The sequence below is a fragment of the Pinus tabuliformis genome, chromosome 1_2, assembly GCF_031772625.1.
Source record: "Pinus tabuliformis cultivar Carrire ecotype Pingquan chromosome 1_2, CPIR1, whole genome shotgun sequence".
NCBI classification, from domain to species: domain Eukaryota; kingdom Viridiplantae; phylum Streptophyta; class Pinopsida; order Pinales; family Pinaceae; genus Pinus; species Pinus tabuliformis.
Genome location: NC_142298.1, coordinates 540680137 through 540810404, shown reverse-complemented (window position 1 = coordinate 540810404; position 130268 = coordinate 540680137). Strand labels below are relative to the sequence as shown.

The 130268-nt window shown below is 41.9% G+C and overlaps 1 protein-coding gene across 1 annotated transcript; it reads left to right on the top strand.

The window, feature by feature from the left end:
- The first annotated feature begins 15481 nt into the window (after positions 1-15481).
- Positions 15482-129181, top strand: LOC149206730 (protein IN CHLOROPLAST ATPASE BIOGENESIS, chloroplastic-like). The gene is made up of 9 exons (XM_089393787.1): positions 15482-15581; positions 15694-15736; positions 16075-16132; positions 16296-16463; positions 127930-127992; positions 128084-128178; positions 128393-128474; positions 128562-128672; positions 128763-129181. Exons 1-9 carry the CDS (start codon positions 15485-15487, stop codon positions 128901-128903), a joined length of 858 nt encoding a protein of 285 aa, XP_089249913.1. The 5' UTR covers positions 15482-15484; the 3' UTR covers positions 128904-129181.
- The last annotated feature ends 1087 nt before the right edge of the window (positions 129182-130268 follow it).

Genomic DNA, 130268 nt, shown 5'->3' with positions numbered 1-130268 from the left:
GAGATTACTCGCCCGTACGATAGGGTAGTCGGGTTGTACGGCTAAGGGTACGGTCGATCCTCTTAGTTAGAGCCCTGAAACATTGGGCCGAGTACTACTGTCAGACCCTTATGTATATTGCGATCTGTAGCACTTGACATCCTCAAGACCATAGTTCCCTTTCTATCGGGGGATCACACATCATCTATTCCAGATCAGCAAGTGTAGCAGCAGCAGACATCAGTCCCGCAGCGCTCCATGATCACATCAGCAGCAGCAGTTGTTCCACCATTCAGATCTCTCAGATCCACCAGATCAGAGTAGTTGTGAAGGGTTCCTGTACCTGGATATAATTTTCGCAGGACTTTTGGCGGCATTGACATTTTGAGGATTTGGCGACTGCAGTATTGATCAGGAAGGAGTAAAACTCCGTTAGGAGTTTTCGATCTTCCGGGGCGCTTATTGGTGACCTAGCCCATCAGAATCAGGACGACGAGCTGAGCAAGGTGGTACCATTCAATTTCTTAGTAAAAATTTTTTGGCGGTCCCAATTTTTCATCAGGTTGGTGTATGGTAGAAACTCGCGCTCAAGCAATGGCCAATGAAAGGATGGACAAAATTGAAGACCAGGTGAACTCCATCCAATTTTCGGTGAACGAAATACAACATGAGATTAAAGGAATAAGTATCCAGATACAGAACGCACTGAAGGGCAAGGAGCCAGCCCACGAGGAGGCGAATAATGGTCATGAATACCATGAGGGTGAGTCTAGCCACTCTCCCCACGTCTGGCACACCCACCCACCACCCAGTCAGCGACCTCCCAAGTTGGATATGCATAAATTTGACGGTTCTCACACGTCCGCATGGCTAGCACAAATGGAGCAGTATTTCCAATTGAATCATATCATAGATGAGGGGACTAAGCTTATGGTGGGCACCATGTACTTGGACAATGACGATGGCATGGAAGGAATGGCATCAGCGTTGCAATGGACATTTTCAGAATTGGGCCAATTTGCCAAAGCTCTTCGAAATCGCTTTGAACAGGAAGACTCTTTTTTGGGGCGTCTCACTAAGATCTGACAGACGGGTACAGTGGAGGAATATATTACTGCTTTTGAAGCCTTAGCCTTCCGCACTCAGGGTCTCACAGATGAGTTCTACATGGAATGCTTTATCAGCGGTCTTAAAGAAGCCATCAAAGCTCAGGTTCTACTCCACCACCTCCCACATGGATAGAGGCTTGCCAGGTAGCTCGTAAGGTGGAACGTGCATTGACAGCCCAATCCAGCCGCCCCAACTTCCCCGCTAAAGGTCGTCCCTCACAGGCTCCCAACACGACTCAGAGACTTAAGATTCAAAAGGTGTCACCTACGGAAATGGCCGAAAGAAGGAAGCAAGGACTATGTTACTACTGTGATGAAATATATTCCCCGGGTCATAAATGCAAAGAGCCCAAGTTTTTTCAAATAGATGCCACTGACTACAGCTCCACCGAGGAGATCCACCACTTGAGGAACGGAGGCGATCGAAGAAGATAACCAAAAGGAGATTGTATCTGATGAACCAATTATTTTGCTAAATGCATTGGCAGGAATTTCTTCCCCTCAAACTCTCAAAATCAGGGGTTTTCTTAAACATCGCCCAGTAGTAGTCTTGATTGATAGTGGAAGTACCCATAATTTCATCCATCAAAAGATCGCTGAAGCAGCACATTGTTTTGTCCGGGCAGTTTCTAACTTCCAAGTCCAGATTGCAGATGGGGGCACAATGAAATGTGAAGGTCGCTGTGAAAATGTCAAACTTCAAATGGGGGATTATCAATTGAAAACCCACATGTTTGCAATACACATGGGGGGTTGCGACATTGTCCTAGGCGCGGATGGCTCCGCACTCTTGGGCCAATCACAATGGATTTCCAGGAGTTATATATGAGTTTTAAGCAGAACAACTCCACACATACCCTCCGTGGACTACAGGCGGGAGCCCCCTCTATCATCAGCTCGCATAGGATGGAAAAATTGTTAAAAAAGGGCCATCATGGAGTGGTAGCTCAATTTAATGCCATCCAGGTAGTCGACACCATGTCTCTACCAATTCATCCTGAGATGCAACAGATTTTAAATAAACATCGGACGGTCTTTGACAAGCCTCATGACCTTCCACCCTCGCGAGGGGAACATGATCATAGCATCACATTGGTTCCAGGGGCCCAACCCCCAAATGTGCGGCCATACAGATATCCGTTCACCCAAAAGAATGAAATAGAAAAATCATCAAGGAATTGTTGGAAGCAGGTGTCATTCGTCCCAACATTAGTCCTTATTCATCCCAGTGGTCATGGTCCTCAAGAAAGATGGGGAGTGGCGGATGTGTCCCGACTTCAGGGCCCTCAATAAGTTGACAGTCAAAGATAAATTTCCCATCCCGGTGGTTGACGATTTGCTGGACGAACTCAATGGGGCTCAATTCTTCACTAAGTTGGATCTTCGCTTAGGTTACCACCAAATTCGCATGAAGGAAGTCGACATTCCCAAGACGGCTTTCAGAACTCATGAAGGCCATTATGAGTCCTGGTCATGCCATTTGGTCTCTGTAATGCCCCCTCTACTTTTCAGAGCCTTATGAATCACCTCCTCAAACCATATCTCAGAAAATTTGTCCTTGTCTTCTTCGATGACATCCTCATCTATAGTGGCACTTGGGCGGACATCTTCAGCATGTAGATCTACTCTTGCAACTGCTCCGCACGCATAAATTATTTGTCAAGATGTCTAAGTGTTCGTTTGGCATGGAAGAAGTTGAGTATTTGGGCCACATTGTGGGGCGTGAAGGTGTCAAGGTGGACCCCAAAAAGATCCAGGCAATGCAAGAATGGCCTCAACCTAAGACCTTGAAAAGCTTGAGAGGATTTTTGGGTCTCACAGGCTATTATCGTAAATTTGTCCGCAACTATGGCCGCATAGCGAAGCCCCTAACTCAACTCCTAAAGAAAAATTCCTTCTTCTGGAACGAGGAAGCACAACAGGCATTTACCGCTCTCAAAACCGCCATGTGTTCCACTCCCGTCTTAGCACTACCTGACTTCACCAAATCCTTTGTCATTGAATGTGATGCTTCGGGTACAGGTATTGGAGCGGTCTTAATGCAGGAAGGGCGACCATTGGCCTTACCAGCCAACAACTAAGTGGGAGGAATCTGGGCCAATCTACCTACAAGAAGGAAATGATGGCCATCTTACATGCAGTCGAGACCTGGCGACCTTACTTGTTGGGGCGACGTTTCCAAATCCGCACAGATCATCATAGTCTTAAATATTTTTTGGAGCAACGCCTATCTTCCCCACAACAAAATAAATGGTTAGCCAAAATGCTGGGATATGATTATGAGATCATTTACAAGAAAGGGAAAGACAACAGTGTAGCAGATGCATTGTCGCGCCAATTTGAGGAGGAAAGTACTCTGCTCGCAATTTCCCTCCCCATTCCAGACTGGATTGAAGAGGCTTGCAGGGAATGGTTTTCACATCCCGGGCTCTCCCAACTCATTTCTCAATTGCAGGTAGATCCTAATTCCAGCAAGGGCTACTCGTGGCAGAATGATATTCTTCGCTACAAGGACAGAGTCGTAATATCACCAACATCCACCCTCAAAAGTCGCATTTTGGCAGAATTGCACTCATCTCCCATTGCAGGACATTCGGGCTTTCAGAAGACGTATGCTCGCACCAGAAGATCATTTTTTTGGACCGGCATGAAACAAGACATCCTTACTTTCGTAGCAGAATGTGACGTCTGTCAACGCCACAAAGGGGAAACCGTCAACACACCAGGCACATTACAACCATTGCCCATTCCGGCGTCAATTTGGACGGAGGTCTCCATGGATTTCATTACAGGTCTTCCAAAGTCTGGGAACAAGTTAGTCATCATGGTGGTTGTGGACCGACTGTCGAAGTATGCTCATTTCTGCGCCCTACCCCAACCGTTTACACCAACTTTGGTTGCTCAAACTTTCATGGATCAGATCTTCAAATTGCATGGCATGCCCACTTCTATTGTGTCCGACCGCGACCCGATCTTCACCAGTAATTTTTGGCAGGAACTCTTCAGAATACAAGGCACTCAACTCAAACTCAGTACTTCATATCATCCGCAAACAGATGGTCAAACCGAAGCCGTCAACAAATGTCTAGAAACCTACCTTAGGTGTTTCACTTCAGAAAAGCAACACCTTTGGGTACAGTGGTTACCTCTGGCTGAATGGTGGTATAACACCAACTATCATGCCACCACCAAAATGACTCCTATGAAGCAGTCTATGGTCAACTTCCGCCTTCCCCTACTTCTTATCTCACGGGGTGCTCCAAAGTACAAGCCGTGGATCAACTCCTACAACACCGCGCAACCATGCTCGCCCATCTGCGCGAGAATCTTCATCAAGCTCAGAACCGTATGAAGCAACAGGCCGACCAACATCGCTCAGAGCGCCAATTTCAAGAAGGGGATCAGGTCTTTTTGAGGCTGCAACCATATAAGCAAACATCACTCAAAGACAAGGGTTGTCAAAAGCTCTCTCCAAAATTCTACGGACCATACCAAGTACTTCAGCGCATTGGAGAAGTGGTTACAAGTTGGCTTTGCCACCTACAACAAAAAATCCACCCAATTTTCCATGTATCGTGCCTCAAGAAAGTGATTGGGAACAATTGCCGAGTTCAAACCAGTCTACCTGAATTGGACGAAGAAGGGTCAATCTGGCTTCAACTTGAACAGGTTCTAGACACACGAGACAAGCACCTACGCGACCGCATGATTAAGGAGGTCCTCGTCAAATGGAAAGACACCTCTCCGGAAGATGCAACTTGGGAACCAGCCACTATTCTTCAGCAGTTTCCGCAGCTTCAGCCTTGAGGACAAGGCTAGTCTTAAGGGGAGGGCATGTTAGGGTCCCACCCTAACCCCCTTATTTATGTCATGGGATCACGTCATAGTCAAGAGTCAATAAAGCCCATATTAATATTTGTAAGTGGTTAACCCTCAATTAATGACGGGACCACAGTTAGTTGCAAATGGGCGGTAGTATTAGATAGATGGTAAATGGGCGGTAGTAGTAGATAGATGGTATTAATAAAACCCACGGTATTGGCCCGTGGTATTGCATGTATGAGTCATATATAAAGGATAGAGACTCCCTGCGAGGAGTATCGTGTCTTGTTTTTGTAATCGAGCTCTGCTCTATTGGAGGTTGCCCCTCGAAGAGGCCTGTGAACATTTCTCTCTGAATAATAAAATCATTGCTATTCTGTGTTCTGGGTATCTTTTCTCCGCATATTCTGTGTTCTGGGTATCTTTTCTTTGCATATTCTGTGTTTGGGTATTACTTTGCAGGTTAAGAGCATAACAGTATAAGAGGAGGCTTGAGGGTCAGTTGGAGAACACACCAAGAGAGATCAAGAATTCGATTTTTGGGGCTGGGTTTGCTGAGGAAATTGAGTGAGTGATTTGAGTTGCAGTTGAGGGGCAGTGAATACATAGGAGAGAGGCAGAGTTAGTACTAGGAGGATCATCGCAGAGCCATGAGAGGTTGACGCAGAGCCAAGTAGAGGCTACGCAGAGCCAGCCAGTGGCTACGCAAAGGCAGCCAGGAGTTGTGCAGAGCCATAGAGGGCTAGCGTGTGAGACGCAGATGGTCTAGGGGCTGATGTAGAGGCTCCAGAAGCTGACGTAGAGCCTAGAGAGGCTGACGCAGGGCCAAAGAGGCTGATGCAGGGCCTAGAGGTAGCGCTGGGAGAAATTCATGGGACAGACTGAGAGCTGGAGAGTTGGATAGGGTGACGCAGTCCCTATCAGAGTGATGCAGAGCAACAGAAGCTGCATTGTTGCTGTGGGATCATTCATCCGGTGATTTAGCTGGAATATCTGTCTCCAGTTGAGAGGTACTATTGCCGAGGGCATTCTCTGTTGGGTGGGCCATTTCTGGCACCCAAGTTGTATTTTGAAACTGCATAATAATAAAACCCTCTGAATAGCTGCAACGGTTTTCCTGCATTGGGTTTTTCCAGGGACATTAGTCCAAAAACAACTGTGTCACTTGTGTGCTTGTTTACTTTCAGTTGATGGTCTGTATGTGTTGATACTGTACTTGTATTTATTTTCAGTATTTACATGGTAAAAAACTTGTTAAGTAATTGAGAAAGTAGGAAGAAATAAATCAGATATTACAGGAAGAATTTCTAAACGGTTAAACTTAGAAATTCCAACACCAAGGACCCTATTAGGTGATTTCAGCCTTTAAAGGAGGGTGACATGTCCATGGTACATCCATCAATTGGTAGGTGGCATGTAATATAATGATGGGACAGAGTGGGGATCGGGGTAAGGCTCCAAGCCACATGTCATGGTACAAGGGTAACTATGATGAGGAAAGCCCACACTTGGGTATATGAGTGTAGGAGGGAGAAAATCGTGGCACATGAGTTACCATGGCATTTATTTTTCCACCCTTCTTCATATGCCTTTTGCCTTTGATTGATTTTTCTTCATAATTGCTCGGGGCTCTAGGGGATGAGAGCATGATGTGTAGAATATAGCAGTAGATACCCCCTTTTAAGGTGGGGCAGTTCATTGCCCACCAGGGTTTGGGACAATCATGGGTTCCTTAATGTGAAGGGGGCTCATCTAGGGCCCATAGGAACTAGGGTGATGGCCATGAATGAGGGGTAGAGCTCATGTTTGGCTTTTGCCCACGTGCTAAATTTGTATGTCTCAACCATCTTTTGCATTTTGTGGTACATTTCCTGTTGTAAGTGGCCAAATTATGCTTTTTCCTTTCTTTTTAGTTGCATCAACCTCTGGGCATCGTTCCAGGTCCAAGCAAAGTGTGGACAAGGGGAGGGGGAGGCTAACCCTATGTGGACCCGAAGGGGAAAAGTGATGAATGGGGTTAAAATGAGTGGAGGGAAGTGATGTATATGGTGTCGGGAAGCTGGACAACACAACCAAAATCAAGATTTCCCATGTAGTTCCAATCCTAAAGCTAATGGCTAGTAAAGGCAATCCCATGGGACTAGGATACAGGGCTAACTACCAAATCGGGTAGAGGAGACAAGAATACAAACCTATCCCACTTTTTCTGCTGAATCCCCTCACAAATCCATGCCCAAAAGTGTCCATGATAAGTAAACAAAATTACTCAACTAAACCAATGAAAAGTCATACCTTTGGGGTCGGGAGGCCCACCTTCAAACATACGATCATAATAGATGGGTGAGGGACCACAAGGCTGGCTCGGGTGGCAGAGAAAATGTCACATCGAACTATTTGGTGGCTGCAAGGAGCTGTTGTCTGCCGATTGAGGGCCGTCTTGGAAAAATTTCTCCTAGGGATATCACCCACAAAGTGATGGGTAACAAGTACCATCACAATGCTGAATACATAACGACTGGACATCCTGCTAAGCTCCAGGGGCATAAACCAATAACTATGCACAATACACTCTCAAGACTAATAACCTAATCATTGAAGCACTTAGTCAGTGCAAGCCATAAGGGCAATGTTGGGAGAAGTGCGTGTCCATAAAATACCACTAGATCCAATCAATCATATGTCAATATCATTTGCTATGTGTGATAGAATGTGCTCAATCATGCACATGCATCATCATAGGTAACAGGATCAAATCTTGTTGGGAGAAAACTCTCATCTGACTAAGATCCAACAAGCCTCTAAAACATCAAATGAAGATTATTCATGTAGAAGCACACTCTATATGAAACGATAACCAACAACCATGAAAATACTGCATCATGTGATTGAGCCACTTGACCATGAGTATTGCATATAAACTCATAAGACAAGTAGGAACTATACCATACTCCAACATAGGATGCCATCTGTAATATCCCTTATTAGGAATATACCCCAAACACAAGCAAACTCCAACCAGAGATGGACTGGGAGGGCATTTACCAGATATGTCGCCTCTAAAAAGAGGACGAGATCCGGAGGCTACCTGGCCCTTTCCAGACTCTGTCTAAGAGTATAATAAAAACACACAAGTGGTATAATAGCCGAGAATGCTCAAAGAGATACAAATAACAGTGATACGATTTATATATCAAATAAACCATAAGCAGATACACAAGAAATGCAGAGAGAATGCTAAGCCATTTTATTATGCTGTGCTGTTGCTGCTGTTAGAAATCAAACGAGGACTTGGGGCTGCTCCCTTCAAAAAAAGCTGAAACTCTGGAATCGGACTCTACTCGAGAAACCCAGAAAAACCCAGAAAGCTCTCGTGGAATGGCCGACCTCCGAAAATGACCCCCTTGGGGTTCTGCGCAGTTCCTCACTGCTCCGCGCTGCCACTGAATGAGATACTCCAGAAACCTGCCTAAAACCCCTGCCAAAACTCCTCAATATGCAAGGGCTGATCCCCTGCTCTACCTCTCAGCACAAAACCTCCTGCAAATCCTCAACCCAGACTCCTGCCAGAAAGAACTGCGTCCTCCTCTCAGTGCTGCGCAGTCCTCCAAAACGCTGCCACTACTGCTGCAAAAAGGCTGATGAAACTACTGCTGAAATGCCAATGGAAATACCTTGCCCAAGCAGGCACTCGAAGTCCCCAGGGCTAAGGGTGAGATCTCCGAACGGAGACACTCAATGCACTAAACAGTGCTGCAGACTAGCTAAACAGCCAGCGTGCTCTAAGTCAAAATGACTATCACAAATGCTCATAACCAAATGATCAAAATGAGGGGGCTCCTCTCTCATTTATAGCCTTTGCCTCTCTCAATCCCAAGGCTCACCTCCTCCTGCGTGATTCCCCTCTTGCCACGTGTGTCTTCCCTCTTGCGCAGTCCCTCCATGTGTCTGCGTGGGCTCCATTTCTGCGTCCCCTTTGCCCCCCTTGGCTCCCCTTTAAGTCACAACGTTGTGCTACTAGGAAGTGACTTTTTATTCTAAAAGTGAGTTATGTCCCCCTTTCTCACTTTTTTATTTACAAATAACTATAGAAGGCAAAATTTGGACAAAATTGAATATTCCAATTAACCATGGCTAATTAGGAATATTACAGTCTCCCCCGGCAAAATGTTGCTTGTCCCCAAGCAACTGAAGTGATGGATATTATAAGATCTTCTCACTCTCCCAAGTGGCATCCTCATCCGACAAATTCTTCCATCTCACCAAGAATTCTCGGACCGTCCGGCTCTGCAGCTGCCTCTCCTTGGTATCAATGATAGCCTCCGGCTGCAATACCAAATGCCCTTCATCATCCATGGGTGGTAGCTCATCTGTCACCGTCACCTACTACCCCAATGCCTTTTTCAGCCACGATACATGAAAAATGTTATGAATCTTGCTGCCTTGGGGCAACTCCAACTCATATGCAACCTGTCCAATGCTGTGTATCACCCTGTATGGCCCATAAAAGCAGGGCTTGAGCTTCTCAACCCCCTTCTGCTTAAGTGACGACTGTGGGTATGGCTGTAATTGCAGGTAGACCATGTCCCCTACCTCGAACTATCTCTCCACCCGACCCCTGTCAGCATACAACTTCTGTTGATTCTGCGCTGTAGCCATGTTATCCTTGAGAGCTTAGAGGATATCCTGACTCTCTTGGATCCAAATCTTGGCTCTAGGAGCCTTGCTATCACCAAACATCACATCAACAAAAGATAAAGGATGATACCCATACAAGGCATAGAATGGTGACATACCAATGGACATGTGATGTGAAGTATTGTAGCAGTACTCCCCTAGATGCAGCCACTTCAGCCATGCTCGTTGCTACCCGTTGACATAGTTACGCAAGTAGCCCTCCAACCACTTGTTAACTATCTCTGTCTGCCCATCCGTCTGTGGGTGATAACTGGTACTCGGTGTCAACTCTGTCCCCACCAATCGGAAAAGCTCCTGCCAAAACCCGCCCATAAAACGGTTGTCCCTATCACTGACGATGGTCTTAGGAAGACCATGTAGCCTGAAGATCTCCCTGAAGAACAACTCGGCCACCTGTGCTGCTGTATAATGTGCGGATATGGCAAAGAAATGTGCATACTTCGTCAGCCGATCAACGACGACAAAGATACAATCCTTGCCCTGTACCATGGGCAACCCTGTGATGAAGTCCATCGAAATACTCTCCCATTTCCCCTCCGGAATGGGAAGAGGCTGCAATAATCCCGCGGGATGGCTCATCTCCCCCTTGTTCCTCTGGCAAACATCGCACTCCCTGATATGCTGGAGTACGTCCTCCTTGAGGCCCTTCCATGAGAACCTCTCTCTAATGGCCCTGTAGGTTTTGGTAAACCCCTGATGGCCTGCCAATGGTGAGTCATGTGATGCCTGGAGTATCTTCTTCTTGAGCTGAGACCCCTCAGTCAAGAAGATCCGATCCCTATAATAGATGATCTCATCGATCACCCTGTACCTGCCATCTGTCACCTGCCCGTACAAAATCTCACATGCAAACCTGTCCTTGGAGTACTCTACTAAGAGTCGAGCCCTCCAGTCTGTATCCAAGCTCATAAGAGACAATGTGGCTGGTCTACGTGAAAGGGCATCTGCTACCACGTTGTTCTTACCCTTGACATACTCAATGTCAAAGTCATATGCTTGGATCTTATTGATCCACTTCTGCTGCCTCTCCTGTAACTACTTCTGCTCCAAAAAGAACTTGAGGCTGTTGTGATCAGTCCTCACCCTGAACCTGTTGCCCACCAAATACTGTCGGTACTTAGCCAATGCATGCATGATGGCCAGCATCTCCTTGTCGTATATAGAATACAACCTCTCGTGTGGAAGGAGCTTCCGGCTCTCAAAGGCTATAGGGTGACCTCCCTGCATCAACACTGCGCCGATCCCCTCTCCCGATGCATCACACTCCAAAACAAATGGCTGCGTAAAATCTGGCAATGCAAGCACTGGGCAGCTGCTCATAACCTCCTTGAGCCTATCAAAGGCTCGCTGCGCTGTATCCGACCAACTGAATGCCCCCTTCCTTGTCAAGTCTGTTAGGGGTGCAGCAAGTTGTGAGAAACCTTTGACGAACTTCCAGTAGTACGTACAAATGCCAATGAATCCTCGAAGTTCCGTCACGTTTCTCGGCTCCGGCCATTCTCTGATGGCCCTGATCTTCTCCTTGTGGACTCTCACTCCGTCCACCCCTATGATGTGTCCCAGATATAACATCTCTGTCAACCCAAACTCACACTTGGAGAGTTTGGCATAGAACTGCTGCTCCTATAAGATACGCAATACTGTCTCAATGTGCTGGAGATGCTCCTCCCAAGTCCTGCTGTAAATGAGAATATCATCGAAGAATACCAACACAAACTTCCTCAAGTGACTACGGAAGATGTGATTCATGCAGGACTGAAATGTAGCTGGGGCATTGGTTAGCCCAAAAGGCATCACCAAGAACTCAAAGTGCCCATAGTGACACCTGAAGGCGGTCTTGGGAATGTCCTGCTCCCTCACGCGAATCTGATGGTACCCCGATCTCAAATCAATCTTTGAGAAGAAACGTGCCCCTCTCAACTCGTCCATCAACTCATCGATCCTGGGTATGGGGTACCTGTTCTTCAGGGTCTTCTTGTTCAGGGCCTTGTAGTCAATGCACATCCTCAGCGTACCGTCCTTCTTCTTCACCAACACCACAGAAGAAGCAAAAGGACTCGTGCTCGGTTGAATGTGCCCAAGAGCTAGCAACTCCTGGATAGCCCTCTCAATCTCATCCCGATAGGCCTTGGGGTGCCTATAGGGGGTGGTGATCACTGCCTGTATGCCCTGCTCTAGCTCGATGGTGTGCTCAAACCCCCGATCCAGTGGCTGTCCTGGTGGAATCTCCCCAAACACTATGGCATACCGATCAAGGATGGACTGTATCTCTGGATGTACCGACTGCCCTGTAGTCCCTGCCTCTGATGCACGCAGCTCCACTGCCCACTCTATGTCTCCCTTTTGGAAGACTGCCTCCATCCAATGAGTCGAAACAGTCTGAGGCGGATATGTGTGCTGTCCCTGTATCTTCTCATGCCTCCCTGTCTTCTCATCATCCCACTCCATCTCTAGGGTCTTCCAATCCATCGTGACCTTCCCTAGAGTGATAAGCCATTGAACACCCAATATCATGTTGGTGTCCGGAATATCGACCACGAAAAAGTGGTCAGTCAATGTGTAGGTGCCCATCGTCACTGAAAGCTCTGGAACATAACGAGCACACGTCATGGTCTGATCTCCTGGGACCAAGACTGAAAACCCATCGAAGCTCTCTGTCTGTATACCTCTCCGCTCAACCATCTATGCATCGATGAAGTTGTGGGTTGCCCCACTGTCAACCAAAACTGATACTCGTTGGCCACGTACTGTCCCTCGTACACGTAGCGTCAGATACTTGGGAACTCCTCGCAATGCTGCAAGGGCCCCTCCGGTGGGTGCAAATGATGCACCTCCTGCTGCTGGTGGTGGAGGTGGTAAAGGTCCCTGTACGGCATGGCTATCTCCGGCCTCCCCATCATCCTCGTCATCCTCTTCTCCACTGCTCTCAAAGAAGACCTCAATAAAATGTGCTTTGCCAGCAGCACATCTATGTCCCGGTGCCCACGACTCCTGACATGTGAAGCACAACCGCTTCTTCTTCAGCTCCCTCCTGGCATCATCATCAAGCTGTACTCGTCCTGGATTCCCCTTTGGAGGTGGAATCCTCACGTCCTTCCCCTTAGACTGGAAAGTCTGTCTCTGGGGTAAGGTGTCCGGGTCCTAGGTAAGACATCCTGTAAGTCCTGGGTCCTGCTAATAGCATCCTAGAGTGTGGCTGGTCTAGTGGATCGGACTAGACCCCAAAGTGGCTCTGCTAACCCCTCAACATACATATAGACCCTCCGCGCCGTGGATAGGTCTGGCACCATCACGAAGACCCTCAAGAAATCTGCAATGTAGGTCTCTGGGCTCCCTGTCTGTTTGAGCCTCGTCAGCTCAACAAAATGCTGCTCTGGATCCCTCCGGTCAAATCGCTCCATCAATCTCCTGGTAAACTCAACATATGTTGTCACTGTAGAATGCCCGAGTGTAACCATCCCATGAAACCACCAATCCTGGGCCTCACCATCCAAATGCAATGTTGCCACCTTGATGGCCTCTGTCTCCGACATCTGGTTAAGCTGGAAATAAATGTCCAGCTTCTCCACCCAAGACTTTGCTGAACTGTTTGATGAACCATCAAACGTAGGCAAGTGGAATCTACTCGCTGCATGGTGGGTGTCACCATCATGGTAATGCCGGTACCCTCTGTGATAGTCGCGGGGTCGCTATCCCACTGGAGCTGAACAAAATCTCTGAATGAGAGGGCGTCCCTGAGCTCCTGCCCATAGGCCTGGTACTCTGCAAAATAATCGCCCATGTGTTCGGGCTGTGCCTCCTGCTGGGCTATGGCCCCCGTGTCTGCTCCTAAGAAAGTGGGCATGGTAGAGCGTGTAGGGGCATGTGAGGCCACCTGTTGCACAATATCACACTGTTCTGGCAAATGGTGGGATGCGCCCGATCCCTCACCAACCTGGAAAACCCGTGGGCTCTCACACTGTCTGGCCTCTACTGCCGTGAATCTCTGCCCCATCACCTCAATCTGCCTCGACAGATCCTGCACTGATTTGAGGATCATATCTGAAAATCTCTTCCCATCATCATCTACCATCGGAGCCTCTTGTTCTGCGTCCACCACAGGCTCCCTTTGCTCTGCGTCCACTACAGGCTCTTGTTCTGCGTCTACTACCGGAACACAGTCTCCCTCTCTGTAAGTGTTCTCCAACCTACGCCCAGAGTCTCTATATCTCCGACCTCTGTAACAGATATAGGGTTTTTCCCCCGGTGTCATAGATTGCTAGCTCCACAGGCTGAGCCAGATCTATGCTTTGATACCACTGTAATATCCCTTATCAGGAATATACCCCAAACACAAGCAAACTCCAACCAGAGATGCACTGGGACGGCATTTACCAGATATGTTGCCTCTAAAAAGAGGACGAGATTCGGAGGCTACCTGGCCCTTTCCAGACTCTGCCTAAGAGTATAATAAAAACACACAAGTGGTATAATAGCCAAGAATGCTCAAAGAGATACAAATAACAGTGATACGATATTATATATCAAATAAACCATACGCAGATACACAAGAAATGCAGAGAGAATGCGAAGCCATTTTATTATACTGAGTAATAAAATGAGTACAGGAGGTGATTAGGAAGACGGCACCTCTACTTGCACAAGGAAAGTGAAGAAATACACTCAGAATAGCAAAGGAATTGCCCTTCTCTGATCTGCGTCCATGCTGCTGGGAAATTACTGTGCTGTTGCTGCTGCTAGAAATCAAACGAGGATTTGGGGCTGCTCCCCTCAGAAAAAGCTGAAACTCTGGAATTGGACTCTACTCGAGAAACCCAGAAAAACCCAGAAAGCTCTTGTGGAATGGCCGACCCCCGAAAATGACCCCCTTGGGGTTCTGCGCAGTTCCTCATTGCTCTATGCTGCCACTGAATGAGATACTCCAGAAACCTGCTTGAAACCCCTACAAAACTCCTCAATATGCAAGGGCTGATCCCTTGCTCTACCTCAGCACAAAACCTCCTGCAAATCCTCAGCCCAGACTCCTGCTAGAAAGAACTGCGTCCTCCTCTCAGTGCTGCGCAGTCCTCCAAAATGCTGCCACTACTGCTGCAAAAAGGCTGATGAAACTACTGCTGAAATGCCAATGGGAATACCTTGCCCGAGCAGGCACTTGAAGTCCCCCGGGGCTAAGGGTGAGATCTCCGAACGAAGACACTCAATGCACTAAACAGTGCTGTAGACTAGCTAAACAGCTAGCGTGCTCTAAGTCGAAATGACTATCACAAATGCTCATAACCGAATGATCAAAATGAGGGGGCTCCTCTCTCATTTATAGCCTTTGCCTCTCTCAATCCCAAGGCTCACCTCCTCCTGCGTGATTCCCCTCTTGCCACGTGTGTCTTCCCTCCTGCGCAGTCCCTCCATGTGTCTACGTGGGCTCCATTTCTGCGTCCCCCTTTGGCCCCCTTGGCTCCCCTTTAAGTCACAACGTTGTGCTACTAGGAAGTGACTTTTTATTCTAAAAGTGAGTTATGTCCCCCTTCCTCACTTTTTTATTTACAAATAACTATAGAAGGCAAAATTTGGACAAAATCGAATATTCCAATTAGCCATGGCTAATTAGGAATATTACACCATCCCAGAATTGATCTCCGCTTCCACCAAAAAATAAAAAGAAAAAAAATCCTTAAACAAACAAAAATGTTTGAGGTCATTCTTCCCTATAACAGAGAGCAGCAAAGATGTTTTAATTTACAAATTCAGGAGTCAGAATGAAATGATATTCCTTCTATTTGGTAACATTTTACTTCATGGCTTGAGAGCCACTCAGTTTCTTGCTATTTACAGTTGTATAGAGATGGTTTTTATTCGCAGAGTTGTCTTTCAAACTGTTTTTAATGCCCTTATTCCATTTTACAGGTGAAAAACTTGTCCCTCCTTATGCTAGACGGGGTATAATTCCTCTTGCAATACCACTGTCAGAAGACCAATCAGGTTTTCATGAGCAAGTTCGTTCTCTTTTATTTTTAAAATGCAGTACTTATTTCTTGGTTTGTTTTTGTTTGTCTCATTTTTCTTCATTTCGTTCTTACACTGGTTTCATCAGGTGCTTTCACAGCTCTTCTAAGATGGCCAACCAGTCCAGAAGGGTACAATATATAAATTTACAGTGTCATCTTTTATTTTTCTCTGCATCATCTTATCAACACTGAAAATCAGTTGTTAGAGATATTTCATTATGTTCACACTGACATAGGTGAACAATATACCATCATGACTCATTATGTTTTTACCTTAGGTTTATTTTCGATATTATTCTGTTGTATGTCCATCTGAGTTTAGTAATTTACCATTTATTTTAATTGAACATGAAATTTAATTAAATCAAGTATTACCTATCCCATTTTGCATAGAATCTTCATAAGTTTTATGATGTATTGTCACTTTATTGTGTATTAATGAAGACAAGGCTTGGTCCCATTTGCAGCATGGAGATGCCCGTTGTACGAGTTCAGAAGTATGGTGTGTCACTTTTAGCTAAGACTGTAAGCTACTGATTCCAAATTGAAAATGAAGCTCTTGAAGTCTTGCATGTGAGTTGATACATTGTGATTTGATTTTGCCCTAAGCACAAGGCCCTTGTGGACAGTCCAGTAATATTATTTGAGGCTGCTTTAAGGATTGATCATGGTGATGGATAATTTGCAGGTGGATCAATATATTCATAGGATTCTGGTAGAAGAAGATTGCAATGGCTATGAGGACGCAGCAAATAGCCTCTATGCTGCTTCAGGAGATGCTGGCAAGAAATTGTATAAACAAGGGGATGTAGCTGAATCTAAAATTGAAAATCTTGATGTTTATTTGACAAAGAAGGTTTGCACCATTTCCTTTTGAATGCTTTGGTGATTATAATTGACATGATTTTTTAATTCAATCACCTGGTTCACTCATGCTGATGACAGTAACAGGATAACAAAGGATATCCTTTTCCTGATTTTTAATGACAATAAGACACTGTTAGGTCTTAGAAACTGCTTATCCCTGCTCGACACGTTTGACACTGATGTCATAAAATTAATGAGAATATCCAGGCTGAAGTGTTTTAAATGAGATATTAACTATATGCAAAAATGTAGAATTCTTCACTGTCTTTGCCATGCACCGTTTGCTTGTTCCAGCTCCTTCACTGTCCTTAGTTGGGTCACATCTACAACATTCTATCCTTATAGATTTTTTGTTGGGATGGCTTAAATCCAGATTTTATCTGTTTTAGAAAAAAAAGGTATGTCCCTCAATTAATATATCTTTAATTGGTTGTAATCACTACTCTGTTTTACAGACAATTACGAAGGTTCTCATACTTTCCAAGTCAGCCTGATTGACATACAAGTCTCACGAGTCATATGACTAGCTGAGTTTGGTGCCAAGTAGGCTAACCTGCCAGATTTGAACATGACTCAGTTATCGAGTCTGGTGTTGAGTTATTTGTTGAATCATTCCGAGTTATTGGCTGAGTTATTACCAATTCCGGTGCCCAGTTTTCATAGCTGCTGAGTCAGTCAGTTCCCATCCAAGTTTGACAAGCTTGAAGGGTAAACCTCCATTCATAACTAATCAAACCACTTACCCTTAAAAAACTCGGGTAACATCATTCTAGTGGATGGACTTTAAAAAGATGTGAGTTTTTGGTGAAATGGTTTTTCTTTTCTTTTTCTCATTTATTCTTCTAATGATCTATTAACTATAAAATAATTACAACAAATTGCAAACAGATGGGTGCCAGGTGGGTCACCACCATAATGTCACAATAGAGGTAGTACATGCAAGCTAACTGTGTATATCTAGTTGATGTCATATCAAAATTGGCATTTGTACCACAAAACGATACATCCATACAAAATCTTGAAATTTACAATTTTAAGGCCATGCAGGGTGAGCCTCATCATCATCATTAATACAAGCACTACATATTTATGAGCTTGGAGCTGCGACTGCCGCAGAAGGTGGAGTGTCATCATCATTTGGCTTTGTGGGTCACCTTGCTGAAATTTCGAAAAATTTCCTCTCAATGCAATTTCAGAAATTTCACATCAACCTTGAGATTCCCTGGAATCTGCATCTAATTTTTGTGATTCCCTGGATCTATTTTCTATGATATTTCAGCCTTAGGAATGAATTTGATATATAAATTACATCAGTATATATCTCACTTCTATCTGACCTAGTACACAAGGCAACCCAAGAAAATATACATCAAACCACTGTACTTCAAGGTAATAATTTTCCAACCCTTGGGTGAAAATCCCAACACATAACAGACCTGAAAATTACTTATTTATAACAAATTTATTACAGCCATCAATATGCCCACATAGCTTCTATATCTATTTGTAATATATATCCCAGGAAACTCCCCACATTCCAAACAGTGATCTCGAACATCAAAAATATGCAAGATGAGATGAGATCACAACAGGCCCTTCTTAAACAGGAGACATAAATCCAGCAGTGGAAACTTAATTTTTGGGTTGAAGTGGTCCAGAAAAGTGAACAGTCCTCCACTTATTGCAGTTGAAGCTGTGATGCGAGCAAAATTGAATGAGGAACGTCATTACTGATATCGGGAGCTTAACCCTAGAGTACATGGGCTCCCCCATCTAGTAATTCCTTTTGACCCCCTACAGATAGGCATTGTTACCGCTCAAACTAGCAGGGGTCCTAGGAGGGGATCCTAAAGGGACAACTACTGGGTCAAGGGCAACAATGAAGCAATAGCCCACTGTCACCTAAGCTAAAACTCCCTGCTCTTTACAGACTTTCACCATTGGGAGGAAACCCGGTATGAAAGGAATCACTAGATGAATAAGTCAATGAAGGGATAAAGAGTGATTCCTAAGGGCCTATTCACAAGAGAGATTCAATTTTGTGGTTTGCTTGCTTGAAAAGCAAGGTGTAAATCTCTCTAAGCAAGGCCAAGGAGATTTCAAGGGTTGGGGTTTACAAATAAGACTTGTAAAGAAGGGACCTAGTCCAAGAGATCCTTGTGAAAACTTGGATTCCAAGAGGTCTTTGTGAAATTATCTTCAAAAGGTTGTGGGACCACATGGGACCAAGTGTACCCAAAATTAGGTCAAGGGGGTGGGGTTGATCAATCAAGGGTATGCTTGACCTAATTGAGGGGAAGAAGGGAATCAAAGGAAGATTTTTCAACAATCTTAATACAATGATCCCAATGAGGTTACCAACCAAGGGAATTAAAGGGTAAGAAACAATCTCAGAGCTAGGGCTTGAAGTATCTCGAGATCCCACCATAAGAATGACTTCAAATTTCGAGGGCTCCTAGGAGACACAACAATGCAGTAAAGGCTAGGAGATTGAATTTTTTTGATGCATAACTTGTGCGAAATGTGATGCCCTAGGTCCCCTATGGAGGCTAGCCCTAGAAGAAAGAGGGAGAGGTGATAAAGGTTATGCTTTTGGTGATCACCTATGGAGGACCAGTTTCTAATCCTTTGGGAGAAATGGAGTCAAGATGATTCCAATGCTTGGGAGGATTTCACTTGGTCAAGTAGGTCTCTAGAACAATTTCACATGGTAATTAGGGCATGGGACAATTGCTTGAAGGTCCTTATACTTCGATATGCAATATGTGATGAATTATTGAGATAAAATTTTAACAAAATATCTCTAGGAACATTCACTTATTCAAACATTGACCATGACATGATGCCACACTATAAAAAGACAAATTTCCATCATTTCACACAAGAAAAGCAGCGAATTTCAGCCTAGTAAAGCGAAATTCCCCAGCAACATGCATGTGACAATTGAAAAAGACAAAATAGCATTAAAAGAGCACTTACATGTGAAAACAAGTATATCCAATCATCATCATATGCCAATATAGAAGCTCCAAGACAAAAATGAAGAGATCCAAACATCAAAATTCATCCATCCATCCAATTTCGTCCTCCAAAAAGAATAGCCAAATTCTCACAAGAGAGAATGATCCAATCCAAGTCATGATGATCAAATGATTCCATCACACTTCTATTTATACACTTCCTAATGAATTCAATTTAGCTAACTAGGCATAATTTAGCCCCTAAAATAAAATAATGTGCATAATAACAAAGTTTTGGTGACAAGCCCACCAAATAGCTCAATAATGTAAAGATAAACCTCTCAAGAGGGTCAAATGATCAACAAAGTGAATTCGTTGGGCCTTTGAGGAGGCCTGATGAAGTCCAATGGGTGCCATGATAAAGAAAATGACTCCAAACATAGTGGACAAGGGGGTGGCCACTTGTTATCCAATCAAGAACATGTGGTGCTCCTAAGTGGGTGTGGGGGGGTACAAAGACATCCTCATGGGTCTCCTGATGAGATAAACCATCCATCTATAGCGGGAGGAATCCTGTAACATCTGCCAAGTGTATGGTGCAACTATGTAGCCGATTGGGTATGGTGGACTAGGTGCATCATCCTCATCCAAAAGGTGGAACACGAGAAATCAATGAACATTGCTAGGGATCCATGAAGAGATATCTGCTATGGTAGAGACACGTGGATCTCAACACTCACCCTACAAGTGCCAATGTGGCCCTCTTGAGGGCTAGGATCCCGTATAGGGAGACCAAGCCCTAAATGAAGACCTACCTACAATCTTGCATAAGATCCAATGCTTCCCCTTGCCCTCCAATACAACACATCATTAGAATAATCAAGAAATAATGCTTACAAGTTATGGGATCAATGGGGCACTTCATGGTGGCATGCCCTTCCATAGTGGGCTTTGGCAAGTACAAGTGTCTCCAAGCTCAAAAGGGGGTTAATCAAAGATCCTATTAGGTGGTTTCAACCTCTAAAGGGGGTGGCATTGCCATAGAACATCCTTTAAGAGGTAGGTGGCAAATGATATAATGATGGGATGGAGTGGGGATAAGGGGAATCATCCAGACCATGTTGATTCCTGGTAGCATTGGATATGCTCTAAGTCTCAAAATTTGCAGGGAGGACACGTATTCCAGAATACCCATAAATCGTTTTGGGAAATTCCACCCGAAGACCGTTTTGTTAAAATAATAAATTATTTTTAATGGATGCCTAAGTATAAACTTAGGAAATTAAAATAATTAAACGGTATTAATAAAACTGGGTGTAAATCTTCTAGAAGAAGACAAAGATTGAGTCAATATGATTTGAGCCATTGATTAGAATTTAATTTGGGCCGTTGATTACTCAACAACAAGATTACAAGAAGGACTTCGATGGGCATTTAGAAGACACATCGAGTGAGAGATCAGAGATCAATTTTCTCAAGAGAGCAGTGTAGCAGTTGTCAGAGAGGTCATCGAGGAGATTTCTTGCAGTGAGTGGCACGGATAGTTTTCCAGTTGGAGAGATTCCTGATCCGGGGATACATTGCAGAGGAGGAAGAGAGAGATCTAGAAGAGGTAGCGCAGAGCCACGTTGGGCAGCGTAGAGCCACGTTGAGGCAGCGCAGAGCCTAAGAGGAGATTCAAAATTTGCTGGAGAGTCGAGTTTTAGATCCAGAAGCTGGGGTGTCAGACTGGAAGGGCAGAGAGTAGAAGTTTCAGAGGCAAATCGACCAACAAGAAGGGTTACGTAGAGTCTAGTAGATGTGATGCTTAACTACATAGGCTGACATAAAGGCAGTGTGGGGCTTGCCATCCAGAGCCTGGATCAATATTGAATCTCCAGTGATAATGTGAGATTTTTCTCACTAATTTCTCTGCCAATCAAATTCTCTGTATCAGATAGCCAATGAGGCATCCAAAGATTGTACTTAGAAACTACTGCATAATAATACAAACCCTCATCTGCAGCACCAGTTTTCCCGCATTGGGTTTTTCAAGGGACATTTGTCCAAAAACAACTGTCACTTGTGTGTGTGTTATTTCTTCTTGCTCAATTCTTGTTTCCGAATATAATTTAATTAGTGAAGTTTGCAGTCATATTTACTTCGATATTTACAGTGTAACACAGTAAACAACTTGCATGAATTAACAAGTAGGAGAAGTAATATCAATTTGTTGCAGTAGGGATTTGGGTCTCCAAATTTTCACAGACCATATGTCAAGGTACATTGGGTAGCTATAACAAGGGAAGCCCACAGTTGGGTATATGAGTGTAGGAGGGAGCAAATCGTGGTACATGAGTTACCCCAGCCTTTGTCTTTCCACCCTTCTTCATATGCCTTTTGCCTTTGATTGATTTTTCTTCATAATTGCTTGGGGCTCCAGGGGATGGAGAGCATTGTTGAATTTGCTAAGTCTATCCATTAGAAAATTAATCTGTATTCTGCTGGTTTATTTCTTCTACTTGTAAATTCTGAACAAGTTATTTAAAACATATAAATAACGAAATAAACACAATATAGTCTCAACATCTATAGATCATCAGCTGAAATAAAACAAACACACAAGTGACACCGTTATTTTTGGACAAATGTCCCCGGAAAAACCCAATGTGGGAAAACTGGTGTAGCTATTCTAAGGGTTTATTATTATGCAGTATTTCCTTGAGTACAACTAGGTGCCAAACTGGCTCACTCAACAGAGAAAAATAACTGGCAGTAATACCTCTCTATTCGGAAACAGGTATTCAGAAAACTTGTCCCACAAAACCCTCTCTAGCGACATTGAAGCACTGCGCTGGTCCTTCTGGCCTTTGTGTTAGACCCAAACCCCTTTGCGTCAGCCCTTTGAGGCACTGCGCAACCTTTGCGACCCTCTGTGTCACTCCAGCTGCTCTCTGCGTGGATGACGCAGTCCCTCTGGCCTCTGCGCTGTCTCTACTGGGCTCTGCGTGGCCTACTCTGGCTGTTGCTTCTCGCTCTCTGCCTCTGCGTTGGTCTCTTGGCACTGTCTCTGCCTCTTTGTCCAGTACTCACTGCCCCTCGTTGCTGATCACTGATTCGACTTTGCTTAGCAACCCCACTCTAGCAAATCGAATGACTGATCACTCTGGTGTGTTCTCCAACTGACTCTCAAGCCTCCTCTTATACTTTTCTTGTTGGTCCTTCAACGGCTGAGATTAAATCTCTAATCAACAACTAAGATTATATTTGGCTTGATCCATGACTTTTGGAACCTTCTAACCCAGTTTTATATTAATACCCATTAATATTTATTTTTCCTAAGTTTAGACTAGGGAACTCCATTAAAAATATTAATTATTTTAATATCTCCCAAACCGGGTACAATCAGTCCAAACCATTTTTGGGTCTTGGAGATCTCATGTGCTTTAGCCTCTCCACCAATTTTCATGGCTAGAGCACATCCGATGCTACCCCAAGTCAACACTCCCTCTTAGCGAGGACTGTGCTCTAGTAATACTCCTCACTGAACATCACTCTGATTATCTGGCACCAGTACTTATGTTGATGCTAGGCCTCCCCGCCTGACATCCTCTGCACTGCTGCATCTTGTACTGTTGTCCATGGTTGTGCCACTGCCACTGCTGCATCCGTACAACAACTCCCTCTGCATCCGTGCTGCTGTTAGTCCATCCTCCCAACACTGCATATGCACTGCATCTCCTCTCATCATGTTGCATTGTGCTACAGCACACTGCTACTGTGATGGAATTTCTAAGTTTAACTGTTAGAAATTCTTCCTGTACTATTTGATTTATTTCTTCCTACTTGTTCAGTGACTTAACAAGTTATTTACCACGTAAATACTGAAAATAAATACAAGTACATTATCAACACATACAGATCATGAACTGAAAGAAACAAGCACACAAGTGACACCGTTGTTTTTGGACTAATGTCCCCGAAAAAACCCAATGCAAGAACACTGGTGCAGCTATTCAGAGGGTTTTATTATTATGCAGTTTTCAGAATACAACCGGGGTGCCAGAAATGGCTCAACCAACAGAGAATGCCCTTGGCAGTAGTACCTCTTAGTCGGAGATAGATATTCCGGCTAATCACCAGATGAATGATCCCACAACAACAATGCAACTTCTGCTGCTTTTCGTCACTTTGATAGGGACTGCGTCAACCTATCTAGCTCTCCAGCTCCAATCTGTCCCATGAAAATCTCCTAGCGTTGCCTCTAGGGTCTGCGTCAGCCTCTCTGGCCCAACTTCAGCCTCTGGAGCCTCTGCGTCTTACATGCTGACCCTCTCTAGCTCTGCGCAGCTCCTGGCTGCCTCTGCGTGGCCTCTAGCTGGCTCTGTGTCAACCACTCCCGGCTTCTGCGCTGATCATCTCGATACTAACTTTGCCTCTCTGCTATGTATTCACTGCCCCTCAGGTGCAACTCAGATCACTTCACTCAATTTCCTCAGCAAACCTTGTCCCAGAAAATCGAGTTCTTGATCTCTCTCGGTGTGTTCTCCAACTGACCCTCAAGTCTCCTCTTATACTTTTCTCGTTGGTCCATCAACAACCAAGATTAAATCTCTAATCAATGGCTAAGATTAGATTTGGTTTGATCCATGACTTTTGGACCCTTCTAACCCAGTTTTATATCAATACCCGTTAATATTTTATTTTTCCTAAGTTTAGACTAAGGAACTCCATTAAAAATATTAATTACTTTAATATCTCCCAAATCGGTTAGATTCTGCTCAAACCATTTCTAGGTCTTGGAGATATCATGTGCCTTAGCCTCTCCACCAATTTTCGTGGCTAGAGCACATCCGATGCTACCCCAAATCAACACTCCCTTTTAGCGAGGATTGTGCTTTAATAATACTCCTCACTGAGTATCACCCTGATCATCCAGCATCGGTCGCTGTGCTGATGCTAGGCCTCCCCGCCCAACATCCTCTGCATAGCTGCATCTTGTACTGCTGCCCATGGCCCTGCCACTGCCATTGCTGCATCTGTACGACAAATCCCTTTGCATCCGTGCTGCTACCCATGGCCCTGCCACTGCCACTGCTGCATCTGCACTGCATCCCCTCTCACCATGCTGTCCATAGCACTGCCACTGCTAATCGCTGCACTGCAACTCAGTTACTGAGAAGTAAGTAACTGATCCTCCCAACTCTGACATCTTTGTTAGGTTAGAAACACTCCCGATGCTGAAGTTCCCTCTATTGCTAACAAGTGCTCCCTCTACTGACCTCCGCGCTGCTACAACAACTGCATGCAACTCGCACTGTTGCCTCACGTTGTCCCAGGACTCTTGCACTGTAGCACTATCTGTTGCTCCATCCGCATCCGTCTCTACCGACATCTGTGTGTCTTGTGACTCTTCTTCGGGGCTCCCGTAGCAAGGTCTAATCCAAGAGGTTGGGTACCTCGAGGATCCTGCCCCTCATCGCCTGTAGTCCGTCTGACTATAGCTCGATGTCTCAACACTTCCTCTCAAGTGGCGCATGAGAACTCATGGCATTGTCGTCATCTGTTTCCACTTCTTTCTCCGCCCTTGCTAGTGCTGCCTTGGTCTCAGGAGCCTCTCCCTTTCTCTTCTTCCTTGGACACTGGTTCGCATAGTGACCCAGTTCCCCACAGTGGAAGCATTTGACCTTGTAGAGGTCCTTCTTCTTCCGTTTCTCTTACTTTCCCGCAGATGCTAGGGCAACATCCTTCTCTTCCTCCTTGATTCAGACCCCCTTGTCGCTGCTTCCCGCCTTGGTCAGCCGTCCCATCTCTTCTTGACGAAGAGTCGCCCACAGTTCCTCCCAATCTGGAAGGCTCGACCTGCCCAGTAAACTCCGGACAAATACCTCCCAATCCTCTGAGACTGCGTTCAATGCGGTCCTCATCAACATCTCCTCATCCGACGTGGCCCCTATGGAAGTCAGCTGGTCCTGGATCTTTGTCAATCGCTTGAGGAAGATATCTATCTTCTCTCCCCTCTACATTTGGTATGACCGTAGCTGATTTTCTAGAAGCATCTTCCTCTGCACGGAAGTATGCTGATACAACTTCTTCAGGGCATCCCACATCTCATTTGCCGTGCCCTTCTTGGCAATATGTGGTACCACATGATCCTTGACCCCGTCAAGAATGATGCACTTAGCCCTGGCCATTGCCTCCTCGTACTTCTCATTTTCAGCTGGGTCAACTGGGATCGCTATCGTTTTCAAGGCGAAGTGATGCGATACCTGTCTAGAATGGAAAAGATCCTAGCCTTTCAGACCACGAAGTTCGAAGCTCTGTCCAGTCTATCTTGATCTCTTAGCCCATTCACTACCATTTCGCTGCTCCTTTTTTTACTCTTTCGAGTCTCTCTACTTCCCTCCTGGAAGTCCTCTAATTGACTCCTGCTGAGTCTCTCAACTTCCTGCCTGGAAGTTCTCGATTTGACTCCCTCTGAGCCTTGATTTCTCTTCTGGAAATCCCTCTGCCAATGTCGAGATGCCCCACTTCGATTGTTTGTGCAGCGGCACCACTGATCCAGATTTCTTGGCTAGAAATCCTCGGCAGCAACTCCCTCCTCCTTGGTCTTGCCCTGTTAGGTACTGTTCTGACCACAATACCCCACCAGCTTCGCTCCGCAACTTACCCACAGCCTCCTATGCCCCAACAATATGAAGGTTAGAGCCTCTAGGCTCTGCGCAATCTCGACACCGGCACAATCTGCACCTCTTGGCCACAACGTCAATCCTTCCTGACTGAGAAAGATGACCAGGCATTGCGTAGGTCAGTTTTTCTCCTCTCTGCCTTTGCACTGATCCTCCTCCTGGCTCGAACTGATGACGCGGTCTCTCTCTGTCACCCCTTTCTTGCTGCTTTCTGCTAGGAACAACTTTTGTCACTCGAGATAGTTGTTTCTGTAGCTGCTGCTTTGCTCATCTGATGCCTTCAGTTATCCTATGGTTTGCAACCACCCTCTGATACTATGTTGGAATTTCTAAGTTTAACCCGTTAGAAATTCTTCCTGTACTATCTGATTTATTTCTTCCTACTTGTTCAGTTACTTAACAAGTTATTTACCATGTAAATGCTGAAAATAAATACAAGTACATATCAACACATACAAATCATCAACTGAAAGAAACAAGCACACAAGTGACACTGTTGTTTTTGGACTAATGTCCCCGGAAAAACCTAATGCGGGAAAACCAGTGCAGCTATTCAGAGGGTTTTATTATTATGCAGTTTTCAGAATACAACCTGGGTGCCAGAAATGGCTCACCCAACAGAGAATGCCCTCGGCAGTAGTACCTCTTAGTCGGAGACAGATATTCTAGCTAAATCACCAGATGAACAATCCCACAGCAACAATGTAGCTTTTGCTGCTCTTCATCACTCTGATAGGGACTGCGTCACCCTATCCAGCTCTTCAGCTCCAATATGTCCCACGAAAATCTACCAACGCTGCCTCTAGGGTCCTGCGTCAGCCTCTCTAGCCCAACGTTAGCCCAGCGTCAGCCTCTGGAGCCTCTACGTCTCACACGCTGTCACTCTCTGGTTTTGCGTAGCTCCTGGCTGCCTTTGCGTGGCCTTTGGTTGCCTCTGCGTGGCCTCTTGCTGGCTCTGCGTCAACCTCTCCTAACTTCTGCGCTGATCCTCCCGGTACTAACTCTGCGTCTTTGCTATGTATTCACTGCCGCTCAGCTGCAACTCAGATCACTTCGCTCAATTTCCTCAGCAAACCCTGCCCTAGAAAATCGAATTCTTTATCTCTTTCGGTGTGTTTTCCAACTGACCTCAAGCCTCCACTTATACTTTTCTCGTTGGTCCATCAATGACCAAGATTAAATCTCTAATCACCGATTAAGATTAGATTTGGCTTGATCCATGACTTTTGGACTCTTCTAACCCAATTTTATATTAATACCCATTAATATTTTATTTTTCCTAAGTTTAGACTTAGGAACTCCATTAAAAATATTTATTATTTTAACATCTCCCAAACCGGTTAGATTCTGCCCAAACCATTTCTAGGTCTTGGAGATCTCATGTGCTTTAGCCTCTCCACCAATTTTCGTGGCTAGAGCACATTCGATGCTACCCTAAATCAACATATTGCAATGCAACTCAGTTACTGAGAAATAAGTAACTGATCCACCCAACTTCTGACATCCCTGTCAGGCTAGAAACACTCCCGATGTTGAAGCTCCCTCTGCGTTGTTGCAACAACTCCCTGCATCTCGCACCATTGCAACCCTTTGTGTGCCACCCTACACCGTTGCAACACTCTCGTGCCTCTCGCATTGTTGCAGCCTGCTAGCCTCACGCTGCCCGAGGACTCCTGCATTGTAGTACTCTCCGCTGCTTCATCTGCATTCGTTTTTATCGACATCCGCCATTCCTGCTACTCTCTCTTTGGGGCTTCCGTAGCAAGGTATAATCCAAGAGTTTGGGTACCTCAAGAGTCCTTCCCCTCATCACCTGTAGTCCTCCTGACTACAGCTCGATGTCTCCCCACCTTTTCTCTAGAGGTGCATGAGCACTCATGGCACAATCGTCATCCGTTTCCATCTCTCTACTCTTCCTTTCGACTCCTCCGAGTCTCTCTACTTCCCTCTAGAAGTTCTCTCTTCGACTCCTCTTGAGTCTCTCTACTTCCCACCTGGAAGTTCTCAGCCAGACTCCCTCTAAGTCCTGATTTCCCTTCTGGAAATCCTCCTGCCAAACGTCAAGTTGCACCTCTCTGATCTTCTGTGCACCTGCAACAGTGATCCGGATTTCTTGGGTAGAAGTCTGCCTCGGTAGCAACTCCCTCTACCCTGGTTTTGCCCTATTAGGTATTGTTCTGCTCACAGTACCCCACCAGTTCACTCTCGCAAATTGCCCACAGCTCCCTATGCCCCAGCAACTGAAGGAATGAGCCTCTAGGCTCTGCGCAATCTCGACATTGGCAAAACAACTCCCTCATCCACTGTGTCAACCCTCCTGGTCTCTGCGTGAGCCTCTTTCTTCCCTCCTCAGTCTCTGCGTTGGCCTCTCTCTGGCTCAGACTGATGATACAGTCCCTCTGCATCAACCCTTCCTCTATCGCTTCTGCAAGGATCAACTTCTGTCACTCGGGACAGCTAATTCTGCTGCAAATGCTCTGCTTAGCTGATGCCTTCAGCTCTCATGTGATCTGCAACCATGCTCCGATACCATGTTGAATTTTCTAAGTTTATCCGTTAGAAAATTAATCTGTATTCTGTTGGTTTATTTCTTCTACTTATAAATTCTGAACAAGTTATTTAATACATATAAATAACGAAATAAACACAATACAGTCTCAACATCTACAGATCATCAGCTGAAAGAAAACAAACACACAAATGACACCGTTATTTTTAGACAAATGTCCCCGGAAAAGCCTAATGCGGGAAAACCAGTGTAGTTATTTTGAGGGTTTATTATTATGCAGTATTTCCTTGAGTACAACTGGGTGCCAAAATGGCTCACCCAACAGAGAAAAATAACTGGCAACAATACCTCTCTTTTCGGAAATAGGTGTTCAGAAAACCTGTCCCACGATCCCTCTCTAGCGACTCTGAAGCACTGTGCTGGCCCTTCTAGCCTTTGCGTCAAACCTCTAAGGCACTGGGCAGCCTCTGGGACCCTCTGCATCACTCCAGTTGCTCTCTGCATGGATGATACAGTCCCTCTAGCCTCTGCGCTGTCTCTGTTGGGCTCTGCGTGGCTTGCTTTGGCTGCTGCTTCTCGCTGTCTGCCTTTTCACTGGTCTCTTGGCACTGTCTCTGCCTCTCTGTTCAGTACTCACTGCCCCTCGCTGCTGATCACTAACTCGACTTTGCTTAGCAACCTCGCTTTAGCAAATCGAATGATTGATCACTTTGGTGTGTTCTCCAACTGACCCTGAAGCCTCCTCTTATACTTTTTCTGTTGATGCTTTAATGTTGATTTGGGGTAGCATCAGATGTGCCCTAGCCACGAAATTTGGTGGAGAGGTTGGGGCACATGAGATCTCAAATACCCAGAAAGGGTTTGGGCAGATTCTAAACAAATCAGGAGATATTAAAATAATTAATATCTTTAATGGAGTCCCTAAGTCTAAACTTAGGGAAAATAAAATATTAATGTGTATTAATATGAATCTGTGTTAGAATGGCCCAAAAGACATGGATCAAGCTAGATCTAATCTTAGCCTTTGAATAGGGACTTAATCTCGGCCGTTGATATGTCAACAAGAAAAGTATAAGAGGAGTCTTGAGGGTCACTTGGAGAATACACTAGAGTGATCAGTCATTCTATTCTCTAGAGCGGGGTTTGCTAAGAGAGATAAAATCAGTGATCGGGAGAGCAGCTGAGGGGCATTAAGTACAGAGAGACAGAGAGGCAGAGATAGTGTCGGGACAGCAGCAGAGTAGCCAAAGAGAGAGACGCAGGAGCAACCAGTGCGCACGAAGGTCCACGCAAAGGCAACTAAGTTCTGCGCAGAGCACCACAGTGGCCAGCGTAGCTGATGCAGAGGCTCAGAGAGCTGACGTAGGGCCTCCTAGGGTTGACGTAGTGCTAGTGCTGGGCTAGGAGAGGCTGACACAGTCCAGATTGGGCAGACGTTGGGGTTTTTGGGACAGATTGGTGCTGAGTAGCTGCCGAAAGGATTATCTGGGGTTTCAACCAGTAGATTTGTTAAAAACAGAGAGGTATTATTGCTAAGGAAATTCTCTGTTGGGTAGGCCAGTTTCGGCACCCAAATTGTACTTTGATATTGCTTAATAAGAAAACCCTTAAATCGCTGCACTGGTTTTCCCGCATTGGGTTTTTTTGGGGACATTAGTCCAAAAATAATGGTGTCATATGGTGTGTTTGTTCTTGTTTCTTTTAGTTGCTGATCTGTAATATGTTGAGCATGCACTAGTGTTTATTTTCAATATTTACATTGTAAATAACTTGTTAAGTAAAATAGCAAGTAGGTAGGAATAAATCAGATAAAGTGCATGGAGTGTTTCTAACTCAGTAAAATTAGAAACTTCAACATGGTATCAGAGCGTGATTGCAAATCACAGGAGGACTAAAAGACATCAGCCGAGCGAAGCAATAGCAGCAGAAAACAACTATCGTGAGGTGACAGAAACTGTTTCTAGCAATGCAAAAGCCAAGGAGTGTGACACAGAGCTAGCCAGGGCCACACAGAGGAAGCGAGGAGTTGCACAAAGTCTCAGAAAGGCCAGTGTTGTTGACACAAAGAGCCAGAGGGCTGACTCAGGGCATCCCAGGGCTGACGCAGACCCATCTGGGGTGACGTAGAGCCAGCATGAGGCAGAGAGGGGCTGACGCAGTTCACAGAGAGGCAGTTGCTGGAGTCTAGAAGGCTGCAGGAATATTGCAGAGTGGAGTTGGTGGTCTACTATACGATCTGTTACATAAATGGGGTATTGTAGTCAAAATAGTACCTAAGAGAGCAGGGCCAGAGGAGTTGTTACCGAGGGTTTCTAGCTGAGGAACTCGGATCAGAAGTGTAGCTGCACAAGTCAATCAGAGTAGGGGGCATCTCAACAAGCGATAGAAGGATTTCCAGGAGAGAAATCAGGACTGAGAGGGAGTCCAGAAGAGAACTTCCAGACGGGAAGTAGAGACTCAAAGGAGTCGAATAGAGAACTTCTAGGAGGGAAGTAGAGGAGCATCATGGCACTACACGGGGTAAGAGACCAAAATAGACTGGATGGAGTATCGAACTTCGTAGTCTGGAAGGCCAAAATCTTATCAGTGCTTGACAAGAATTGTGTCAAGAACTTCTCCTTGAAGGTAATAACTATCCCAGTCGACCCCAATATAATGACAGGTACGAAGAGGTGATGGCGAGGGCCAAGTGCATTATCCTTGACAAGGTCAAAGATCATGTGGTACCACATATAGCCGAGAAGGAAAAAAGCATTTGAGATGTGGGAGGCTCTCAAGAAGCTGTACCAACGTACTTCTGTGCAGAGAAGAATGCTGCTTGAGAACCAGATGAGGTCGTATCAGATGAAGAAGGGTCAATTGATTGACACTTTCCTCGGAGGACTGAATGAGATCCGAGACCAGTTGACTGCTATAGGAGCGACACTGGATCAGGAGCTTATGGTGAGGACAACCCTGAATGCTGTCTCAGAAGATTGGGAAGTATTTGTCCAGAGTATCCTAGGCAGAGGGACTCTCCCACCTTGGGACGAGATGTGGGCAGCTCTTCGCCAGGGAGAGATTAGAAGGCAGTCAAAAACAGGTAGCAGCAGCAAAGGGACCAAGGTCAAGCAGGAGGAGGAGGATGTGACCCTAGCATTTGAAGGAAAGCAGGAAAAGTAGAAGAAGAAAGATGTCTCCAAGATCAAGTGCTTCCACTGTGGGAAGCTGGGTCATTATGCGACCTAGTGTCCAAGGAAGAAGAGTAAGGCAGAGTCTTTCGAGACTAAGCCAGCGCCAGCATGGACAGAGAAGGAAGTTTTGATAGACAATGATTGTGCCATGAGTGCACACGCACCACTTGAGCGAAAGTGGGGAGACATCAAGCTGTAGTCAGATGGACTACAGGCGATGAGGGGCAGGATCCTCGAAGTACCCAACCTCTTGGATTAGACCTTGCTACGGGAGCCCCGACGAGGAGTAGCAGGATTCGCTGGGTGGGTATAGACGGATGCGGATGGAGCGACAGAGAGAGCTACAGTACAGTAGTCCCGAGACAACGCAGAGCTAGCAGGCTGTAGCAGTGCGAGAGGCAAAGGAGTGTTGCATCAATGCAGGAAGGCACAGAGAGGTGTGCAATGGTGCGAGATGCAGGGAATTGTTGCAGCAACGCAGAGGTCAGAGAGAGGGAGCACTTGCCAATGACAGAGGGAGCTTTAACATCAGTGGGTGTTTCTAGCCCAACTGGGAGGTCAGTTGGGAGATCAGTTACTTACTTCTCAGTAACTGAGTTGCAGTGGAGTAGTGGGCAGCACGATGCAACACGATGAGAGGAGGTGCAGTGCAGATGCAGTGCTGGGAGGAAGAACCAGCAACAACACGGATGCAGAGGGAGCTGTCGTATAGATGCAGCAGAGGCAGTGGCAGAACCATGGGCCGCAGTACAAGAGGCAGCAGTGCAAAGGATGTTGGGCAGGAAGGCCTAGCATCAGCATAGGTACTGATGCCAGATGATCAGAGTAATACTTAGTGAGGAGTATTGCTAGAGCACAGTCCTTGCTAAGAGGGAGTGTTGATTTGGGATAGCATCAGATGTGCCCTAGCCACGAAATTTGGTGGAGAGGTTGGGGCACATAGATCTCCAATACCCAGAAAGGGTTTGGGTAGATTCTAAACAGATCAAGGGATATTAAAATAATTAATATTTTTAATGGAGTCCCTAAGTCTAAACTTAGGGAAAATAAAATATTAATGGGTATTAATATGAATCTGTGTTAGAGTGGTCCAAAAGACATGGATCAAGTCAGATCTAATCTTAGCCGTTGATTAGGGACTTAATCTCGACCGTTGATATGTCAACAAGAAAAGTATAAGAGGAGGCTTGAGGGTCACCTGGAGAATACACCAGAGTGATCAGTCATTCTATTCTCTAGAGCGGGGTTTGCTAAGAGAGATAGAATCAGTGATTGGGAGAGCAGCTGAGGGGCATTGAGTATAGAGAGACAGAGAGGCAGAGATAGTGCCGGAATAGCAATAGAGCAGCAAGAGAGAGAGACACAGGAGTAGCCAATGCTCACGCAGGGCCACGCAGAGGCAACTAAGTGTTGCGCAGAGCACCAGAGTGGCCAGCGTAGGTGATGCAGAGGCTTAGAGAGCTGATGCAGGCCCTCCTGGGGCTAATGCAGTCCAAGATAGGTTGACGTAGTGCCAGTGTTGGGCTAGGGGAGGCTGACGCAGTCCAGATTGGGTAGACGTTGGGGTTTCTGGGACAAATTGGTGCTGAGTAGCTGCCACAAGGATTATCCGGGGTTTCAGCCAGTAGATTTGTCAGAAACAGAGAGGTATTACTGCTAAGGAAATTCTCTATTGGGTAGGCCAGTTTCGGCACCCAAATTGTACTTTGATATTGCTTAATAAGAAAACCCTCAGATAGCTGCACCAGTTTTTCCGCATTGGGGTTTTCCGGGGACATTAGTCCAAAAATAATGGTGTCATATGGTGTGTTTGTTCTTGTTTCTTTTAGTTGCTGATTTGTAATATGTTGAGCATGCACTAGTGTTTATTTTTAGTATTTACATCGTAAATAACTTAAGTAAAATAACAAGTAGGTAGGAATAAATCAGATAAAGTGCATGGAGGGTTTTTAACTCAGTAAAACTAGAAACTTCAACATTTAATGACCGAGATTAAATCTCTATTCAACGGCTAAGATTAGATTTGGCTTGATCCATGACTTTTGGAACCTTCTAACCCAGTTTTATATTAATACCCATTAATATTTTATTTTTCCTAAGTTTAGACTTAGGAACTCCATTAAAAATATTTATTATTTTAATACCTCCCAAACCGAGTAGAATATGTCCAAACCATTTCTGGGTCATGGAGATCTCATTTGCTTTAGCCTCTCCACCAATTTTCATGGTTAGAGCACATCCGACGCTAACCCAAATCAAAACTCCCTCTTAGCGAGGACTGTGCTCTAGTAATACTCCTCACTGAGCATCACTCTGATTATCTGGGACCGGTACCTGTGCGGATGCTAGGCCTCCCTGCCCAACATCCTCTACATAGCTACATCTTGTACTGCTGCCTATGGCCCTGCCACTACCACTGCTGCATCCGTACGACAACTCCCTTTGCATCCCTGCTGTTGTTGGTCTATCCTCCCAAAACTGCATCTGCACTGCATCCCCTCTCATCATGCTGCATCGTGCTACTACATACTGCTACTGCACTGCAACTTAGTTACTGAGAAATAAGTAACTGATCCACCCAACTTCTGACATCCCTATCAGGCTAGAAACACTCTCAATGCTGAAGCTCTCTCTGCCGCTAACAAGTGCTCCCTCTACTGACCTTTGCGTTGCTACAACAACTCCCTGCATCTCGCACCATTGCAACCCTCTCTGTGCCATCCTGCACCGTTGCAACACTCCCCTGCCTCTCGCACTGTTGCAACTTGCTAGCCTCGCACTGCCTAGAGACTCCTGCATTGTTGCACTCTCCGCCACTTCATCCACATCCGTCTCTACCGACATCCGCCAGTCCTGCTACTCTCTCTTCGGGGCTCCCGTAGAAAGGTATAATCCAAGAGGTTGGGTACCTCAAGGATCCTGCCCCTCATTGCTTATAGTCCTCCCGACTACAGCTCGATGTCTCCCCACCTCTTCTCTAGAGGTACATGAGCACTCATGGCACAATTGTCATTCGTTGCCATGTCTCTGCTCTTCCTTTTGAGTCCTCTGAGTCTCTCTACTTCTGTCTGGAAGTTCTCTCTTGAAGTCCTGCTGAGTCTTTCTACTTCCCACTTGGAGATTCTCTGCTAGACTCCCTCTGAGTCCTGATTTCCCTTCTGGAAATCCTCCTGCCAAACGTCAAGTTGCACCTCTTTGATCTTCTGTGCACCTGCAACACTAATCCAGATTTCTTGGCTAGAAATCCGCCTCGGTAGCAACTCCCTCTACCTTGGTTTTGCCCTGTTAGGTACTGTTCTGCCCACAATACCCCACCAGCTTCGCTCCCCCAAACTGCCCACAACTCCCTATGCCCCAACAACTAAAGGAATGACCCTCTAGGCTTTGCTCAATCCTGACACTGGCAAAACAACTCCCTCAGCCACTGCGTCAACCCTCCTAGTCTCTGCGTGAACCTCTTTCTGCCCTCCTCAGCCTCTGCACTGGCCTCTCTCCGGCTCGAACTGATGATGCAGTCCCTCTGTGTCGACCCTTCCTCTGTCGCTTTTGCAAGGATCAACTTCTGTCACTCGAGACAACTAATTCTGCTGCAAATGCTCTGTTGAGCTGATGCCTTCAGCTCTCCTATGATCTGCAACCATGCTCCGATACCATGTTGAATTTTCTAAGTCTATCCGTTAGAAAATTAATCTGTGTTTTGTTGGTTTATTTCTTCTACTTATAATTTTTGAACAAGTTATTTAAAACATATAAATAACAAAATAAACACAATATAGTCTCAACATCTACAAATCATCAACTGAAAGAAAACAAACACACAAGTGACACCGTTATTTTTGGACAAATGTCCCTGGAAAAACCCAATGCGAGAAAACTGGTGTAGCTATTCTGAGGGTTTATTATTATGCAGTATTTCCTTGAGTACATCTGGGTGCCAAACTGGCTCACCCGACAGAGAAAAATAACTGGCAGCAATACTTCTCTATTCGGAAACAGGTATCCAGAAAACCTGTCCCACAAAATCCTCTCCAGTGACTCTGAAGCACTACGCTTGCCCTTATGGTCTCTGTGTTAGCCCCAAATCCCTCTGCGTCAGCCCTCTGAGGCACTACACAACCTCTGGGACGCTCTGCATCACTCCACCTGCTCTCTGCGTGGATGACGTAGTCCCTCTGGCATCTGTGTTGTCTCTGATGGGCTCTGCGTGGCTTACTCTGGCTACTGCTTCTCGCTCTTTGCCTCTGCGCTGGTCTCTTGGCACTGTCTCTACCTCTCTGTCCAATACTCACTGCCCCTCGCTGCTAATCACTGATTTGACTTTGCTTAGCAACCCCGCTCTAGCAAATCGAATCACTGATCACTCTGGTGTGTTCTCCAACTGACCCTCAAGCCTCCTCTTATACTTTTCCTGTTGGTTCTTCAACGACCGAGATTACATCTCTAATCAACGGCTAAGATTAGATTTGGCTTGATCCATGACTTTTGGAACCTTCTAACCCAGTTTTATATTAATACCCATTAATATTTTATTTTTGCTAAGTTTAGACTTAGGAACTCCATTAAAAATATTAATTGTTTTAATATCTCCCAAACCGGGTACAATCTGTCCAAACCATTTATGGTCTTGGACATCTCATGTGCTTTAGCCACTCCACCAATTTTCATGGTTAAAGCACATCTGATGCTACCCCAAATCAACAAGCATGATGTGTAATATGTAGCAGGGGATGGAGAGCCAAGGTGAGGGGAAAGGATCAAACAAGATTTTTCTCCCGAAGATGTCAAATTGATCCTACTAGGCTCTAGCGTTGGGAACACCTAGGAAAAACTTGATCCTAGAGCTAGGGCTTGAGGTATCTGGAGATTCCATTGTTAGAATTGCTTCAAATTTGGAGAGCAAGGGGACCCACTAGTGCAGTCGTATCTAGGAGATCAAAGTTTTCTTGTGGTCAGTTTCTCGAGAAATTGATGCCCTAGGTGACCTAATGAGACTAGACCTAGGAAAAAAGGGAAGAGGGGTAAAAAGAGGGTTAAAACGATCACCCTTTTTGAGGGACCAATGCCTAATTCACTTGGGGATATGGAGTCAAGGATAATAATGAAGAAGGATTTAGTTTCTTGTTCAAGGAGGCTCCAAAAGTCAACTTCATCCAATGTTAGAGGAAAGAGAAGAAAAGTGACTTTCAAGCATTTATACTTCATACAAATGGTGCAAGCTTATCAAGATAACATGATCTCTAGGACATTTCATTCATTTAATAATGGCCCATACAAAAAATAAATTAAATAGACACATAATTCCACATTTCGTACATGCAACAATTAGCCCTAATTATAGCGAAATTCAAATGTATGCAGCAACAAGAAAAATTGCATTAAATTTGCACTTACAATGTTAGAGAGTATATCCAACCAGCATCACATTTGCAAATAAGAAGCTCCAAGATAGAAATAGCCCAAATCCATACATCAAAATTCATCCATCATCCAAAATAATCCTCCAAGGAAAAAGTGCGAAATTCTCTAAAAATAGAGAGATCCCAAGTCAATTGATGATACAAATGAATCCAACTAACTCCTATTTATACACCAAGTAGGAGTTCGATTTAGTTAATGAGCCTACATTAGCCCCTAAAAATAAAATAATGTGCAAATGGCCTAACTTTGGTGACAAGCCCACCAAACTAGCTCACAAATGAAAAGATAAGCCTCTCAAGAGGATAAATTATACTCTATTCATGTCGTAGGACCCTCTAAGAGGCCTCATGAGGTCTATGGGTGCCACAATGAAGAATAGGAATCTCAAAAGCAATGGATAAGGGGTTGGCCCCTTATAATAACGTGTGGTGCTCCAAATGACTGTGAGGGCACACAAGTGTCCTCATGGGTCTCCAAACAAGTCAAAGATGCTTGTAAGTTGCCCTCAAGAGCTAGGATGATAATGTGGGAGATGCCACATCATTGTAGAAGTCTTGGATCATCTGCCAAGTGTGTGGTGTAGATCTGGGGCCAACTTGGCATGATGGATTAGGCGCATCCTCCTTGTCTAATAAGTGAACCACAAGCAATCTTTGAATGGCTGTGGGGATCCATGAAGTGCAATCTGCTGCTGTGGAGGCCCATGGCTCTCAACGCTCACCCTATATGTGCCGATGTAGCCTTATAGAGGATTAGAACCCCATATAGGGAGACCAAACCCCAAATGGAAACAATCTGCAATCCCGCATAAGATCCAATGCGTCCCGTAGGCTTCAAGTACAACAAGTCATTAAAGAAATCAAGTAAATGAGCTTGCCTAATCATGGACCACAAGTGGGGACTTCATAATGGCCTGCCCTTCCACAAGGGCTTTGGGTGTGCCAATGTCTCTTAAACTCCCAATGGGGTTAACCAAATACCCTATTAGGTGGTTTCTGCTTCTAAAGGGGATAATATAGTCAAGGTACATCCGTCAAAAGGTGGTGGCGTGTGGTAGATAGGTGAATGATGTAGGGAATGAAAGGGGGCAATGCTGGGTCACATGCTGGCGCATAGGGGTAGCTAATAAGAGGGAAGTCCACACTTGGGTTTATAAGGTGTAAGAGGGATCAATCATGGTACATGGGGTGCCCCGACCTTGATTTTTCCACCCTTCCTTATATGCCTTTTCCTTTTTTTTTATGATTTTCTTTGATTAATTGCTTGGGCCTCAAGGGGTTAGAGCATGATGTATAAGATATAGTAGTGAATTCCCCCCTTTAAGGTAGGGTGGTTCATCACCCTCCAGGGGTTGGGACAATCATGGGTTCCTATATGATGAGGAAGGTTCATAGAACCTTTTGGAACCAGGGTGATGGCCATGATGATGGGGTAGAGCTTCATGTAATGGTCTTTGCCCACGTGCTAAATGTTTTTGTCCCGACCATCTTTTGCATTTTGTGGTGTTTTTCTATTAAAATTGGCAACTAGGGCCAAACTCCACATGGGTCATCTGATTTATGACAATTGATATTTTTCTTGGATTCCTCTCTCCGAGGTGTAAGATTGATCTAAAGATCATTTGATTCTGACATGTACAAATGAAGTTATGAATTTATTTTGATTATGGTCAAATTGTCAAGGTCGGCCAACAAACTTATGTAAGTTCAGAAGCCCAACAGTCACGCCTATTCATCCTCAATGTTACATATAAATAGAAGGTGACTTAGCCTCATTTGGACACACTCATCTTCACACTTCTCTCTCTCTCTCTTCTCATTGATTGGGTACAGATTTTTGGGCCTCTCTCTCTCCACACATTCGAAATTTCAGGAGAGCAAAATTTCAAGAGAGCGAAATTTCAGGAGGCCGAAATTTCAGGAGACCAAATATCTAGACAGTTTGACCAAGCATTGACCAGCATGCGTTGACCTCCTTTGACTACATTTTTGTGAGGGCTATCTCTATTTGGGCAGGTCACATTTTTGGGCACAAAAATCAAGGCTAAACGTCGACTGTTGACTGCAGCTAGGGATGACCGTAGGTGGGCTGTTTAACCAAACTTTGACTGGGTTGAATTTAACTGTTTTGAGGGCTATTTTATCTTGCTGTTTGGAGGCCGAAGTTGACTAAAGTTGACCGATTTGTTGAGGGTCAAATCTGCCCTGTTGACTAGCATTGACTTTTCTGGTTAGGGCTCTTTTGCTGCTGTTATAAATTATCAGATTTGTAAATTGTACTATCTCTCTCTACTAAACTATTGAAGACTAAAAGAAGATTTGATCAAGGGTTCCCCACATTGGGGTTTGTCCTTGGCTAGTGCCACATCTTGTGTCCTCTTGTCTTGGCTTGTCTTCTACTATTTATGTTTATGTTCTATCTGCATTTTACTATCATGTTGATGTGATTGCTAATCTGAATATTGATACTGGGCTAATAAAGAAATTGAAGTAAAATTGCTCTAAAGCATAGAACATACCATTGTTGCCTAAAATTAATATTTTTCTGTTGAATGTGGCCATATATGCTTTTAACTTTCTTTTTAACTGCATCAACCTTTGGGCTTCATTCCAGGCCATGACCTAAGGTGTGGGCAAGGGGAAGGGGTGAGCTGACCTTATGTGGACTCGATGGAGGAATGTGGACCCAAGTGGGAGAAGTGATGGATGGGGTAATAATGAATGGAAACGGGGTAATATAAGTGGATAAGGGAGCGGGACCACACAACTAAAGTCGGGGTTTCCCATGAAATACCATTCCTGAAACCAGGTTGTCAGTAAAAGAGATCCCACTGGACTAGAATCCAAGGTGAAGGCCTAAAAGGGCATGAATAGTTAAAATATTTCTCTGCTTGATAATTGCTTGTGCTATACTTTTACTTCTTAGCTTATAGTCTTTTCTTCGTTATGTTATTATTGTGTTCTTTTCATCAAGACAATTACCATTATGCACAATAAAAGACAAGTGACACAGTATGTAGGCTTGTCAGCCTGGGCCAATACCTCTCACATCTTGAGAGGAAAACCCACTCAAAATTCTTCTTCTAGATCTTCAATTGATGAGTACCAAGACCATGGCAAAGGCCCTTGACTCTAGTATCCTCCCAAGAACCTTGTCACTAACCTTGATGCTCTGCCTCTTCCCTTTCTCGACTTTCTTCTTATTCTCGAATTGCTCTCCTCGGATCCTTCTAGAGAAACTCGGTCTCTATCCTTCACACTGCTTCTTCTCGAATTCCTTTAGAGAAACTCGGTCTCTAAGATCTCATTGGCTTCCTCTTAGAGAATCTCAGTCTCTAGATCCCTATCTCGGTTACTCAGAACAAGTATCCTAGAAGAAACCTTCTTCGCACTACTTCTTCACCTCTTCTTTGCACTTCTTCTTGTCAAGATGCTTGTCAAGTTTCTTGCCTTCAAGTGAGGCCGAGTGAGGTTGCTTATACACATCAACTCATGATCCCTGGGTCGACATGATGACAAGTAGTGAGGTCTGTTGACCCTGCGCCTACACCTACCTACAAGTCAGTGAGAAAAGCCTTCAACCCCACAAGGTGTGATTGGTGGCAGGGAACTCAGAGAAGGGGCTGTCACACTAATCCCAACTCTCTCCGTTTGAGCTATCTCCTAGGTTAGCTAAGGGGGGTGGTCCCTAATGAAAAGTTAAGTTAAAAAAAAAGATGTGAGTTTCTAGGAGAATTGTTAGAGTTAAATAGATTATTTATTTAAGATTTATAAGCAAACCTGATATGAGCAATAACCATAAACACATAAGATAAGCATGAAATACATAAACAACCAGTGCCTTCAAAGTATTGCTCTTTAAGAAATGAAATTGTTTTTTTTTTTGCTTAGAATGAAGTGAAATGCTTTCAAATGAAAGCCCAAATAACCTTGGACTTGGGTTTCCAAATGGAAAAGGGTTACTTAGCTTATGCTTTAGCTTTCTTCTTCAAACTTGAATTGCCTCCAAGAACACCTGTAGGAAAGCAAGCAAAAGAGTTAGCATGCAAAAGAAATAGGGCCTCAAATGCTAGATAAAACCAATATGCACACAAATGAAAGAAGAAAATATGTGATAATTTTTCAAGATAGAAAAGAAGCAAAGGGCTCAGGAAACCCCCTCTTAAATAAATCTCTTGATGTCTTATGAGATTGTTGGCTTGAACAACTTGTGGGATCTTTGATATCCTTGGAGGTGACTATTCCAACCGAAGAAGTCCTCACACTCCAATAGAGTTGGCAACCTATCCTTTGAACACAAAAATGTCTGCAAACCAATTGTTAGTGCAAAAGAGACTTGGCATATAGAGACCAAGTTGGGCTTGTCATTCAACCGAAAATGACAAGCTACAACAAGAGCACAAAATATACCAAGCCCAAAGGAGATTTGAGATAGCTGCAAATCTCTCCTCCCTAGACAATAATGCCTTCAGGCAAATGCACAAAAAAAACAACTAGATAGCAATGTAAAATCAAATGAATAATAACATCAAATGACACAGGTATACCTCATCAACCAAAGAATGCACCACAAGAGAAGCTAGTAACCCCAAAGACTTTTATTTATTTATATGAAAGATGAATACAAAATCCAACAGAGTCTCCGCAAGCCCAACAGCTCGTTCTATGATACCAAGATGAGAGCCAAAGCTCATTTAAATAGGCAAATGGGAGCCAATCCCAATGTGAGTGCAAGTGACAAGTGGAAGGGTGAAGATCCCAATGCTAGCAAGTCAAATTCCAAGTGGCTGAGTTACTGGCTGTAGGCTGCCAACGAACTGTTGTAGATTTCCATCAAAAATTTCTTTAAGCTGCCAGCGTATCCCCTTAACTGATATATGCATTACTTTGATTAGACAATTGTGAAACTTAGTGGGAGTAAGTAGGAAAAATATCCCACTCAACTAGTTGTTAACCCAAACATATGAAATGGTGATAAACACGTGTTAAATCTGGCTACCTGTAGGCTGGAGTAGACTGCTGCGTATCATCCCTTTTGGTTGGCAGTAACAAGGTCGACTTCTTATAGCATGTTCATCATCGTTTTAGGCCGACTTGAAGAGGATACGTGACAAGGTCTTGGAGGATACTTTACATAGACAAGATGGACCTTTTACAAAGTGTAACATGAATTCATTACATGATGATGACTCTATCATTTTATGACTAGATGACAAATAATTCCTAAAGACTCTTAGTGAGAGTCTTGACTCAAAAATAAAATCTCTTGCTTATGAAACCCATGAAGCAAGTAATACAATAAATTTATTTTCTTCTTTACATCTCATGACATAAAATCATAATTACATGTCATTATGAAGACCGAACCTAGTTACACTTTTCAACACTCCCTCTTAATTAGGGAGGTATTCATAATGGTACTTGGGCTTTCTCAATTTGAATAATTTCTCATAATAAGAATTCGGATTGGTAATTCATTTGTATAGCATCATATCAACCAACATTGTTACATAGCAAGGCCTTGACTAACAGTTCAATTTCTCCACAAGATTTGAGCTCAATGCCGGTGAGACCAATGATTTATAGACACTCTCATCATTGTCTCTCTCGGAAAATCCCCTACCCGGGTACTCAGGGTGTGTTCCATGAGGACTATTCTTATCTTGGACTCCCCAACCCTCAAAGAATATTGGTCCTCCACGAATACTCTCCTATTGGATGCCCTATCTCATCCTCAAAGAGTATTGGATGCCAAATGATTACCCAATCCTCCATTCTGTCTTCCCAGGTGAAGACCAGAATGACATGTCTATCTCTCCCTCTCAAATAGGGAGGACATATTCCAATAAAGGAATGTACTCATTCCTACAAAAGGAATGTACCTAAGCTCCCTCTTGGCTTAGGAATTTCCAAGTTTCTTCCAAGTAAGAAACTTCTTTTTAGGCTCCCTCTTAACTAGGGACCTACAACAACTCCTCATGTGGAGATCATGGAGAAACCAACTGCTTGAAGAGCTCCTTCCTTCGAAGTCATGAATTTATTCTTCGTCATTGAGTCTTCATATTTTGGGGACTTCTTCATAGGGCACAAACCATCCATCACTTTCATCCATGAGTTAGTCGTGTCCTCATTTCATCAGAAAGTGATCCATCAGTCATCCATTTGGCTTTGCTTCATGTCACGCTGCTTTCTTCATGCCATATTTTCCGGAAGGATCTTACATCCTTCTATATGGTTTACTTGGAAGTCATTCATAGATCTTCCCTTTCGAAGTCCTACATAAGCCCATCCAGATATTGGTTCAAAAATAAGAAATGAACACTTAAATCAAAATTACCTTTTTGATGGTCTTTCATCATGACATCTTCCTGTAGGTATCAGCATCCTGCATGCAAATTGACAAATTTCCCAAAGATATTCATTGTCAAGGGTCTCCATCTTTTTCTGACTCTTATCAGAGTCTTCATATATTTATGGGAGATATTCCAGTCAATTCTTCTTGGTCTCGGATGTTGAATGCCTTCTACCTCTGTTGCAGATTTTATGATCTCTTCCTTTCTTTTCACACACTTCATTCTCAGGAGCTTCCAATTAGAGTTCCTCAATTGTAGTTAGCTTCCTCATGATTCATATGAGAACATATTATGTTGATTTCATCTAGTGTGACTTATGCTTTTCTGCAATCTTTTAGAGGAGGAGATCCTTTCTTCTTTTGATCATGTTTCTCAAGATGGAAATAGTGATCCATATTACCTGCAACCATATCACATAGCTTTGATAATAATCTATGTAAACATACATACCTCATCTTTCCTTTCGGTCATCTAGACTTCCTATAGCAGCTTCATTTGAATGAAAGAACTTTATCCTTTAGACCTGCTTTCCTGTTAGGTCATCATGCCATAATCCCTTGAATCCCACGAGTTGGAATTCCTAATGAAACTCTTGCTTCATTTCTAGATCGGTGAATCCTTTGATAAGGATTTCATCATAGAAACTTGAGGATCTTTCATATCTTTACTCGACAGTTGTTTCCTTATTGACTATGGTATGATGATCCCAATTGATGATGACCTATACTTCTTTCTATAAGTATCATTATGAGGTTTCCAAGAGCTTTTTATTCTTTGTAAACAATAGAATTTATTCCAGACATTCTTTCTGCTTCCCATGTCATGAGCTCTTACTTCTAATGCTTCTATTAGAATGCTATTTTCTAATCTGATGCATCCTATCTTATTTACATTGCTTCCTATCTATACATTACAAGTGGAAAGTACCAACTAGTGAAGAAGATCATCTCAGTCATAGTAGAGATCTTTTGCTTCTTCCTTCTTAAGCTTTTTTGTCTCAGGTTCTTTCACTTCCTTAGTAATATGGGCTTCTTCCCTGTCCCTCTTACGTTTAGGACAATCTCTTCTATAGTGCCCAAGTTTCTGACAACCATAGCATCTTTCCTTAGCCATGTTCTTCTTTTTCTTTGGAGGACCAAGCTTTTCAAATTTCCCTTTTCTTCTTGTTACAAATTGATCCCTTTTATTGAATCTTTTACTACTTTCTTTCTTCAACTTGTCTTCTTTTGCCTTGTAGAGAGACCATAATTTGATGAATGGGATAGCTTCCTCTTCCCTAGTAGATATGAGGCTACCTTGTTCATCAGTCAATGCATTTAGAATAACGAAGATCATTTCGTTATCAGATACCATCTCTCCTAGATCCTGCAATTGACCTTTTATTTGAGATGCTTTTGAAAGGCATGATGATATCCCTTCATCCTTTGATACCTTCAATTTATATAGATCAGATCTAAGTGATATGATCTTTTCTATCGTGCTTTCAGAGAAAATTTCTACCAGTTTATCATATATTTCTTTAGATGTCTCCAGCTCGGCTACATAGGGAATGAGAGGATCTTTAATAGATTCCTTAAGAATCTTTTGAGCCTTGAGATCCCTTTCCATGTATTCAGATAATGCTTGTTCTTCGGATGGCTTGGAGACCTTTCCATGGACATGATCAATGACTTCATTTACTTCGAGGACTATGTCTATCCTTCTTTTCCATGCAAGGAAGTTTGATATCCCAACCAACTTATGGTTCTCCTTGAAACATGAAGTCATTTTTACTAGATTAGATTATAAAAAGGTACTTACTTGTGAAGATAGAATCTTCAACTTGATGACGAACTTGTTGCTTCAGATGATCCTTTTAAGGTGGTCTTACTTCGGTGAGGGAAGATTGCCTTCTTTAGGATGATCTTTTTCAAATGAGATCCTTGCTTCAATAGAGAGAAGATTGCCTTTCGATCTAACCTTCCTTAGATTTGAAGAGCTTCCACTTCTTTGGTGATGTATGAGTAATGATCTTTGAAGTGCTTCTAGGGTTTTGGTCTTTCTTCTTGCTTCCTTCTTGAAGATAATTTCAAGACTCTTGCTAGAGTATATTTCTTCGATCTAGGGTTTTGGTAGATCTTGATTTCTTGCTTGGTGTTCTTTGACTTTCTTTGATCCTTCTTTGAAGCTCGATTCTCATGTGTCTACTTGCTTTGAATGCCCCTTCTTGACTTCAACACCTAAGCTCTGATCCCATGTTGAGAAATCTAGGGCACGAATAGTTAAAAGATTTCTCTTCTTGATAATTGCTTGTGCTATACTTTTACTTCTTAGCTTATATTCTTTTATTCGCTATGTTATTATTGTGTTCTTTTCATCAAGACAATTACCAATATGCACAATAAAAGACAAGTGACATAGTATGTAGGCTTGTCAGCTAGGGCCAAAACCTCTCACCTCTTGAGAGGAAAACTCGATCAAAATTCTTCTTCTTGGTCTTCAATTGATGAGTACCAAGACCATGACAAAGATCCTTGACTCTAATATCCTCCCAAGAACCTTGTCACTAACCTTGATGCTCTGCCTCTTCCCTTTCTCGACTTTCTTCTTAATCTCGAACTGTTCTCCTCGTCTCCTTCTAAAGAAACTCAGTTTCTATCCTTCACATTGCTTCTTCTTGACTTCCTTTAGAGAAACTCAGTCTCTATGATCTCACTGGCTTCCTCTTAGAGAATCTCGGTCTCTAGAGCTCTATCTCGATTACTCAGAACAAGTATCCTAGAAGAAATCTCCTTCATTGTGTGAAAAATTGGTTATATGATTCCTACTGCAGCAAATTGATTATATTTCACCTACTTGTTAAATTAATTGAACAAGTTATTTGTAGTTTTCTATGGCAAACACTGAAATACATACACTGCAGCCTACACCAAAATAAACCGCGGAAACTAAATACAACACAGGAGAGAAATAATAAGCACACACATCTACACAGTTATTTTTGGACAAATGTCCCCGGAAAAACCCAATGCGGGAAAACATGTTAAAATTGGCAACTAGGGCCAAACTCCATTGGGTCATCTTATTTATGGCCGTTGATATTTTTCCTGGACTCCTCTCATCGAGAGGTGTAGGATTGACCTAAAGATCATCCGATTCTGATAAGTATTCATGGAGTTTTGAATTTATTTGCGTTATAAGACAATTAATCAAGGTCGGCCAGCAACCAAATAACCCCCACATGTGCTCAACGTTTTAGTATAAAAGGAGATGACTTGGGAGTCATTTCACACACACTTCACTCTTGATTTCTCTCCACTCGCTTTGGGTTTTAGTGGAAGAGAAATATCAGAGAAGTAGCCCTAAACGCAGGAGGGAAGGAGGCTGATCTACGCTGCCCTAATGGAGATCAAACCGCAGTTATGGAAGGGACCTATACGCTGACCTAAAGAAGATGTCCTTACCATTAACGTAGACATGGAAGGAGTGTTAATGCAGCTATGAAGGAGGCTAAACAAGCTGCCCTAGTCGCAGTCCTAAAAGCCTACCTAGCTGCAGTAAGGATACCTAGCCGCAGTCAAGGAAGGTTACATGATGCCCTAGCTGCAGATCCATGATTCCCTAGCCGTAGGCCACTTCAAGTGACTGAATTGATGGATGGAGGGCCAAGGTTCTAGGGCCAAGAGGGCAAGCTCCTAGGCTGAGTAAAGGAGGAACATAACACTATATGGAGAGGCCTAAACACAGGCCTAATGCTACTGTCCTAGAATACCCTAGACGTAGTCATTCACTGCCATACGCTATTCTAAATGAGGTCTGTTCATACTTGCAGGGAGGCCAAGTTTGGAAAGGAGAATTACAGATTGTTTGAGGGCAACAAAAGGTAAGGTAAGACTGTTTCAGAAGGCTGTTAGTGTGCAGCAGAGGTCTGTGGTAGGCCACAGGCCTAGACACTCCAAAACAGGCCAACGTGGAAGTGTTAGGGGCAGCCATATGCTTAGAACAACAACATGAGGAGGTAACCATCTACCTTGACTAGGCCGCAGTTCATTAAGGTGGTTCAAGGTATGTTTTGGGACATGATTGTTGGGTTGCTGTAGGTTACAATGGGACAACAACAAGCATGGTGCTGCAAACACAAATGGGACAACAAGCAATCATAGGAGCAGCAATGACATGTGGCAGCCAAAGCACATTGGGACAGCAGTAGCAATGCTAAACAGTGGGACAACAGCATGGTGCTGCAAGGGACAACAACATGGTAAGTGGTACAACAGGACATGGTGTTTGTTGGAGCTTGGTACTCGGGACAACAAGCTATGACATGACACAACAATGCTAAACAATGGGACAACAACAAATGCAATCATGGTGGAGCATGGTAGATGGGACAACAAGGACATGGTGCTTGCATGGGGTTGCAAGCAATCATGGTGCAACAGTATGATGTGTGCAGCATGGTAATGAGGTCCAGCATAGTGATGATGGGTGTAGCACGATGCAGCACAGTGAGGTGCAACATGATGACAAGGTGAAACACTATGATGGGTGATGGTGTCACCTGGGAGAATTAGCTGAAGCAATAGGTCGTCAACTAAGTCCAGCTACCTCATGTATCATCTACTTAGAGATGATCTATGCTCTTATTTAAGATAAGTCAAAGTGTTGACTTTTGTTGTAAATGTACTCTCTCTCTCTGCTGAACTATTGAAGAACATATAAGAAGAATTGATCAAGGGTTTCCCCACATTGGGGTTTGTCCCTTGCTAGCACCACATCTTGTGTCCTCTTGTCTTGGCTTGTCTTCTGCGATCTGTGTTTATGTTCTATCTGCAATTTACTTTAATGTTGATGTGATTGCTAATCTGGATAAGATATTGAGTTAACTGTAAAAATTGAAATAAATTTCTCTAAGCATAGGACATACCTAAAATTAACATGGAATCAAAGTTGAGGTGAAGACAAAGCCCAAGCAAGAGTGAAAGAGCAATCACCGAAGACAGTTGGGAAAGGAAAAAAGAATCAATGGATTCCTCATCCCTCTTCAAATTCACCAAGGGTGAAATCAAAGTAGAGAACATTATCAGAATGGCGTAGCGGAAGCTTTTGGTGGCCTGCCTAAAGATCACTTCAATGGGAAGTCCGGATCTAAGGGTGAAAGGAAAGGCAGATGCCTTGTTTGTAATAAGTTCAGCCATTATGCGAAGAAGTGTCCAAATGGTAGGGACACATCACTTGATGATGATAACAATCATTTCAGGGACATCTTCAATGATCAGAGGAATGATAGGTAATGCAGGTCATCAAGGAAACGACCGACTCTTCAAAGAAAGCAAGGAACTTTAGGTATGAAGAATCAAATGTTGTCTTTGGTAAGATAAAGTAGCATTATCTTGGCCCTCTCCTCTAGACTCTTTGGGAATCTGGCTTATTGATTGTAGTGCTTCAAGGCACTTCATCGGATAGAAGGGTGCTCTCTCTAATTTGGTAGAGACGGAAACAATCATGGGACTATACTTGGAGTCGATGCCACCTATCCTAGAAAGGGTGTAGGGAATGTTACCCCTCAATTGAATGAGGCTAACTCGATTCATTTACAAGAATCTCTTTTATGTACCTGATCGCAAGAAGAACCTGGTGTCCATTTTGACAATGGAAGTCAAAGGTTTCAGGGTGGCATTCATCGATGGAAAGGTACGTGTTTGAAAATATAATTTTCAAAGATGCTTTTACTCATGGATTCAGGGTTGGCAATTTGTATCAAGTTGCAGGATGGTCCATTGGTGGCCATGTCAGTTGACACATCTCATCTATAGCATTGGAGGTCTGCTTATTATGGGGCCCTACCTGATGTGAGTCAGATGGTGACAAGAATGCCTTAACTCAAGAAGAGCATGAAGGTACATGTCTGAGATTTACCGAAGGAAAATCTTACAAGGGGAACATTCCCCTCATGTAGTAGGTCCACAGGTTTGGAAAAACCTGAGGGGTTTGAGATTCAAGATCAGGAATCTCATGTATGCAGGTGGAAGAATGCCCTCTATGGCTTGAAGCTAACACCCCGGGCTTAATATGAGAGGATTGATAGCTGTCTGATGAAGCTGAGATTCACTAGGAGTGAAGCCGATCCAAACCATTGCTTGAAGGTTGTGGACGATAGACCTCTCATACTAGCCCCTTATGAGGACGACCTCTTTCTGACAGGTGCAGACCCTCTCATTTGCAAAAGTAAAAGGGAGTTGGATTCCGGATTTGGAATGGTGAATTCCAAGCCCGTGACTACCTCGATGGAGCTTAGCTTTCAAAAATTATGTGGCAGTGATGCCAGACTAGATTTGGGAAATGCCTCTGAGTTCCATAAACTCATTCGCATCAATGTTCTTGGTGAACTTCCGTCCAGATACATGTTTTGCAGTTAGCATGTTGGGCTCATATTTTGGTTGAGCCTCACTAGATTGGTGCCAAGAATCTTCTCAAATATCTTCGGGGCACAATCTCTCATGGATTGAGATACACTGCCGGAAATATGAAGTTGCATGATTATTCGAATGCTGACTGGGCAGGCAGTGTGGAGGATCTCAAGAGCACTTTTGAGTGCTGATTCTCTTTGGGTTCTGCTCGATATCCTGGATGAGCAGGAAGTAGAAGACAATTGCTTTGAGCACCGCTAAGACTGAATACATAGCTACGAGTATGACCTCGTGTGAAGCTGCCTGGTTGCGGAAGCTCTTCAGTGAGCTATTTGTACACATGATGGATACCACCGTGATCTTCTGTGTCAACCAGAGGGGGATTCGACTATTGAGGAATCCCGTATTCTATAATTGCTCCAGCATATAGACATCAGATACTACCTTATCTGGGATATGGTACATCGATGAGCGAGAAGGCTCCATCGCATTGACACTGATGTACAGGTCGCAAACATTCTGTCGAAGCCCCAGGGAAAGGTAAAATTTGTGACTTTCCCAGGGTCTTGCATGATGCATGCATTGAGGCTCTGGAAGCTCCGAGGGGCTTGGGGTACTTCTTGGAGCAACAAGTGACCATGGGGTGATTCACCCTCCCCTAATGATGCGTTGTGTACAGGGTGAATGGTTCAGCCTTACCTTGTGATACCCAGTGGTGACTTATGGATAGGATGAGTGGTTCCCCTGTTAAGGCATCCTACCCATGCAGTCTAGGACTCATGGGAAGTACCTCTCATCTGTCCAATGAGTAGGGAAATGGGGTTAGGGACCATAGTAGTACTATCGATGGACGCATCATTGTATCTATCGTACTCCCTATGCTAGGATGACCTCCATTGATTTGGGATCAGTATGAGTGGTTTGAGACACTCTCTTTTGATATTGATCTGGGATCAACGAAACTGACTTCAGGTCAGTAAGAGTGATATGACTCACTCTCTTGGAACAGATCTGGGATCAGTAAGAGCGGTATGACACACTTTATTCATATGGAATTGACTTCGGGTCAGTAGAGAATAGTATGAGACATTCTCGACCAATTCTTCTTCTTCATGGTTCAGCGGAGCAGAGCAGAGCAGTGCTGGGCACTAATGGCAAAGAGAGTACAGTCTAGTAGATGGATCAGCGGATGGAGTTCTCCCTAGTTGAGACTCGGGAGTGTTAAAATTGGCAACTAGGGCCAAAATCCATGTGGGTCATCTTATTTATGGCAGCTAATATTTTTCCTGGACTCCTCTCATCGAGAGGTGTAGGTTGATCTAAAGATCATCCAATTCTGATAAGTATTCATGGAGTTATGAATTTATTTGTGTTATAAGACAATTCATCGAGGTCGGCCAACAACCAAATAACCCCCACATATGCTCAACGTTTTAGTATAAAAGGAGAGGACTTGAGAGTCATTTCACACACACTTCACTCTTGATATCTCTCCACTCGCTTTGGGTTTTAGTGGAAGAGAAATCTAGGAGAAGAAGCCCTAAACGTAGGAGGGAGGAGGCTGATCTATGCTGCCCTAATGGAGATCAACCCGCAGTTATGGAAGGGACCTATACGCTGACCTAAAGAAGATGTCCTTACCATTAACGCAGTCATGGAAGGAGTGTTAACACAGCTATGAAGGAGGCTAAACAAGCTACCCTAGCCGCAGTCCTAAAAGCATACCTAGCTGCAGTCCTAAAAGGATACCTAGCCGCAGTCAAGGAGGGTTACATGATGCCCTAGCCGCAGATCCATGATGCCCTAGCCGCAGGCCACTTCAAGTGACCGAATTGATGGATGGAGGGCCAAGGTTCTAGGGCCGAGAGGGCAAGCTCCTAGGCTGAGTAAAGGAGGAACATAATGTTGTATGGAGAGGCCTAAACGCAGGCCTAATGCTGCTGTCCTAGAATACCCTAGACGCAGTCATTCACTACCATATGCTATTCTAAATGAGGTCTGTTCATACTTGCAGGGAGGTCGAGTTTGGAAAGGAGAATTATTGTTTGAGGACAACAAAAGGTAAGGTAAGACTGTTTCGGAAGGTTGTTAGTGTGCAGCAGAGGTCTGTGGTAGGCCACAGGCCTAGCCACTCCAAAATAGGCCAGCACAGAAGTGTTAGGGGCTTCCATATGCTTAGAACAACAACATGAGGAGGCAACCATCTACCTTGACTAGGCTGCAGTTCATTAAGGTGGTTCAAGGTATGTTTTGGGACATGATTGTTGGGTTGCTGTAGGTTACAATGGGACAGCAGCAAGCACGATGCTGCAAACACAAATGGGACAGCAAGCAATCATAGGAGCAACAATGACATGTGGCAGCCAAAGCACATTGGGGTAGCAGTAGCACTGCTAAACAATGGGACAACAACATGGTGCTGCAAGGGGCAACAACATGGTAAGTGGTACAACAAGACATCGTGCTTGTTGGAGCTTGGTACTTGGGACAACAAGCTATGACATGACACAACAATGCTGAATAGTGGGACAACAACAAATGCAATCATGGTGGAGCATGGTAGATGGGACAACAAGGACATGGTGCTTGCATGGGATTGCAAGCAATCATGGTGCAACAATATGATGTGTGCAACATGGTAATGGTGTCCAACATAGTGATGATGGGTGTAGCACGATGCAGCATAGTGAGGTGCAGCATGATTGTGAGGTGCAACATTATGATGGGTGATGGAGTCACCTGAGAGAATCAGTTGAAGCAGCATGTCTTCAACTGAGTTAAGCTACCTCATGTATCATCTACTTAGAGATGATCTATGCTTTTATTTAAGATAAGTCAAAGTGTTGACTTCTGCTGTAAATGTATTATCTCTCTTTCTCTCTCTCTGTTGACCTATTGAGGAACATATAAGAAGAATTGATCAAGGGTTTCCCCACATTGGGGTTTGTCCCTGGCTAGCACCACATCTTGTGTCCTCTTGTCTTGGCTTGTCTCCTGCGATCTATGTTTATGTTCTATTTGCAATTTACTTTAATGTTGATGTGATTGCTAATGTGGATAAGATATTAGGCTAATTGTGAAAATTGAAATAAATTGCTCTAAGCATAGAACATACCTAAAATTAACAAAACCGGTGCAGTAGCTCTAAGGGTTCTATTATTATGTAGTAGTAATTTTTGAATACAACCTTTGGATGCCTTTCGACAATCTAGTTACATAGAATATCACTGACAGAGAGATTTGTGAGAGTACCTCACACTATCACTGGAAGTTCTGGCTGATCCAACCCTTGAATGACTGCCCCTTGTTGTCTCTCGCTGCCTCTACGTAGTGTCTGTGTCATCCCAACATCAAACCCTCTGGTGACATCGTCACTCCTCTAGCTGTTCGATTTGCTACCTAGGAACTTCGATTTCTACCTCCTGGCCTCACACCCCGGCTCTCAACTTCTAAAATCGATTCCTTCCGCAAATTTTTGGACTTCCTCTCGGCTTTTGCGCTGCCTCTGCGTGGGCCTGCATAGCTCTATGGCAGCCCCTCTGGCTTTGTGCTGCCACTGTTGGATCTCCCTTTGCCTTCTTTGCTGAGTATTCTCTGACCGAGAAAGATTTCCCTTCGAATATATCGTTGCCCCCACTGCAAAAGCTCAGTTTGAATTTCTCATCGGTAGCTGCTCTACTTCAGAAATTCGATCTTTTGAACTCTCTCTGTGTCCTCCAAGTGCCCATCAAGCGTTCTCTTATAATCCTCTTGCTGATCAATCGACGACCTAGATTAGATTCTAATCAATGGCTAGGATCATTATGACTTGATCTACGCCTTCTTCTAGAAGTTACACCCACAGTTTTGTTGAAGAATCTAGGGCAAGTAGGATTAATGTGATTTTTCTTAGGTTGATAACTATTTGTGAGGCATTTTAATTTTCTTATTAGCACAATCTTCTCTTTGACATTATTAGAGTGTGTGTTTCTTATTTCATCAAATAGCTACCAAAACAACGAGATAAGAACACAAGATGTTGGCATTCTGCCAAGGCCAAAACCTCTCCCTCATGGAGAGGAAAACCTGCACATAATTCTTATTATAGAGATTCCAATTGACGAACACCAAGACCATGACCCTTGACATGCTATGCCACTCCAAGACCAAGACACCAATCCTCTTCTTTGTCACTGCTGAGATCATCATCATGGTTGCTCCTTCACTAAGATCACGACTGCATCATGACTACTCCTTCATTGAAATCACTATTAAACTGAGGTCTTCATTATAATCTTTCATGACTATGATGATACCTGTATGTTGAGATCCTTTCTCTACGTTGAGACTGTGATCATCTTTGTTACCGAGACTACATTGAGAACTTCAGCAAGTCTATGACTGTGTTCTTTTCATTGAGATCATCCTTGTCATTGTCATGCTGTGCATACATCACTGTAATACTTATGCCGAGAGTGTACTCCTATATCATTCATCCTAGAACCATAGATCCTTCCTCCAACCGAGATACTGTCATAATGTCTCCATTCGAGATTCCTGTAACACTTGACTTAATCGAGATTTCAGAGAGGAATGCAAGATCTTAACACTGTGATTACTCAATGTAATCACCATGGAAACTTTAGAGACATCCGAGATTCTATTTGCCTGCACCCATCCGAGATTTCAGAGATTTGTCAGAGATTCTATACCCTGTACTCCATCTGCAATATTCAAGATCCTTCACTTGCTAAACCATCCGAAAATCACAGAGAGAATCCGAATTATTTCAGTACTTTTACGCTGACCCTAACTGGGTATATATAGTGGTTAGTCCTTTGTATTAAGTCGACGTGTACCCATGAAGAGTTATGTCTATTTCTTTGAGCCAACTTGAGTGAATCTAATTCTTTTAGGCCGATGTGACTGTCTTTTACCTCGCTTTGCTGGCAGTCTTCTTCTTTGGAGGATGGTGCTTGTCTTGGAGGGCTACTTGACACTAGGTTGACCCATATTCATGCTCAAGAAGAGCTCTTTAACATGACTTTGATTCTTTGACTTTCCTAGACCTATGGAATGAGCAAGAAACTCATTCGAATAATTTACAAAAATAATATTTCTTTTTCTTAACAAGTACAAAGATCAAAATTACATTTACAAATATTGAACCTAGTTACACTTTTTTTCAACAAGTTTAGATTAGTACCCATTAATTATTTTAATTTCCTAAGTTTAGAGTCTAGACTTAGGGTCCCATTAAAAATAATTAATTATTTTAAAACTGTCTCCGGGTGGAATTTCCCAAACGATTTCTGGGTATTGCAGAATGCATGTGCCTAAGCCTCCTTGCAAATTTTGAGACTTAGAGCACATTTGACGCTACCAGAAATCAACACGCTGCCCTAGAAGAAACCTTCTTCACTGCCCCAGAAGAAACCTCCTTCACTGCCCCAGAAGAAACCTTCTTCATTGCCCAGAAGAATATTCCTTCACTAGCCCAGAAGAAACCTCTCTTCACACTTTCCTTTTAGCCTCTTCTTCTCACTACTTCTTCACCTCTTCTTCACACTTCTTCTTGTTGCGTTTCTTGCCTTCAAGTGAGGCCGAATGAGGTTACTTATCAACTCATGACCCTTGGGCCGACATGATGACAAGTAGTGAGGCCGACTTCTTCTAGCATGTTCTTCCATCGTTGTAGGCCGACTTGAAGAGGATAAGTGACAAGGTCTTGGAGGATACTTACATAGACAAGATTGACCTTTTACAAAGTGTAACATGACTTCATTACATGAAAATGGCTCTATCATTTTATGACTGTATGACAAATAATTCCTAAAGACTCTCAATGGGAGTGTTGACTCGAAAATAAAATCTCTTGCTCATGAAACCCATGAAGAAAGCAATACAATAAATTTATTTTTCTTCTTTACATCTCATTACATAAAATCATAATTACATGTCATTATGAAAACCGAACCTAGTTACACTTTTCAACACAACCTTGGGTCACATGCTGGCGCATAGGGGTAGCTAATAAGAGGGAAGCACACACTTGGTTTTATAAGGTGTAGGAGGGAACAATTGTGATACATGAGGTGTCCTGACCTTGATTTTTCCACCCTTCCTTATATGCCTTTTTCCTTTTTATGATTTTCTTTGATTAATTGCCTGGGGCTCAAGGGGTTAGAGCATGATGTATAAGATATAACAGTGAATTCCCCCCTTTAAGGTAAGCCAGTTCATCACCTTCCAAGGGTTGGGATAATCATGGGTTCCTATATGATGAGGAAGGTTCATAAAACCTTTTAGAACCAAGGTGATGGCCGTGATGATGAGGTAAAGCTTCATGTAATGGCCTTTTCCCACGTGCTAAATGTTTTTGTCCCGACCATCTTTTGCGTTTTGTGGTACTTTCCCTGTTGAATGTGGCCATATATGCTTTTAACTTTCTTTTTAGCTTCATCAAGCTCCGAGCTTCGTTCCAGGCCATGACCCAAGGTGTGGGCAAGGGGAAGCAGTGAGTTGACCCTGTAATATTCCTAATTAGCCATGGCTAATTGGAATATTCAATTTTGCTCAATTTTGCCTTCTATAGCTGTTTATAAATAAAAGGTGAGGAGAGGGGGATGTACTCACTTCATGAATAAAGACACTCCCTAGTAGCACAATGTTGTAACTTAAAAAGTGAGCCAAGGGGGGCCAAAGAACCACGTATAGGAGAGGCCCACGTAGACACATGGAGTGACTGCACAGATGATGAGAAACACATGGCAAGAGGAAAGCTACGTTGGAGGAGGTGAGCCTTGGGATTGAGAGAGGCCAACGCTATAAAGGAGAGAGGAGCCTCCTCATTTTGGCATTCGATTATGTGCATTTGAGCTGGTCACTTCGACTTAGAGCACGCTGGCTGTTTAGCTAGTCTGCAGCACTGTTTAGTGCATTGAGTGTCTCCGTTCGGAGATCTCACCCTTAGCCCCGGGGGACTTCGAGTGCCTGCTTGGGCAAGGTATTTCCATCAGTATTTTTGCAGTAGTTTCATCAGCATTTTGGCAGGAGGATTGAGCATCTTGGATGACTGCGCAGTCTTGAGAGGGATGACGCAGTTCTTTCTGGGAGCAGTTCTGGATTGAGGTTTTGCAGGGGGATTTGTGCTGGGAGGTTGAGCAGGGGATCAGCCCTTGCATATTGGAGGATTTTGGCTGAGTTTCAGGCAGAGTTGTGGTGGGTTCATTTCAGCAGCAGCGCAGAGCCTTGAGGGATTGTGGGTCCTCAAGGAGGCGATTTTCGGGGGTCGGCCATTTCAGAAAAGCTTTCTGGGTTTCTTGAGTAGAGTCCGATTCCAGAGTTTCAGCATTTTCTGAGGAGGGGAACAACCCCAAATCCTCATTTGATTTCTAGCAGCAGTAGCAGCACGACAGTTCTCTAGCAGCTTGGACGCAGTTCAGAGAGAGGCCATTCTTTTGCTATTTTGAGTGTATTTCTTCACTTGCCTTGTGCAAGTTGAGGTGCCATCTTTCTGATCACCTCCTGTACTCATTCTATTACTCAGTATAATAAAATGGCTTAGCATTTCTCTCTGCATTTCTTGAATATCTGCTTATGGTTATATGTTGCACCATTGTTATTTTTATCTCTTTGAGCTTCCCGGTTACTATACCACCTATGTGTTTTCTCCTATACTCTTAGACAGAGTCTAGAAAGGGCCAAGTAGCCTCTAGATCTCATCCTTTTTTCATAGACAACCTATCTGGTAAATGCCCTCCCAGTCCATCTTTGGTTGGAGTTTGCTTGTGTTTGAGGAATATTCCTGATAAGGGATATTACAGTGGTATCAGAGCATAGATCTGGCTCAGCCTGTGGAGCTAGCAATCCATGACATCGGGGGAAAAGCTCTACATTTGTTACAGAGGCAGGAGATACAAAGACACTGGGCGTAGGTTGGAGAACACATACGGAGAGGGAGACTGTGTTCCGGTGGTGGACGCAAAACAGGAGGAGCCTGTGGTGGATGCAGAACAGAAGGAGCCTGTGGTGGAGGCAGAGCAGGAGGATCCGATGGCAGATGATGACGGGAAGAGATTTGCAAACATGCTCCTCAAATCAGTACAGGATCTGTCGAGGCAAATTGAGGTTATGGGGTAGAGATTCACGGCAGTAGAGGCTAGACAGCGTGAGAGCCCACGGGTTTTCCAGGTTGATGAGGGATCGGGTGCATCCCACCATTTGCCAGAGCAGTGTGATACTACTCAGCAGGTGGCCTCACATGCCCCTACACGTTCTACCATGCCCACTTTCTTAGGAGCAGAAACGGGGGCCAGAGCCCAGCAGGAGGCAGAGCTCGGTCATATGGGCGATTATTTTGCAGAATACTAGGCCTATGGGCAGGAGTTCAGGGAGGCTCTCTCATTCAGAGACTTTGTTAAGCTCCAGCGGGATAGTAGACCCCGCAACCATCACGGAGGATACCAACATTATCATGATGGTGACACCCACCGTGCGGCTAGTAGGTTCCACTTGCCCACGTTTGATGGTTCATCAAACAGTTCAGCAAAGTCTTGGGTGGAGAAGCTGGACATTTACTTCCAGCTTAACTAGATGTCGGAGATGGAGGCCATCAAGGTGGCGACATTACATTTGGATGGTGAGGCCCAGGATTGGTGGTTCCATGGGATGGTTACACTCGGACACTCCACAGTGACGACATATGTCGAGTTCACCAGGAGATTGATGGAGAGGTTTGACTGGAGGGATCCGGAACAACACTTTGTGGAGTTGACGAGGCTCAAACAGACATGGAGCCCAGACACATACATTTCATATTTCTTGAGGGTTTTAGTGATGGTGCCAGACCTGTCCGCGGCACGGAGGATCTACATGTATGTTGAGGGGTTAGCAGAGCCACTTCGGGGTCTAGTCAGATCTGCTAGACCAACCACCCTTCAGGATGCTATTAGCAGGACCCGGGACTTACAGGATGTCTTACCTAGGACCCGGACACCTTACCCCCAGCGACAGGCTTTTCAGCCTAAGGGGAAGGATGTGAGGATTCCGCCTCCGAAGGGGAATCTAGGACGAGTACAGATTGATGATGATGCCAGGAGGGAGTTGAAGAAGAAGCGGTTGTGCTTCACTTGTCAGGAGCTGTGGGCATCGGGACATAGATGTGCTGCTGGCAAAGCACATTTTATTGAGGTCTTCTCTGAGAGCAGCGGGGAAGAGGATGAGGAGGATGATGTGGAGGCAGGAGGTAGTCATGCCGCGCAAGATCGTTTGCCACCTCCACCACCAGCAGTGGGTGGTGCAGCTTTTGCACCTACCGGAGGGGCCCTTGCAGCATTGCGAGGAGTTCCTAAGTATTTGACGTTGTGTGTACGGGGGACAGTACGTGGCCAACGAGTATCAGTTTTGGTTGACAGTGGGGCAACCCACAACTTCATCGATGCACAGATGGTTGAGCGGAGAGGTATACAGACAAAGAGCTTCGATGGGTTTTCAGTTTTGGTCCCAGGAGATCAGACCATGGTGTGTGCACGTTATGTACTAGAGTTATCCGTGACGATGGGCACTTACACATTGACTGACCACTTTTTCGTGGTCGATATTCCAGACACCAACATGATACTGGGTGTTCAGTGGCTCATCACTCTAGGGAAGGTCACGACAGATTGGAAGACCTTAGAGATGGAGTGGGATGATGAGAAGACAGGGAGGCATGAGAAGATACGGGGACAACATACATATCTGCCTTAGACTATTTTGGCTCATCGGATGGACGCAGTCTTCCGAAAGGGAGACATAGAGTGGGAAATAGAGCTACATGCATTAGAGACAGGGACTACAGGGCAGACAGTGCACCCGGAGATACAGTCCATCCTTGACTGGTATACCATAGTATTTGGGGAGATTTCGCCGGGACAGCCACTGGACCGGGGGTTTGAGCACACTATTGAGCTTGAGCAGGGCATACAGGTAGTATTACTACCCCCTATAGGTATCCCAAGGCCTATCGGGATGAGATTGAGCGGGCCATTCAGGAGTTGTTGGCTCTTGGGCACATTAGGCCGAGCACGAGTCCTTTTGCTTCTTCCGTGGTGTTGGTGAAGAAGAAGGACAACACCTTGAGGATGTGCATTGACTACAGGGCCCTGAAAAAGAAGACCTTGAAGAACAGATACCCCATACCTAGGATCGATGAGTTGATGGATGAGTTGAGAGGAGCACGGTTCTTCTCAAAGATTGATTTGAGATCTGGGTACCATCAGATTCGCGTGACGGAGCAGGACATTCCCAAGACCGCCTTCAGGTGTCACTATGGGCACTTTGAGTTTTTGGTGATGCCCTTCGGGTTAACCAACGCCCCAACTACATTCCAGTCTTGCATGAATCACATCTTCCGCAGTCATTTAAGAAGTTTGTGTTGGTGTTCTTTGATGATATCCTCATTTACAGCAGGACTTGGGAGGAGCATCTCCAACACATTGAGATAGTATTGCGCATCTTGGAGGAGCAGCAGTTCTATGCCAAGCTCTCCAAATGCAAGTTCAGGTTGACGGAGATGTTATACTTGGGACACATCATAAGAGTGGATGGAGTGAGGGTCCATGAGGAGAAGATCAGGGCCATCAGAGATTGGCCGGAGCTGAGGAACGTGACGAAACTTCGAGGATTCATTGGCATTTGTACTTACTACCGGAAGTTTGTCAAGGATTTATCACAGCTTGCTGCACCCCTGATAGATTTGACGAGGAAGGGGGCATTCAGTTGGTCAGATACAGCGCAGCGAGCCTTCGACAGGCTAAAGGAGGTTATGAGCAGCTGCCCAGTGCTTGTGTTGCTAGATTTCACGTAGCCATTTGTTTTGGAGTGTGATGCATCGGAAGAGAGAATCGGCGCAGTGTTGATGCAGGGGGATCACCCTATAGCCTTTGAGAGCCGGAAGCTCCTTCCGCACGAGAGGTTGTATTCTATATACGACAAGGAGATGCTGGCAATCATGCATGCATTAGCTAAGTATCGACAGTATTTGGTGGGTAACAGGTTCAGGGTGAGGACTGATCACAACAGCCTCAAGTTCTTTTCGAAGCAGAAGCAGCTACAGGAGAGGTAGCAAAAGTGGATCAGCAAGATCCAAGCATATGACTTTGACATCGAGTATGTCAAAGGTAAGAACAACGTGGTAGCAAATGCCCTTTCATGTAGGCTAGCCACGTTGTCTCTTATGAGCTTGGACGCAGACTAGAGGGCTCGACTTTTAGTAGAGTACTACAAGGACAGATTTGCATGTGAGGTTCTGGATGGGCAGGTGGCAGAGGACTGGTACAGGGTGGTCGATGAGATCATCTACTACAGGGACTGGATCTTCTTGACTGAGGGGTCTCAACTCAAGAAGAAGATACTTCAGGCGTCACATGATTCACCATTGGCGGGTCATCAGAGGTTTACCAAAACCTACAGGGCCATTAGAGAGAGGTTCTCATGGAAGGGCCTCAAGGAGGACATACTCTAGCATGTCTGGGAGTGCGATGTTTGCCAGAGGAACAAGAGGGAGATGAGCCATCCCGCAGGATTATTGCAGCCTCTTCCCATTTCGAAGGGGAAATGGGAGAGTATTTCGATGGACTTCATCATAGGGTTGCCCATGGTGCAGGGCAAGGATTGTATCTTTGTCGTCGTTGATCGACTGACAAAGTACGCACATTTTTTCTCCATATCCGCACAATACATAGCAGGACAGATGGCCGAGCTGTTCTTCAGAGAGGTCTTCATACTACATGGTCTTCCTAAGACCATCATTAGTGACGGGGACAGCCGTTTCATGGGCGGGTTTTGGCAGGAGCTTTTCCGGTTGGTGGGGACGAAGTTGACACCGAGTACCAGTTATCACCCACAGACGAACAGATAGACAGAGATAGTTAACAAGTGGCTGGAGGGCTACTTGCGTAACTATGTCAGTGGGCAACAAAGAGCATGGTTGAAGTGGCTGCATCTGGGGGAGTACTGCTACAACACTACACATCACATGTCCATCGGTATGTCGCCATTCTATGCTTTGTATAGATATCATCCTTTATCTTTTGCTGACGTGATGTTTGGTGCTAGCAAGGCCCCGAGAGCCAAGATTTGGATCCAAGAGAGTTAGGATATTCTCCGAGCTCTCAAGGATAATATGGCTACAACGCAGAACTAGCAGAAGCTGTATGCTGACAGGGGTCGGGTGGAGAGACAATTTGGGGTAGGGGACCTAGTCTACCTATGATTACAGCCATACCGGCTATCGTCACTGAAGTAGAAGGGGGCTGAGAAACTCAAGCCACGCTTTTATGGGCCATACAGGGTGATACGCAGGATTAGACAGGTTGCATATGAGTTGGAGCTGCCCCAAGGTAGCAAGATTCATAACATTTTTCATGTATCATGCCTGAAGAAAGCATTGGGGCAGCATGTGACAGTAACAGATGAACTACCACCCACAGAGGATGAGGGGCATTTGGTGTTGCAGCCAGAGGCTATTATTGATACCAGGGAGAGGCAGCTGCGGAGCAGGACAGTCCGGGAATTCTTGGTGAGGTGGAAGAATTTACCAGATGAGGATGCCACTTGGGAGAGTGAAAATATCTTGCAGCATCCATCACTTCAGTCGCTTGAGGACAAGCAACATTTTGCCGGGGGAGGTTGTAATATTCCTAGTTAGCTATGGCTAATTGGAATATTCGATTTTGCTCAATTTTGCCTTCTATAGCTGTTTATAAATAAAAAGGTGAGGAGAGGGGGACATACTCACTTCATGAATAAAGACACTCCCTAGTAGCACAACGTTGTAACTTAAAAGGTGAGCAAAGGGGGGCCAAAGAACCACATAGAGGAGAGGCCCACGTAGACACATGGAGTGATTGCGCAGATGATGAGAAACACATGGCAAGAGGAAAGCTACGTTGGAGGAGGTGAGCCTTGGGATTGAGAGAGGCCAAAGCTATAAAAGAGAGAGGAGCCTCCTCATTTTGGCATTCGATTATGTGCATTTGAGCTGGTCACTTCGACTTAGAGCACGCTAGCTGTTTAGCTAGTCTGCAGCACTGTTTAGTGCATTGAGTGTCTCCGTTCGGAGATTTTATGTTTAGCCCCGGGGGACTTCGAGTGCCTGCTCGGGCAAGGTATTTCCATCCGTATTTCTGTAGTAGTTTCATCAGCATTTTGGTAGGAGGATTGAGCATCTTGGATGACTGCGCAGTCTTGAGAGGGATGACGCAATTCTTTCTAGGAGCAGTTCTGGATTGAGGTTTTGCAGGGGGATTTGTGCTGGGAGGTTGAGCAGGGGATTAGCCCTTGCATATTGGAGGATTTTGGCTGAGTTTCGGGCAGAGTTGTGGTGGGTTCATTTCAGCAGCAGCGCAGAGCCTTGGGGGATTGCATGGGTCCTCAAGGAGGCAATTTTCGGAGGTTGACCATTTCAAAAAAGCTTTCTGGGTTTTTTTGGGTTTCTTGAGTGGAGTTCAATTCCAGAGTTTCAGCATTTTCTGAGGAGGGGAACAGCCCCAAATCCTCATTTGATTTCTAGCAGCAGCAGCAGCACGACAGTTCTCCAGTAACTTGGACGCAGTTTAGAGAGAGGCCATTCCTTTGCTATTCTGAGTGTATTTCTTCACTTGCCTTGTGCAAGTCAAGGTGCCATCTTTCTGATCACCTTCTGTACTCATTCTATTACTCAGTATAATAAAATGGCTTAGCATTTCTCTCTGCATTTCTTGAGTATCTGCTTATGGTTATATTGTTATATGTCGCACCATTGTTATTTTTATCTCTTTGAGCTTCCCGATTACTATACCACCTATGTGTTTTCTCCTATACTCTTAGACAGGGTCTGGAAAGAGCCAGGTAGCCTCCAGATCTCTTCCTCCTTTCAGAGGGGACATATCTGGTAAATGCCCTCCCAGTCCATCTCTAGTTGGAGTTGCTTGTGTTTGAGGAATATTCCTGATAAGGGATATTACAGACCCTATGTGGACCCGATGGAGGAATGTGGACCCAAGTGGGAGAAGTGATGGATGGGGTAATAATGAATGGAAAGAGGGTAATATAAGTGGATAAGGGAGCAAGACCACACAACCAAAATCAGGGTTTCCCATGAAATACCATCCTCGAATCCAGGTGGTCAGTAAAAGACATCCGACAGAACTAGAATCCAAGGTGAAGTCCTAAAAGGAAGTGCTAATTCGAAACTCTCATGTATCACAAAACAAAAATCTTATGATAAACTTAGAGCTTATTTAACTGGGCTCTTCAGAAAACATAGGTTGGGAGTTGGTTGGTTCAACTGAAAACTTCCCCTAATGTCCGATGATCTAACTCAAGATTTCTCTACAAAACTCGATCCAACCATTAACAATAGAGCGAGAAAATAATAATAAAACTTAGAAAAATAGAGATACTTGTTATTATGTTCAAAATTTAAATGATTATTCAAACCCCAACAACTGAGTAGGATACCTATACTCAAATCACTCTTCAGAAGCTATCATCAATGGCTTTAGAAAAAAATTATGCATGAAATAAAACATCTTACATCATTCCCATGAAGAGTAACACCAGCAAAATTTAACCCCAAGGTCTTTCTTTATTATCCAGAAAAAGATTACACCAGAGCTTTTTGCTAAGCACATGACTGAGACATTGGATAGATCGACTGACAAATGACCTCCTATTTAAAGATAAATCCTCCAACGGCTAGTTTGAGTGATCCTTGTCAAAGTAATCTCGACTGTTGATGAAGATCAAAATTTCTTTTAATCTCATCCGTCGAAATATTTTATTTTTGAGGAAAATCGATTTTTTCATTTAAATGCACTTTAATTAACTCAAAAATAGAATTTTTGAGTTAATTTCCCCAAAAAATTGACTTTGATTTAACCCCCAGGGATCAAAGGTTTAAAATTTATCAAAGTAATTAATTTACTTTAGTCCTAGGACCTCTTAAAATTTAATTTTCTAGGACTGACGAATTTTGCTTTTGGTGAATTTAAATTTACTTAGGACTTAGAATTAATTAAATTTTTGGCTTAGGATTTTAATTAATTTTGGGCCAGAAAATTTAATTAATTAATCTATGAGGGGTTAAATTATTTTTTCAACCCTTAAATGTTTAGCCATGGTTTTCTAATTATGAGGGACCATGTACTAGACATTTTACATCATGATTTACATATTTTTTACGTCGCAAGAGGGAAAACCTATTTGTAATAGACCTTGATAGACTATCCAATTCTGCGACACAAGTAAAATCCAACAGACCAAGCTATTTGTAATAAAATAATTTAACCAAATAGTTAGGATTATTCCAAAATCTCTTTTACATAGATTCCATCTAGAACACTAGGACTTGTTTAAGATCCTAGCAACAAAATCCATTCCAACTTTGGAGTAAAACTAGAGGGAAAAACTTTGCCGATTATTCGAAAATGAATCGGTGAGACAAAAAACCTCATAGAATGGAGATCGTCACTAGAAAGGTAGGTTTACCCAGGGCGTTACATACATGACACGGGTTTGCTGAGATTATTTACATCATACACATGCAAAATGGGTTTACATAACATCTTGGAAGTCAGCTTGATGATGATAGATGGACGACATGGACACATTGATCAGGTGCTATCCTTTTTGTGAAAAAAAGGGGGTGTACTGCTATGGGTCGTTGACACGTAGTGGTCAACATCTCGCTCTACTTGGGGACGCGTTGCTGCATCGGAGGAATGTGAGAATCTAGAATCTGCATCCACACAACACACAAGATAACATAAGTAGCGTCGCTCCAAAAATCATCATATAATATTAAGCACAAGAAAGATATAAGCTCTTCATTTATTAACTATAACATAATAAAATACTGAAATAAAAGGGTGTAGGGTTAGGAATACAAAGGATGCCCCATGGCATCAGATGCATTCAGTTTAGTGCATTCTGAGCATTTGCCTGCTTTCAGGCAAATTTGTAGGCTGCTTTTTAGATGTGCCATGTTTAATCGTGCATATGGTAGGACTCTTCCCTCTTTGAAAATTAAGCCTTTTGGATTCGACTTCCGCAGAATTTACCTGAATGTGAAAATTCCTACGCTCAAGGAACCCCTACTGCAGCAAAACTGAATATACTTCTCCTACTTGATTTTAATATACATTATCAAGTTATTTTCTGAGTACTGAATTAAATTACTTCTGTGGCCTACACTACTTTAAATTTGATTACATGAAACAGAAAAACTGAGCAAAGAACAAGATACATAGGACACAATTATTTTTGGACAAAATAGTCCTTGGCAAAACCCAATGTGGGAAAACCGGTGCAGCAGCTCTAAGGGTTTTCTATAATTAGGCAGTAATTCTGAATACAATGCTAGATGCCCTCCTGGTAATCCAATGACAGAGAAAATATAATGGTGGAAAACTGAGTGAGTTTACCTCACTTCACCCGACAGATTCCCACTGATTCGGCAACAACACTGGCTAACCCCGACTATCTCTGCGCTAGCCCTGCGTTAGCCTTACAGGCTCTACATCAGCTTCTGTGCTCTCTTCTGCCTTTGGAACTTCTGCGTCAACCTCTCCCGATTGTTCCAGCAGCTCCTCGACAGTTTCGGATTTTTGCATGAGGGCAACTTCTGCTCTACGCTGGCCCTTCTGGCTCTGTGTTAGTCCTGCGTGGGCCCAGACTGGCCTAGCGTCAATCCCTCTAGATGTTGCGCTGTCTCCACTAGTGTCTCTTCACCTCTCTGCCCAGTGTTCTCGAACTATCCTTGCCCCTCTGCTTCAGAATGATCACTCAGTTCGAATTCTCAGCTTCCTAGCCAGAAATCGAACTCCAGATCCCCACTGATTTGGCAACAAAATTGACTAACCCCGACTATCTCTGCGCTGGCCCTGCATCAGCCTTATAGGCTCTGCGTCAGCTTCTGTGCTATCTCTTCTGCCTCTGGAACTTCTGCGTCAACCTCTCCCGACTGTTCCAGCAACTCCCCGACATTTTCGGATTTCTGCATGAGGGCAACTTCTGCTCTGCGCTTGCCCTTCTGGCTCTGCGTTAGGCCTGCGTGGGCCTAGACTGGCCCAGCGTTAGTCCCTCTAGATGCTGAGCTGTCTCCACTAGTGTCTCTCTGCCTCTCTACCCAGTATTCCCGAACTATCCCTGCCCCTTTGCTCCAGAATGATCACTCAGTTCGAATTCTCAGCTTCTTAGCTAGAAATTGAACTCTAGATCAATTCATTCTCTCCGTGTGTGTTTCTAAATGAACCCCAAGCCTCCTTATACTTTTCTTGTTGAGGCTTCAATGGCCGAGATTAAGTCTCTAATCAATGGCTAAGATTAAAACTTGAGTTGATCCGCTTTGTAGAACATTCTCACCCATATTTTGATTAATACCCATTAATATTTTAATTTTCCTAAGTTTAGACTTAGGAACCCCATTAAAAATATTAATTATTTAATAAAATACAATCCGTGTGGAATTCCACCAAACGTTTTTTGCCTTCTCATGTGCTTTAGCCTCTCCACCAATTTTCATGGCTAGAGCATGTCTGATGGTACCAAAATCTAACTCTGAAAACTTATCCAAATTAATTAGAAAGTGAATAACATGTGTTTCATTATCAAAGGCCTGCCCATGTTCAGATTTATCTGGGATAGAAGGCTTAAAAATGATATCCATCTTAGTTTTATCTTTAATTAATTTATTAGACAACTGCATGGTAGAAGCAACAACAACTAACTCATCAGCGAAAATATTTTTCTCTCTTGGGATAGCTTCAAGATTGATGGCATCAAAATATTCCTTGGTATCCCACACAACATTTCTTTAATTTCTTAATATTTGAGTTTTACCTGTAAATTTATTTTTGATTTGCATGATAACTAAATCTGAATTACCCTTGATACTCAACAATTTGACTTTCAAAGTTTTTGCCATCTTAAGATCCAACAACAAAGCTTCATATTCAGCAATGTTGTTGGTTGCTTCAAATTCCAAACGATAGGCAAATTTGAAAACACGACCAAGGGGAGATTTTAATACTATTCCTACACCTTTACCATGCTTAGACGACACACCATCAAAATACATGTACCATACTTTATCCATGATATCTCCAAACTTTTCATCAACCTTATCATCGAGAAGAACTATGGAATTAGATAGAATAGCATAATTCCCAATGTCAGATTGTTCTTTAATTATCTCATTATGAGGTTTCTTAGGATCTTCAACATGGAATCTTCTTTCAGGTTCTCTGTTAAGTCTTACAAACCCATCACCTCTAGGAGAAGGAATTGTAGCATATGACTAGTTCATCTGGATTCTGAATAGTCCCTCCTAGATCAGAGGCCCATTTTCTACATAATAGCATACCCTAATCATTAGGCACATCAACAATAACAATGTCCATAACAATCATGATATCAGGGTACACAGACAGATGGACTTGTATGTCCTTAATTAACCCATGAACTTCAATTTTCTTCGAATCCATGGCACATATGTTGTAGTAAGGCCTAGATATCCTTAAATTAAGCTGTTCCATGACTCTCTTAGTCATCACACAAGCAGAAGCACCAGAGTCAAGCATGCAGTTATATAACCAATAATTATTAACAAGCAAAGTAATGAAAAAAGGAGAATGCCCTTTGTTATCAGATTCCATACTTTGCAAATACACGGGAGCATCTTGGTAGAAAGCCTCATGAGTTTCCTCTTGAGTTGCATTCACCTGGGTACTGCCAATAGCATTTAGTAACTTGGCCCTTTGGGAGGGGATCTTCACTATTTCGGTGACAGGAACCAAAACTTTAGAGTTATTAAACCAACCTCCTAAATCAATATTCATACCAGAAGCTAATCCAGGGTTAAGACTTCGAGAATTAACTTGATTATCATTTTGACTTCTTCTATGATAAGTTAACCCCTTGTCCTTAGTGATTTCAAGAACTCGCTCAGGAGGAGGCTCCTCACTAAAAAGTTTAACCAATACATCAGTTTCTTGACCGAAGTTATTAATGCTGTATGAAGATGTAAAAGGTCTGGCGGGTTGACTATTTCCCTTGACCTCTTCCCAATTTTCCTATGATAGATGATATTATTTACCGACCACATTTATCTGATTATTTGTCCCAAGCATCCCATGATGCATGATTCTCTTGATAACGGGACAAGTAGCTTCTTCATGAAGCTCATCACAGGCCCTACAGTAAGGTGGGGTATCCTCCACAAGATTATTAGTTTCAAGAGGATTGGGAGGCCTCTGCTCACTGGTTTGACCTTTTTTCTGCCAATTATTTCGATTATTATTATTATTCTGACCCCTAGGTTGAAGATTTGGCATTTGAGCTCTTTCCATTTGAATCAACCTAGACTGTAATGTAGTTATCTCCTTAGCATGATCAACCATCATCCTAGCTTGATTTAACTCCATATTTTCTAACTTCTTAAGCAATTTTTGCATAGGTTCTTCTTCAGATTCCTTTTCTTTTCCTTTAGGTTCTTTTAATTTAACAACAGATCTATCAAAACCTGGGATTTCCGACTTCCCAGATGCCTTCTTATCTTTTTCAAGCTCTACTGCTAAAGCTTGACAATCCTTATAATTAGGAAGCTTAGCACGTCTTAATTCATAAGAGGTATCAGCGTTAAAAGCATCAATGTAGAAGTCCCGAAGAGATTTATCAGGAGGTTTATAATCTTGAGGTAATTCCTTAATAATATCATTAAACCTCTTATTAAATTCTTCTACAGTCTCATTTTCTCTCTTTTTTATGACACTAATAGCTTTTACGAGATGCCTCTCTTCTCTCTTATCTCCATACTTTTCCTTAAAGGCATCAATAATCGATTGTAAAGAATCAAATGAACTATCAGGCTTTTCCGTGAACTAGTCCAAAGCATCTCCCTCCAAGTTAAGAACAAAAAGGCTCATTTTTACATCTTCATGATTATAATCAGCAACCCTCACATACTTACCTAGCCAAGAACCAAAAGCTTTCAGATGAGCATTAACATTAATTGCATTATTGCCTTGAAAGGAAGGCAATTTATCCATCCCGTTGTGTGGAAGGTCATTGGGATAACCTTGAATGTTAGCAAAGTTACAAGGGGCGAACACGTCCATGATGTTGCGCTCAATCGGGTTAGGAAAAAGAAAATGGATATCAAAGAGAGATTCTTGTCTTAGGTTAACAAGAAGGGTACGAGAAGAGAGCTTGTGTAATTGTACTATGAGAGCCCTTTCAAGATCAGGAGCAGGCTCAACCAAGCTACTTGGATGTCTTTTAGTACACACTCTTGTAGAAGATAAAGGAAGTAGAGTCGCCACTCGGACAAAAATCTAACTTCAAATAACCTGAATGCAAGGAAGAAATTCAATAAAAGGAACCAAGGGCAAGGAACTTATCCTGGCGGGAGACGAAAGGATGAGAAAAATGAATGAGATGAATGTGGAATGTCATAAAGCCAAAGTCCAATAAATTGGTCCCAGACAACAGTGCCAAAAAATGTTGTCACACAAAGTGTCTAGGCACCGCGACAATGCTCATAGTAAGGGTTGTCGCTCTAATCCTTACTCACTTCGTTTAGTCTCTCACCTAGACAAGTCAAGGGGGCTAGTCCCTAGGGGTAACTGAATGAAGGAAACCTATGGAACATAGGCTCTAGGAGACTTAAGGTTGAATAGTTTAATGAAAATGAAACAATTTCTGATTAACTGAGATGAATAAGACACAACCACAAGATAAAAATGATTTTTAGACCAGTGCCTTAGATGTTTAATTAACCACGAACCTATTTGAAGAAACACAATCAAGCTATTCAGACGAAACAACTTTAACATGCAAAATAGTATAGCAATTTAAACTCCCAAAGATCTAAATACCATGAAGAACCATGAAATTCAAATGCTAAGCAATTCACAATCCTAGAATTTAAGTGATTTTTCTTTAATGACCCAGATCTAGAAAATTTGTTAATTTTCCTATAGTCAATCTTTAGATATGATTTTAAGCGTGTTTGACATTAGAGAAATTAATACCACAAAATTTTCCTTTTGAAAATTTTAAAGTCCAAAAACCCTTAACACAAATAAAAAAACCAGTGTTGATAATATCGGTATCGGGAAAATATCGGCGAAAATATCGGCAAAATATCGGCAAATATCGGCAAGCATAAAAAATGCATAATATATTCATTTTTTTCAGATTTCTAAACATATAAAGCAATAACAACATGAACTAAACACATTGGCACATAAATATGAAGAAGACATTGATATATATGATGTCAAATAGAAATGATACATCAAACTTCAAAGGCGATACCAAATCCTGCTGATCCCTGATAATTGTCCAATCAAGGACTCAAACAAAATAACATCACATATCCTGCTGATCCCTGATAGTGATAATTGTCCAATCAAGGACTCAAACAAAACAACATCACATATATAAAACTTTAAAAGTATTTCATCATCATGAGTTATAAACTTATATGTAGCAAAAGTTGCAAAACAAATACTAGCAGCTATCTATCTGAGACCATTGGCCTCTCCCTAGCAGCTTTCTTTCTGTCTTGTTCAGCAATTGCTTCACGAGCTTTTTGTATAACCTCTGCACTAGAAACCATACAAGGCATCACATCTGCATCATATGCAGAGAGTTTAGCCAGATGGTATTTCAATCGTGTAATCCCTCCTGACATCTTGGTCCCACACAAGTTGCATGATATATATGCCTGATTTGCCCCACCAACAGCCTCCCCATACTCCCAAAATGGGTCCAAGGCTTTTGGCATATTTGACATTTGTAGTGAACTAATTCAAACCTAGGGCACAAAAAAAACAAAAAATTGGCATTAAATGAGTATAACTATACAGTGCCCAGCAAACACTCTTAATAAGTAATAATAAATATATAATATTATAAGTTTTTATTAAACTTATTATATTTTTAAATTCAAAATTAAATCATATTTTTAAATTTAAATTAAATATAAAAATGAATTTTTTTAATTATTTAATTTTTATTTTGTATTTATAATTTTATAGAACTGTCCAGAGAATTTTTAAAGTATTAAATTAATAACAATAATAAAAACAAAATTTTATTTAAAATAAAATAATTCATTTTTAAAATAAAAAATTACAAATACACCTCCAAAATAAATCTATATTTATTATTTATAATTTTATAATATATATTTTTGAGTTAAAGTTTAAAATTTAAATATATACAGAGCATTAATTTTAACATAAGTCGGTAATAAATTATAATAATAATAAGATTTATTTAGTTTTGAATCTTGATTATGAATAGGTTCACCGTTCTACTGTCTTTTTCAATGGAGATACTTAGATAAAGATTTGCAGCGCCACATATGGCGATTGCAGAAGACTTGCAGTGTCTTTTTTCTCTCGAAATCGTCCTTGAGATACACAGTATTATAAGTTTTTATTAAAAATAAAGACAACGATTACAGACTACAGTCTTCGTGGATTTGTCGACGGTTATATATATTATATATTATAGTGGTAGCGGTGATTAAAATTTAAAACGAAAACTGGTAGCGGATTGCAGAGACTGTAGGTACTAGGGCCACAGACAGCGTGGTAATACGTTAACGGTTATGTAATATCAATATGTATTATGAAGTTTGAACTTTAAACTATATGCATTGTATACACTGCCATACAGTAAACGCAGCCGCACTGAACAGTGAAGAGTGTGAAGAGTCAAGACGATGTCGGATTCAATGTTCAAACTTCATACCTTTTAAGATTTCTTGGCAGCCAAACGGTAAACCCTCCTTCGCAGCACCGACCGGTTCCGTCTCACTCTCCAGCTCGCACGAAAACAGAATGACGGGCATCGAAAACTCAAAAACCTTTTTATAAATCGATAAAACCTAACCTGGCGATATTTACCCTGTTCTCGCGATTTTTGCTAAAATATCGCCGAAATTTCGGAATTCTCGCGAGAAAATGAAAACATGAAAATATCGCGATTTTTCTGTGGCGATATTTCGGCTCAGAGAAAATATCGCGATTTTTGCGAATATCGCCGATTTTTCGGCGATATTATCAACACTGAAAAAAACACAAGAATGAACTTTAGATTAAAAAATTGATTATTCTTTAGGCAATTTTTAATGTGCTAAGTTTTATGAGAAAATTTAATGTGGTAAATGATTAATTTAGTTTTTAATGTGACAAAAGTAAAACAAATAAAAAAGGTTAATAAATTGAATTTTAATGGGCCATAGGCCACATAAAATTTAATTTTTTTTAATGTGAAAGTGCAAGTCCTCTTTTGATTTAATTCCTTTAGAAATTTCAAAGTCACATAAAAATGATTTTATTTATTTTTTAAACAAAATCAAAATGTAAAAAAAAATCAAAATACAAAAAAAACCAAAGTCATATGAGAAAATTAAAATCAAAAGATAAAAATCAAAACAAAAATTAAAGTGAAGGCAACCTAAGAAATGAAATCTAAATCAAAGTTAAAAATTAAGATAAAATTTTATTTTTTTTGAGATTTCTTTTGAGTTTAAATAAAAATCAAAACAAAAAAATGAAATGTAAACAATACAAATCGAAAAAAAGGAACCAAATAAAAAAAAATTTCAAATTGTATGAAAAAGATTAACCCTAATAAAACATTAAAACATACAAAGCAAAGGAGAAATCGTATGTAGAGTCTACATGCAGGTTTGGGTCGATGGCAACAGCAAGGGAGCACGAGGAAGGAGATGCAGCGAGGGTGAGAGATCAACGAAGGAGCTACGAGTAGGATGGCAGGGTTGTGAGGAGGGATGTGTGTGTAGGCAGAGAGGGAGCTCACGCGGGCCAAGAAGAGGATCACGCAGATGGGAAGGGATTGATGCAGAGGGAGCAAACAAAACAGAAAAGCATCTTGCAAAAGGAAGAAACTCAGGCAGTGATGCTGGAAGGAGGGTTTGGGAGGAAATGAAGCTGCAAGAGAGGGAGCTCGGGCTAGTAGAAACGAAAGGCAGTAGGTCGAGAGGGAAAAAGGAATAGTGTGCAGGACTTGTAGGTTGAGGGAGAGGCAAGATGGCAGCGTATGAGAGCGCAGGCCAAGCAGCTACAAGGGATTATGCAACAGTGGATAGAGGATGGCAGAGGATGGAGGCAGAGAGGGTTTTTAAAAAAAATTCGAATTTTTCCAGAGAGAGAAAAAAGTTAGCAGAGTGATAGCCAGAAAACCTTAAAAAATTTCCTAGAAATTTTGATTAAAAGGATATATCTTCTGTTTCAGATACGTCCTCAAAAATTTGTAGATCTAAATTTTTAAAACCATCAAATTGATTTGTTTTTGGAATAATGCCCTTGCAAAATGATTTTGAGCCCAGATCTTACCCTCCAGGGCTTAGATCTGGCTTTAAATAAATGTTCTCTTTCAGATTTGCAGCTGCACGACAACAAGAAAACACCCAAACAATATATACAATGATAAAATCGGAAAAAACCCAAAAACCCCAGTTATATAATTACAATAATTACAAACTGAAGGCTCTAATTAGCTAGATCTATCATCATGCTGCACAAAGATTAAAAAATTTTAAATTTTAAAAGGAGGTGCTAGCTCGAAACCCTCATGTATCACAAAATGAAAATCTTATGATAAGCCCGGAGCTTATTTAGCTGGGCTCTTCAGAAAACACAGATTGGGAGTTGGTTGGTTCAACTGAAAACTTCCCCTAACGCGTGATGATCTAACTCAAGATTTCTCTTCAAAACCCAATCCAGCCATTAAAAATAGAACGAGAAAATAACAATAAAACTTAGACAAATAGAGATACCTACTATTATGTTCAAAATTTAAATTATTATTCAAACCCTAGCAACTGAGCAAGATCGCTGTACTCAAATCACTCTTCAGAAGCTATCATCAATGGCTTTAGAAAAAAATTATGCATGAAATAAAAAAACAACTTACATCATTCCTATGAAGGGTAACACCAGCAGAATTTAACCCCAAAGTCTTTCTTTATTATCCAAAAAAATATTACACCAGAGCTTCTTGCTAAGCACATGACTCAGAGATCGAATAGATCGACTAACAAATGACCTCCTATTTAAATATAAATCCTCCAACGACTAGTTTGAGTGATAATTGTCAAAATAATCTCGACCGTTGATGAAGGATCAAAATTTCTTTTAATCTCATTTGTTGAAATATTTTATTTTTGAGGAAAATCGAATTTTTGAGTTAATTTCCCCAAAAAATTTTCTCTGACTTAACCTCCAGGGATCAAAGGTTTAAAATTTATCAAAATAATTAATTTACCTTAGTCCTGGGACCTCTTAAAATTTAATTTTTTAGGACCGATGAATTTTGCCTTTGGAGAATTTAAATTTACTTAGGACTTAGAATTAATTAAATTTTTGGCTTAGGATTTTAATTAATTTTGGGCCAAAAAATTTAATTAATTAACCTATGAGGGGATAAATTATTTTTCCAACCCTCAAATGTTTAGCCATGGTTTTCTAATTATGAGGGACCATGCACTAGACATTTTACATCATGATTTACATATTTTTTACATCGCAAGGGGGAAAACCCATTTGTAATAGACCCTCACAAACTACCCAGTTCTGTGACACAAGTATAATCCAATAGACCAAGCGATTTGTAATAAAATAATCTAACCAAATAGTTAGGATTATTCCCAAATCACTTTTACATAGACTCCATCTAGAACACTAGGACTTGCCTAAGATCCTAGTGACAAAATCCATTCCAACTTTGGGGTAAGACTGGAGGGAAAAACTCTACCGATTATTTGAAAATGAATCGGTGAGACAAAAAACCTCCTAGAATGGAGATCGTCACTAGAAAGGTAGGTTTACCTAGGTCGTTACATACATGACATGGGTTTGTTGAGATTATTTACATTATACACATGCAGAATGGGTTTACATAACATCTTGGAAGTCAGGCTGATGATGATAGTTAGATGGCACGGACACATCGATCATGCATTATCTCTTTTGCGAAAAAAAGGGGTGTACTGCTATGGGTCGTTGAAACATAGTGGTCAACAAGTGGCTCACCTCCAACCATAAGATATTAGAGGTTTGAATTTGCCTCACTCTTCGCAAAGCCCATCTACTGCAAGTAGCTATCAATCCAAACATAACATGCTCTAGAAGCTTGCTTGAGTTCGTATAGCGCTCTCTTCAGCCTACATACATGGGTCTCCCTCCCATGCATCTCAAAACCCTCCAATTGTTCAATGTACACCTTCTCTTCTACAACTCTATTCAGGAACATTGTCTTGACATCCATTTGATGGCTCTACCATTCCATTTGTGCTGCAAGTGAGATCATGGCTATAATGGAAGTATACCTGGCCATGGGAGTAAATGTCTCTTCATAATATATTCCCTCCTTTTGGGTGAACCCCTTGGCCATGAACCTTGCCTTGAATTTTTCTATGCTGCCATCTATAGCATGCTTGATCTTATAGATCCAGCGGGAACCAACCACTACCCTATCCAACGGTTTAGGCGCCACCTCTCAAGCATCGTTTAGCATGAGGGAGTTGTACTCCTCCACTATTGCATCCTAGCACACTTGGTGCTATGTAGCCTCTTGATAGTTGGAAGGCTCACTGTTAATGAGCTCACTTATCAACGCCTTGTACCCTCAATATCTCTTTGGTGGTCTCCTGTCCCTAGTGCTCAATCTAGGAGCTCCCACAAACTCCTGTGCATCTCTTAACACCTGAAGCACATCGTGATTCCTTCTCCCACTTGTAGTGGGTGGAGCTTGTGGTAGAATTACAACATTCCCAATGGATTTTAGCATGTATAAGGGTATGGGATTGGCATTTAATCAAGAACACCAAGCCCTTTATGAATATCAATGTTGGTGGTATTGATGTAATATGCATGATTTGTGAGTGCATAAGTTACTAGGGAGTTTGCCCAATTTTGATGATATTAATAAAAGATGGGCAAATATTATTTTATTAGAAAGGGTGGCAAAAGTCACTTAGTGGAAAGTGGCCCCCACCAATAAGATAATATTAAAAGGGAATCTAGAAGCTTGGAGAAGACAATGAAAAGCTATAAAAGGAGGATGGAGCTCATTGCTAGGCATTCTATTCTATCTGACCATTTCTCATAGTTATTGAAGAGAAAGTCAAGTGATTTCCAGATCGAGGGTTTCAAGCGAAATTCCTCACCCTAGTTTCAGTGGATCCTTTGTCAACCTAGCTAGTCTCTTCCAATTTCTATGGACTCTCTTGCCACCCTAGTTGGATATTTTACATTATTGGGTTTACTACTATTCTTGTTGCAAGTTTGGCATAATTGGTTTCTTGCAGGAGGACAAAGGCTTAAATCATCTATTGGTTCCAAGAAATCGAATTTTCTCAAGGAGGCTGAGTTGATTATTTACACTCAATTGGAGGCCGAGTTGTAGGAGAATCTTCAGTGGTTTGCCATGCCAAGTATGAGGCTGAATTATTGATCACAAGGAGGGCCAAATTGTTTCTTGTTTTGGTACCAAGCTCATCAGTTTCTCCAAGGGCCAAATTAATCATAGGAGTCACTTTCAGAATTGCAGTGCCAAGGATGAGGTCAAACTTTTCAGTATTTGTAACCAGGGTATGCCAGTGATGAAGACCGACTCATCTACTACAGGAGGACGAATCTTGTAAACATCCAGCACTATAACTTTCCAGAGGCTGAGTATGTTTATTGGACAGATTTGCTCAAAGTTTGTGGTGCATTTTCGGAGGTTTCCTATGCCAACAAAAGGGGCTGAATTCTCCATTAATTCTGATTGAGTTTCGTGTGCAAAAGACTGAACTCATCATTCCTTGAGCAGGCCACATTTCACCAAGGAGAAGAGCCAGCTGTCACATATTTATTGTCAAGTCCAAATCAGAGATTTATCAGTGAGGCCGAGTCATTTCTCTCACAGCCGAGGCCGAATGGTTATTGGGAAGATGTGCTGTAGAGCTCACCATTTGGAGGACAAAGCTAATTCTCCAGGAGGCCTAATTGATCCCTGTGCATCAAATGAGAAATCACCACTGAAATCTGTCTTCCTTATCAGCATGGAGCTTGTTCCAGGTGTTGTCTTCCATTGGCATTGTAAACATTGATTATTGCTCTCAATTGAAAATCAGATTTTACCTCAAGTTGTCTTTAACTTGTTAACTCTGTCTTGCTGATATATGGGGTCCACATAATTTCTGGGTTGTCTATTATGTAAAAGCAAGGAATTTCAGTGGCTGAAGTGATCTTTAATTTATGACTGTGCATGGAAGGAATGTGCTCTTTGTTGATAATTAATAATATCTGTGGTACATTGCCTGTTGAGGTGTTATAACATTGCTTGTCATGCCTTCATGAATATGCAGTTTTGGCTTCATATGTATATTTAATCTCAGAATACGAACAACACACATACAACAGTATAGTCACCATCTGTTTGACAAAATGTCTCACTGAAGGAACATAGTTAAAACCCAAAAATATAAGTGAAAAGTTGGGATATCCCAGTTAGGTGCATTACAATTGATTGTTGAACTCCTCTGTGATGGCCTTAGAAAAAATGTACCCTTCACTCAAGCTAAAATCATTGATTAGGCATGTTAAGCTTTTTTACCATATCTTAAGGTTTTAATTAGGTAGTTTCATCAAAATTTTGTGGTGTTGACTGATGTCCCTAGAGAATTGAGGTAGAGGCAAAGGCTAGAAAGGAGGAAAAGGGTGATATTAATGATTAGGATTCCAATATAAGTAATGGTGGAACATTACTTATCATTCAAATATTCTTGCTCATTTACTCATAATGCTTTCTTTCAAAGATTCAATATAATGTGCTATATATAAAAGAACACATGATATATATATATATATATATATATATATATATATATATATATATCATGTTTCCTTATTTCCAAATATTTGGGGGTTCATGTTTTTGTATGAGAAACATGTGCTCATTTCCCCATATTGTGGAACTTAGCATTCGATGGTCCAATCTGTTGAAAGGTTTAATTGAGGGTTTTGTAATAGTAACACTAGTCATGTACTGAGTTTAGTAGTCATTTCTGAAATGAAGGCTACACCACTCACAAACAAACCAAGAATATTTACCAATGGCTTGCCTTTAACTTTCGTCTAACCATCGGATAAAATGGATGCCCCAAATTTGGTCCAATTAATTTAATTGACCTATAACATTACAGATTTTGGTTTTTTTCCTTGTCAAATCCCATGGTTTTGAATTTGTCATACATGAGGCTCCTATACCCTTAGGGGCATTGTTGATGGTTTGTACCATTTTATGCCTATAGGGTGAAGAACATTGAATGGTATGCCACATGCATTGAGAACTCTGGACACTTTTGTATCCACGCTAATTCTCTACAACCTTGGTCAAGGAAATCTGATAGTGTTCTATACCCAAATGCATGGGCAATTCCACTGGCATGGGGGGTATTGAGATTAACCAATGAACATTCCATGTGAACTTGAGGTCTCAAATTTGACCTTTGATTTTTTGGATTTGTTATGTGCTTCCTTCTCTTCCCTCTTCTATTTTTTCTATCTTTCACTAGCGCTTTATTGTAAGTTGACTCCTATACTCTCCATTTCATCACGTGGCATTATCCCATAGAGATACTTTTTGACATTGGTATATGAACCTGTGTAAGTTGTGCTACAATGGAAGCATGTAAATTTAGTGATTTCCCCCCTTACCCTCTCTCATACCTTGTAACATACTTCCACAAGGGTGTTGAAATTTCTGTGGGTTTCTTTCTATCTTCATTGTTAGTTTCATCATCCCATTCTATTTCTTCCTCCTCTTCGTAGTGTGTGCCACTACCTAGTTCTTCCTCCTCATCATTGGTAGTTCGGTTTCCCAACAAGATGATGGTGATAAAATCTAGTACTAGAAAGATAAACCACATACCCATCATGCTTTTTGAGAATAACCTACTTCCTACAATAGGATGAGGGGGGAGGAATGAGGAGTAGGAGAAGAGAACATTCAAGTATTTTACATATAAAAATATACAAGTTTAAAACACATGGAAAAAACACAAGAATGGGTTTAGAGGCTACCTCCTCATCTCTCCCATGGTGGTTGCATTTAACTTTTGCAACATTCAATCACCCTTTCAATCTCTCCTAAATCTATTCCTCAGAAACTAGCAAGAAGCCCTCTCAAAACCTTAGCAAAGGTGAGTGAAACAAGTGATAGAATGAGAGAAAATGGAGTGAAAGAGTGTTTTAATCCATCAGGAACTCTGACAATGGGTTATTTTTCCCATTGGAACCTTGCATTGGTTCCCACAAGCAACCCCACTCCCCCTCACAAAAAAAAATTACTCAATGTGTAGGGGTGTCCACGGAGTGTAGTATTTGGCTCTAAAAGTACTTCAAGAGCATTGCTCCCCTCAAGGGGAAAAGGAGTTCCTTAAACCCCCCCAGGAATGTGCTGCCAATAAAATCTCCTAAGGGAGAGTGATTTGGACATGCAATTCAATGTTGCTTCCCCTTTGAACACACTTCGAAAGCGAAGCAATGGGGCACTACCCCACAAAGTAGAACCAAACTACATAGTCATCTAAATTTTTTTGTTTTCTTTGGTGAAGGAAGTGCATTGGTACAAAATTGGTCAACTAGATCTGTGTTGACTAATTTTGGCTTGAAACAATTGGTTTTGATTGGCTCAGACCAAAATCGGTCATCTTTGGTTTGAAGGGCCAATTCCGCTAGGAAACCCCCAAAATTGGTTTGATTAGCTAGTTTAATTGGAAGGAAACCCTAGTGAAGAAGAAGGAGGTCTTTGTCAAGCATAAGAAGTTGAGTTTTTCTCTCTTTATCTCACAAGTGCGAAGTTGTTGGAAGGGCTGAAATTGTTGTACTGTAGCTGGGCCGAAATTCTGGAGTTGCTGGTGTTGAAGAATGTAACTAATGTCGGTCTTCATAGTTGTAGTTGACTCATAATAAAATGTATTAATCAAAACAAAGAAAAATAAATTTATTATTAAATAAATTGACTAATTAAAGCATGGGTTTCATGCTTGGGTCAATTGTTTTTAGGTCAAAGCCTCCATTGAAGGCTTCTAGGGTTTATGTCAAGTGTCCTTGTCCATGTCATATTGTAAAGAACCCTTCTTGGGATTTATTTGTCAAAGAAGAAATTTATTTTATTGTAAAAGTAAGTCAATTAGGTCTCCTCCACCAAGTCGGCCTCAAACTGGACAAGTCGGCCTAAACTGGGCAGCAAAATCACTATATAAAGGAAGCAACTCGACCTCATTTATCACTCACTCACAACAAGTTTGATCTGCAACTTCTGGGGCCAGAAAAAGTGTGAATTTCAAGGAAGAAGAAGAAGAAGGATAACAAAGGAGAAGGAGGTCTCCTACAAACATAAGAAGTCGAAATTCTCTCTCTTTCCCACACGTGTGAGGCTGTGAAGCTGTTGGAGGGGCCGAAATTCTACAGTTGCTGGGAAGGCCTGACAGGACCGTAAAACAAATGTAAAACAGTAAAGGAGATTTTATCCTGAACCTGTAATTATTTTCCTGAAGTCTTACAAATTTAACTAACAGATTAACTAACAAAACTGTTGAGGGTACCTACCTGTGCCCTTGCGGTTGATGATGCCTCCAGCTCCCTGCTTCGGTTACCAAAAGACCGAATCCACCCAGCCAAACTGAGCAAAACCTAGCTACTTAGTCCAGTAAGCTTCTGAGATGAAGCCGACTGTTCCCCCGTGCCCAGAACCTCAGAACAATTCTGGCTCTTCCTGTGGATAATTTCCGTTGATGATGTTCCTCCTCCTTCAGTTTTCCTTTCCTCCCTGTTTACCTTCCTATTCCCTCGGTTCCCTTCTAAAATTCTGCTCCGTGGTTTTTATCTGGTTTCTTGGCGGTGGCCGCTCTTCCACCAGCAGCCCACCGCTTAGTCTCCTGGTGACACCCTTCCATGTCACGTATCATCTCCCATATTTCTTTTAAGGTCACATATATATATACTTTATGATTTAATAAATTGCCTTTCTTTATGTTTTATTAACGTACTCCTTTTATTATAAAGATTATAACATTATACTAAGTACCCCTTTTAATTAATTTCTTATATATATATATATTTTTAATTATTTTATTAATTTATTAATATAATTTTTATTAATAATCTGAAATATATAATTTATATAGCCTTCTTTTAGTATTTACCCATTAATCATGATACATTAAGCAATATGGGTGTTGATGGATGAGTAGAACCTCTATTTGAAGAAGTGTCATGATATTTAGTACTTATAGTTAATTTAGTATATAAATACTAGTGCGGTGTATGCGACACATGCATATGTAGCTATCATATGCATGCATCGTATGCCTACTATTATTCTTGCGTTCTCTATATTTATAGATAGGTCGTTACAAGGCCGAAATTCTGAAGCTGCTGATGACGCTGGGGCTGAAATTTCTGGGTTGATGTTGGATTGTAACTGCTGGACAAGAAGAGACTCTTGAAGGTTGCAGTATCTCATTGGAAGGCTGACTTGGTGGAGGAGGAAGGTCTGTTGGTCTAGGGTCTTGGTCTATATCATTTGAATTACTAAAGGAAGAGTTCATGACTGGGTTTTCCCCTATATAGGGATTTTTCCTTGGCTGTGCGCCTACATCTGGTGTCCTTGATCTTCATGTTTTGGTTTTGGTAATTGCTTGATGAACTAAGATAAAAGATGAACATAAGAAATATAATAATAATTCAAGGAAATCAAAAGTAATTATCAATAAGGGAAAATTTTCCTGCCTTTCTGATTTTCTAACATGGTTTCAAAGCTAAGCTGAAAAAGGAAGAAAAAGGCAGGCTGAAGATCTATTGAAGAAAAGGACCAAGGAAAGGTCATTAAAGAGGATCATATAAGGAGATAAGTCTACCATCTACAGGAACTATGTCAAACTCAATGAAGGGAGAAAACAAATTAGAAGGAGCCTCCAACTACAGGGTTTGGAAAAAGAGGATAGATCTCGTTCAAGGAAAAATCAAGAAGCCTACAGATGAATAAAGTAAGGCAGAAAAAACAATGTTTAGAGAAATTGAAATCTTGGCTATGAACCTTATAGTGGATGGAGTTAAGGATAACCTAATTCCATACATATCCAACATAAATTCCGCTCAAGAAATGTATGAGGCTCTCTCCAAGTTATTCACAATCAAGAACATTGGTCAAATAACAAGCCTCAAGAATGAACTAAGAACTGTTAAGATGACAAATGATGATATTGTTTCATCATATTTTATAAGGATATCTAGAATTAGAGATGAACTCCAAGAAATAGATGAAGTTGTCCCAGAAAAGGAGCTCATAATTACTACCCTTCTAGGACTACCAAAATCTTGGAGTGCCTTTGCATTAGGACTTAACAGTTGGAAGGATACTCCAACATTTGAACAAATGTGGAATGCATGTAGTCAAGAAGAAGCCAGAATATCGTTAGTAAACAACAAGGAGGAAGAAGAAAACACCTCGAATGTCTATTCTCCTTATCACAAGAAGAAGGTGTTGACCTCTACTGGTCAACTTCCCATGCAGTACACCCTCTTTTCTTGGCAGAAAGGGGTAGCACCTGAACGACGTGTCCGTGCCAGCCTACAGTCATCAACAGCTTGATCATTTCAATTGTAAACCCAGTCTGCATGTATGAATTGTAAATAATCTAAGCAGATCAGAGTCATGTATGTAAAATTGCCTAGGTGGACCTAACTTTCTATGATAATCTATATCCTGGAAGGTTTTTCGTCTCACCGATCCATGGATCGGCAGAGTTTTCCTTCAAACCTGACCCCAAAGCCGGGATGGATTTTGTCATTAGAACTTTAGGAGAATCCTAGTGTGTTAATATGCTAGATTATAGTTGTGTCGCAGAACTGGGTGATTTATGAGGGTCTGTGTTAAGTGGGCTTGTCCCCTTGAGATGTAAGTTGTAAAAGTCATGATGTAATGTGTCTTGAGGGTCGAAAAATGTTTTAAATCCCCTCGTGAGTCCTAAGTCCTAGGTCCTGGGTGATGTTTCCAAAGGTTTAGTTCGATGATCCATTTAAAAAATGAAATAAAATAATAAAATAAATAAAAAATTTAAAAATTTAAAAAAATGAAATAAATAAAAAATAATAAAAAAAAATTAAAAAATTTAAAAATTTAAAAAATAATAATAAAATAATAAATAATTTAAAAATTTAAAAAAATGAAATAAATAAAAAATAATAAAAAAAAATTTAAAAAATAATAATAAAATAAAAAATAATAAAAAAAAATTTAAAAATTTAAAAATTTAAAAAATAATAATAAAATAATAAATAATAAGAAATTTTAAAAATTTAAAAAATAATAATAAAAAATTAATTGAATAAATCGACGGATGAGATCAAGAGATGTCTTGATCTTCATCAACGGTCGAGATCATTTCTACATGGATCATTCGAACTAGCCGTTGGGATCATTTCCTTTATATAGGGTCTTAGGTGGTCATTTCAGATTAATTCAGATCTGGGAGTTTGGTGCTGAAGAAGCTCTCTTGTAATTCATTTTTTTTGTGCAATAAAGAAGACTTAGAGGTTAAAAATCTTGCCGGTGTTACTCTTCTGAAAATGCTGTAAGATTGTTCTATTTGTTCTGCATAATTTTATTTTCGGCCATTAATGATAGCTTAATGAAGATTGATCTAGGCACAGGTATCTTGTCTGATCTTTGGGGTTTGAATGATAGTTTAGATTCTGAAATACATTGGCAGATATCTCCATTTGATCAGGGTTTCACTATTGTTTTCTCCTTCTACGTTGATGGTTGATTTTAAGTTGTGCAGGAAATCCTTTTTTCAGATTACTGGGCGTTAGGGGAAGTTCTCGGCTGAACCAGCCAACTCCCGAGTTGTGTTTTCTGAAAGAGCCCAGCCAGTTCTTGATCCCGGGCTTATCATTCGAAATATATTTTTATGAATGCATGCAGGGTTTTCTGAAGCGTTTTACATTAAATTTTGATAATAATTCTGCTCTTATTGCCAAATCTGGCCGTTAAGGGGCCAAATCTGTAAATTAATTAGCTGATCTAGGGTTTTAATTTTTGCTTTATGCAGTTTTTTATTAGGGTTTAAGGTTTTTTTTTTTTTTTTTTGGTTTCATTTTAGCACATTCATCTTTTCGAAGTTTTTTTTTTAATCGCTGGATATCGTTTTGGTCATGTGATTTAGCTGATGATAGATGGTTGCTGTCCATGGTCCATGTTCCTATATCATTTAACAAGTAATCGTTTCTACATCAATCTCTTAAGGCACTGGTCTGCTCAATTAATCAAATCCATCGCGTCCTTTTTATAGCGTATCTCGTGTCTCCCAACCAACTGGTCGACAGTTGGTCTCATCATCTCACAGGGACTACCCCCCTTAGCCGCGGGAGACAGGCTTAAACGGAGGGATCGGGGATCAGAGTGACAGCCCCCGGTCTGAGCGTTGTCGTGTCAATCCGCGCGACAACATTTTTTGGCGCCGTTGCCGGGGATAGAGTTTTTTTGTCCTTGGTGTTTCAAAATCTTTTAATCATTCATCGCTCATCTTTCTATCATTCGTTTGAGCCGGCAACGCCAACATTTTTTGGCGCCGTTGCCGGGGAAATTGTTTTCTCGGCGTTTCAACGACAATCTTCATTCTCATTGTTATCTTTTCATCTGGCCCGGCAACGCCAACATTTTTTGGCGCCGTTGCCGGGGATAGAGTTTTTCTGTTCCTGGAGTTTCATCGACATTCATCTTCTCATCTTTCTCATCTCTCATTTGAGCTGGCAGATTCGACCTTTGGGGGTTATCATTTGGATCTTTCATTGCCTTATCAGTGTCTCTTCGGTGTGTTTCTTGTTTGGGTGGCGACTCCATTTTCTTATTTTTCCCATACAAGAAGCCTCCCGCATATCTGTTTGTTGATTACTTCTTGGATCTTGGAATCAGATTTATTGTTCAAGTGGCGACTCCACTTCTTTCATCTCTTGATTTTCTTGAGCATAGATCTAGTTCTATCATTCATCTAATCCCTTATCATTCATCATGGATTATTCATTTAAGCCATGTCGTTTTACTGAACGTCTCCATGATTTTCCGGAAGATGCCATTCCTAAGTTACCTATGTTCTCGAGTGGTGATCCAATCGCTGTTAGAAGGCATCTAGTCTTGTTTACTCGCATCATGATCATATACTGTAGATCCCCTCAGTTTAATCATGAAGATATCAAAATGCGCCTATTTGTCCTTTCTTTAGAAGATGATGCTTTGAATTGGTTTAACAATTTTTCAAAGGAATCTTTCACTGCTTTAGAAGACATTGTCGATGCTTTTAAAAATAGATATGGTTATCCAAACAGCTTGCCTTCTGCCTCTAAAATTGTGCAACAGAATGAAAGTAATTTGATAAGAGGTCCAGCTGAAAGATCCCAAGACGATTCATCATGTCAGAATGTGTCATCCACCGGAAATATTGCAGATCAAGTTCATGATAGTGAAAAATCAGGGACAAATGACAATGAAAAGGAAGAGCAAAAGCAAATTATACGAGACCTAATGATGCTGGTGAGAAATATGGAAATCAATCAAACTAATTATGTCAATGATGTGAAAACTTTATGCACCCATCTGGAAAAACGTAACAGGGAGATTGAGGTCACGCAAAGTCAGCATGCTAAAGAAATTGAGGCCATGAAAACTAAATATGAAACAGAAATTGGAAACATGCATAGCAAGATGTCAGTCTTAGAGGAAAATATGGTGACCATTAAAGCTGATCATGATAAAGAAATTGACTCTATGCAAAACAAGTTATTAACTATGGATGAGGAAATGACTATCATGACGTTCAATCATAATAATCAGTTGGCTGACATGCAAGTGAATCACAGAGAAGAAATAAATTCCATACAGCATTGCTTGATGAACATAAAGGAAGGAAATGTTAAAGTAATAAAAGATATGCAAGAACACCATGCCAGACAAATCAGTGCTATAAAGGTTGAACACTCTAGACAGATGGATGCCATTAGAATACAGGTTCAAAGGTTTCAACAATTGGAAGATAAGAGAAACCAGCAAACATCAACAGATCAGGAGTCTTCTCATTTGCTGCAACAAGATTCATCTTATTATTGGGAGGTTGTTGATTCGATTGAAAGATGGTTGATTGAGGGTGATCCAGACAGACTTAAGAATGATAAAGATCAGATGCAAGATGAAGAAAGACATAGCACGCATATCTTACATATTTCTTCTGATAGCTTTGAAACAGAAAGTACCAAGTCATCAGTAATTCAACCAGCCAGAAAGAAAAAACGCAAGAGAAAGAAAATGAGAAGAAGATTTGACGCATCAGACGGCCGCAAGCAGCTTGATTTTCGGATAGGAAAGAGTCCTACCATATGCAAAATGGGACATGGCACATCCGACAAGCAGCCGACAGATTTGTCTGAAAGCAGGCAAATGCTCAGTATGCACTATATTGAACACATCTGATGCCGTAGGGCATCCTTTGTATCGTATTTCTAACCCTACTCCTTGTTTTTTCCGCATTTTCGTTTCTGCTTTAGATAGTTAATAAATGAAGAGCTTGTATCTTTATTGTGCTTAATGTATATGATGATTTTGGATGGACGCTACTTATTTTTGTGTTGTATGGATGCAGATTCTGGATTCTCACATTCCTGCAAGCAGCAACGTGTCCCCAAGTAGAGCCAGATGTTGACCTCTACTGGTCAACTTCCCATGCAGTACACCCTCTTTTCTTGGCAGAAAGGGGTAGCACCTGAACGACGTGTCCGTGCCAGCCTACAGTCATCAACAGCTTGATCATTTCAATTGTAAACCCAGTCTGCATGTATGAATTGTAAATAATCTAAGCAAATCAGAGTCATGTATGTAAAATTGCCTAGGTGGACCTAACTTTCTATGATAATCTATGTTCTGGAAGGTTTTTCGTCTCACCGATCCATGGATCGGCAGAGTTTTCCTTCAAACCTGACCCCAAAGCCGGGATGGATTTTGTCATTAGAACTTTAGGAGAATCCTAGTGTGTTAATATGCTAGATTATAGTTGTGTCGCAGAACTGGGTGATTTATGAGGGTCTGTGTTAAGTGGGCTTGTCCCCTTGAGATGTAAGTTGTAAAAGTCATGATGTAATGTGTCTTGAGGGTCGAAAAATGTTTTAAATCCCCTCGTGAGTCCTAAGTCCTAGGTCCTGGGTGATGTTTCCAAAGGTTTAGTTCGATGATCCATTTAAAAAATGAAATAAAATAATAAAATAAATAAAAAATAAAAAAATTTAAAAAAATGAAATAAATAAAAAATAATAAAAAAAAATTAAAAAATTAAAAAATTTAAAAAATAATAATAAAATAATAAATAATTTAAAAATTTAAAAAAATGAAATAAATAAAAAATAATAAAAAAAATTTTAAAATTTTAAAAATTTAAAAAATAATAATAAAATAAAAAATAATAAAAAAAATTTAAAAATTTAAAAATTTAAAAAATAATAATAAAATAATAAATAATAAGAAATTTTAAAAATTTTAAAAATAATAATAAAAAATTAATTGAATAAATCGACGGATGAGATCAAGAGATGTCTTGATCTTCATCAACGGTCGAGATCATTTCTACATGGATCATTCGAACTAGCCGTTGGGATCATTTCCTTTATATAGGGTCTTAGGTGGTCATTTCAGATTAATTCAGATCTGGGAGTCTGGTGCTGAAGAAGCTCTCTTGTAATTCATTTTTTTTGTGCAATAAAGAAGACTTTGGGGTTAAAAATCTTGCCGGTGTTACTCTTCTGAAAATGCTGTAAGATTGTTCTATTTGTTCTGCATAATTTTATTTTCGGCCATTAATGATAGCTTAATGAAGATTGATCTAGGCACAGGTATCTTGTCTGATCTTTGGGGTTTGAATGATAGTTTAGATTCTGAAATACATTGGCAGATATCTCCATTTGATCAGGGTTTCACTATTGTTTTCTCCTTCTACGTTGATGGTTGATTTTAAGTTGTGCAGGAAATCCTTTTTTCAGATTACTGGGCGTTAGGGGAAGTTCTCGGCTGAACCAGCCAACTCCCGAGTTGTGTTTTCTGAAAGAGCCCAGCCAGTTCTTGATCCCGGGCTTATCATTCGAAATATATTTTTATGAATGCATGCAGGGTTTTCTGAAGCGTTTTACATTAAATTTTGATAATAATTCTGCTCTTATTGCCAAATCTGGCCGTTAAGGGGCCAAATCTGTAAATTAATTAGCTGATCTAGGGTTTTAATTTTTGCTTTATGCAGTTTTTTATTAGGGTTTAAGGTTTTTTTTTTTTTTTTTTGGTTTCATTTTAGCACATTCATCTTTTCGAAGTTTTTTTTTAATCGCTGGATATCGTTTTGGTCATGTGATTTAGCTGATGATAGATGGTTGCTGTCCATGGTCCATGTTCCTATATCATTTAACAAGTAATCGTTTCTACATCAATCTCTTAAGGCACTGGTCTGCTCAATTAATCAAATCCATCGCGTCCTTTTTATAGCGTATCTCGTGTCTCCCAACCAACTGGTCGACAGTTGGTCTCATCATCTCACAGGGACTACCCCCCTTAGCCGCGGGAGACAGGCTTAAACGGAGGGATCGGGGATCAGAGTGACAGCCCCCGGTCTGAGCGTTGTCGTGTCAATCCGCGCGACAACAGAAGGGAACCTTCAAGAAGTTCAAAGGACCAAAGAAGAAAGTGGACCTGTCCAAGATTGAATGTTACAACTGTCACAAGATGGGTCACTACAAAAGCCATTGTCTAGAGAATCCAAGAAATAAGGAGAGAGGGAACATGCGAATGTTGCTAATGAACAGTGTTGCACACATCGCGATAAAATCGTAAAATCGCGATTTTTTAATTTTGCCGATTCAAAGCGCGATTTTTATCGAAAAAATCGCCCCTTTTTTTTATAGCGATTTTTATCGAAAAAATCGCGATTTTTTGAAAAAATCGGGAAAAAATCGGAAAAATCGGGAAAAAATCGGAAAAATCGGGAAAAAATCGGAAAAAAGCGGGAAAAAATCGTTTGGCACAAAAATATTCATTTTTTTTCAATTTTTTTTCAATTTGTGCCAAACGATTTTTTCCCGCTTTTTTCCGATTTTTTCCCGATTTTAACGATTTTTTCTGCTTTTTTCCCGGCGCCGATTAAATCCCGATCGCGATGTGTGCAACACTGCTAATGAAGATCCACCTAAGAAGAACAAGACCGAAGAATCAGAAGTCAAGGACTTATACTACTAAGTCCTCTCTCTCTCTCTCTCACATAGCCCTCTTAGTCTTTTATTTTTGTTTTGAATTGTTTTCCTTATGTTTTGATTTCTAGAGTTTACAGGTCTAACATGTCTTGTTAGAACATTATTCATTTTGATAAGGTTTTAGGTATCCCTCAAAAGGATTGGGTTAAGAGGGAGCCTCCACCATTTTTACCAAAAGATAAGTATTCTATTCTTGGTTTCATCTTTTCATGTTTGATTTCCTCTTTACATCAAGACTTGTTTGCATTGCATACTAATAACCTCTCCCTTTATATTTTCCTTGGATAGAAAAGTTTGCTGATTTCTCAAGGGTTATGAAGGAGACTTCAAAGGATAGATTTAAAGCATGAAAGAAGTTCTATTGAAGCCCATCAAGATTTGGTGTCCTACAAGGTTTGTTAAGGAACAACTCAAAGTTATGCCTTAGACTATAAACTTTGTTATAAAGTTCTCTTCCTATCAAAGGTACTATCATTCTTCTTTGAAAATTTGCTTTACATTACTAACATTGTTATTAGGGTTTTCAATCACAAAGATTCTTGTTAAGGTGATTAATCATTAGATTGAATCTACCTTCATTATATTATCATTCTTGTGGAACCCTAGAAAGGTTCACTATAAAAGCCTAGCCTAAGGGTATGCCAATATTGATTATGAAACCCTAGTCTACTCAGGGTTGTTGATAAAATCTAGAAAACCTATTCATTTTATGTTTAGGGTTTTGGTATTGTTTTAGATACCCTAGTCCTTTGGGGTTTGCTGTTAATATCTAAATCATGTATTGAAACCCTAGATCTTTAGGTAATTTAGGGTTTATGAACTAAATATGTGTAATATCTATATCAAGGTCCTATGAATGAATCCCTAGGTATATGTTCATCTGTCTAATTGAAACCCTATCTAGATCAAAATTGTCATATGTCTATCTCTGATGTATCGATGTTTGTGTAGATATTGGTGTGAATTGCTAGTGCATGAAATCCTAGATATGTATTTACAAGTATGCTGACGTAATTATTGATGCTTATTGTTTGTGAATTCTAGGGTTTGTAACAAAGCCCTAATAGAAATTGATATTCTAGGAGATGATGATATTGTTTTCGATATGATTTAGTTTTAACAAACTCTAGCAGAGTCTAACATGTTTAGTAGAATTGTTATTTGATTGAATTGCTAATATTTAAGGCTTTGTGTCTGCATTAAATCATGGCAGAGTCTGACATGTAAATTCTAAAATTGGTAAAACCCTAGATAGTGCTATGATTGGATTGATATCTTGATTGAGTTGCTTTGAGTCGTGATGATGAGATCTAGAGCAAGAAGTCAAGTGTATGTAAAAAGATGTGTCTCTTGCTGATTATATCTAGGTTTAGGTGTTTGATGTCTAAAGTCTAAATGCTTCCTTTAAAGTAACATGATTTCAATATATTTTGGCTTCTATACCTTTGTATTTGGTTGTACCTATTATTTAAGATTTGCAAGTACATAATCTTCAGATGATGAAGATGTTCGTATAAGCACGATGAAGGATGTAATATATCAAGATGAAGGATCCATGAAAGGATTTCCGATGTCATAGAAGAAGGAAGTGGTTGATCTCCCCAAGATTAAGAGGGAGCATGGTTAAGAAGAAAAGAGTACATCTCCCCAGTTAAGAGGGAGGACATATTATGATAGTCTTGATTAATACCTTGAAGAATAAATAACGACAGATAAATGTTCATGTTTCATGATGGTGCAAAAATACTTGAGAAGATATAAAGATACATTTGGTGTTGTTGAAGAAATGAAAGAAGAAGAAAGCTTCCGACAAATTGTGTAGTATTAGAATGAATGAGGACCCCGAAGGTTTGTGTTTACTTATGTGTATGTTTGAAAGTTTATTATTGATTGCAGTTTGTGTTTGTACAGGTAAAATCTCTCCATAAGAAGATTGAACACTCTAGAAGCATGCTTGGACAAATGGATATATCTAGTTTATTAGGGAGAGATGAAGCATCTAATGGCGAATGCTTGGGAGGACATCTGGCCGACCTATGTGTTGATGTCTAGATCCCGAAGAGGGAGGGTGGTGTTGGTCTTGGAGATTTGACCTTGGATACACACCCAAATCCATGGGTTGATGGTTAGTTAGTAAGCCTGATGGTATCTAGACTGGCTGAAAGCTTTAGTCCATCTTAGTGTTGCCTGGATAGATTACCCTGATCAAGAATCTAGTCCGCAACACTAAGTGTGCTAGAACTATTCGTAGTTCATTTTGGGGATCTTCCATGTACTTCTATAGATAAAGGTAATTATGAATAACTCCCTAGTTAAGAGGGAGTGTTGAAGAATGTAACTAGTGTTGGTCTTCATAATTGTGTTTGAGTCATAATAAAATGTATTTATCAAAAGAAAGAAAAGGAAATTTTATTATTAAATAAATTGACTTATTAAAGCATGAGTTTCATGCTTGGGTCAATTGTTTTTAGGTCAAAGCCTCCATTGAAGGCTTCTAGGGTTTATGTCAAGTGTCCTTGTCCATGTCATATTGTAAAGAACCCTTCTTGGGATTTATTTGTCAAAGAAGAAATTTATTTTATTGTAAAAATAGGTCAATTAGGCCTCCTCCACCAAGTCGGCCTCAAACTGGACAAGTTAGCCTAAACTGGGCAGCAGAATCACTATATAAAGGAACAACTTGACCTCATTTGTCACTCACTCACAACAAGTTTGATCTGCAACTTCTGGGGCAAGAAAAAGTGTGAATTTTAAGGAAGAAGAAGAAGAAGGATGACAAAGGAGAAGGAGGTCTCCCACAAACATAAGAAGTCGAAATTCTCTCTCTTTCCCACACGTGTGAAGCTGCTAGAGGGGTCAAAATACTGTAGTTGCTGGGAAGGCCGAAATTCTAAAGCTGCCGGTGAAGTTGGGGCCGAACATTCTGGGTTGATGCTGGGTTGTAGCTGCTGGACAAGAAGAGACTATTGAAGGTTGCAGTATCTCATTGGAAGGCTGACTTGGTGGAGGAGGAAGGTTTGTTAGTCTAGGGTCTTGGTCTATCTCATTTGAATTACTGAAGGAAGAGTTCTTGACTGGGTTTTCCCCTATATAGGGGTTTTGCCTTGGTTGTGCACCTACATCTGGTGTCCTTGATCTTCGTGTTTTGGTTTTGGTAATTGCTTGATGAACTAAGATAAAAGAAGAACACAAGAAAGATAATAATAATTCAAGAAAATCACAAGTAACTATCAACAAGAGAAAATATTTCCGCCTTTCTGATTTTTTAATAGTCGGGGGCCGAAATTCTGGGTTGTTGCTGGGTTGTAGCTTTTGGACAAGAAGTGACTACTCAAGTTTGTTGAATCGTATTGGAACACTGATTTGGTGGAGGAGGAAGGTATTTTGGTTAGGTCTAAGGTGTTGGTCTATCTCAATTTGATTAGTGGAAGAGTTTGGCTGGGTTTTCCCCTAGAGAGGGGTTTTAGCCTTGACTGAGTGTTTACATCTGGTGTCATTGATCTTCATGTTTTGTTTTAATGATTGCTTGATGAAACTAAGGTACAAGAAGGACATAAAGAGAAGATAATAAAACTATAAGAATATTACAAGTAATTATCAACATAAGAAAATCTTTCTGCCTTTTCGATTTTCTAACACAGAGTGCTTAGGGAGTATACTATTTGGCTCTACAAGCACTCAAGGGCAGTGCTCCCCTCAAGGGGGAAAAGATTTCCTTAAAACCCCCTAGGAATGTGCTGCCAATAAAATCACCTAGGGGAGAGTGATTTAGACATGCAATTTAGTGTTGCTTCCCCTTTGAATACACTTTGAGAGTGAAGCAATGGGGCACTATCCCACAAAGTAGAACCAAACTACATAGTCATCTAAATTTTTGTTTACTTCGGTGAAGGAAGTGCATTGGTACAAAATTGGTCAACCAAATCAACGTTGACTGATTTTGGCTTAAATCAATTGGTTTTGATTGGCTCAGACCGAAATCGATCATCTTTGGTTTGAAGGACCAATTCCACTAGGAAACCCCCAAAATTGGTTTGATTGGCTAGTTTAATTGGTTTTGATTTAGTTCTAATAACAATGATAAATGAATGCCTTCAACTTGTCATAAAAACCCTTTTCTAGCAATGATCAACAAAACCTTTGTTATTTTGGGGATATTATTCATGTCTTGAATCCTCCTCTTGCGAATAGCATTAGGTCTCCTTTTAAAGCTTTAGTTTTCAACTACCCTCTACTTAAAATCTTATTTTAGAAAGAGGTACTCTCCTTCTAGGTTGTCTTTGATTGGTTATAGGTTTGAAAGGGTCCATCCTACGACTTGTTAACCTCCTAAGTTAAGTACTATCCTCCTTAGTATTGTTGCTTTGACTAAACTGTAAAAAGTGGTCTTGGGATATCCCCTAACTAGATATTCCTCGTGAAAATTTGGAGACCCAAATCCCCTACTGCAACAAACTGATATTAGTTCTCCTACTTGTTAATTCATGCAAGTTATTTACTGTGTTACACTGTAAATATTTAAGGAAATACAACTGCAACCTTCACTAATTAAATTATATGCGGAAACAAGAACTGAGCAAGAAGAAATAACACACACACAAGTGACACAGTTGTTTTTGGACAAATGTCCCTAGAAAAACCCAATGCGGGAAAACCAATGCAATAGCTGAGGGTTTGTATTATTTGTTGATTTGGGGTAGCATCGGATGTGCTCTAGCCACGAAATTTGGTGGAGAGGTTGGGGCACATAAGATCTCCAATACCCAGAAAGGGTTTGAGCAGATTCTAAACAGATCAGGAAATATTAAAATAATTAATACTTTTAATGGAGTCCCTAAGTCTAAACTTAGGGAAAATAAAATATTAATGTGTATTAATATGAATCTGTGTTAGAATGGTCCAAAAGACATGGATCAAACTAGATCTAATCTTAGTCGTTGATTAGGGACTTAATCTCGGTTGTTGAGGTGTCAACAGGAAAAGTATAAGAGGAGTCTTGAAGGGCACTTGGAGAACACACTGAGGGAGACCAATTAGTTCAATTTCTGGAGCGGGGTTTGCTGAGAAATTGAACCAGTGGTCTGGAGAGCAGTCAGGAGGCAGCAAGTACGGAACAGAGAGACGGGAGATCAACACAGAGGCAGAAGAGGCAGAAGCAGAGCTAGAGGAAGCCATGTAGAGGCAGCAGAGACTGCGCAAAGCCAGAAGGTCCTGCGTTATCCACACAGAGGCTGCAGGAGTGATGCAGAAGACCAAAGAGGCTGCGCAGAACCTCAGTAGGCTAACGCAAAGGGTTTTAGGCTGACGCAGAGGTCAATAGGGGCTACGCTGGATTAGAAGAACTGCCGGAAATTTGTCTATCTGTGGGTAAGCCAGTTTGGCACCCTGTTGTACTAGAAAATTGCAGAATAATAAAATACTCCCTTGCTGCACTGGTTTTCCCACATTGGGTTTTTTTGGGGACATTAGTCCAAAATAATTTTGTCAATGTGTGCATATGTTTGTTTCTGTATTACAGTGTGATATCTGTAGTAGTATTTATTTTAATGTTTGTTGAAGTAATTTCATGAATAACTTATGTTGAAATAAGTAGGATAAGTAAATCAGTTGCTACAGTGATAGAATTTTCACATGGTATCAGAGCAAGTAATCAGAGACAGAAAGGGAAAATCAGTTATGGGTCAAGACCATGATGCAGAGGCATCCACTTTAGGGAACTCTCGCAGATTTTCAGAAGATTGCACAAGAGAGAGAGATTTTCATTTCTCTATGTTGACTTCCAGGTTGGAAGAAGAAGTGGTGTGCATGACTAGTGCTGCATCATCAGAAGTATGGTATATAGATAGTGGAGCCTCGTGGCATATGACGGGAATCAAGGAGTGTTTCTCAGAATATCGAGAAGAGAAGATGAACTTTCAGATCACCATGGGGAACAAGGCAAAGTGTACTCCAGTAGGAAAGGGTACCATAGTTTTTCAGACAGAATCGAGAGAGCGGTTCCGTGCTAAAAATGTACTGCATGTACCAGGATTGGGGATGAACTTACTTTCCGTGTCACAACTACAAGGCAAGGGCTATGACATCTACTTTATCAAGGAAAAGGTATACATAAAACACCCAAGCTGGAAAAAGAAAGTGCAGATCGAGATCAAAAGTAATCGGTTGTATAAACTACAACTAGAATCTCCAATGGCACTAATAGGCAGTCATGGAGACAAAGACCTGAATGAACTATGGCACAGAAGGATGGGTCACTTGCACCATGGAGATCTGAGAATTCTCAGGAGCACTGTAATAGGAGTTCCGGATCCGAGTACGGAACGAGATGATGTATGTAGGGGATGCACTCTAGGAAAGTATGGAAAGGCGACATTTCCTAGGAGCAAACACAGGGCCAAGAGTGTACTAGGATTGATACACTCAGATATCTGCGGACCTATGTCCGTCAAAGCTCTCAGCGGTGCCGAGTATTTCCTTACCTTCATTGATGACCACTTGAGGAAAACTTGGATCTATTTTCTGAAAACCAAGGATAAGGTTTTCTGTCGATTCAATGAGTTCAAGGCTCTAGTGGAGAATCTGACAGGTAAGAAAATAAAAGTCTTACGCTCAGATAATGGTGGAGAGTGTCGATAATGACTTCACCGATTATTGCGCTAAGGAGGGCATCAGAAGAGAGTGGACAACTCCCTACAATCCAGAGCATAATGGAAAGGAAAAATAGGACTATTGTAGAGGTAGCTAGGGCCATGATGTATGATCAGTATATGGCAAAATTCCTATGGGCAGAAGCATGCAACACAACTGTCTACGTTCAGAACAGGAGTCCTCATCGGGCATTGGGCAAGATTACTCCAGAGAAAGTCTTCACTGGGAAGACACCTGAAGTCAGTCATTTCAAGATATTTGGGAGTTTGACATGTTGTCACATACCCGAAGAAAAGAGGAAGAAGCTCGATCAGACTGCAAAAAAGGGGTATTTGGTAGGATATAGCGAGAACGCTAAGGCATACAAGATCTATCTTCCAGGGAGCAGGAAGGTAGTAGTACGACGAGATGTAAAGTTCATGGAGGACAAAGCTTTCAGAAGATCTCGCGAAATTCCTTCCAAGGAGCAGTCGAAAGAGGATCCGTTGGTCATGCCTCTTCAACCAACGGAAGTGAAGAATCCTTCCTCAGATCAGGAAGATTCCCAGGATGAGGAAGAGGAGTGAACAGAAGAACCTGTTGGTAGAGGAAGAACCAGCAGGGAACTTTGTCAGATTCTATGTGATGCAAAGAACTTCATCGAGGAGCCAAGGAATAGTAAAAGGGAGCGAAAACAGCTAGACAGGTATCAGGCGTTAGTAGCTCAAGATGGAGAGCCTGCCAACTTCAAGGAGGCAGCTCAGCATCAGGTCTGGCTAGATGCAATGGTGGAGGAGTATAACTCCATACTAGTAAACGATGTCTGGGAGGTGGTGTCAAGGCCTCAAGACAGATCTGTGGTAGGTTCAAGATGGATCTACAAGATAAAATATGCTGCGGATGACAATATTAAAAAATACAAGGCCAGGTTTGTGGCTAAGGGGTATGCTCAAAAGGAAGGGATTGACTATGAGGAAACCTTCACCCCAGTAGCTAGGTATACATCTATCGGAACCGTGATATCTCTCGCAACCCAAATGGGATGGGAGATCCATCAGATGGATGTCGAGACGACATTTCTGAACGGGGTAATAGAAGAAGTATACATTGAACAACTAGAGGGCTTTGAAACTCATGAGAAGAAGTCTCATGTATGCACACTGAAGAAAGCCTTGTATGGGCTGAAGCAGGCACCAAGAGCATGGTATGGTCGAATAGATGGCTACTTGCAGAAGATGGGGTTTGTCAAGAGTGACGCGGATCTGAATCTCTACTATTGGGTCGTAGAGAGCGGGCCACTTATCTTAGTATTATATGTGGATGATCTCTTCTTGACAGGATCATCTAGACTCATTGAAGACTGCAAGAAGAATCTAGCCAAAGAGTTCGATATGAAAGATCTGGGACGAATGCCCTATTTCCTAGGGTTGGAAGTTTGGCAGCAGAAAGGAGAAATCTTCCTTGGGCAAGGAAGGTATGCTACAGAAATCCTGAAAAGGTTCGGGATGGGAGACTGTAGACCTATGGCTACGCTAATGATCACCAACTGGGAGAAGATTGATGCATCAGAAGACAAGGATGTTGATCCCACCCTATACCAACAGCTCATAGGGTCCTTGATGTATCTAGTCAATACCAAGCTAGATATTTGCTATGCTGTCAACACCCTTACTCAGTTCATGGTGGAACCAAAGAGGCCTCACTGGGCAACAGCCAAGCACGTTCTCAGGTATTTACAGGGAACAATTGATTATGGGCTCTTGTAAAACAAGGGGAAGGATATCAGGTTAGTGGATTTACTGATGCAAATTGGGCAGGAAGTTTAGTGGATCGGAAAACTACCTCTGTGTACTGTTTCAACATTGGATCAAGAATGACCTCCTGGTGCAGTAGGAAACAAAAGTCTGTGGCTCTGAGCTCGTCTGAGGCTGAATATATGGCAACAAGCACAACTTCGTGTGAAGCCATATGGCTTAGAAAACTGCTGGTAAACCTATTCAGAAGAAACATGGAGGCGACCAGGATCATGTGTGATAATCAAAGTTGTATCAAATTCTCTGAGAATCCAGTATTCCATGATAGGTCAAAGCATATTGATATCCGGTGTCACTTTGTCAGAGATTGTGTCCAACAAGGAGCTGTACAGTTGAGCTACACTCCTATAGGGGAACAAGTGGCAGATATCCTCACCAAGGCCTTTGGAAAGTCAAAATTTGACTACTTCAAGGAAAAGATGGGGGTGGTAAAGAACCCCTTTCAGAAGTAGTGTGTCAGCAGCACAGATGCAGAGGGAGTTGCAGTGCGGATGCAGTGCTGGGAGAAAGGACCAACAACAACCTAGATGCAAAGGGAGTTGTCGTATAGATGCAGCAGTGGCAGTAGCAGAGTCATGGGTAGCAGTACAGGTGATAGCAGTGCAGAGGATGTTGGGTAGGAAGGCCTAGCATCAGCACAAGTACCGATGCCGGATGATCAAAGTAATACTCAGTGAGGAGTATTGCTAGAGCACAGTCCTCGCTAAGAGGGAGTGTTGATTTGGGTAGCATCGGATGTGCTCTAGTGACGAAATTTGGTGGAGAGGTTGGGGCACATAAGATCTCCAATACCTAGGAAGGGTTTGAGCAGATTCTAAATAGATCAGGAAATATTAAAATAATTAATATTTTTAATGGAGTCCCTAAGTCTAAACTTAGGGAAAATAAAATTTTAATGTGTATTAATATGAATCTGTGTTAGAATGGTCTAAAAGACATGGATCAAGCCAGATCTAATCTTAGCCGTTGATTAGGGACTTAATCTCGGCCATTGAGGTGTCAACAGGAAAAGTATAAGAGGAGGCTTGAGGGGCACTTGGAGAACACACTGAGGGAGACCAGTCAGTTCAATTTCTGGAGCAAGGTTTGTTGAGAAATTGAACTAGTGGTCTGGAGAGTAGTCAAGAGGCAGCAAGTACGGAACAGAGAGACGGGAGATCAAAACAAAGGCAGAAGTAGAGCTAGAGGAAGCCATGCAGAGGCAATAGAGATTGTGCAGAGCTAGAAGGGCCTGTGTAATTCATGCAGAGGCTGCAAGAGTGACGCAGAAGACTAGAGAGGCTGCGCAGAGCCTCAGTAGGCTGACGCAGAGGGTTTCAGGCTGACGCAGAGGGTTTGAGGCTGACGTAGAGGGTTTCAGGCTGACGCAGAGGTCAGTAGGGCCTACGCTGGATCAGAAGAACTGCTGGAAATTTGTCTATCTGTGGGTAAGCCAGTTTGGCACCCTGTTGTACTAGAAAATTGCTGAATAATAAAATCCTCCCTTGCTGCACCGGTTTTCCCACATTGGGTTTTTCCGGGGACATTAGTCCAAAATAACTGTGTCAATGTGTGCATATGTTTGTTTCTGTATTACAGTGTGATATCTGCAGTAGTATTTATTTTAATGTTTGTTGAAGTAATTTCATGAATAACTTATGATGAAATAAGTAGGATAAGTAAATCAGTTGCTGCAGTGATAGAATTTTCACATTATTATGCAGTAGTTTCTGAATACAATCTTTGGATGCCTTACTGGCTATCCGATACAGAGAATCTGACTGGCAGAGAAATTAGTAAGAAATACCTCACATTATCACTGGAGATTCAATATTGTTCCAGGCTCTAGATGGCAAGCCGCACACTGCCTCTGCATTAGTCGGTGCAGTTCACCGTCACAGCTACTAGGCTTTGCGTCACCCTTCTTGCTGGTTGATTTTCCTCTGGAACTTCGACAATCTGCCCTTCCGGTCTCACAACCCGACAACTGGCTCTAGAACTCGACTCTCCAACAAATTTTGAATCTCCTCTTAGGCTCTTCGTTGCCTCAGCGTGTCTCTACGCTGACTAGTGTGGCTTTGCGCTGCCTCTTCTGGATCTCTCTCTGCCTCCTTTGCAATGTATCCCCAGATCAGGAAACTCTCCAATCGAAAAACTATCCTTGCTCCTCACTGCAAGAAATCTCCTCGATTATCTCTTGGCAACTGCTGCACTGCTCTATTGAGAAAACAATATCTGATCTCTCACTTGATGTGTCTTCCAAATGCCCATTGAAGTCCTTCTTATAATCTTCTCATTGAGTAATCAATGACCCAGATTAAATTCTAATCAATGGCTCAAATCATATTGACTCGATCTCCGTCTTTTTCTAGAAGATTCACACCAAATTTTATTAATACCCTTTAATTATTTTAATTTCCTATGTTTAGACTTAAGCATCCATTAAAAATAATTAATTATTTTAATAAAACTGTCCCTGGGTGGAATTTCTGAAAATGATTTCTGGGTATTCTGGAATAGATGTGTCCTAGCCCCCTGCAAATTTTGAGGCTAAGAGCACACCTGATGCTATCAAAAATCAACACTCCCTCTTAGTGAAGAATGTGCTCTAGTAATGCAACTTGCTGAAGCATCACCCTGACTCTGTAACATAGCCTGCTGCGTTACTGATGTCTGACATCACTGCCCACCAACCACTGTGCAAATGCTGCATCTGTGCTGTCACTGACTCTGCATGCTGTTTCCAACTGCATTTGCACTCCAACTCCTGCTGCTGCTTTCTACAACATCTGCAACGGAAAAACATCCAAAATACCAAACCAACTGTATTCAATATTCGTTGTCCAAGTTCAATCTGCTATTAGCCTTTGTGCCATCACTGAAGTCTCTACGTTGCTGCTGACTTTACTTTGTGCCAACTGCACTGCTGCCAACACTAGCTTTGTGTTGCTCAGTATCTGACTGCTACTAGCCACTGCATCTGTCACTCTGGCACCTGACTGCACCACCTGACACTGGTCCATCTTGCTACTGCTGACTATGGGCTCCCATAGCAAGGTCTTGATCCAAGAGGTGGACTCCTCAAGGATCCTGCCCATCTGTAGTTCTTTCGAACTACAGTACTAGATCACCCCACCTCTCCCTTGGAGGTATCTGGGCAATCATGGCAAACTCCTCCTCCTCGATCTTTGCAGTTGCAACCTGCGGATCATGTTTCTCATCCTTGTCCTTCTTCTTGAGAGGACATTGCGTAGCGTAGTGACCAAATTCACCACATCGGAAACATTTGATCTTTGAGATGTCCTTCCACCTCCACTGCTCTTCCTGCCCTTTGATGCAAGGGCTGCATTCTCCTCCTCCTCCTTGGGCTTGGTCCCACTGCTGTTGCTACCATCAAGTTTGCACTTGACTAAGTCTCGCCACATCTCTTCCTATTGCAGAGCAACCTACATCCCTTCCCAATCCGACAATTTCTCTCTGCCAGGATACTCTGGACAAATACTTGCCATTCTTCTGAGACTGAATTCAGGGCCAACCTCACCATCTCTATAGGTTGAGGTGATGATCCTACAGTTGCCAACTGATCTCGGACTTCCTGAAGCTTCGATAGGAACGGATCAATGCGTTCCCCCTTCTGCATCCTCGTGGATCTCATTTTCTCCTCCAAGTACATCTTCTACTGCTTGGAAGATCCTTGATACAACGTAGCCAAGGCATCCCACATCTCTTTGGCCGTCCCTTTGCCAGCAATGTGACATACAATGTGATCCCTCACTCTGTTGAGGATCAACCGCTTGGCCTTTGCCATCTCAGCCTTGTACTTCTTGAGCGGATCTGCATTGACAGGTTCAACTACCACACTATCTACATAAGATTTGCGATCATGCTCATCTAGAAGGTAGGAGATCCTAGCCTTCCAGATCACATAGTTGGATGCTCCATCCAATCGATCTTCATCTCTCAGCCCATTCGTTGCCATCTCTGCCAACAAAAAGTCGAACTGCTCCCTCTCTCCTCTGTGTAGCTACTAGGCTGGCCTATGCACTTCCTGCTGGATTTAGTAGATATGATCCTCCTTACTGCTACTCAACAACTGATAAATATAATTCCTTGGCTCAAAATTCACTGAGGAAGAAATTCCCTCAAAAAATGTCTTCTTCCTTCTTCTGACGTTTTTTCTGCCCCAACAATTGCTGCAGAAAACTGTGTCCCACCTAAAGACTGCTCAACATTGCTCCCTTTGCCACTGAAAAATCACGAACTTGAAATCTTACCTCTCTGTCAACTCACTCAGGGAGAGATTTTCCTCGAGAATCTTGCCCTCCTGGCTTGGACTGCCTAATCCCTCTGGGGATTCAATTTGCTACCTACACAACACTTCGATCTCCCTCCTTCTCTTCAACACTGGGCTCTTCTGGTCTGCTCTCTTGCTTCACCGGTGCTCCGATACCATGTGAAAATTTGGAGACCCAAATCCCCTACTGCAACAAACTGATATTGCTTCTCCTACTTGTTCATTCATGCAAGTTATTTACTCTGTTACATTGTAAATATCGGAGTAAATACAATTGCAGCCTTCAGTAATTAAATTATATGCAGAGACAAGAACTGAGCAAGAAGAAATAACACACACACAAGTGACACTATTGTTTTTGGACAAATGTCCCTGGAAAAACCCAATGCGGGAAAACTGGTGCAACAACTGAGGGTTTGTATTATTATGCAGTAGTTTCTGAATACAATCTTTGGATGCCTTACTGGCTATCCGATACAGAGAATCTGATTGGCAGAGAAATTAGTGAGAAATACCTCACACTATCACTGGAGATTCAATACTGATCCAAGCTCTGGATGGCAAGCCCCACACTGCCTCTGCATCAGCCTACGCAGTTCAATGTCACAACTACTAGGCTCTGCATCACCCTTCTTGCTGGTCGATTTGCCTCTGGAACTTCAACTCTCTGCCCTTTCGGTCTCACACCCCGACTACTGGCTCTAGAACTCGACTCTCTAGTAAATTTCGAATCTCCTCTCGGGCTCTGTGTTGCCAAAGCGTGGCTCTATGCTGCCTCTTTTGGATCTCTCTCTACCTCCTCTGCAATGGATCAGGAAACTCTCCAACCAGAAAACTATCCCTGCCCCTCATTGCAAGAAATCTCCTCGATGACCTCTCCGGCAACTGTTGCGCTGCTCTCTTGAGAAAATTGATCTCTGATCTCTCACTCGATGTGTCTTCCAAATGCCCATCGAAGTCCTTATAATCTTCTTGTTGAGTAATCAACAACCTAGATTAAATTCTCATCAATGGCTCAGATCATATTGACTCGATCTCCATCTTCTTCAAGAAGATTCACACCCAATTTTATTAATACCCTTTAATTATTTTAATTTCTGAAGTTTAGAAATAGGCATCCATTAAAAATAGTTAATTATTTTATTAAAACTGTCTCTGGGTGGAATTTCCCAAAATGATTTTTGTGTATTCTGGAATATATGTGTCCTAGCCTCCCTGCAAATTTTGAGGCTTAGAGCACATCCGATGCTACCAGGAAAAAACACCTCTAAATATGTAACAACTTACTTCATGTGAAAATTCTATCACTGCAACAATTGATTTATTTTACCTACTTATTTCTCAATAAGTTATTTATTAAAAAACCTTTAGTGAACATCAAAATAAATTCAATTGCAGATATCACACCATAATACAAAAACAAACACATGCACAAGAATCAACACATCAACACAGATATTTTGGACAATTGTCCCCGGAAAAACCCGTTGTGGGAAAACCGGTGCAACAGAGGAGGATTTTATTATTCAGTAATTCTTCAGTACAACTGGGTGCCAAACTGGTTTACTCAACAGAGAGAAATTCTCCAGCACTTCTCTTAGTCTCAGTGTTAGGCTTACTAGCCTCTGCACAGCTCCCAGACCATCTACGTCAACTCCTGCCTCTCTACGTCAGCACTGGGCCTCTCTGCGTCACCCACATAGGCCCTCCAGTGACTGCGTAGTCTGTTGCCTCTGCGTCTACCTCTCCAACCTTTGTGCTAGTCTTTTGGTGTTGTTCCCGACTCTCTGGTCTGTACCCACTGCCTCTTGTTGCTCTCCTGACCACTAGTTCAAATTTCTCAGCTAACCCCATTTCAGAAATCGAACTAACTGGTATCCCTCGGTGTGTTATCCAACTGACCCTCAAGCCTCTTCTTATACTTTTCCTGTTGGCCTTCAATGGCTAAGATTAAATCTCTAATCAACGACTAAGATTAGATTTGGCATGATCCATGACTCTTGGAACCTTCTAACCCAGTTTTATATTAATACCCATTAATATTTTATTTTTCCTAAGTTTAGAATTAGGAACTCCATTAAAAATATTAATTATTTTAATATCTCCCAAACCGGGTACAATTTGTCCAAACCATTTCTAGGTCTTGTAGATCTCGTGTGCTTTAGCCTCTCCACCAATTTTCATGGCTAGAGCACATCCGATGCTACCCCAAGTCAACACTCCCTCTTAGCGAGGATTGTGCTCTAGTAATACTCCTTACTGAGCATCACTCCGATTATGCGGCACCGGTACTTGTGTTGATGCTAGGCCTCCCTGCCCAACATCCTCTGCATTGCTGCATCTTGTACTACTGCCCATGGCCCTACCACTGTCACAACTGCATCCGTACAGCAACTCCCTCTACATCCGTGCTGCTACTAGTCCTTTCTCCCAACACTGCATCTGCATTGCAACTCCTTTTGCATCCGTGCTACTGTTGGTCCTTTTTCCCAACACTGCATCGGCACTACAATCTTTTTTCGCCATGTTGCATCGTGCTACTGCTGACTGCTATTGCACTGCAACATCACCCCCATTTCTGATACTGAAATGGATTCTTTATCATCCCCATCTTTTCCCTGAAATAATCAAACTTTGTTCTTCCAAGGGCCTTGGTGAGGATGTTTGCCACCTGTTTTCCTGTAGGAGTGTAGCTCAATTGTATAGCTCCTTGTTGGACACAATCTTTGACAAAGTGACATCGGATATCAATATGATTTGACCTATCATGAAACACTGGATTTTCAGAGAGCTTGATGCAACTCTGATTATCGCACATGATCTTGGTCGCTGCCATCTTTCTTCTGAATAGGTTCACAAGCAGTTTTTTAAGCCATATGGCCTCACACAAAGCTGTGCTTGCAACCATATATTCTGCCTCAGCTGAGCTTAGAGCCACTTATTTCTATTTTCTATTGCACCAGGAGGTCATTCTTGATCCAATGTTGAAACAGTACCTAGAGGTACTTTTCCGATCCACTGAACTTCCAGCCCAATCTGCATCAATAAATCCACGCAATCTGATATCCTTACTCCTGGTGTACAATAGTCCATAATCCACTGTTCCCTTTAAATTCCTGAGAACATGTTTGGCTGTTGCCTAGTGCACCGTCTTCGGTTCCACCATGAATTGACTGAGGGTGTTGACAGCGTAGCAAATGTCTAGCCTAGTATTGACCAGATACATCAGGGACCCTATGAGCTGCCTGTATAAGGTGGGATCAACATCCTTGTCTTCTGATGGATCAATCTTCTTCCAGTTGGTGATCATTGGAGTAGCCATGGGTCTACAGTTCTCCATCCTGAATCTCTTCAGGATTTCTGTAGCATATCTCCCTTGTTGGAATTTCTAAGTCTAACCCGTTAGAAACCCTTCATGTACTTTTCTGATTTATTTCTGCCTACTTGTTCTGATTAATTAACAAGTTATTTACCATGTAAATACTGAAAATAAATACAAGTACATGCTCAACACATTACAGATCATCAACTGAAGGAAACAAAACAAACACACAAGTGACACCGTTGTTTTTGGACCAATGTCCCTGGAAAAACCCAATGCGGGAAAACCAGTGCAGCTATCTGAGGGTTTTATTATTATGCAGTTTCTGAATACAATCTAGGTGCCAAAACTGGCTCACCCAACAGAGAATAATCTCGGCAGTAGTACCTCTCTACTCGGAAGCAGATATTCCAGCTGAAACCTCGGATAAACACTCCGACAACTCCCAGCTCCAATCTGCCCCACGAAAACCCCAACGTCAACCTCTGGAGGCACTGTGTCAACCCTTAAAGTCTCTGCGTCACCCACGCTAGATCTCTGAGGCACTGCGCAACTCCTGGCTGCCTCTGCGTGAGCCTTGGTTGGCTCTGCGTGAACCTCTGGCTGGCTCTGCGTCCCTCTCCCGACTTCTGTGTTGATCCTCCTGGTACTATCTCTGCCTCTTTGCTTCTGTATTCACTGCTCCTCAGCTGCAACTCTGATCACTCTTTCGACTTCCTCAGCAAACCCTGCCCTAGAAAATCAGAATCTTGATCAACTTGGTGTGTTCTCCAAGTGACCCTCAAGCCTCCTCTTATACTTTTTTCGTTGACAATTCAACGACGAGATTAAGTCCCTAATCAACGACTAAGATTAACTCTAGCTTGATCCATGACTTTTGGACCCTTCTAACATAGTTTTATATTAATTCACATTAATATTTTATTTTCCCTAAGTTTAGACTTATGGACTCCATTATAAATATTAATTATTTTAATATCTTCCAAACTATTTAGAATCTGCCCAAACCATTTCTGGGTATTGGAGATCTCATGTGCTTTAGCCTCTCCACCAATTTTCGTGGCTAGAGCACATCCGAAGCTACCCCAAATCAACACTCCCTTTTAGCGAGGACTGTGCTCTAGTAATACTCCTCACTGAGCATCTCCCTGACCATCCGGCATCGGTCCTTGTGCTGATGCTAGGCTTGCTGCCCAACATCCTCTACACTGCTGCACCATGTACTGTTGCCCATGGTCCTGCCATTGCCACTGTTGCATCCGTATGGTAGCCCCTCTCTTCATGCTGCATCGTGCTGCCCATAGCACTGCCACTGCTAACTGTTGCATTGCAAGTTAGTTACTGAGAAGTAAGTAACTGATCTCCCAAATCTGACATCTCTGTCAGGCTAGAGACACCCATGATGCTGAAACTCCCTCTATCGCTGACAAGTGCCCCTTTTCCGACCTCTGCACTGCTGCAACAATTCCATGCATCTCGCACTGCTGCCACACGCTGTCTTGGGAATCCTACACTGTAGCTCCCTCTGTCGTTCCATCCGCATCCGTCTCTACTTAAATATGCCGTAATACTACTCCTCTTCGGGGCTCCCATAGCAAGGTATAATCCAATAGGCTAGGTACCTCGAGGATCCTGCCCCTCATCGCCTGTAGTCTGTCTGACTATAGCTCGATGTCTCCCCACTTCCTCTCAAGTGGCGTGTGAGCACTCATGGTACAATCATCATCTGTCTCCACTTCCTTCTCTGCCCTTGCTGGCACAGCCTTGGTCTCGGAAGCCTCTCCCTTGCTCTTCTTCCTCGGACACTGGTTCGCATAGTGACCCAGTTCCCCGCAATGGAAGCATTTGACCTTGGAAAGGTCCTTCTTCTTCCGTTTCTCTTGCTTTCCCTCAGATGCTAGGGCAACATCCTCCTCTTCCTCCTTGATTCTGACCCCCTTGCTGCTGCTTCCTGCCTTGGTCAACCTTCTGATCTCTTCTTGATGAAGAGCCGCCCACAGTTCCTCCCAATCTGGAAGGGTCGACCTGCCCAATATGCTTTGGACAAACACCTCCCAGTCTTCTGAGACTGCGTTTAGGGCTGTCCTCACCATCAATTCTTGATCTGGCGTGGCCCCTATGGAAGTCAGCTGATCCCGGATCTCCTTCAATCGACCGAGGAAGGTGTCGATCTGTTCTCCCTTCTGCATCTGGTATGACCGCAATTGATTTTCTAGGAGCATCTTCCTCTGCACGAAAGTATGCTGAATCCTGATACAATTTTGTAAGGGCCTCCCACATTGCATTTGCCGTGTACTTTTCGGAAATATGTGGTACTGCATGGTCCTTGACCCCGTCAAGGATGATGCTCTTGGTCCTCGCCATTGCCTCCTTGTACTTATCATTCTCAGCTAGGTCAACTGGGATCGCTATCGTCTTCAAGGCGAAGTGCTTGAGACGATTTCTGTCTAGAACGGACAAGATTCTGGCCTTCCAGACTACGAAGTTTGAGGCTCCATCCAGTCTGTCCTGGTCTCTTACCCCGTTCACTACCATTTCGCAGCAACTCTACTTCCTCCTGGAAGTTCTCGGTGTGACTCCCTTTGAGCCTCGATTTCCCTCCTGGAAACCCCTCTGCCAATGTTGAGATGCCCCCACTCTGATCGTTAGTGTAGCTGCACCACTGATCCAGATTTCTTGGTTAGAAATCCTCGGCAACAACTCCCTCCTCTTTGGTCTTTCCCTATTAGGTACTATTCTGACCATAGTACCCCACCAGCTTCACTCCACAACTTACCCACAACCTCCTATGCCTAAGCAAACTGAAGGTTAGAGCTTCTAGGCTCTGCGGAATCCTGGCACCACCACAATCCGCACCTCCTGGCCACATGCGTCAATCCTTGCTGACTAAGAAGGATGACTGGGCATTGTGTAGGTTAGGTATGCTCTCTTCTGCCACTACGCTGGTCCTCCTCCCGGCTCAAACTTGATGACACAGGCATTGCCTCACCCCTTCCTTGCTGCTTCTCCGCTAGGAACAACTTCTGTCACTCGGGACAACTGTTTCTGCTACTGCTGCTCTACCCGGCTGATGCCCTCAATTCTCTTGTGATCTGCAACCACACTCTGATACCATGTTGGAATTTCTAAGTCTAACCCGTTAGAAACCCTTCATGTACTTTTGTGATTTATTTCTGCCTACTTGTTTTGATTAATTAACAAGTTATTTACCATGTAAATACTGAAAATAAATACAAGTATATGCTTAACACATTACAAATCATCAACTGAAGGAAAGAAAACAAGCACACAAGTGACACCGTTGTTTTTGGACCAATGTCCCCGGAAAAACCTAATGCGGGAAAATCGGTGTAGCTATCTGAGGGTTTTATTATTATGCAGTTTCTGAATACAATCTGGGTGCCAAAACTGACACACCCAATAGAGAATAATCTCGACTGTAGTACCTCTCTACTCGGAAGAGGATATTCCGACTAAAACCCCAGATAAACACTTCGACAGCTCCCAGCTCCAATCTGCCCCAAGAAAACCCCAACATCAGCCTCTAGGGACTGCATCAACCCTTTCTGGCCCAGCGTCTGCCCAGTGTCACCCCGGCTTGCCCTTCATTAGCCTATGGAGGCACTGCATCAACCCTTAGACTTTAGAGCCTTTGTGTCACCCATGCTGGCTCTCTAAGGCACTGCGTAGCTCCTGGCTTCCTCTGTGTGAGCCCTGGATGGCTCTGCGTCCCTCTCTCTCAGCTTCTGTGCTGATCCTCCTGGTAGTATCTCTGCCTCTCTGCTTCTGTATTCACTGTCCCTCAGCTGCAACTCTGATCACTCTTTCGACTTCCTCAGCAAACCCTGCCCCAGAAAATCGAAATCTTGATCAACTTAGTGTATTCTCCAATTGACCCTCAAGCTTCCTCTTATACTTTTTTCGTTGACAATTCAACGGCCGAGATTAAGTTCCTAATCAATGGCTAAGATTAACTATGGCTTGATCCATGACTTTTGGACCCTTCTAACACAATTTTATATTAATTCACATTAATATTTTATTTTCCCTAAGTTTAGACTTAGGGACTCCATTAAAAATATTAATTATTTTAATATCTCCCAAACTGTTTAGAATTTGCCCACACCATTTCTAGGTATTGGAGATCTCATGTGCTTTAGCCTCTCCACCAATTTTCGTGGCTAGAGCACTGTAATATCTCTTATCAGGGGGATCCCTCAAACACAAGCAAACTCCAACCAGAGAAATAACAGTAGTGCAACATACAATAATGTATACATAGAATATAAGCAGATACTCGAAAAATGTAGAGAGAAATGTTAAGCCATTTTATTATACTAAGTAATGGAAAGAGTACAAGAGGTGATTAGAAAGATAGCACCTCGACTTGTACAAGGCAAGTGAAGAAATACACTCAGAATGGTAAGGAAATGGCCTTTCTTTGAACTGCGTCCAAGCTGCCGGAGAACTGCTGTGCTGTTGCTACTGCTCGAATCAAGTGAGGATTTGGGGCTGTTCCTCTCCTCAGAAAATGCTGAAATTCTGGAATCAACCTCTGCTCAATAAACCCAGAAAGGTCCAGAAAGCTTTTCTAGAATCGCTGACCCCCGAAAATCACCCCCTTGGGGATTTACGCTATCCCTCAAGGCTCTGCGCTGCCCCTGAAGAGAATCCTCCAAAACTCTACCCGAGACTCTGCCAAAAATCCTCCAATATGCAAGGGTTGATCCCTTGCTCAATCTCCAAGCTCAAATCCTCCACACAAACCCAAACCGGAGCTCCTACCAAAAGAGACTGCATCCTCCCCTCTCAAGGTTGCGTAGTCATCAAAATGCTCAGCTCCTCCTCAACTCTAGAAATCGCTCCTCTTGCAAAATACTGATGAAACTACCTTGCCCGAGCAGGCGCTCGAAGTCCCCCGGGGCTAAGGGTGAGATCTCCGAACGGAGACACTCAATGCACTAAACAGTGCTGCAGACAGGCTAAACAGTCAGCGTGCTCTAAGTCGATGTGACTAGCTCAAATGCAACATAATTGAATGATCAAAATGAGGAGGCTCCTCTCTCCTTTCTAGCGTTGGCCTCTCTCAGAACCCTAAGGCCCACCTCCTCCAACGTAGACTCTCTCTTGCCACGGGTTCCTTCTCCATCTGCACAGTCCCTCCAAGTGTCTACATGGGCCTCTTCTCTACGTGGTCCTTGGGCCCCTTTAGCTCCCCTTTGAAGTTATAACGTTGTGCTACTAGGGAGTGACTTTATTCATAAAGTGAGTTATGTCCCCCTTTCCTCACCTTTTTATTTATAAATAACTATAGAAGGCAAAATTGAGCAAAATCGAATATTCCAATTAGCCATGGCTAATTAGGAATATTACAAGCACATCCGATGCTACCCCAAATCAACATCCCTTGCCCAAGGAAGATCTCCCCCTTTTGCTGCCAAACTTGCAACCCCAGGAAATAATGCATTCATCCCAGATCCTTCATGTCAAATTCTGTGGCTAGATTCTTCTTGCAGTCCCTGATGAACCTGGACGATCCTGTCAGGAAGAGATCATCGACATATAATACTAAGATTAGAGGCTCATTCTCTACAATTAGATAGTAGAGATTTGGATCTGCGTCACTCTTGACAAATCCCATCTTCTGCAAGTAGCCATCGATTCGACCATACCATGCTCTAGGTGTCTGTTTCAACCCATACAAGGATTTCTTCAGTCTGCATACATGAGACTTCTCATGTGTCTCAAAGCCCTCTGGTTGTTCAATATATACCTCTTCTTCTATCACCCCGTTTAGAAATGTCGTTTTGACATCCATCTAATGAATCTCCCACCCCATCTGTGCTACAAGAGATATCACGGTTCTAATAGATGTATACCTAGCTACCAGGGTGAAGGTCTCTTCATAGTCAATTCCTTCCTTCGGAGCGTACCCTTTAGCCACAAAACTGGCTTTGTATTTCTCAACACTGTCGTCTGCAGCGTATTTAATCTTGTAGATCCATCTCGAACCTACCACTGATCTATCTTGAGGCCTTAGGACTACCTCCCAGACATCGTTCACCATTATGGAGTTGTACTCCTCTACCATCGCATCCAACCAAACCTGATGTTGAGCAACCTCCTGAAAACTGGTAGGCTCCCCATCTTGAGCTACTAATGCCTGATATCTATCTGGCTGTTTTCGCTCCCTCTTATTGTTCCTTGGTGCACCGATGAAATCCTCTACATCTCGCAGAATCTGACGAAGTTCCCTGCTTGTTCTTCCTCTGCCAGGAGGTGCTTTTGTTAACTCCTCCTCCTCTTGTGATTCTTCCTGATCCAAGGAAGAATTCTTTACTTCTGTTGGTTGAAGAGGTTTGACCAATGGCTCCTCTTTTGACTACTCCTCGGAAGGCATTTCTCAAGATTTTCTGAAAGCCCTGTCCTCCATGAACTTCACATCTCGTCGAACTACTACCTTCTTGCTCCCTGGAAGATAGATTCTGTATACCTTAGCGTTCTCACTATATCCCACTAGATATCCTCTCTCTGCAGTTTGATCCAGCTTCTTCCTCTTTTCCTCGAGTATGCGACAATATGCTAAGTTCCCAAATATCCTGAAATGACTGACTTCAGGCATTTTCCTTATGAAGACTTTCTCTGGAGTAATCTTGCCCAATTCCCAATGAGGAGTTCTATTATGAACATAGATTTTCGTGTTGCATGCTTCTGCCCACAGTGATTTTGGCATATCTTGATCATACATCATGGCCCTAACTACTTCTACGATAGTCCTGTTCTTCCTTTCTGCTACTCCATTCTGCTCCGGATTGTAAGGAGTTGTCCACTCTCTTCCGATGCCCTCCTTAGCGCAAAAATCAGTGAAGTCCTTATCGACATACTCTCCACCATTATCTGAGCGCAAAAGTTTTATTTTCTTCCCAGTCAGATTCTTCACCAGAGCCTTGAACTCTTTGAATCGATAAAAAACCTCGTCCTTGGTTTTCAGAAAATAAATCCAATTTTTCCTTGAGTGATCATCAATGAAGGTAAGGAAGTAATCAACACCACTAAGAGCTTTAGTGGACATAGGTCCGCAGATATCTGAGTGTATCAATCCTAGTACACTCTTGGCCCTTCTTTTATTTCTAGGAAATGCTGCTTTAGCATACTTTCCCAGAGCACATCCTCTGCATACATCATCTCGTTCTGTACTAAGATCCGGAACTCTTGTTACAGTGTTCTTGAGAATTCTCAGAGCCCCATGGTGCAAATGTCCCATTCTTCTATGCCATAGTTCGTTCAAATCCTTGTCTCCATGACTACCTATTAGTGCCATTGATGATTCTAGTTGTAGTCTGTACAACCTGTTACATTTGATCCCGATCAGCACTTTCTTTTCCCAGCTTGGGTGTTTGACGTATACTTTCTCCTTGATGAAGAAAATGTCATAGCCTTTGCCTTGAAGTTGCGACACAGAAAGTAAGTTCATCCCCAATCCTGGTACATGCAACACATTGGTAGCATGGAACCGCTCTCCCGTTTCTGTTTGAAAAACTATGGTACCCCTCCCTACTGGAGTACACTTTGCCTTGTTCCCCATGGTGATATGAAAGTTCATCCTCTCCTCCTGATAATCTGAGAAACATTCCCAGATTCCCATCATATGCCAAGAGGCTCCACTGTCTATATACCATACCTCTGATGATGCAGAGCTAGTCACACAAGCCACTTCTTCTTCCAGCCTGGAAGCCAACATAGAGAAATCAAAATTACTGTCTCTTGTGCAATTTTCTGAAAATCTGTGCGAGTCTCTTGATGTAGATGCCTCTGCATCATGATCTTGACCCATAATTGATTTTCCCTTCTTGTCTCTGATTACTTGCTCCAATACCATGTGAAAATTCTATCACTGCAACAACTGATTTATTTTACCTACTTATTTCTCAATAAGTTATTTATGAAAAACCCTTCAGTAAACATTAAAATAAATTTTGTTGCAGATATCACACCATAATACAAAAACAAACACTTGCACAAGAATCAACACATCAACGCAGATATTTTGGACAATTGTCCCCGGAAAAACCCAATGTGGGAAAATCGGTGCAGGAGAGGAGGATTTTATTATTCAGCAATTCTTCAGTACAACTGGGTACCAAACTGTCTTATCCCACAGAGAAAAATTCTCCAACACTTCTCTCAGTCTTAGCGTCAGGCTTGCTAGCCTCTATGCAACTCCCAGACCATCTACGTCAGCTCCTCCCTCTCTATGTCAATACTAGGCCTCTTTGCATCATCCATGTAGGCCCTTGAGTGACTGCGCAGTTTGTTGCCTCTGCGTCTGCCTCTCCAACCTCTATGCTGGTCTTCTGGTGTTGCTCTTGACTCTATTTTGTACTCACTGCCTCTTGCTGCTTTGAAGACCACTAGTTCGAATTTCTCAGCTAGCCCCGCTCCAGAAATTGAACTGAATGGTCTCCTCAATGTGTTATCCAACTGACCTTCAAGCCTCTTCTTATACTTTTCCTGTTGGTCCTTCAACGACCGAGATTAAATCTCTAATCAACGACTAAGATTAAATTTGGTTTGATCCATGACTTTTGAAACCTTCTAACCCAGTTTTATATTAATACTCATTAATATTTTATTTTTCCCAAGTTTAGACTTAGGAACTCATTAAAAATATTAATTATTTTAATATCTCCCAAACTGGGTATAACTTGTTCAAACCATTTTGTGGGTCTTGGAGATCTCATGTGCTTTAGCCTCTCCATCAATTTTCATGGCTAGAGCACATCTAATGCTACCCCAAACCAACACCTCAAACAATGTGTATCACCCCATAGACACCTCATCAAGTCTAGTGCTCCTTTCCAAAAGGTGAAGAATAACTCCATATATGTGACAGTTGCCTTGAGAAATGTGCCATCAACCAAATTGGGTCCTTCTCAAGCCTAGATTTCTCTATGTGTATTGTATGCCTGCACATGTGTAAAATGTGCTAAAACGAGCACGCAAGATGGATCAAGGGTAATTCATGGTACCTCCATAACTCTAATACTTCTCCAGAATTGTGCATCCTAGAATAAAATAATCCTTTTGCATATTTGGTTAACAACAAGTCTCAAGCTGCAACCAATGTGATTAGAACTAGAATGGTCATCAAATCGGTCGACCCCAAAAATCTGAATTGGAGAAAAACTAGACCACAATACTAGTCAACCAAAAAATACTTAAAATATTCAAATTTTGAATATATATATGTGTGTGTGTGTGTGTGTGCACTTACATGAATGCAAGCCATTATTTGCGCACTTACATGAATGCAAACCATTATCCACAAATATACAAAGTTTCTCATGTATTTAGCAAGGATGGATATAACCAAAATAACCCCGATTGAAACCTATGGACCAAAATTTGTCAACAAAGAGGCTTTAAATGGCCTCTAGAGTATGAAAAAAACATGCTACAATAAATAACTACATATCATCATAATCATTATCTATATTAGGGTCCCCATCATCAATATCACCCTCTAAGCATTAAAATATGATAGAAAAAGCTTAACATGCCTAATCAATGATTTTGCTTGAGTAAAGGGTACATTTTTACTATGGTCATGACATAGGAGTTTAGCAATCAACACAACCAACTTCGAGGTACATAAAAGGTTTGGTGCTTTTGATTAAATGCCAGTTCCATACCCTCATACATGATAGAATCGTATGGAAACATTGTAGTTCTACCAATCTTGAAATTTTGAAAACTATAAAGTCTACTAAATTTTGAATGGGATCGAAGATTCTACTTTCTCGATACGAAATCCAATAAGTTTGGAACCACTCTCAAATGTCTTGAACAAATTAATGGTAATGTTAAAAATTAAAGTAAAAGGATATAATGTTAGCTTTCCATCCATCTAATTTAAGAATTATTTACTAGGATTAGGTTTTTTGTTTTCACTTTTATTATTGTGACCACAAATTCTAGCAACCTAATGCAAAGCCTCGTTAGGCAACCTAGATTTTATGTCAGCAAAAAGATCAGACACCACTGTCATCTCAGTGGCTTCTCTTCTGTTGTTTTGCGGTTGGATGTTATCCACACAATGGAGGCTTCCCTGGCAAGGCTTAGAGGATAGGTGACATAGGGTTATTAAGACAAACGATATTCTAAGGATCTTGCATACAATATCACCTAGAAATATCTTAAAAATAGGAAGGTTTGAGGGTGATACGAGCTTAATGGTTACAAAAGAAGGTATCAGCAATGCCTTGGAGTCCAAGATAAGATTGACAAATGTTCGAGTACACTTCCCACCAACCCCAATAAACCATGAAATGGCTGTTATAAGTTAGGGTTTCAATGATGCGCATATTTGCAACATGCAAAACCATGTAACAACCAATAAATAGCCTATAATGATAAGATCAACAACCAAGAAATAACCTATAAGGATAAGATCAACAAAGGCTTGAAGGGTATTAAGGAGGAAAACAAGAGAAAGGTCAACAATAAGTTTTTAATGGAAGAAAATGCATAAAACAGCAACATAAACCTCGACAACAAACCTAAATTTAATGGTAAAGCACGCAATAAATGATAGATTTTTCTTTTCAAATATTAATAATTGCAATTCCTACCTAAAGGATAATAACATATAGATATAAACTTGCTATTAAATGTAGATTTAGACCAAACCTTAGCCCTAACTACTATGAAATGAAGAAAATAAGGAAATTTATGTGGATCTACTCAACAAGACTAGTGCCTTCATCCAATTGGGCAATGGGTTCAAATAGGGCAAGGTCAAGATAGGATGACCTTGGATGAAGAAGGGTGGAAGACAATTTGCTTCCCTTAGAAACCCTAGTGACTTTTTTCATAGGAGATTTAAGGTCAAAGGATGCATGAAAACAAGTTCCTTTGATGGATTCTTGAATTACAACTTTTGCATAAACATATAGAAACAAGAGTTCATAAAAGATTTTTCACTTTTTAATATGGCACATGATAAACCCTAACATTAGAAATTACATGCAAAATGGAAGAAAATGGCATTAAACTTACACCATTCAAGCAAGAATAATTTCATCAATCCATGAGATATCCTCTCCATGCAATAAATATCCTCCCCAAGACAATTGTCACTCAGCCATTGCATCCAAGAGAAGAGAAGAAAATACTAGTGTGCACTTTCTCAAGAGAAGAAAAATGAGTGTTTGTGATGATCCAAAGGGAAATAAATTCCCTCTATTTATATGAGGGTAACCAATTCCCTCTATTTATATGAGGGTAGCCAATTCATTTTTCCTTAATTTACCATGAAATAGCCCTAGAAGTTTGCTTAAAGCATTCAACAAGGCTAATAGGTCACAAGTTGACCTAAAGATAGCTTTATAAAATGATAAATCATAATAAAATGCCATAAATTCTCAATACATGTGGGAGAAGAAAATGCTCTACAAGATGATGCCATCCTCCATAAATGGACATCTCCATCAAGCAAAGTGACAAAATGTGTCCAAGGGAGCTCCTCCCTCCAAGCGACATCATCAAAGTGAATGGGTGCATCTCCAAATAACACCTTTTCATCCAATATGTCGTCCTCAATAAAACCTATGTCACCCTCCTAGGGAATGTATGAATGACATGGCATCCCTAGTGAAAAATGTTCGCCTCAAAAGGAAGTATGCCAACCCTCCTAAAGTGTCTCAAGTGATCTACATCCTCATTTCAGCTATGAAACAAGGCAACATCCATCAAACAAGTATAAGGCCATCTTGGGGGTGCTTGGGTCCTCTGGGGTTCATCATCAATCAAACTAACACCCTAGGTTCTTAGCTTAGTGTTTCAACATCTGGGGGTGCAAAAGGAGGTCATACATCCATGTGGGGCTCCTCAAGGCCTAATGTTGATCTCTAGAGGGGCAATGTTGGTGTTGTATGTTGAGAAACCTAGGGCGTATCAATTAGGTGATTTCTCTATGTTAGATAACTGCTTGTGAATGCTTTTTACTTCTTAGATTAGGATCTTATTTTACTTATGTTATTATAGTATTGTTCTTTATCAAACAAATACCAATGCATAAACCATAAACAGACAAGAGACACAAGATGTAGGTGATCAGCCAAGGCTCTCATAGCTAGGCTAGATGTCCTCCTCAAGGTGCTTGAGAGGTTGTCAAGTCATTTCCCAAGGGAAATCCAATGTATTTGCAATAAAAAACTTGAAACATGCCTTGAATATTGAGTGAGGTCAATATATTTAGGTAAAGAAACCATTCAAGTATCATAGTGGACCCTATTCAATGTTAGGGGCACAAAAATACTTCACACAAACTTTGCCTTCAAATGTCTTTTTTAGCTGATGATTTGTAAGCAAGTTACCACCCATGTGTTAGGGATGATTATGCAATTAACCCTATTAGGTGTTTCTAGCCCCAAGGGGAGAGACAGTTCCTGGGTAAGTTCATCAATCCATATATGCATGTGATAAATGTGGTTATGGAATGGGAAAGACTTCCAGGATGATGCCATAGCCATGGTACCAGTTGAAGGAGGTCCAACATCTTAAGTATAATGATGATAAGAGGGAGCAATCATGGAGGCATGAGTTACCCCTTTCTTTGGCCTACATTTTTGTTAAAATTGGCAACTAGGGCCAAACTCCATGTGGGTCATCTTATTTATGGCAGCTGATATTTTTCTTGAATTCCTCTCATCGAGAGGTGTAGGATTGATCTAAAGATCATCCGATTCCAATAAGTATTCATGGAGTTATGAATTTATTTGTGTTATAAAACAAATTGTCAAGTCGGCCAGTGACTTATGTAGGCTTAGAAGCCCAACAGTCACGTCTATTCAACCTCTACGTTTTAGTATAAATAGAAGAGGATTTGAAGTCATTTGATACACTCATACATACTCTTCATGTGATCTCCTCCTCTCCACGTATTAGGGTTTTGGTGAAGGAGAGACACTAAGAGTATACGCTGGCCTATGTAAGAATGATGCCCTAGATCTAAACGCAACTATGGAAGAAGCCCTAGAAGCTGTCATGGAGAAGTCTACACGCAGCATGAAGAAGGCTCACATTCGGTCTACAATTGATGCGAAGGAGACTGTGCTTGGGACAAAGAAAAGGAGACAAAAGCTAGTTGCAGTCCTAAGAAGGGTGCCCTAGCCGCAGTTAGGAAAACAGGCCAGCAATAGTAAGGGACTATTCTGGGTTAGTAAACGCAGGGATTCCTCCTAAAACAGGGTGAGTAAGGGACGGTTCTGTTGTGACTAGGCCGCAGGCCTATAGGTGCTGTTTTGAGGATCAATCAAAGAGCTGTAGGTGCCTCCTCAAACAACGAGGTCACATAACTTGAAAAGAAGAGGAAGCTGCACAAGTTAAAGGTGTGTTTTGGGCATGACTTGGATTGCTGTAGGTTACAGAGGGAGCCCTAACCAGTGACCAAAACACTGCCCATTAACAGAAGTGCAAAGTATGGTAACTTGTGCTTTGACTTGTTTAATTGGAGAGGTCTCTTCATTGATAAGGAGATTCTATACACTGTCACATAGGAGCTGCAATGTGCTAGTAATGGGACAGCTGCAATAACATGTGGCAGCTATGGTACAATGGGACAACAGCAACAACATGTGGCAGCAATGGCTTAAAGGTCTACTGGAAGGAATCAGGAACTATAGCCTAGCTGCTTTGCTAGGCTGCAAGCCATAGCAAGTAGCTAAGGCTGATATACTTATTGCTGCATGATGTAACAACAAGTGACAAGTGCAACCATAATAAAATGCAACATAGCAGACATTGAGTGCAGATCAGCAATGAGTACAACACTGGGTACAGATCCGTGATAAAGAACAGCTGAATGATTGGAGCAACTCAGTGACAAGAGCAGCAACATGAAGTGCATAGCATGGTCATGATTAGTGCAAGATGGTGCAGTACATAGAGGTAAAACAAGTGGACAAGATGCAACACTATGCTAGGTGAAGGAGTCACCTTGGAGAATTAGTTGAAGCAACATGTCTTCAACTGATCTCATATAAATATAGAAAGTCAAAGTGTTGACTTCTGTTGTAAATGTACTATCTCTCTCTCTTTCTCTGCTAAACTATTGAAGAACATAAAAGAAGAATTGATCAAGGGTTTCCCCACATTGGGGTTTGTCCCTGGCTGGCGCCACATCTTGTGTCCTTTTGTCTTGTCTTGTCGTCTGCGATTTATATGTATGTTCTATCTGTAGTTTACTTTAATGTTGATGCGATTGCTAATCTGGAAAAGATATTGAGCTAACTGTGAAAATTGAAATAAATTGCTCTAGCATAGAACATACCTAAAATTAACATGGTATCAGAGCTGAGGTGAAGACAATGCCCAAGCAAGAGTGAAAGAGCAATCACTGAAGACAGTTGTGAAAGGACAAAAGGATTAGTGGATTTGTCATCCCTCTTCAAAGTCACCGAGGGTGAAGTCGAATCAAAGAATATTATCAGAAGGGCGTAGCGGAAGTTTTTGATGACCTACCTAAAGATCACTTCTTTGGGAAGTTTGGATCTAAAGGTGGAAGGAAAGGCGGATGCCTTGGTCGCAATAAGTTCGGCCATTATGCAAAGGAGCGTCCGAATGGCAAAGACACATCTCTTGATGAAGATAACAATCATTCCAGGGACATCTTCAATGGTGAAAGGAATGATAGGTAATGCAGGTCATCAAGGAAATGGTTGACTCTTCAAAGAAAGCAAGGAACCCCAGGTATGAAAAATCAAATGTTGTTTCTGATAAGATAAAGAAGCGTTATCTTGTATTGGCCCTCTCCTTCAGATTCTTTCAGAATCTGGCTTATTGATTGTAGTGCTTCAAGGCACTTCATCGGATAGATGGGCGCACTCTCTTATTTGGTAGAGATGGAAACAATCGTGGGATTATACTTGGAGCCGATGCCACCTATCTCGGAAGGGGTGTAGGGAATGTTATCCCTCAATTGAATGAGGGTAACTCAATTCATTTACAAAATCTCTTTTATGTACTTGATCGTAAGAAGAACTTGGTGTCCATTTTAGCAATGGAAGTCAAAGGTTTCAGGGTGGCACCCATCGATGGAAAGGTACGTGTTTGAAAATAGAATTTTCAAAGATGTTTTTGAGTTCAGGGTTGTATCAAATTGCAGGAAATCCACTGGGGACCATGTATATTGACACATAGCACCGAAGGTCTGTGAGTCAGATGGTGATAGGGATGACTTAATTCAAAAGGAGCATGAAAGTACATGTCTGAGATGTACCGAAGGAAAATCTTACAAGGGGACCATTCCCCTCATGTAGCAGGTCCACAGGTTTGAAACAACCCGAGGGATTTGAGATTGATGATCAGGAATCTCATGTATACAGGTGGAAGAAAACCCTCTATGGCTTGAAGCAAAAATACCCTCGGTGTAGTATGAGAGGATTGATAGCTGTCTGATGAAGCTGAGATTCACTAGGAGTGAAACCGATCCAAACCATTACCCGAAGGTTGTGTATGATAGACCTCTCATACCGGCACCTCATGAGGACGACCTATTTCTGACAGGTGCAGACCCTCTCATTTGTAGAAGCAAGAGGGAGTTGGATTCTGAATGTGGAATGATAAACAACAAGCCTGTGACTACCTCGAGGATATTAACTTTCAGAAGTTATATGGTAGTGATGTCGGACCAGATTTGGGAAATGCCTCTGAGTTTCGTAAACTCATTCGCGTTGATGTTCTTGGTGAACTTCCGTCCGGACATATGTTTTGCAGTTAGCATGGTGAGCTCATATTTGGTTGAGCCTCACTGGATTGGTGCCAAGAATCTTCTGAGATATCTTTGGGGCACAATCTCTCATGGATTGTGATACACTGCCGGAAATATGAAACTGCATGATTATTCAAAAGTTGAGTGGGCAGGCAGTGTGGAGGATCACTAGAGCACTTCTCAGTGCTGGTTCTCTTTGGATTCTGCTTCGATATCATGGATGAGCAGGAAGCAGAAATCGGTTGCTATAAGCACCGCCGAGACCGAATACATAGCTACGAGTATGATCTCGTGTGAAGCTGCATTGCAGAAGCTCTTAAGTGAGCTGTTTGTACACATGATGAATACCACTGTGATTCTCTTATTAAGGAATCCCGTATTCGATGATTGCTCCAGCAGATAGACATCAGATACTGCCTTATCTGGGATATGGTAAGTCGATGAGCAAGGAGGCTCCATCACATTGAGATGATGTACAGGTCGCTACACTTTGTCAAAGCCCCGGGGAAAGATCAAATCTGTGATTTTCCTGAACGACTTGGAGTCGTCGAGAGACCCTTGTAAAAGGGTCCTACATGTTGCATACATTGAGCTCTGGGAGCTCTGGGGGCTTGGGGTTCTTACTAGAGCAACATACGACCACAGGGTGACTCACCCTCCCTTGGTGGTGTGTGCTGAACAGGATGATTAGTTCTCCTGTGGACCAGCATGATTTGTTCTTCGTGGCGATTGTGGAACAGGATGATTAGTTCTCTTGTGGGCCATGATGATTCGTTCTTTGTGGTGATTGTGGAACAGGATGATTAGTTCTCCTGTGGGCCAGGATGATTCGTTCTCCGTGGCGATTGTGGAATAGGATGATTCGTTCTCCTGTAGACCAGGATGATTAGTTCTCCGTGGCATCCATTGGACAGGATGATTCGTTCTCATGTGGACAGGATGATTAGTTTTCCTGTCGAGGCATCCTACCCATGCAGTCTGGGACTGATGGGAAGTACCTTTCATCTGATCAATGAGCAGGGAAATGAGGATAGGGACCATAGTAGTACCGATGGACGCATCGTTGTATCTACCGTACTCCCTATGCTAGGATGACCTTCATTGATCTGGGATCAATGATATTGGTCTGGGACCAGTGAGAGTGGTACATACTCTGAAATTGACTTCGGGTTAGTAGAGGACTGGTCTGGGACCAGTGGTACACACTTTGAGACTGACTTCGGGTCAGCGGAGAATGGTATGAGACATTCTCGAAAAATTCTTCTTCTTCATGGTTTAGCAGAGCTGAGATGAGCAGAGCAGAGCAAAGATGAGCAGAGTTAAGCAGAGCAGTGTTGAGCAAAGCAGAGCTAAGCAGAGCAGAGCAGAGCTGAGCAGAGCAGAGCTGAGTTGAGCAGAGTTGAGCAGAGCTGAGCAGGGCAGAGCTGAGTAGAGCAGTGTAGGGCACTAATGGCAGAGCAATGCAAGGGCACTAATGGCAGAGATAGTACAGTTGGACATATGGATCAGTGGATGGAGTTCAACCTAGTTGAGAGGGAGTGTTAAAATTGGCGACTAGGGCCAAACTCCTTGTGGGTCATCTTATTTATGGTAGCTGATATTTTTCTTGGATCCCTCTCATTGAGAGGTGTAGGATTGATCTAAAGATCATCCGATTTTGATAAGTATTCATGGAGTTATGAATTTATTTGTGTTATAAGACAAATTGTCAAGTTGGCCAACAACTTATTTAGGCTCAGAAGCCCAACAGTCACGTCTATTCAACCTCTACGTTTTAGTATAAATAGAAGAGGACTTGAAGTCATTTGATACACTCATACATACTCTTCATGTGATCTCCTCCTCTCCACGTTTTGGGTTTTGGTGAAGGGGAGACACTAAGAGTATACGCTGGCCTATGTAAGAATGATGCCCTAGATCTAAACACAGCTATGGAAGAAGCCCTAGAAGCTGTCATGGCGAAGTCTACACGCAGCAAGAAGAAGGCTCACATTTGGTCTACAATTGATGCGAAGGAGACTATGCTTGGGACAAAGAAAATGAGACAAAAGCTAGCCGCAGTCCTAAGAAGGGTTCCCTAGCCGCAGTTAGGCAAACAGGCCAGCGAGTTTGAAGGGACGTTTTCAGGTAACCAAGTGCTGGAAGGATGGTTGAAGCACCATGCTGGAGGGCCGCAATAGTAAGGGACTATTCTGGGTTAGTAAATGCAGGGATTCCTCCTAAAACAGGCCGAGTAAGGGACTGTTCTGTTGTGACTAGGCTGCAGGCCTGTAGGTGCTGTTTTGAGGATCAATCAAAGAGCTGTAGGTGCCTCCTCAAACAGCGAGGTCACATAACTTGAAAAGAAGAGGAGGCTGCACAAATTAAAGGTGTGTTTTGGGCATGACTTGGATTGCTGTAGGTTACATAGGGAGCCCTAACCAGTGACCAAAACACTACCCATAAACAGAAGTGCAAAGTATGGTAACTTGTGCTTTGACTTGTTTAATTGGTGAGGTCTCTTCATTGATAAGGAGATTCTATACACTATCACATAGGAGCTGCAATGTGCTAGTAATGGGACAGCTGCAATAACATGTGGCAGCTATGGTACAATGGGACAGCAGCAATAACATGTGGCAGTAATGGCTTAAAGGTCTGTTGGAAGGAATCAGGAACTATAGCCTAGTTGCTTTGCTAGGCTGCAAGCCATAGCAAGCAACTAAGGCTGATATACTTATTGCTGCATGATGTAACAACAAGTGACAGGTGCAACCATTTAAAATGCAACATAGCAGACATTGAGTGCAGATCAACAATGAGTACAACACTGGGTATAGATCTGTGATAAAGAACAACTCAATGATAGGAGCAACTTAGTGACAGGAGCAACAACATGAAGTGTATAGCATGGTCATGATTAGTGCGACATGGTGCAGTACGTAGAGGTGCAGCAAGTGGACAAGATGCAGCACTATGATAGGTGAAGGAGTCACCTTGGAGAATCAGTTGAAGCAACATGTCTTCAACTGATCTCATATAGATATAGAAAGTCAAAGTGTTGACTTCTGTTGTAAATGTACTATCTCTCTCTTTTTCTCTGCTAAACTATTGAAGAACATAAAAGAAGAATTGATCAAGGGTTTCCCCACATTGGGGTTTGTCCCTGGCTGGCGCCACATCTTGTGTCCTCTTGTCTTGTCTTGTTGTCTGCGATTTATATTTATGTTCTATCTGTAGTTTACTTTAATGTTGATGTGATTGCTAATCTGGAAAAGATATTGAGCTAACTGTGAAAATTGAAATAAATTGCTCTAGCATAGAAAATACCTAAAATTAACAATTTTCCACCTGTATGGTATGCCTTTTACTTTTCTTTCTTGTATAGCTTGGGTAACTAGCTTGCTTTTATGCTTTTCCAATACCCCTTGAAGTTGTAGCAGTTTATTGTTCATTGTGGTTGTGACATTCATAAGTTCCTTTATTTAGTTAGAGCGTGAAATGCTTTGGAATTGGGTGATGGCTAATGAAGGGGGTAGAGCTCATGCTAGGATTTTGCTCATGTGCTTATTTTTTGTCCCATTCATCTTTTGCATTTTTCGTTTTTTTTTCTTTTCCTTTGTGGCTTCATGTGCTTTTATCTTTTTTTCAGCTGCATCAACCTCTTAGGGCAAAGTTTGCAAGCCTTGACTCAGAGATGTGGATAAAGGATGCCTTTCCCAATGATCAATGACAATCAACCCAAAGAATGGAAATGAAAATAAGGGACAAATGGAAAGTTATAAGTATGGGTTACCTTGGGCATGCTATATCAATCAATGCCTCCTATTCTTGCCCCTCCTGAATACTGGAAGAAAAGGTCACAGGGGAGGTCACACTAGAATCGGGGCAAAGTATAGCCTCCCAAGTGAAGTGTGGAAACAAGGATACAATCAAGAGCAATCAATCATCCAACTTGACTTGTGATCCACATTAGTATGTCCTTAACATTAAATGAAAGCACATGATTACGAAATTGGTCAGTGCAGTTTTTTGACAGATGACCCTATTGAGAAATCAATGCTTATAGGAATTAGGGTTTGATTCCTCCTTGATAATTACTTGTGATTTATGATGGCTTCTTCTACTTTTATGTTATATTATCTTTCATCAAGCAATTACCAAATTAAATGTATATGAAGGCCACAAGAACAAGAGACGCAATATATAGGCACTCAGCGACGTCAAAACCCCTCCAAGGGGAAAACCCAGTCCAATTCTTCCACTAGTAGATTCAAATCAAGATGAGATAATCCAAGACCCTTTAGACCTAGACAAAGACCTCCTCCAATCACCAAGTCATCCCTTCCTTCCAGTAGATGATCCCTGCCAAAGTCTCCAAGTGTTAGCGTCTCAGATGCAACTTCAATCCAGAATTTCAGCCCCCAGCTCCAGAATTTCGGACCTGTAGTTGGTTCAGAAACTTTGGCCCCAACTTCAGTCCAGTAATTTTGCACGTGTGAGAGAGAGATGCCCAAAAACTCGGTTCTTGTCTTCCCCAGCTTCTTCCTTCTTTCTCCTCAACTTCACTCTTCTTTTCTACCTCTTTCTCTTGTAGATCGAACTTGTTGAGTGTGTGCTCCAAATGGGTCGAGCTGCCTCTCTATATATACTCTTTCTGCTGGGTCAAATAGCCCTAATCCAAGCTGACTTCATGAGGACAGGGCCGACTTGGTGTGGAGGTGACAAATGACACTTTTGACTCAAAAATAATTCTTTTTACATGATACAAAAGCCCAAGAAGGGTCTAATAAATGTGACAATGACTCTTTTTGACTCTTGGCAAAACCTATAAGCCTTCAATGGAGGCTATGACCTAGAAAATAAATGAAAAAGCATGAAACCCATTCTTCAATAATATTTTTCTTTTACAATAAATTTTCTTTTGGCAAATACAATTATGAAGATCGACACTAGTTACATTCTTCAGCAGACCCCTTCCTTCAAGAAGTATGCTAGATGGGAGAGAGCACTACTTGGAGCATAGGTGGAGAGCTCTGAAGTAAAACTATCTATGGATCATCATAGGACTGCTGGCTGGTTGTCAAGAGGAGAATATTTTTCCTATGGGTTACCTACTTTTGGTGGGTAAAAATTTATTATTTTTTGAATTTGATTTTTAGTAGTTCCTAGCCACAACTATACAGAACCAGCCATTTCTGGTTTGGAACCCTCAATCAGACCTATATGGCCTCAGAATTGGTCGGATCGGCTGGTTCTGTCAGTTCTGGTCCAGTTCTGATAGCATTGGCTGCAACATAACATGTTTCATTCCTGTCCAGTATCGTGCATTCCTGTCCAGTATCGTGCCAATCCATAACATTGTCAAGGGTCTAAAAGATGTATGGAGATTTGAGTGCCTTTATATAAGTGCCTGTCTACCCCAATCCATGAATGGTCATTTTATGAGTCTAAAATTGTATGAGCACATCCATTTATCATTGCACCTTTGAGGATCATAACATTTTCACAATATTTTCTGTAGTAAGGCCCACCGAAACACTCTGGTTTGGCATTAAAAACTTTACAATATCCCAGCTTAACTTTAGTTGTGACGCCTAAACTCTTTGAATAACATGTGAACAGTGACTCTCACTAACTTCTGTTTTACTTCAATTCTGAAAACATATAGATCTTTTGCGTTTGTTACTTGACCTAAATTATGGGTTATTTGGTGTGGAGACTTCTTGAACTTTGATCATGACTGCTATTATGGTAGCATTATGTAAACTTCATGTTTTACAATGAGATCTCAGAAACTTAATTCAAACATGATGTGCTTTATTCCAGGTTGCATTGTTTCCAGATGTATTTGAGCGTATTGCATTGGGTCATTTGGAAAGAGGCGACCAGGTAAACATGAATAGACTTTAATTTTATTGATTGTGGATAAGATTATATTTCAAAATTAACTGTTAAAACTTTTTATGGTTTATGTATGAAGGTTTCTGCATTGGTGACAGGAGAGATTTACGTGAATAGGAAGCACTTTCCTGGATTTGGTCGGCCATTTGTGTTTAATGCAGAGCTTTTTCTGAAGTAAGTAGGATAGGGCTGAGCACTTGTTTATCACTATCATTCACAGCCAAATATTGCATGAATACCATAGGATTCGATTTTGAGATTCTTTTTAATCATTTAATCATCTCTCTATCTCTCTCTCTCACACACACGCGCGCGCACACACACACACACACATATAGAGAGAGATAATCATGTTCCTATGGTGACAATTCTACACTTTATATGGCAGAATTGGTCGTAAGCTTGAAGCTAAGGATGCTGCCAAAGTAGCATTAAAATTACCATGGTGGACAATAGGCTGCAGATATGAGGTACATTATTTAAAATAGGTTCTTTAGAAGTGGACTCCTTCCCTGCAGACCAATTAGAGTTAACAAGATTTTGAAGGCTGTATGCAGGAAGTTGCTAAAATTGCAGGCTGGGGAGATGAACAAATTGAATACACAAGAGAAAGAGTTACAGATGAGGGAAGGCGTGAGGATCTTCGAAAGGGGAAGGCACCTGCTCAGGTAGGTGGATTTTGTGTATAAGCCGATTTCATGCGCATCATAAATGTTGTAACTGAACTGCTGATTCCTCTGTCTAATGAAACTCCACAGGTGGCCCTTGACCAGGCTGCATTTTTGATGGATTTAGCTTCTCTTGATGGATCCTGGCATGACATCCAGGAACAACTTGCAGCTTACTACAAGGAAGCTGGGTTAGATACAATAGCTCACTTTATACTTTATGATTGCTAAAATTAAGTGCAAATCCACACACATTGTTCTTAAGGAAACAGATAGGTCCTGATTTGGGATCAATCTTTGTATCATAAAATTAGAGCGCACGTCTGAATCAGTGTTCCGCCAATTGAAATTGAAGTGTAGTAGCTAGAGCCAAGTAAGGATACAGAAAACTGGTCAGGTATATATATGTTGAGGCTTGCACTGACAAGCGTATAGGCTATTCATTCTTTATTAAATTGCTTGGTAGTTACATTTATATTAATAGATTTAATCTAAAGATTTTCAAATAATTGCTTGGGATTGATGTGTCTGATTCATAAGTTGATAAGGAAGATATATGGTTTGGTTGCATTCATAGTTATATCAGTGTTAATAACAAGAAGCTGATATTTGGGAAGTGCTTGGATTGGAAAATGCAAAACAAAAACTTCTGTGTGATTTAACCAACCTTTGGCTTGCATTCGCAGCCAATACTAATCTCTATATGTTTCCCTCCATGTAAGCATATGCTGTATCTCTGAGATTCCCTTTCTAAGATTAATAGGAACTTACATCTATGTTAGGCTAACAAAACGAAGACCATTACTATTCATTATTACATTTAAACTTAGCCTAAGAGTGAGTTTTATTCTTCTGAATCACTCATAAGAATCAAGTTTTGATGTCATCTGTTAACCTTCATTAGGCAAGAGATTCAACATAAGAATTTTTAAGTCATAGTCCAAGCACCTGTATATTTTTTAATATTTTCAAGTAGAAAACAAGGCAATGTGAAAGAGGTAAAGTTACAAGATTTGTGCTCAGGTTTAGGCCTACGTTGCATTGAAACAGATACAAGAACAAATATGGATATGGGGTTTGAAACGGATACGGAAAATTTTCAAAATATTTGGATACGATATGGCAAGGAAGTTTCACACACACACACACACACATAGAGAAAGCAAAATAAGAATTTCATATTACCAATCATCTCTTAGAATCTAGATTTTATATATAAAAATACGTAATCAATTATCATCTATCATCATCATCAATTCAACATAAACATTGTCATCATCATTAATGATTATTATAATATTCATGATTCAACATATCATCAAATTTGCATTTCAAATTTCAATCATCAACATGACAAGTTACAACATCATCACCAAAATTAGTACTGCACACTACATAGTACAAAGTACAAAATGAACTATGACTGACAGTCTACTATCATTATTCATAATTCATAAGGCATATTATGGTATTCAATGTTCATTGTTTAAAAGTTTAAAACAACATCATAAATTACATTTACATATCATCAAACATGTCTTCATTCATGTCACTAAAAACCACATCCTCTCCAAGAGTGGGAGCATCGCTGCCATG

Bases quoted from the DNA above. Each gene is read 5' to 3' on its own strand.
- LOC149206730 (XM_089393787.1), top strand. From the start codon at position 15,485: ATGCCCTTATTCCATTTTACAGGTGAAAAACTTGTCCCTCCTTATGCT. The intron at 16,133-16,295 runs GTAAGCTACTGA...GATAATTTGCAG, and splicing joins TGTCACTTTTAGCTAAGACT to GTGGATCAATATATTCATAG. The intron at 127,993-128,083 runs GTAAACATGAAT...TTATGTATGAAG, and splicing joins ATTTGGAAAGAGGCGACCAG to GTTTCTGCATTGGTGACAGG.